At 42.1% G+C, this 123,320-nt stretch overlaps 1 protein-coding gene across 6 annotated transcripts; it reads left to right on the plus strand.

The window, feature by feature from the left end:
- The first annotated feature begins 29,054 nt into the window (after positions 1-29,054).
- On the plus strand, positions 29,055-112,021 carry ZC3H12C (zinc finger CCCH-type containing 12C). 6 transcript variants are annotated; one of them, XM_051849633.2, is made up of 6 exons: positions 29,055-29,393; positions 74,006-74,760; positions 95,332-95,471; positions 101,663-101,897; positions 104,916-105,022; positions 105,669-112,021. In XM_051849633.2, exons 2-6 carry the CDS (start codon positions 74,081-74,083, stop codon positions 107,063-107,065), a joined length of 2,559 nt encoding a protein of 852 aa, XP_051705593.1. In that variant the 5' UTR covers positions 29,055-29,393; positions 74,006-74,080; the 3' UTR covers positions 107,066-112,021. The 6 variants fall into 6 exon arrangements, with proteins under 6 accessions (XP_051705593.1, XP_051705567.2, XP_051705577.1 ...); XM_051849607.2 differs by lacking the exon at positions 29,055-29,393 and adding an exon at positions 33,713-34,112; XM_051849617.2 differs by lacking the exon at positions 29,055-29,393 and adding an exon at positions 34,119-34,359.
- Positions 112,022-123,320: the final 11,299 nt, after the last annotated feature.

The raw sequence follows: 123,320 nt of genomic DNA on the forward strand, positions 1-123,320 counted from the left end.
GCTTTCCCAGGCCATAACAGAGAGCTGGATTTGAAGTGGAGCAGCTGGGACCTGAAGCAGTGCCCATATGAGATGCTGGTATTGCAGACAGCAGCTTTACCTGCTGTGCCACATTGCCAGCCCCCTAATTATCTTTTGATTCAACTATTATAAAATACTTGAATACCCACCAATGTACAATGATTTCCTAGTTCTGATATTCCCCCTTTCTGGAATGTTCTTTCCTGCATTGTTAACCAATTGAATTTTAACTCAGTCTTCAAAATTAAATATAAGTATTTTCTTCTCCAGAAAACTTTCCTTGATTTCTCTGAGCAGAGCTTACTATTTCAGTGTTGGTGGTCCTGCAGTGCTTGTTACTAACTTTATTATATATCACTGTAACTGTTTGCTCTTAATATTATTCCTCCCACTAAACAAAAATCTCCTGAGGGAGAGGGCTATCTTTGTTAATCTCTGAATCCTTAGTTTCTCACATAGCATCTAACCCAGAATAATTGGGGTTTTTACATTTTTATTTATTTGAGAAACAGACAGATAAAAACAGACATATAGACAGATAGTGAGCTCCCATCCACTGGTTCTCTCCTATAATGTGTGCAATGTCTGGGACTGAGCCAGGCCAACACCAGGAACCAGGAATTCAATCCAGATCTCACACATTGAGTGCAGGAAACCAATTACTTGAGCCAGGGTAAATATTACCTCCCAGGGTCGGCCCTGATGGGAAGCTGGAGTCAGGAGCCAGAGTCAGGGATCACCTAGACTCTCCACTGTGAAACGCAGGTACCTCAACCAACTGGGCTAAAAGCCTGCTCCCATAACCCAGCATAATTATTGACTATAGGAACTAACACATGATTGAGTGTTAGAATGGATCCAAAAATACATTCCTGGGAGAATCTTAGCATTACCTTTAGATGTATATCTCTACCAGAGTTGAGTAATTTCACCGATTTCTTTAGGGTAAAAGATGAAAGGGAAGCATATATTCTTTAGTTGGGGACCAATTTTATGACAGAGGTCACCATTGTTTCTCTTGGACACAGGTGATTTTTTTAAAGAATTATTTATTCAAAAGGTGAGGTGACACAGAAATGGAGATATATGGAGAAAGAGAGAGAGAGGAGAGAGAAGGAAGAAAGAGGAGAGGAGAGAGAGAAAACCTTCCATCTACTGGTTCACTTCCCAAGTGGCTGTGACAGCCAGGGTTTGGCCAGGAATTCTCTTCAGATCTCCCACATGGGTGGCAGGGACCCAAGTAATTGGGCCACCATCCACTGCTGTCCTTGGTACATCAGTAGGAAGCTGGATCAGACACATAATAGACAGGACTCAAGGCAGCATTCTGACATGGGATACCAGTGTCTCAAGTGGCAACTTAAGCCACCGTGCAACAATGCCAACACCAATTTGGGTGATTTGTGCCATTCTCTAGGAATTCTGAAATAGAAAATGTTATGTTTAGTAAAAGAAGATAAAGAAAGAAACTCAGAGTTGGTGGTTGATGGTTTTTCCAGGTAAAAACTAGAAACATTTGCTTTGATTTTATTTTCAAATACATGAGCTACCAGGAAAGAAACCAACCAATAAATATTGCACAAATTGAGAGAGAAGAACACTTTGCATCTGGTGATATAAAGCTGTGTAAATGGTGTTACAAAGGAACATCATGCTGGCAGACAAGTATAAAACCATTCAGGAAGAGATGACAACACAGAACTGTCATTTTTTGTAGAGTTATACAAAGGTGTTCATAATGTTATTGCTCCCATTGTTTTCTATCTTAATGAATGAGAGAATAAGATTTTTTGCATGTAGCTTTGGAATATTAATAGAATCCTGAGACCTGTTTTACAACTTACTTAACTAATAGTTCCATTGAATTTTTAATTGTTTTTTTAATTCTGAAAAGTTGGAGAAGAATTTCCCTCTCCCACCATCCATGTCTCGTAGATACATTACTTAGAATTCTCTGGTCCATTTTCATGTCAAGGTAGACATGATCATCCAGGAGTTTACAGAAAGGTCTTCTGTATTAATAATAGGATGGCAGTCTGACCTCTATTGTTTTTATTTTCAAAGTGTGTGTTGATCTCAACCAGCCACAGAGACCACTGACAATATGAGGCCAGGGACAGAGAAGGAAGCCTCAGCAATACCTACCTCCTACCCAGCTCCTCTCCGAAGACTTGCTGAGGTGGTTTTATTTATAAATAATCTTTTATGACATGGCAGCCCTCTGTCCTTCTTGGTCCTGTGTTTCAGCCTTGGCCGAATCTTGTCAAATACCATTTTCAACAGAACCAACAAGATGTAGTCATAGGGAATTCGTTATTTGATTTCCTATCATTGAGATCATTAATGATTATCTTTATATTAAGTTCATGCGTAATGTATCTTTTTAAAAATAAGAAAGAACTAAGAAACTCTTGGCTACTTTAAGAGATGTTGTGTCCTTGCTCCTTTTCTAATAAGTGAGTCAAAATTACAGCCCAGGATGCTGCTTTGATACCAAAACAAGGTTCTTCCACTCTCTTGCAGTGGAAATTGACAAGAGGCCTGTGTGCAGGCCAGACAAGGTTTTCTGGTGGGGGGGGGGTGCATCTGAATACAAGGGAGACAGCATGGTGGGAAGAGGTTCTACCCACTGGATCAATGGGGGGAATTAGATGGTGGTTTTTATCAGGTGCAGAGGCACGGTGTTTCCCCTGGGCATGTGGCGCCTCAGTTTGCATCCAGTCCAGTGTTCTGCACAGGTGCTGCTGTTTATCCTGCACACAACATGCTCAAAATGGTAATGTTGCCACATGCTGGTCTCACTGAGCCACTCTGGGCTTGTGCATAGGCAGTAGATGTCTTTTGTGGTTGGAGTGTGGATGCTTTTTGCTCCAGGTTGTCTGAGTTCAAGATGGATATGAAGTCAGGTTGTGAGGGGCTTGATTTTGTGAGTTTTGCTTCTATCCTGTCTCATCTCTCCTGAGAGATTTAATCCTCCTTGTCTGTAAGGAGAGTGAGCTACAGGGCTTATCTACTGTAGCTGCTTCCTGCTGAGGAAGCTGAACCCTAAATCCTTGAGGCATAAAAATCTCTCACTGTTTTAATGACCATAAGGACCCAGTCCAACTAATGGGCAATGGGCTGAAAGCCATGAGCCAACACCAGCATGATGTAGAACTGCTAGATCCCAGAAGATGTAAACCAGAAGATTAAAAAGACAGGGGCTAAAAATTAGTAACAGCAGGAAAGCAACCAAGAACCCTATGAGGAATAGACACCAAGTAAAACTGGAGATGGCCTGTTACATAGTTTTCCCAATAGTGGAGGCCACATACTTTTCTTGTTCAAACTCATGAACCATCTAGCCTGTTTATAAATCTACTAAATATTCATTTATTTGATTTACTATAATCTCAAAGCTTTGGTTGAATTTTGAATGCTCACTTCTTGGTAAGTTAATATGCACTGAAGAGCCACCAACCATCAACCCAGTCCCAGCCAGAATTAGGCCAATGGCCCTCTTTGTCCTCCCACTTGAAAACTGGGGTGTTATAATAAGTAGCTTATGAAGCAAAATTCTCCAAGGCCCTGTCAAATGGATGGTACATTCGCCTCTGTATCAAGAATTGTTGGGGTCAGCACTGTGGTGCAGTGGGTTAAAGCCCCAGCCTGCGGCACTGGCATTCCATATTGGTGCCAGTTCAAGTCCAGGCTTCTTCACTTCCTATCCAGCTCCCTGGTAATGTGACTGGGAAAGCAGCAAAGGATGGCCCAAGTGCTTGGGCTCCTGCAGCTGCATGGGAGACCTGGAAGAAGCTCCTGGCTCCTGGCTTCAGATCAGCTCAGCTCCAGCCACTGTGGCCATTTGGGGAGTGAACCAGTGGATGGAAGACCTCTCTCTCTCTCTCTCTCACTCTGTTTCTACCTCTCTCTGTAACTCTTTAAAATAAGTAAAATAAAACTTAAAAAAAGAAGTGTTGAGGTAATGAATGACAAGTTACTAGAAGTGGGGAAGGAGATATGAGGATTGAGGCCTTTTGTAATGTGGGAGCTTGTTATGAGAAGACTCACAAACACTATTCCAGGTGGCAGACACACTTGTGTGGAAAGGGAAGAGTTTAGGGCCTGGTTCAGCTGAGTGTTTCAATCCCCTCATTTACCATCCTGGTGTAATTATGGTAGGCAGATAGCAGGCTTCCCCAGTAGTAGTCCCCATCTGTTAACTTCTTAACAGATGCAAGCCTGGGCATTCCAAAGAGTATATCCAGATACCCCTCCAGCTTGTTTATCCCAGACCACAGACTTTGCCCAGGGGCCTGAATTTAGATAACCACTTTGAGGGCATCACTGAGTTTGATTAGGATGATACTGGGTTTTAGTAAATCAGAAGGGTCATTTTGTTATTTTTATAGGCACCACTTGGGAAATAAGGGACCATAAGTGATGTGCAATTTAATTGCATTACTTCTTTGGGAGAGGCATGGTTGAGGCAAGGGGTACAGTCCATGCAAGAGAATGGAGCTTCAGTTGGGTCTATTTCAACCATGATGGAAGAGACAAAATTAAAAATGGCTGCAGCCTCACTCGATATTGTTAGATTTATGAGCCTGTTTGTTAGAAGACGATAATAAAGTGGCCATTCACGTCCCTGAGGGTGGGCGTGGTCTATAGAACAGCTAGGTTGTTTCCCTCAGCTATCAGGTGAGCAAAACTGAAGAAGGAGCCAGTTTCCCAGGGGGTGCTTGTTCAGAAAAAACTCAGAATAATGAGTATCAGGAAGGAAAATGAGGCCTGTGGCTATCTACACACTATTTATCAGTTCTTCCCTTTAAAAAAAATTATTTCTTTGAAAGGTAGAGTTACAGAGAGAGAGAGGGAAGGAGGGAGGCAGGGAGATCTTCCATCCACTGGTTCACTCCCCAAATGTCCACAATGGCAGGAGCTGGGCCAATCTGAAGCTAGGAGCCAGGAGGTTCTTCTGGGTCTCCCATGTGAGTGTAAGGGCCTGAACACCTGGGCCATCCTCTGCTGCCTTCCCAGGCACGTTACCAGGGAGTGGGATCAGAAGTGGAGCAGCCAGGACTCAAACCAGCTCCCATATGGGATGCTGGCACCACAGGTGGTGGCTTTACCCATTATGCCACAGCACTGGCCCTACCTGTTCTTTTTTTGAAGACATTCTCATGTCTTCCCTCTGTTCTCAGGAGCAGCCTGGCACTTTGAGAGGGTCACGTGAGATTTTAGAAGAAACCTGCTTTAGTCAGGATAGGCAGACCCAGCTGGGGACCCTTTCATGTCTAACTGCATTGAGGCTGGGCCAGATAGATCACTTGGAAGGATCCTTTTCATTTTTCTAATAGCTAATCTTTAGGAGACCTTTCTCTCCAAGTCTTAAGCAGAATCTGGTCCCCTGGGTGAACTAAGGTGTAAAAAGACATCTTCTCATCAGGTGCTGTCAACACTTGGTTTTCCTTATCCAAAATAGCAATCTTGACTTGTCCCAGGTTGATTATGTGGTGTAGGGTCTGGTTCAGTTCACCATCTGGGAGGAGGTTAGTGGTTAGGAAGGGTCTTCCATAGATCATTTCAAAGGGGCTAAGTTCTAATCTTTCTTTAGGGGTAGTATGGACTCTGAGGAGTGCCATGGACAGCATGGAGATCCATGGTTCCTGGGTTTCTCAGCATAGCTTAGCTCTGGTTTTCATAAGGGTGTGATTCATTTTTCAACCTTTCTGGAGATGTATAACCTGTGCTATTCCTAGAGAGACTGGGAGGGGCTGAGCATCACTGGATGCAAAGGAAGGTCTGTTATCAGTCTGGAGGAATTTGAGAAGTCCAACTCAAAGCATTATCTCCTTTCAGAAGAGTTCACAAACTTCTATTACCTTCTCAATGTGAGTTGGAGAGCCCTCCACCCATCTGGGATTGTATTGATTGATACCAGGTGATGCTTGAATCTGGATTCAAAAGACATCTGAGGAAAATCCACCTGCCAGTCTTCTGTGTATGTCCCTTTGTGTTGTATTGAATTTATCATTGATGGTAAGGTGGAGTGGTTGAGGGATTATTACAGGCACATCCTTCACAGGAGAGGATCACTTACCTATGGCCTTCTGATGTCTTTCTCTGTAAAGACCCTAGGGAGTAGTTTCCACACGGTATCTCTCCTATTGTGGGTGGCATCATGGAGGTATGTAATGAGCTTCCATTGGTCCACTCCTGCAATAAGAACTTCATCATTTTTTATGTATCTTCCTCCCCGTATCTCAAACTTGCAGCCTGCTCACATTGTTCCTGGGAACTCTGAGAATGACTGGGAAGCTTGGAAGCATCTATCGTTAGGACGCTCATTTTTTCAGGCTCTTGAGATTGGGCCGTCTGTTCAGGAATCTTCTCCTCCTTCTGTTCCCTCAGTTCACAAGTAGACCCTGTTTTGGAGGCCTTTACAGAAGGTGACGGCCAAGTGCCGAGGAACCTGAACAGTTCAGCTCTTTAAAAAAGAGGACTCTCCGCGAGGGAGATCCCGGTGGAAAGAACGGGTCATCAAAGAAGGAGGTACCTTTCTCTGAAGGGAGGAGAGAGCTTCCACTTTGACTACGACCTTGTCTAAATATGATCAGAGTCAGTGAACTCAAAAGGCTTCCATAGCCTTGGCAACTCATGACAAGAGCCTAGAGTGATTACTGATGCCATAAATAAGAGTGTCAATTGGTAAATCAACAGGAGTCACTGTGCACTTACTCCTCATGTAGGATCTCTGTCCTTAATGTGCTGTACATTGTGATTTAATGGTATAACGAGTACTCAAACAGTATTTTTCACTTTGTGTTTCTATGTAGGTGCAAACTGTTGAAATCTTTACTTAATGTATGCTACACTGATCTTCTGTATATAAAGAGAATTGAAAATGAATCTTGATGTGAATGGAAGGGGAGAGAGAGCGGGAAAGGGGAGGCTTGGGGGTGGGAGGGAAGTTATGGGGGGGAAGCCATTGTAATCCATAAGCTGTACTTTGGAAATTTATATTCATTAAATAAAAGTTTAAAAAAATGAAAAAAAAGAGGACTAGGTCTTGATGTTTTATGGGGGAATTTTTAGCTGTAAAAATTCCCCTTTCTTTGCACATAATGGCATGGGCATGCAGTACCAGAAACCTGGAACTGGGTAAATATTTTGCGTTCTATCTTCTCCCAGTTGTAAGGACTGAAGCAGAGCAATCAGTTCTACCTTTTGGACTGAAGTTTGGGATGGGAGTGCCCCTCCCTCTTCGGCATCAGTTAAACTCACCACAGCACAGCCTGCCTTCAAGATCCCTTCCTCTACAAAACTGCCACCATGCATCTACCGTTTGTCATCTGGGTTGTGCAAGGACTTGTCCCCAAGGTCAGGCCTGCTACAGTAGTTTTGTTCTACACTCTGAACACACTGATGTTGTAGCACCTCATTATCCATGGTCAAAAGACACTGGCTGTGTGAAGGGTCAAACCAACCTCTGAGGCAGGTGTATCTAACAGGAGAACTTGGTGTTTTGTTAGTTTCTTCCTGGCAGACATTGGTATCCTTTGACCTCTTTTTTTTTTTTTAAAAAAAAAAAAAGGATTTACTTATTTATTTGAAAGTCAGAGTAACACAGAGAGGAGATGCAGAGAGAGAGAGAGAGAGAGAGACAGGTCTTCCATCCGATGGTTCACTCCCCAATTGGCCGCAATGGCGAGAGCTACGCCGATCCGAAGCCAGGAGCCAGACGCTTCCTCCACATGGGTGCAGGGTCCCAAGGATTTGGGCCATCTTCCACTGCTTTCCCAGGCCACAGCAGAGAGCTGAATTGGAAGTGGAGCAGCCAGGTCTCAAACCTGCACCAATATGGAATGCCGGCACTTCAGGCTAGGGGGTTAACTCGCTGCACCACAGCGCAGGCCCCCCTTTGACCTCTTAATACTGTCTGCACTTAGTGAGGTTTTGTACCTCTGTGGGTTGTTCTAGCTTTATTTTAAAGACCACACTGATCAGCAAGACTATGACAGCTACTGCTGTTTTAGCAATTGGGCCATCTCAAAGCCATGGGACTCAATGGCATTGAAAAGTAGGCCACCTGTTCCAGATAATCCCTAGTCTTTTTGTCAGAACTCCTAAGACAGTTCTCAACCTCTCACAAAGTGAGTGGGAGTCCCAGAGCCAGGCTTGACCCAGCTGTTTTAGGGCCTCAAACTTCAGCTGGCATTCTGGGTTCCAGTATGGAAGTTCTTGCTCTTCTCCCTTTTGCTGCCTGATCTATAGATTTTGCCATCATTCAATAATTCAGGATCCAAATGTAACAGAAACCTACAATTCCCAGAAATCCCCAAATCTCTTCCCGGTTTAGTGGGAATGATAAAGAAGTAATTGCTTTTATTCTAGTCAACCACTAAGGCACAAAACTCTAGGGTCAAAATGAAGCCCAGGTATTGGACACTTTGTAAGGAAATCTGGGTTTTTGGGGGGAAGACTTTGTATCCTCATTCAGCTAAGAATTGTAAGGTTTCTCTAATATTGCAGTTGTAATCAAGAAGAGCTGGTGACACAAAAATCATTTACATATTAAAATAGGGTAAGGTACCATTTTGAAGTGAATTCTCTACACTCTTTTTTTTAAATAATGTTTATTTTTATTTACTTGAGTTACAGGGAGAGGAGAAGAGATGGAGAGAGAGAAAGAGAGAGAGAGATCTTCTAAATGGCTCCCCAAATGGCCACAACAGCCCAGGCTGGGCTAGGCCAAAGCCAGGAGCCAAGAGCTTCTTCCAGATCTCCCACGTGGGTACAGGAGCCCAAGCACTTGGGTCATCTGCTGCTGCTTTCTGCTCATTAGCAGAGAGCAGGATCAGAAGTGGAGTGGCTGGGTCTCAAATCGTCTCCCATATGGGATGCCAGCATCACAGTCAGAGGCTTCACCTGCTATACCACAATGCTGGCCACCTCTACACTCCCTTGCTAGCGCATTTCCAAATAGGTGAGAGCTATCTCTGAAACTGAGGGGGCACAGTCCAGGTGTATCGTGTGGCTTCCTGAGTATCTGGATTCCTCCACTCAAAGTCAGAAAAGGTATTGAGACTCTGAGTAATGGATGATACACAAAAAGATGTCCTTTAAGTCTAGGTCTTCTCAAGGATGTGACCTTTCTCACTCTCATTACAATAACAACCAGAAATACAACAACCTCCAGGTAAGTGAAAACATCAAACTTCATAAATTCATTCCTAAACTTTTCCAAGTCTTCAGAAAAGCAGCCAAATTTTTTTTAGTGCTAACTCAGTTTCTAAGAAGGAAAACATGTACTCTGGTAATTCCACCTTCCTCGTTTGATACTTCTCTTTTTTTTTTTTTTTTTTTTTTTTTTTTTATTTTTATTTTTTTTTTTTTTTTTTTTTTGACAGGCAGAGTGGACAGTGAGAGAGAGAGACAGAGAGAAAGGTCTTCCTTTGCCGTTGGTTCACCCTCCAATGGCCGCCGCGGTCGGCGCGCTGCGGCCGGCACACCGCGCTGATCCGATGGCAGGAGCCAGGAGCCAGGTGCTTTTCCTGGTCTCCCATGGGGTGCAGGGCCCAAGCACCTGGGCCATCCTCCACTGCACTCCCGGGCCACAGCAGAGGGCTGGCCTGGAAGAAGGGCAACCGGGACAGAATCCGGCGCCCCAACCGGGACTAGAACCCGGTGTGCCAGCGCCGCAAGGCGGAGGATTAGCCTAGTGAGCCGCGGCGCCGGCTTGTTTGATACTTCTCTTAAAGGAAAACATCCCAGGTGGAAGAGGATGTGGAAGAGAAAGACATAGCCAGGTTTATAACCCAAATGGAGGCCCCTTTGGGAAGGCACCAAAGGAGGGGTGATTGTTCCCTGATGGTGGTTAGGATAGGACAGGGATTTGGGGAGGTGGGTGTTGGGGATGCCAGAGTCAGCATGCTGGTTGTTGATGTGGATAAAGTAATGAGAAGCACGGGGATCAGGAGTGGAGGTCCTGAAGATGTGGTCAGAATCAGGGTGTGCATGCCGTGGTGGCTGAGGAACAGTAGCAGTGCAGACTTCACAGGATTCATGAGGCCTGGGATCCTGATAGAGCTTCATAAAACTCTGAGTGTAAGGGATCTCTCCCCATTTTCCTTCATGCTGACAAGATAAATACAGCTGGGGAATGGTGTTATAATCTAGTGACCCATTCGTGGCCATGTTTCCTGGTTCTCCAGGTTGTACTGAGGCCAAACCATGTTACAGTTCCTTTGTAAGCCGTCCAACTTCTTAAAGTGCAACCCAGGGGAAAGTGTCTGGAAATACGTGGGGTGCTTCCCTTCATGGGTCTTTCAGGAGAGTCTTTTAGATGCTAGTAAAGTCCAAGGAGCCAGATGTAATCCCCACCAGGAGGTGACCATACTTGAACACAAGCACATCCGGTTCTCACGTGCCTGCAGATCCAAGGAGTAGGGAGGAAAGATGTAGGCAAGAGCAGAGTGGAAAGGCAGAGGTGCTGGGTTTGTCCAGGGGATCAGGTGGAAAGACCTCAAAGACATCTCTGTGGATTTCGGCATCAGCTCCTCAGCGATCGGTGTGGGGTGATATCCCCCAGCCATTTGAATCTGCATGGGTTGGAGGCAAGCTCCACTCACCCCATCACTGGGGGAAGCCATGCACTGGTGGACAAGAGCAAAGCTATGTCCTGGAAGAAAGGTCATAGAGGTAGAAGATGAGAAGCGAGAGTTGTGTTTTATTTTAGAAAGAATTGAAACAAATCAAAAACTGCAGTTCCAGGAGTCAATCCTTTCAATCCATCGCTTGTCTATTAAGATGACTCAAACTAGTAAGTAGAGGTGGTAGAGAGGTGCAAACTGTCACCTGCTGAGCTGATTAGTCTCAGGAGCCCATAGCTGCAGCCCATCTGCATGGATGTGTTGTTAAGACTGCTCAAACCTAAAACCTGCAGTCCTAGAGCCCATTGTTTTAGTCCATCCTACATATACCTCTATTAACATGACTCAAACCAACAAACCAACACCAAAACCATGAGCCAAAGGAGTTCAAGACTAAAGGTATAGAGGCAAACAGCAGTCAAAGAGATAAGCACTGTCTAGGTGGGGTGAACAGGGATCCTGGATGGGCAGGGAGAACTCACCAGTTGCAATGACAGTGGGCAGCCTCTAGTCTGGCACAAGGGGAGTTCTGTCCAACAGTCCTGCTGATCCTTGTCTTCCCAGGAAAAATGACCCCTTTTGAAAGACCCATCTGGGTCACTAGCAATATAATAACAACTACAGATTTTTGACTCCCTTGCAATGGAAATTGACAAGAAGCCAGCATGCAACCCAGACAAGGTTTGGGGGCTTATGCTTGGGCAGAGGGAAGATGGCACAATAGGAAGAGGTTCCACCGACTGGCCCAATGAGGGGAACAGGACAGGGGCTTTTACTGGGTGGGAGGTGTGGTGGTGCCCCTTGGCACACGGCACTTCAGTATTCACTCAGTCGAGCATTCTGGCTCAATCCCCTCAGTACACACCACCATGATTTATACCTGGCCCAGGGCTCTGTACAGGTGCTGTTGTATCCCTTGCAATCAACACACTCAAAAATAGCAGTGTTGCTTTGCTCCAGGAAGTCATGCATCAGTTGCATTGGGTTATTCTGGGCATGCACATAGGCACAGGGAGGTTTTGTGTGGTTAAGGAGTGGAAACTCCTTGTTCTTGATTGGCTTAGAGCAGGCGATGGCTACATAGTCAGATCAGGAGACAGTACAGGTCAGGTAGGGAGGGGTAGTAGGATTTTGTAAATCTTACTTCTGTCCTATCTCAGCTCCAAGCCCTGGTTCACGGTAACAACTCTGTCTAACCATTGATAGGCAATACAGCTACTGCAGCCCCTCCTTTTGGTCTCTTGAGTTTATAAAACCCATCTTAATCATCCTGTCTTGCTTTTCCTCTTTTTCCTCTAGGCTTATGCCTTTTTGAATAGTAAATTCTTCATCTAACTCTTTTATTAATTAGTACAAGAATACGCAATGAGAGTTCATTGTGTGCCAAGCACTGGCCTGTGTACTAGAGATTGCAAATAAAAGAAACAAACATGGAATTTATAATATAAATGAGGAACCCACTCATACGAAACTATCTTCGGCTCTTATACAAATGCTTGCTTTTCCTCTCAGAAATTCCAGGCTCCTTGCAATGCTATGAACTCCCAATCATTAGCCTTATGGGTCAGAGGCCTCTGGAAACATCAGACACATGCCCATCACTAACCTGAACAGCAGGATCATGAAAGTCTCTCTAATCATTTGCAACCCCCAGCAAAGGGGTAGATTCTGCTAGAGTATGTTAGCTATTGAGAATGCTTTAATTCTCACAGTAATGATGCTTGTATACCTCTTCACCCCTCTGTCCCTCATACAATCCATGTGAAACAATACTAGTTCTATGATAACATGAGTCTTTAAATTCTCCACACCATTGAAAATGCTGTTTCCTCTTATTCTTCCTCTGCCAACCTATCCATCTTGACTGCACCCCATTTATCATTCAAGTCATTGCTTAAAGAACACTTCCTTCCTACTGGCATCCCTCCCCTCTCCTCTTATTTTCCTTCCTCAAAATAATCCTTTCTCTTCTGCCCTGTGGTAGTATAATGCCATGAATTCTAGGTTGATTTCTTTTTTAATCCTTATTTATTTATTTATTTGAAAGGCAGAGTGACAGAGAGAGAAATAGAGATCTTCTATCCATTGGTTCACTCCCCAAATGACTGCAACAGCCAGGGCTTAACCAGGCCATAGGTATGAGCCAAGGACTCCATCTAGGTCTCCCATACAGATGGCAGGAACCAAGCACTTGGGCCATCTTCTGCTGCTTTCTCAGGTGCATTAGCAGGGAGTTGGATCATAAGTGAAGCAGCCAGGACACTAACTGGCACCCATATGGGATACAGGTGTCATAGGCAACAACCTAAATCTCTAGAGCACAACACCAGCCTCTCTAGCTTGATTTCTATGTTCAAATTAATCTGAGTTCATCTCCTAGTGCTATCACTAAGTCACTATGAGACCTTGAACAATTTGTGTAGCCTTTATGCACTTTTTTCCTATTGTACAAAAAAGTAATAATAATAAGATCTGTCCCATAGAACTTTTACAATTGCATGATATAAAAAACATACAGTACTTAGAACAGGTTCTTTTGGGGGGAAAAAATTTACTTGGAAGCCAAAGTTACAGAGAGAGAGGAAGCAAGAGAGAAAAAGAGAGAAAGAAAGAGAAAGAGAAAGAGAAAGAGAAAGAGAAAGAGAAAGAGAAAGAGAAAGAGAAAGAGAAAGAGAAAGAGAAAGAGAAAGAGAAAGACATCTTCTTTTTACTCTCTAGATGGCTGCAACAGCCAGCACTGGGCCAGGCCAAAGCCAAGAATTTCATCCAGGTCTCCTACATGGGTATCAGAGGCCCAAGGACTTGGAGCATCATCACTGCTCTTACCAGGCCATAAGCAGAGGGCTGCATCAGAAGTGGAGAAGCTGGGGCATAAACTGGTGCTCACACGTGGTGCCAACATCACAGGCAGCAGCCTTACCCCCTACACCAAAACGCCAGCCCTAGAATAATTTCTGACACATAGTAAGCACTTCTACCATTAATCAGATAATGTTGTGTTGTAATTTTTCATTGAGGTTCACTTTACTTGCTAGACTGCTAGCTGCTTGAGGGTAACAACCATGTCTCGTTCATCACAGGGCCCAGTGTAAAGTGAATGCACAATAAATGGGCTTTAAACAAAACCTAATAATGGTACAAAATATGTATATCATAAGTAGTGGAATTCAGTGTGATCAAAGTGAAAGAATTTTCTATAATAACTCATGTGGACAACTGCACCAACTGCAATTAAAAGCATCCTCCTCTCCTCTCTTCTATGCTTCCTGTTCTTTATGTGAGTCATTCAGTAATTACCTAGCAAATGCCTACCATGTACCCAGCAATGTGCTAGGCCATGGAGACATGGCCCGGTGAGCCTGGGCAGACCACACCTCTAGACAAGAGGCAGACATGCAAACCACCATATGCAGCCAAGTTATGTGGGGTTCACAGTGAGATGATAGACCAAATGCCAACCAAGAACAGGAGATTGTGGAGACTAACTAGTTTTTTGGAGTCAGAAAAAGTCAAATCTGGCTGAAATTAAGAGAACAGGGTCTTTTAAAGGTAGATTCTGTATCTGCTAGGTTAATTGATCAATCGGCTGCCCAGAGGCACCCCTCTATTAATGATATACTCTTGAGGACTTTGAAGAGCACTTCCTTAGGGTCTTGGGCAACCCCAGCATACCTGTAGTATTGCTCCCTAAAATATATTCAGCCCTTACAAGTTGATATGATTTAATGTAAACGCATTGTAAAATCCATGGTATGCCTGGGGCCATGCTCATCAGAGCAGCCTGGGCCTCCCGCTTTATGCAACCACATGTCTGTTTTTGGAAGGATCCAATATTTTTCAGAACACCTGTTAAAATTCTGCATCTATAAATTACTTTTATTGCGATCTAAAAGCCTTAATTAAGTTAGAAGTAGCCTGTGCTTTATACACAAAACATTCTGAGATGATCCCTGAGATTTGTCATTAATAAAACATCAACTGGACATCTACTAAGGCACTGTGATTATTGTTGCCAGCCCAGGTGTAATCGTGTGACTTTTTAAATTATTTGTTTCTTCTCTGAGTGATCACAAGCTCCATTTTCCCACACCTGTGTATTTATTTACATAGTGAAATAATTTAGGGGATTGTGTAAATACACTAAAGAATGCAAAAGTCAATAGAATCTCATCAGAATTTTACGTGGCTTCTAGCCGTAGATTGAGTGATTCCATTCTGAAACTTCCAAGCAGTATAGCAGAAGTTTTTTGTCCTTTTTGTGTTTTAGTTTTTGGAATTGTTTTTGTCGGAGCCTCATCCTGGACAGTTCGCTTTCATTCATATGTATTACCTTCCATGAGCTACAGAGCTTTGTCTCTCCTTTCCCCAACAAAATGTAATTCTAGACATTGACACTGAGTTTGAGTTCATGGGTAAAACTGAAGAGCTTTGGGTGTTAGGCAGAACTGGATTGAGATTCTGAACCCACCACTAATGAGCTGTGTGACCTTGGGCAACTTATTTAGCCTCTCTGCCTAGTTTCCTCATCTGAATAGAGGTGTTATAAAGATTGCACGGAGCTGGCACTGTGGTGCGGTAGGTTAATCCTCCGCCTACAGTGCCGGCATCCCATACGGGTGCCGATTCTAGTCCCAGCTGCTGCACTTCCGATCCAGTTCTCTGCTGTGGCCTGGGAAAGCAATCGAACATGACCCACGTCCTTGGGCCCCTGCACCCATGTGGGAGACTGGAAAGAAGCTCCTGGCTCCTGGTTTTGGATCCATGCAGCTGTGGCCATTGCAGCCATCTGGGAAATGAACCAGCAGATGGAAGACCTTTCTCTCTGCCTCTCCCTCTCACTGTCTGTAACTCTACCTTTCAAATAAATAAGTAAAATCTTTAAAACAAAAAAAAGAGATTGTATGTCATAACATGTGCAGAAATCTTTGATAGTTGTTTTCTAATTTTTTCTTGATTAATGCGCAACAATTGTACATATTTGTGGTGCACAGTGTGATATTTCAGCACATGTACCCAGCATGTACAGTCAGCACTTCCTTCTCCTTAACTTTATTCTGTGTGTGTTAGCAGAGATTGGTGGGATAGGTTCTTGTCATCGCACAAGAAAGAATTCAGACGTGAGACAGAGAGCAATGGTAAGTAAGGTAGCAAGGTTTAATGGGATAGGGTATCCATCAGAACAGACGGGATGGAATTCGAAAGAAAGAGAGTACCCAGTCATTCAGACTGGCAAAGCAAGTTTACGTGGTTTAATGGAGAGAGACATCTGACAGGGCAGGCGGGCAGCTCAGGAGAGAGCTGAGGGCTGAGGGCTTTTAAGGGAAAGGGGTCCAGTTCTTCTTGCCATTTCTCCTTCCCTCTTCCTCTTCCTCCATGCCAAGGGGTTAGCTGAGTGTGAATTAGGTGAAATTCCCCCCAAGGGTTTGCTACTCAGTGCTATAGGACTGGGAAGCCCACCTGGTGCTGGGCAGAGGAGCCTCCCGCAGGGTGCCTGCCTTGGAGGAAGGCTGGGAAGCTCTTATTGCTCCACGTTGTCAGGCCAGGCAACCCACCTGGTGCTGAGGACAGCGGATTGTCCTGGGGAGCTTTCCTTGGGGGCAAGGCTGAGACCACCCGGAAAGTTTCTGGGGTCTGGGCAGGACCTTGTAGTATAAAATCCTGGGCTGTTCTCAAGGCGAGCTTCTGCACATGCTTTGTTTTCCTTAGGCCTCTCTCACACACACAGGCTGCTTTCTAACTTCCTACCTAGCATTTGGGCACTCCAAACCCCTTTCTTCTAGTTCTTCTTAAACTGTAAAATATTGTGAACTTAGTCACTTACACTAGAACATTTGCCTTAGATCTTAGCTGGGCTTTGGTACCCATTATCCAGCCTCTCTATCCCTCCCCCCCTTCAGCCTTCCCAGCCTCTAGTAATTACTATTCTATGTACTTGGTAACTGAGCATTGCTCTCAGTGCTTTAAATGTGTTAACCCATTTATCCCTCACAAGTTGTCCGTCCCATAGGAGACTTAGGGATAACCATGCCACTGTTTTTGGAGGGAGATCTAGGAGCCTACACTTCTCCTACATGATTTGTTCTGTGCCTCTTCATCTCAAAGAGCAAGACTGCTTTCTGAGCACGGGCCGCCTTGAGGTGTTACTCGTCCTAGGCATCCAGCCCACAAGCCTTTCTGAATGGGGCCTCCACCACGCTCTGTGGGCTGTTTCCAAGATAGGCAGCCCGAGCATGCTGCACTGGCTGCAGACAAGTCTGCACTTCAGTCCAGCAGAGCTGGCTTTGCTGACGCTAAGGACGTGGTGCACAGCACAGCGCTTTAGTTTCCAAATGAATGAAAATGACATTTTGAAAGCAAGGCTGGCTGCAGTCTAGCTGGAAAATAATAATGAGTCACAGGAAAGACAAAGACTGAGTAAGCACCAAGGAAAGGCCCCTCACTCATCCCTTCACTGACATTAACATGGTCTCACGATGGAGCGGCCAAAAACGGGTGGACAAAAAACTCCCAGGCTTTTGAGGATTCTCGAATTCCCATCTGGCTTAGAAATTTCCTGACTCCTAAATTACCTACACAAGGAGGTAGGGGAAAATGTACAGGGGCCGTAGACCTCAGAAATGTTTACATGGGACTCGTATCTGTGTTACAAATAGCATTACTAATCAATCATGAAATGAGTATTGGATCTTATAAGAGAACTTGTTAATGCAGTAGATATTGTACCACAGAAATATTTCATCAGTGACAAAAAAATTGAAGCTTCCTTGCTATGCGTGTATATTGTCACACGTACAAGCAGGTATCTTTTTTTTGAAATATTTTTTATTTTTCTTTCCATATTTATATAATATAAATTTACTATTTAAAAAGAACACACATATAAGGAATCTTCAAAATGTTCACAGAAAATGAGTATAATAAAAAAATTCATGGATTCAAAATTTTTGGCACTCAAGTGAACTTACTTTTTAATTCTGTTTTCCATGAACTTTTTGTTCTGTGAACTTTGTGAAATACTCTCAGACAATATTGGATGTATTCAGGGAAGTATGGCCATAGACTGAAATACTCTCCTAGATGCTCTCGAACTCCTAGCTTTCTCAAATATGCTGTACAAATATAATTCTTTTTTGTTTTTTTTATAGAAAGCTTTTACTTAATAAATATAAATTTCTTTAGTACAACTTTTGGATTATAGCTCCTCTTCCCCCTATACCTGCTCTCCCACCCCCAAACCATTCCACCTCCTACTCCCTCTCCCATCCCATTCTTCATTAAGATTCATTTTTAATTATCTTTATATACAGAAGATCAACTCTGTACTTAGTAAAGATTTCAACAGTTTATATCCACACAAACAAACAAAGTATAAAGTACTGTTTGAAGACTAGTTTTACTGTTAATTCTCATCATACAACACATTAAGGACAGAGGTCCTACATGGGGAGCAAGTGCGCAGTGACTCCTGCTGTTGATTTAACAATTGACACTTTTGTTTATGACATCAGTGATCATCCAAGGCTCTTGTCATGAGTGCATGCAGGTATCTTTTTAAAAAATCTAATAAAATAGTGTGCTACTCTTCTTTAATATATTAACATTAATATTATATAATAAACATTATAAAATAATTATTTCATAATGATTAATATTATTATATACATTTTAATGCTACCTAATCTTCACATATTTTTCTATTACCAGAAGGCAAAGTGACAGAGAGAGATGGAAAGAGAGAGAAATCTTCCATCTCCTGGTTCAAACCCCAAATTTCTACAATGACCAGGGCTGGGTCACATGGAAGCCAGGAGCCTGGAACTACATATGGGTCTCCCATGTGGGTAACAAGGGCCAAGCACTTGGGCCATCCTTTGCTGCTTTCCCAGGACATAAGCAGGGAGCTGAACTGGAAGCAGAATAGCTAGGACTTAAACCAGCACTCTCATATGAGAGGCAAGTGTCACAGGTGGCAGCTTAACTCGTTGTACCACAACGCCAGCCCTAATATTTCTATATATTAAGTGTGAAAGTATTTCATAATACATAATTTTTCTTCCAATCTATTCATTGTTTTCATAGTTGATTATTCAATACGTTAACAATTATACATGCTTGTGCAGTAAAAGCTTGATTTTTAATGCTAGTAAATGTTCAAAATTCTGAACTAAAAGTACTATTTACATTATATTCCTTGGGAAAAACAATGTTTAGGTAAAAGTGTCTGGTGAATTGATATTGTCATTACTTTCCTGGGAACTTCTCAGGAATTAGCAACAAGAATTGAGAGCTATTTTGCCAGTGCAAACCCCTAGAGGCAATACTAATACCTCAAGAAACTGGGTTCTGGCCACCCATTTGGAAGACCTGGGTTGATTTCCTGGCTCTCAGTTTCTACTCCAGCCCTGGCCATTGTGGGCATTTAGAGAATGAACCAAAGGGTAAGAGATTCTTCTCTCTCTCTCTCTCTCTCACTCTCTCTCTCTCTCTCCCCCCCCCCTCTCTATCCCTCTTTCCCTCTCTCCCCCTCTCAAATAAATAAACTTTGAAAAAAACTTTTTAATTGGGAGTTGAAAAGAAAATAGCTAGGATAATAGGAGTTGTGTGACAAAATAGCTAGTATTGACTATGTCGAGGGTATAATATCCAAGATCCATAAATATTTTAATGTTTTAGGCTTCCCATCACCTAAACCCCTTCGCTGTGCATAAGAAATCATGCATAGCAAATATAGTGGCCCACCTGCTACTGTAGAATCTAAAAGTACTAGGTGCTAGCTTGCCCAGCCTCCCTTGCAGCTAGGATCTGCCGCTTGACTGAGACTCCTCCAGTCGGACAGACTCACCTCAGATTTTGAATCAGGAGCTAATGACCAAAGGAGGAGGCACCTGCTAGAGTCCATTGTGGCAAAGACAGCAGCAGGGACAGAAGCTTTATTCCTTCTCTAGAGGCAGCAGGCGGCTCACTGCTTGTGGCCATCTCTAGTGCCAGCATCAGGCTTGCTGAGAGACAAGCTGTGGTCTCTGTGCTCATCAGAAGAGGCACTGATGGCTTCCTGGGACCCTTCTGCTGCATGGCGTCAGGAATGGTGCCTGGTTCCACAGCCTCCAAGCCTGGTTCTCCAGCACTTCCAGAAGGTACATCAGAGATCCAAGATTCTTTAGTAAACTCTGTTGTATGATATTGGAATCCTGACTATTCCAGTGTATTTGCTTCTTAAAACACTGGACATGTGATAGCTTGAGCAACAGTGCTGTGTCTTCCAGGTTAAGAGGGGACATAGACACTCAAGTGTTGCTATCAATTTGAGGCCTTCGCACTTGAATTTCTGAATGTACTTTCCAGGAATGTATTCACATGTCATGTGCGTGATTTAACTGTTTCCCTTCACTTGACCTAGAGTCCTACCCTCATATGAGAACAATTCACATTCAGAGAAGATCTGTAAATTCTTGTCAACATTCTTGTTACATTGGACTTTCCCTCATTTTACTCATTCCCTTTCTACTTTCTTTACCAGGCCTTCTATAAAGAGGAGCCTAACCATATATATTTTTACTTGAAATTGCTAAGAGTAGATTTTATTTGAAGATTTGTAGTTATTTATTTTGGAAGCCACAGTTACAAAGAGAGAGATCTTCCATCCACTGGTTTATTCCCCAGATGGCTTCAGTGGCCAGAGATGGGCCAGGCTGAAGCCAGGAGCCAGGAGCTTCATCCAGGTCTCCCACATGGGTGGCAGAGGCCCAAATACGTGGTCCATCTTCCTCTGCTTTCCTAGGAACATTAGTAGGGAGTTGTATCAGAAGTAGAGCAGCCAGGACTTAACCAGCACTCCTATAGGATGCCAGTATCTCAGGCAATGACTTTACTCACTGTGCAAAAACGTCAACTCCATGTTGACTGTTCTGACTGGAGTTGATCAGTTCTCATAATTGTGAAAATTGTGTCTGTATCCTTATTGCCAAGGAGTAGTGCTCCTTTAATCAGTATCTTAATAAAGGATTTCAGCAAGTAACTTAATAGTTCAATTAAAACTATCTCCCTCACTAAACTGGAAGGTTTAGGGTACCTGGGTGATCCAGGATACTCACAGTTTATTGTGTTTGCCAAAGCAAACCCCTGTGAAATTGTGAACATACACACTTAATAAAGGAGAAGCTAGGCATTAGATAAACTTGTTACATAGCTGGTTCCAAGTGGCACTGGGTTGCTGGTTGCTGGTTGCTTAAAATTAGGCAACTTTGTATTTTTCCTAATGTAACTGTGTCTCTCAACTGTTAAGGGTACTTTCCTAACCTGTCATATCCAGAGACCACAGCTACTTTTAAGGGCATCTGCTCCATCTTGAGCCTCTACTTATAGGCCGGCCCTGACCAACCACAGTGGTTTAGTCACACCCTCTTTGGCCTCTGCTGATTGAACAGAAGTGAGCAACTGATCCCGTAGGAAGCCAGGCCACAGCCTGGACAACAGCTGGTGAGATGGCCTGGCATGAAAGTTTTGACTCAACAGAGTCATCTCTGTCAACCACATTCTAGTTGAGTCTTGTTCCTTCTAACCAGGAGACTCCAGTTGACTCAGCCTTTCTGGAAACAGCAGTTGCATACACTATTCTGATTAATTGATTGAGTGGCATAGGTCTGTTCAGCTTCCTATTTCACCACTCTTATGTAAACATGTCCCAACAAAACAAGACAGCACGTGTTTACAAGCTCCTGGTCTTCCTAATTTCTGGTAACTACTTTTCCAGAATCATCCATTCCTTGGACTCCATAGTGCCGCACAACCTTAGCCCCCCCTCTACCTTTTGGTGTTACCTTCCCCTCCGTGCTGAGCAAGCAGCATTTTGAGTGCTTTACATAAATTACCCAACAACAACTCCTTAGGGTAAACATAATTAGTAGCCCATTTTATAGATGGGGAAAGCAAGGCACAGGGAAAGGGTGATGTTAGAGGAGAAGACGGTAGATCACAAATGTATTTTGAAAGCAGAACCAGTAAGGCCTCGCAGTTGGGTTGGATGTGAAAGTGAAGGAACAGAAGAATCACTGATGATGCTTCAACAAAAGGGTGAATTGTCCTTCCATTTATAGAGCCTATAGTCCTCTCTAATTAAATATTCCAGAAGCAACTCAGGAACAGCAAGTCTAAAACCGAATCTGTATCTTTCACTGTAAGTCCTGATTTTCCTTTTAATATTTTCTTTTGCATTTTTTAAAGATTTATTTACTCATTTGAAAGAGAGTTACAGAGAAGAGAGAGATCTTCCATCCACTGATTCACTCCCCCAGATGGCCACAACAACCTGGGTTTGGCCAAGCAAAAGCTGGGAGACAAGAGCTTCTTCTGAGTCTCCCAAGTTGGTTCAGGGGCCCAGAGACTTGGGCCATCTTCTGCTGCATTCTCAGGCACATTAACTGGAAGCTGGATTGGAAGTAGCTGGACACAAACCAACACCCACATGGGATGCTGGTGCTGCAGGTGATGGCTTAACCTACTGTACCACAGTGCCAACCCCAATATTTTCTTTCCCAAAGAATTATCACCATCACTGTTATTGAATGGCAAGAACTTACAGAAGGGCATGCAAATAGCAGAAGCAATTAAAATTAAAGATTCATCTAAGTATTCTAATAATTTTCTCCAATTTATTCATTTATATACTAGACTTTTAGCTGCCTCATTTAAAGATAAGCATCTCGGGGGGAAGAGTTGTGTTTGCAATGAGAGCTGACATTTATTGAGTGTTTTCCAAAGGTTAACGCTTGTGCTAAGCACTTCACTCGCATCACGCTATGTAATTCTCCCAACAGCCTTTTGAGGCATGGAGGTTAAGAGCACAGGTTCAAAGCCTGCCTCTGTTGTCTGATTTGGAGGAAGTTGCTCAACTTGGTTACCACATGGGAGTCTGTAAGCATAGAGGAGGGACATCTAACCCTAGTTGATAAGATCAAAGAAGGCCTGCTAGAATGGAATGAAGTACTGAGCTAAATCTTTGCTCACAAAGCTATTAGGGGGAAGGTGTTGCAAGCAGAGACAGCAGCTTATTTATTTGAAGGCCTAGAAGTGAACAAGAGTTGGGCATCTTTTCATAATTGCCAGTGCAGTTCACCAAGAGCAGGAAAGGTCATAGCTTAAATGCATACACGGGCCAAGCAGGTAAGCTAATTAAGTGAGGCTGGCCAGAGGTGAGACCATGGGGAGACACGAGGCCTGGGACAAACTGGAGAGCACATGATCCATTTAAAAAGACTGGGCATCAGGCATTTAGTCTAGTGATGAAGATACCTGCAGCCCAGACTGGAGAACCTGGGTTTGATGCCCAGTTCTGGTTCCTGACCCCATCTGCTTGTCAGTGAAGACGCTGGGAGTCAGGAGTCAGGAGTCAGGTTCAACCAAATGGATTTCTGCCACCCAAGTGGGAGGAGGGGGCCTGGATTGAGTTCCTAGCTCCCAGCATCTACCCTGGCTCACCCAGGCCGGTCAGATATTTGAAGAGTGAACCAGTGAATGAGAACACTCTGTTCTCTCTCTCTCTCTCTGTGTCCCTCTCAAATAAATAAATAAAAATTAAAATAAATAAAATAAAAACCAAGGTCAGGCCTCCTCTTAGGTCAAGTTCCTCCCCTTCTTCACCAAGCTCCAGTGTTCACAGCTCTTCATTCTCCACCTTGAATTTCCCAGACTACATTATCGGCAGCTCCTTTGCCTTCTTTTTGCTCTACCTGGAATGTGCTTTGTGTGGCTGGTGCCTGAATATCATCTCAGCTCAAATGGGATTTAAAAGACACCTTCTCTGATCACCACCCACAGGCCAGCCCAAACCTACCTGTATTCCACTCCGATCTCATTTTTTTTCACAGCACATTTGTTTATATGTATATTTCTTGTATTGGTTTAGTTGTATATTGGGATATATACTGGAAGCTAATGCCACAGGAAAGGATGAAAAAACCTGTGTGGAGCCCGAAGATAATGGGTCAGAGAGGAATTATTTTTAGGGATAAACAGAAGAAGAAAAACCCCCAAAGAAACCAATCATGAGAAGGAAGGGGGAAAGCAGGAAAGAAGAGGACTCGGAGAAGTCCAAGGAAAGCAGAGTCTGCAGTGTAAGCCAAGGCTTGATTAGGCTGCACGCTCTGCTGATTGCAATGGGCAGCAGACACCTGGAAAGCCACAGACTTCTCTCATTACCTTGTCTCATTGTTGTGCCCATTTGGGGACCTCTTTGAAGAAAATCTAACCTACAATCCCTCAGGTGTCTCATGACACAGCCCAGTGAGGATGGCATTGCTGTGTTCTCTTTACATTAAGTTTTCTCTATTTTCACCTTCAAGTCAGCATATTTCCATTCATATACTGCTACTCTACCTCTCCTCTAAAGTTATTTCTTATCAACAAGAGGGAATCTAATTCTTACATTCTGATTCTTATCCTCATCCCCAAACCTCAAAATCATGGTACTATCAGGAATCTATAACTTTCATCCCGTGTTAAGTAATGCTGAAGCCATAGCAGTCTCCTTCATATGGATATGAATCCAATGATAATAGTGCTATGAAAAATAGCAGCATTGATGGGTGGCTAGTGACTAGAAGGTATATAAAAGGAGGGTATGTGTGATATTCAAGCTAGAACCCTGGAGCATGGAAGCTACCTACTAATACAGACCCTGAGAGGCAGCAGGCGATGGCTCAAGCAGTTGGGTCCCTGCCACCCATGTGGGGGGTCCAGATAGAGTTCCTTAGCTTCCAGCTTCCAGGGTGTTGAGGGCATTTGGGGAGTGAACCAGTTGATTGAAGAGTTGGTCTCTCTCTTCTTCTCTTCCTGCCTTTCTCCTTCTCAAATAAATAAGCAAATAGAAATTTTAAAAAAATAGAGTGTTGAGGGATGGTTTCTTTCATAAGGTGGCATTTGAGCAGAAGTCTGAAGGGCACGAAGGGAAAGCCTTGTAGATATTTGGAAAAGGATGTTCCCTAGAGAGAGTCAGTAAGGGCAAGAAAGCCAATGTGGCCGGGGAAAAGGAGCAGAGGTGCCAGTGGTGGGAAAGAGAGGCACTGGCAGAATATGAAGGAAGCAGCCACTGCTTTCAGCGTGGGAATTCTCCAAGTCTGCCTAAGGAAATAATGATACATCTGCACAGTGCCTGGCACGTGGTAGGTGCTCAACCAACATGTGTGAAATGAATGAAGCTCCAAGGTTGACAGAAAACTGTGTTAAAAACTGATTCCTAGGAGCCGGCACTGTGGCAGAGTGGGTTAAAGCCCTGGCCTGCTGCACTGGGTGCCAGTTCAAGTCCCGGCTGCTCCACTTCCAATCCAGCTCTCTGCTATGGCCTGGGAAAGCAATAGAAGATGGCTCAAATCCTTGGACCCCTGTACCCTCATGGGAGACCCAAAGAATGTTCCTGGCCCCTGGCTTCGAATCGGCTCAGCACCAGTGGATGGAGCCATTTGGGGAGTGAACCAGTGGATGGAAGACCTCTCTCTCTCTCTCTCTCTCTCTGTCACCACCTCTCTCTGTAACTCTATCCTTCAAATAAATTAATTAAATCTTAAAAAAAAATAAAAGAAAGAAAGAAAATTGATTCTTAGTGGCTGGCGTTGTGGCAAAGCAAGTAAAGCCTCTGCCTGCAACGCCTGTATCCCATATTGGTGCTGTATCCTGGCTGTTCTACTTCTGTCCAGCTCTCTGCTATGGCCTGAGAAAAGCAGCAGAAGATGGCCTAAGTGTTTGGGCCCCTGCCACCCATGTGGGACACCTGGCAGGAGGCTCCTAGCTCTTGGCTTCAGACTGGCCCAGTTCTGGCTGTTGTGGCCCTCTGGGGAGTGAACCCGTGGATGAAAGATCGGTCTCTCCTTCTGTCTCTGTAACTCTGATTTTCAAATAAAAGAAATAAATCTTTTTTAAAAATGTCTTGGGAAATATCATTCCTGCTTTTGTACATAAGGACTTGACCACTAAGACAATATGAGCAATTATATAGACCCTATCCTACTAATACTCTAAAATGTTCCTTGCAAACAAATTTTAACAATGCAAACCACAGAAAGCAGTGATAATAGGTTTCATCAGGACAGTGTCTTCTTGTAAACAAGTTGTCCTTGCCAAAGCATACTGAACACGTAACTGCCTCTTGTAGTTATCTAAAATAAAACGACAAGTTCCTGAATTTCTTTCTTTCTTTCTTTCTTTTTCTTTTTTTTTTTTTTTTGGATAGGCAGAGTGGACAGTGAGAGAGAGAGTGAGAGAGAGACAGAGAGAAAGGTCTTCCATTGCCGTTGGTTCACCCTCCAATGGCCGCCAGCACACCGCGCTGATCCGAAGGCAGGAGCCAGGTGCTTCTTCTGGTCTCCCATGGGGTGCAGGGCCCAGGTACTTGGGCCATCCTCCACTGCACTCCCTGGCCACAGCAGAGAGCTGGCCTGGAAGGGGGGCAACCGGGACAGAATCCGGCGCCCCGACCAGGACAAGAACCTGGTGTGCCGGCGCCGCAAGGTGGAGGATTAGTCTATTGAGCCACAGTGCTGGCTAAGTTCCTGAATTTCTTTAGAGGGATCTCCATTAGAAAGTAAGGAATGACAAAGACAGATAATGTTCACTTTGAGAAATAGATGCTTCTGGGGCCCGGCATTATGGCACAGCAAGTTAAGACGCTGCCTGTGGTGCCGGCAACCCATATGGGTAACAGGTTTGAGTCCCAGATGCTCCACTTCCAATCCAGCTCCCTGCTAATGTGCCTGAGATAGCAGCAGAAGGTGGCCCATATGGGAGACATGGATGGAGTTCCAGGCTCCCGTCATTAGCCTGGCCTGGTTCTAGCCATTGCAGGCATTTTGAGGAGTGAATCAGCAGAAAGAAGATCTTTTTGTCTCTGTCTCTGTCTCTGTCTCTCTCTCTAGCTCTGACTTTCAAATAAATAAATAAATAAATCTTTAAAACAAAAAAGAAATAGATGCTTCGAGGAATGATCCAGAAGGTCTAATCCTTTCAATAAATCTCACATGCTCAATAACTAAAAGAAGTCATATTATGATTGGAAAGTGGAGAAACATTTCAAGTGATACTGATATTGTTTCAAAGAGGATGTCTTGATCAAAATGAAGGACCATGAGTTATAGGCATGGGTGAGTATCTCTACTGTATCCCCAAGTAGAGTTTGACTTAGAACTTGTACACTCTAGACTCTCCACAAAAATAGAAAGGGCAGAAGATAAATAGCTCACCTCTCCCAAATGACTGATCTGCGGTCTACTAAAAGTATTAAGGCCATCAGATGGCTCCAACCTATTTATCTCTTTAACCTCAATCATCTCCCACTGAGGCCTGTGGCATGTACTTCTGGGTCTCATGGAGATATGGTTAATATCTCCTGCTTGACGGGACTCCTCTTGACCCTAAGTCAAGGTGACTCGATCCAGCCCAACCACGTGAGTTTCTTGTGCCACAGTGACTTGGCAGCAAACTTGCTCTGCTGATGATCTTGTTCTTCCTGTAAACTTCAGCCCTCATTATGGAGTTCTCTCTTCTGTTTTATGTTTGGTCTCTTTGTATTTGTTTGGGGGGATTTTTAAATTTTTTTTATCACTGGCTTTTGTGTTTTCTTTTTTAAAAACTAAGTCCCTGCCTTCTGCTAGTCCTTGCCTATTTTTAATTCCCCAGCTCCTTTGAGATTTGAATTATAACTTGCCCAAATCCTAGTTCTCATGGCCATGTCTTTACTCCTTTTAACAGATTGGTGCCTGAATAAGAAGTCAGAAATTGAAGAGTCCTTGGGTACTCCTTTTACTGTGGCCTACATGAAGGCCTTGCACCTGCCAGGCACAAAAGAGCACAGAACACTGCAGGGAGCAAGACAGAGCCCCTGCCTTCATGGGAAAGCAGACAATCAAGCAAATATGCAAACATGATTCCAGGTGATGTATATTATGAAAATATGTACATGCTCCATGCATACGGACCTGCTATTATGTGCACTTCTTCCTATGTCTGCCAATGAGAACATTCCTGCATGTTCCCCTTGGATAAAACAGTTCCCATAAAGAATCTCGGTAGAATCTGAAGTTAGAGTTTGACAGTGTAAAAACAATGACTCATCTCATTAATACTGGCTGGAGATCTTTGAGCAATTTGGGATCTCCCCTTGCACATGATCACAGGAATCTTTTCTTGGTTGGGAAGCCCCGGACTCCACACGTGCAACTCACAGGACTTCCTTATTTTCATCTTCCTTGTGACTGGGGAGCTATTTGAAAAAAAAAAAAAAATAGCTGGTTATTTATAGAATCTAATGGAAAGGCGTGGGCAAAGCACAAGTCAGCAATATATGTAGCTTTTTAAAAAAAGTTTTTGAATAGTTAATTCAAGTGCCCAAATTAAAATTCAAAAGTTATGCAAAGGTGTAGAGTTGGAGGCAGATCTTTCTTCCACCTCTTTCTTTCCAATTATCCAGTTACCCTTCACAGAGATAATCAGTATGAACAGTTTCTTGTGTGTCAGCCAGAGATATTGTGTGGATATATAAGCAAACACAGAAATTTTCTTTGACACAAATGTTAGCATGCAGTATATAAGGTCTTCAAAAAAGTTTATAGAAAATGTCTATGAAATAACTATGCATAAATTTCAAAAATTTTATATCAAAATAAATATATTTTAATTCCATTTTCAATGAATTTTTTAAAATCCTCTCCTCCAGTGATCCTCACCCTTCTTTATCAGCAAACAACACATCCTAGAGTTTATTTCATACATATAAGACCATTCTACACCTGGGAATGGCATTCAATTGCATGGAGATGCTGCAGTTTATTTAAACTGCCCCCTATTAATGGACACTTAGGATGATGATGATTCTATATTTTTGCCTTTGCAAATGATGCTACAATTAATATTCCCGCAATACAAATTTTTAACAGAGATGTACTCTAACCTGAAAGCACTATAAATCCGTTCCTAATTATCTCAACTTTGTATTTGTATAATTCCTTCTAAAACAACAAAGTCTTGGAGAGATGAAGAGGCTGTTTTAGTGCACTTGAAATCCCACACTGAAACAAAAATCTTAAAACTTCTGGACCAGGTGAACTGCATTGGCATTGATACAGTCCTTTCAGAGATGACAGAGGTCACCTTACATACATTTTTTTCTATATTAAGTGTGCATTGTTTTCAAAATCCCTCCACTCGCATAACACGGTGAAAGTAGAACACCCGTACTGCGTGGTTCAGACAGAAAAGCTGGCACATGACTGTCTGACACTTGCAGGTTGCTACTCTTCTGGCTGTGTGGTAGCTTTTTCTGTTGGCCTCCCACAAGCACCGGGAGGAAAAGGAAGAGTCATACGTGTGGTCACCCTTCCGAAGAAAGAAGCCCTGAGATTGGTCAACAGCCTGTATCTCATGTTCCCTAGTTTCCTTTCCCTAAGAACTCAGTCTTAAAGAGCAACTCTGGCCAGTCATTGCAGCAAACGGGCTTGAATGTGTTTAGCCTTCTGTTTCTGCTTTACACAGATAGTGCTTAGTAAATGGCCCTGGAGGGTAATGATGTTTAATGAACCCGGACATTCCATGGTTTGTTACAGTTAACCAGAACTTTTCAAGAAGACATAGAAGAAGCCGTGGATAGTCACTGAGATATGTGTGTGTGAAGCTCTCCAATCAGAGGAAACCAAGTGCTGGCCCAGCAGCTGGAGATGAAGGTGCCCCGAGCAAACAGAGGACCTTACCTCAACTAACGTAAGTGTTCTGCCAGAAATGGAAGAGGAATGAGACATGAGAGTAGGAGAAATAACTGTTTTTCAACCCCAAGAGTAACCATTTTCCGTGAGAAATCCTAAGGACACCACTGTACTGAGCTAGAAGCCATTTGCCAGGGGTCTGTGCCAGTATGGAACCTGAGGCTGACATGTTGAAGCCCCTAGAAGTCTTAGACAAGGTGGCTGAGTGATTGAAAGTTCCACTCTAAGGCAGCCACAGTGGAGATGATGGGCATTGGAAACTACCTTTTATGGCCCAGATGTGACCTAAGTGTGTGGGAGTTTGCCTGGGAGTTAGAAGTTAGAAAGCAGAAGGCTTCCTTTGCAGCTGTTCTGCTCCCAGGGCTCCCAGGTGTCCTCTCCAACCCATTGCCTTTTTTTTTTTTTTTTTGACAGGCAGAGTGGACAGTGAGAGAGAGAGACAGAGAGAAAGGTCTTCCTTTGCCGTTGGTTCACCCTCCGATGGCCGCCGGGGCTGGCACGCTGCAGCCAGCGCACCGTGCTGATCCGATGGCAGGAGCCAGGTACTTATCCTGGTCTTCCACGGGGTGCAGAGCCCAAGGATTTGGGCCATCCTCCACTACACTCCCTGGCCACAGCAGAGAGCTGGCCTGGAAGAGGGGCAACCGGGACAGAATCCGGCGCCCCGACCGGGACTAGAACCTGGTGTGCCGGCGCCGCAAGGCGGAGGATTAGCCTAGTGAGCCGCGGCGCCGGCCTCAACCCATTGCTTTTAACTAGTGAGGTTGCCCCCAGGACTTAGCCTAAGACCGAGCTATGACCACTCAAGGTCTTTAATTACATGCAAGTCACAAGTCAAGGTCCAGACTCAGTTTTGTAACTAAAATGGAATTTAAGGTCATCCAGAAAAGCCAAGACACTATGGCAAAAAATGATCTAAATAAAAGATCTCTGTGAGTGAGATCCCAGTGGAAAGAACAGGCCATCAAAGAAGGAGGTACCTTTCTCTGAAGGGAGGAGAGAACTTTCACTTTGATTATGGCCTTGTCTAAATAAGGTCAGAGTTTGTGAACTCAAGAGGCTTCCATAGCCTTGGCATCTCATGACAAGAGCCTCGGGTGATTACTGACGTCAAAAATAAAGTGTCAGGGCCGGCGCCGCAGCTCACTAGGTTAATCCTCCGCCTTGCGGCGCCAGCACACCGGGTTCTAGTCCCTGTCGGGGCGCCAGATTCTGTCCTGGTTGCCCTTCTTCCAGGCCAGCTCTCTGCTGTGGCCCGGGAGTGCAGTGGAGGATGGCCCAAGTGCTTGGGCCCTGCACCCCATGGGAGACCAGGAGAAGCACCTGGCTCCTGCCATCGGATCAGCCCCATGCGCCGGCCGCGGCGGCCATTGGAGGGTAAACCAACGGCAAAAGGAAAAGGAAGACCTTTCTCTCTGTCTCTCTCTCACTGTCCACTCTGCCTGTCAAAAAATAATAATAATAATAATAAGAGTGTCAATTGTTAAATCAACAACAGGAGTCACTGGGCACTTGCTCCCCAAGTAGAACCTCTCTCCTTAATGTGTTGTACAATGAGAATTAACGGTAAAACTAGCCTCACACAGTACTTTATACTTTGTGTGTCTGTGTGGGTGCAAACTGTTGAAATCTTTACTTAGTATAGAGTTGATCTTCTGTATAAAAAGATAATTAAAAATGAATCTTAATGAAGAATGGGATGGGAGAGGGAGTAGGAGATGGGATGTTTTGCAGGTGGGAGGGTGGTTATGGGGGAAAGAACCACTATAATCCAAAAGTTCTACTAAAGAAATTTATATTTATTAAACAGAAGTTTTCTATAAAAAAGGTCATCCAGAATTGGTAACCCCCCAATTTGTGCCATATTTGCCTAGGCCTATTTTGAAGCTTTACTATCAGAAATTCACTATTTGATCCTCAGTTTCACCATTTGCAAAATAAAAAGGAGAGTCAAATTAAATTGCCTCTGGGTTTGTTTATATTGTCCCAACATTCCCTGAACCCATGAAAATTTCTTCCTATATTGTGGTCCAAATTTTCCTGGCACCTCGTGTTTGTTTATGCTGTCAGTTCCACAGAAAAAAAATCTTTATCTGCTAAACTTATCAAAATGCTATTCATCCATCACAATCTGGCTCAAATTCCCCCTTCTGGAAGTGCAGACTCATCTTCTATGTAAGTCTCCCAACCACTCCACCCTAAAGAGTTTCCTCTGTCTTCGGATACTTTATGACATTTATTAGCCATGGTATCTATCTGACATGTATATTTTGTCTTTTAACTTTTATGTTTTTACCTTCCCAACTTATTAGGAAGGCTACCAAAAGCAGTTACTGTATGATATTTATACAATGGGCACTGCCTACATTTTAGTCCTTGCACTCTTTGTTACTGCTGACTGTAATCTTGGTGTCAGTTTGCTCAACCGTTGAATGGAAATAGTGGTGGGTATTCCCTCATAGGAGTTTTGTGGGCATTATATAACACAGACAACCGGCTTGGAATAGTATCTGGAACCTGGCAAGTACTCATTAAATGTTAGCTATTGTAACAATTACTCATCTCTAGCAGAGTGCCCTGATCTTTAACAGTGCTTGATCAATATTGAACGGAATTCAGCTGAGTCAGTGTGAGAGGTAGACGGTGTGGGCAGTATGAGTTTATCGTGGACTAGGGAACTTCCTGGCATCACTAAAGTCATGCCACAGATGCTGTCATCTATTGTCCCCAGCCAGCCAGACTCAAAGTTGTTGCCACTAATCCTGTTCCAGAGACTTCTGAAGGTTTGGCCCAGTACACAGGAGCTGCTTGTTCAGAATATCCTTCTAGGTGGTACTAAAAACTGTGAGCCAGGGAAGCCAGCCTACATGTCTTCAAGTTTCTTTAAAAGGTCCCCAACTGGTCTAGTGAAGTAGAAAGCCGACTCAGGAAGCCTCTCTCTTTCCATATCACAGGCAGATTCAGGATCGTCCAGGATCCTGTGCTTAGCTGGGACCTCACCATCAATAGCTAAAGAGCTGCAGATGCTGGCCAAGAAGTGGGACATCCGTGCTACTCAGCTGAGCCACATAGGCAGATTTTTTTGGTAGAGAACCTTAAACTGGAAACTATGAACTTCAAGCCCCAATAAGCACCATGAATATCAATGCCACTAAGAAGTCCAAGCAAAATTCAGCAGATCTAGGCTTAAACCATACATGCCTATTGCAAACAATTGAGAGGCAAGAAATTATCTTATTAAAAGTGAAAAGTTTGATCACGGGCATGCACCTTGCTCCAGGGAAACAAATATGTGCTTTGTGTGTGACATATCTAGATCCTTCACAGTCAAGCTGTGCAGTTGCCAGCAATTTTTCTTTTTTAAGATTTATTTTATTTATTTGAAAGACGGAGTTACAGAGAGAGGTAGAGACAGAGAGAGAGAGGTCTTCCATCTGCTGGTTCACTCCCCAGATGGCCGTAATGACCAGAGCTGAGCCGACCCGAAGCCAGGAGCCAAGAGTTTCTTCTGGGTCTCCCACGTGGGTGCAAGGGCCCAAAGAGCTGGACCATTTTCTACTACTTTCCCAGGCCACAGCAGAGAGCTGAATTGGAAGAGGAACAGCTGGGACTAGAATCAGTGCCCATGGGATGCTGACGCTTCAGGCCAGGGCGTTAACCTGCTGCATCACAGTGCCGGCCTGTCAGCAAATTTTCTAACCTCAACTTGCTAAGGGAGAAAGCATTATAATACCCAGTCCACAAGGCTGTAGTGACAATTGAATGGGATAAACGTTTCAAACGTGCTACTTGGTCTGTGGCACATGGTAGAGGCACAATCCATCAGGTGTCTTTCCCTCTTCGCTGCAGAAGCAAATGCATCCGTCCAAGGCTAGGAGTGAGGACAGGAAGGTAAGATTATTTGAACGTTTCTGAAATGTTGACCTAGATTGTGCTGTACAATTCAGTGAAGCAGAAAGGCTCTCTGACCTCAGTGCTTTTCCAACTTGCAACTCAGGCGTCCACCTCAGCCCAGAGGGCTTGCTTCCTCCCCCACCTCTTTAGAGGGATCTGGATTTTTCCAGAGATTAGCGTGATTGCCATTTGCAACAGGACCAATTTGCTAGCCAAAAGAAGTCCTTTCCCTGGGTGAAATCTCAGCCCTTTGATTTATTTCAATACCCTTAACTGGTGTTGTTCATGCAGGGTGTGGTTCTCCCTCATTACGGAATATTGGATAATAAGAAAACAACTACGGGAAACATGCCCCGAGAAGAACCATCGATTTCCCTGACCGCCCTGGGCACGAGCCCTGTTTCTGCGAGGGGGAGAAGGGGTTGGCGAGGGGAGAGGCGCCCTGCGGGACAGGAATGGGGGAGCCGCGAGGGGAAGTCGGGACCCCTGGGTAGGGCCGGGAATGGGAATGGGCACGAGGGGAGGAGGCGCGGCAACCTCGGGCAGCCCCGGCGGCTGGGCTGGGTCGCGCCCGACAGGTTCCAGCAGCTCCCCTCACCCCTCTCCACGCCTCCCGGGTTTTCCCCTTGGCTCGGGGTTTCCTGTTTCAGTTCTCGGCGATCTCCAGCAGCAGGTGCTGGTTTGCCAACCTCTTCTCCAGAGGCGGCGAAGGAGGAGAAGGAAAGGAGAGAAGGGGAGGAGGAAGCGGCGCGGCGGCGGCGGCGGCGGCGGCGGCGGTTGCAGGCGGGCGGGCGAGGAGCGAGGCAGCGGGCGGCTGAGCCAGGTTCGCTCTCGCCCGCGGAGCAGCGGCGCGGGCGGCGGGCCGAGCCGAGGGCCCGGTCGCGCCGGAGCCGGGGCCGGCCGGCTGGCCGGGCTGGCGGGCAGCATGGGGGAGCCTCCCGCTTGCCCCGCGCCCTAGCGGCGGCCGCGGCGGCCCAGGGCTGAGGCGAGAGGCGGCCGCCTACCGGAGGGCCCCGGGGCTGCCCCGGCTTCCAGGGCATGCTGTGATGGCTGCTGAGAAGAGGCTGCAAGTAGGTTGAGCAACAGATCCGTGTGCGCGCGCGTTGGGGGGTGTGAGTTGTGCAAGCCCGGGGAGGAGGGCGCCGGGGCCGCGGCCCGCGGGGAAGGGCGGGCGCGGCTCGGCGCGGGGAGGGCCGAGGTGGCCGAGGTGGCCGCGGTCGCCGCGGGCCCCGGCGCCGGCTCGCCGCTTCCTCGCGGGGTTGGTCATGCCGCGTAGCGGCTCCAAGGTTTGTCCTCCGGAAGGGGGTAGGGGGGCGGTGAGCGCGGTCCCGAGGGAGCCGGGCGGAGGGAGGGCCGCGGAGCCGCGCCCGGGCGGAGGGGTCGGAGCCGGGGCTGGGGCCAGGGCCGGAGCGGCCGCGCAGGGTGCTCTCCAGGCCCGAGCGGGTCGGGGCTCCCGAAGGTGGGGTCACGGAGCTCCCTCCCCGCAGGTGGTGCGGAGCGGAAAGCCCAGCGCATCCTAGCGGCGGGCAGCGCCGTCCCCGCCGGGATTTCGGGCGAGGGGAGGCCGGTGTCCCCGGCTCCGCGGCCTAGGGCACCGTCCACTGGCACCCGCCGGGGGGCACGGCCGCCGACATGGAGGCGGGCTCGGGCGCCCCCGATGGAAACGGACCCGCAGCTCCGCTTCTGCGACTCTGGCCCTCGGCGCTGTCGTGGGGTCGGGGTGGCTGGATCGGACATCTCGGATCCCGCCCCGGCCGCTCGCTTTATTACCACCCCTCCATCCAAACCGCCGCCGCTCTCCTGGCCGGTCCTAACGATCCGCCCTCACCCCTTCCAGACCATTCCTTCCCACCCTCGCCCTGACCCCTCAGCCTCCGGCCCGGTCTCCCTTTTCTCCGAGCGCGGCCAGTTCCCCTTCTGAACTCCCTACAAAGAGGTATTCCACATATAACTTGGAGACATGAAATCTCACTTTTCTTCCTTAAGCTATTTTCTCTTTGACCCCCTTGAAGTCGTGGACCAGAGCGGTCCCTTCCAGCTGCTTGCTTATGCTAGCTGGGGTTCTTGACATTTGGGCATCCGCTGACAATGCCGGTTTGTGCTGGGAGTTTTGTGATAAAGAGGTGAAATCTAAGCCAGAATCAGGGAAAGTTTTCCTATTGGTTGCAAGCCTGTGTTGCAGTATCTCCAGGCCCACCAGGCTCTTAGTGATTCAGATGCTTCTTTTTTTTTTTTTTAAGCATCTTAGATACAGAGTTTCTTGGGCCTAAATACTGTGTTACTTAGAAATTTAGTTGTTAGATTGGTTCCTCATTTTCTAAAGTTGTGCCTCACATTTTTCTGGACTTTCCAAGAACCATAAGGTGTCACCAAGGCAGTATACGGACCCATATTAAATATTAAATATGATGTTCATGAGTTAGGGTATGACTGTCACTTATTTAATCACATATATCCCATTAATTTTAGTAGTAATTTCTTAATTGTACTGCTTGGCGTTTGAAAATATATATATATATATAATAGCTTCACCGAAGATTTACAAAAATATATTTAAAGATATTTATTTATTTGAAAGGCAGCATTACAGACAGAGAGAGAAAGAGAGAAAGAGAAAGAGATCTTCCATGCACTGGTTCAATCCTCAAATGGCTTCAACAACCAGGGCTGGGCCAAGGCAAAGCCAGGAGCCAGAGCTTCTTCCAGGTCTCCCACATTGGTGCAGGGACCAAGGACTTGAGCCATCCTCTGCTGCTTTCCTAGGCTCAGTAGCAGGGAGCTGGATCAGAAGTGGAGCAGCTGGGACTGGAGCCCATATGGGATGTATTTTACAAAATTAATCCTTGTGATAAGCTCAGGAAGATGCCTATTTCAGACTTGCTACAGTGTTCACCTGTTTTCTTCCTTTTTGGTGGCCTTATGTTAAGTTACCTAAGTCTTTCTATTTGAAGGTACCATAAAAATACCAGAATAGTCGACCAAATATCTATAATTAAAAATATTTGAGGATTTTTACCTAAAAAATGGGTTTTACTTTCAAAGTAAGTTACAGTTACATTTCTAGCATTTGGTCATAATAAAAATATTTAGCAAACATTATAATAAAATACAATGAACTTGTATATAAAACAACCACCAAAAAAGATTCAACATTTTTTTTAGCCTCTTTAATAGCCCAGTGCAACTATTTTAACATAGTGGGAAATATTGAAGGGTTGGAAACAGAAACTTGGAATGTTTTATGCCGATGGGAGTTTTTATTAGTCACTTCCTTTTACTAAATTTTTGTTTTAATTACCAGAGTAATAAAAATATCCTATTTTTATACTGCACGCTTCTCTGGGGCTGTGTTTTCGTGGGTTACATCTGCTAAATTGGACCCCAAGTAGTTAATAGAAATTACCTTTAAAATGTTTTTCTCATTCTACTTAATTCTAGGAAACCATAGTGTAAAGGGGTTGCTCTCATTTTATCCATTTTTAGTGTCTTTCATTGTTTTGTATATAAATTCATAAGAATTCTTTTATTCTAATTTGATAGCAGTTTTAAAGAAACAAAATATAAGTAGGGAATTTTTAAAAATCTTTCATGTTGGGATGTAGGATTGATTATTAACTAACCTGCAGTTATTGTTCATTTGAAACCTACATGTCTCTTCCTCCAGCAAATAATTATTGAGTAGCAATCTAGGTTCTTTGTAAGACCCTGACCTTGATGCTAAGTGGAGACTTATTTGCATGGACAAATAAGTCCAAAATTCAGACACTAGGGAAGGACTCAAGGTAGCATTCTGGGACAGGCATTTGGCTCAGCAATTAAGATCCATATCTGAATGCCTGATTTGAATTCCAGCTCCACTTTGGACCCAGCTTCCTGGAAATGCATTCTCTAGGAGGCAGCAGCAGATGGCTGAAGTCCTTAGGCCCCTGTCACCCATGTAAACGACCCAGATTGAGTTCCCAGCTCCTGGCTTTGGCGTGGCCCAGCCCCAGGCCAAATGCAGGCATTTGGGAAGTGATGGATGGAGGATATCTCTCCATCTGTCTTTCAAATAAAATGAAAATAAGTAAATTAAAAAAAAATTAAGGTAGGATGGGGGTAGGCAGAGTTGGGGGGCAGTCATTTCTAGGTGAGTAGTATGAGACAAGAAACCATGGCAAGAAAACAGGAATGAGTGGAATAGTATTTGGGTTATGTAATGGATGATGAGGGATTGTGGATGATTAAGGTAGCAAGTAAAGTTTTGGGATATAGTTTTTATTAGAAAGAGAAATATTAAATAAGATTGTAAGTGAATAATAAAAATCATGATTCCAAACTTTAAAATATTGAGATTCTGAGATTGAATCTCAAATTTTTTTATCAAATATTCTAAGAAAGCTGCTTGTGTTTCAACTGCTGATATGCCTCGGGGGCCTTCAACACTGGTCCCGCAATTGGTGATGGCAGAGGGAGAGTCCCAGCTTAGTTAGGATAAGTCTTTGTTAGATGCTAAGGTTTCTGTAATCTCATACATGTTAATAGATTCTTCTGTTATGTTCAGTTTAAATGATACAATAGAATCATTTTTTCTTAAGAGTTTATTTCTACAGAAGAAATTTCACTGTCCTGTGTACTTAGAAATCTACTGTCTATGAAACTTTGTATTCCACCTTCCCATTCCCATTCAACATGCACTAAGGATTTTCTTATGACATTAAAAATATTTCAAATACTTTTTCATGACAATGTTACTTAATAATTTCCTACATCATTTAGACTTGTTTTTTCTCAGTGTTTTAATGTCATAATGCATTCATTAAACATTCAGCAAAGAATTTTTCTCTGCATTTGTGTATTTAGGATGGATTCCTAGAAATAATGATCAGAGAGAAGCTTTAAAGTTTTTGATGGCTAAAAACTTTTTCAAAAAAGTTTTGATATGCACACCGTTAGCAAAGAGCATACTGATTTCATCCCATGTTTGATTCATTTTTAAAATCTTTGATAATTTGATGAGCTTTAATATCTAATTTTAATGTTGACTTTCATTTTATATTTTAAATTATGAAGTTGTGCAAGTTGATTAAGAAGTGAAACCTAGATAAAATTAAAGCCATCTGAAATCTCCTAACTTGCATATTAGATGATTGTTTATTGTTTCTTCATTTCTTCTGTTTTCTGTCTCTGCTCTTTATAAAATAGAGAAAAACTACCTAGTGCATACATTTGTCATAGGATTAACTGATAATACTGACTGCTGATCGTACCTCATGCTGTGCTTAGGTGTGTTTGTTTTATCTTGTTAGCAGTCTTCAGGCTCACTGAGGGCAAGGCCTGTGGTCCACATGGTTTTATCCTGATTCTTCTCCATGGTTTGGCACATGGTAGATATTTCATGAATACATTTTTAATATTACATGTCATGTAGTACTTAAATCTGCTAATGGTGGAAAAGAACAGAAGCAAGTAAAGGGGTCTGAGATGAGTCATAATTCTTGGGGTGGGCACTGTGGCACTAGTGGGCTGAGCCACAGCTTGATGCCCACATCCCATCATGGAGTGCCTGTCAGAGTCTTGGCTACTCCACTACTTGCTAATGCATTCTGGGAGGCAGCATATGATGGTTCAAGTGCTTAGGCCTCTGCCACCCATGTGGGAAAACCCAGATGGAGTTCCTGGCTTCAGTCAAGTCTATAATTTCACTTATTTTGGAAAGTAAAAGCTAACATACTGGACGTTATGTCAATGTCAGGCTTAAGGACTTTACATGTACTTTCTAATTTAGCTTGACAACAACTATATAAGGCTTTTATTATTGTTTTGCTTGACTGATGCTGGAGAGGTGAAGCTGGCCAAGGTTACTGAAATTTCCGATGTATTCTGAATAGCGGTACCTGTTAAGCTTGTTTGTTTTAGATTAGGAGTAGAATAGCAGAATCAATTTTTTATAAAGATTCTTTTTTTTTTTTTATTTAGAGGTACACAGTTCTTTATTTGAAAGACAGTTACAAAGAGAGGTAAAGAGAGAAAGTCTTCCATCCGTTGATTGACTCCCCAAATTGCCACAAAAATCAGCTGAGCTGATCCAAAGCCAGAAGCCAGGCACTTCTTCCGGGTCTCCCACATGGGTGCAGAGCCCCAAGGACTTGAGCCATCCTTCACTGCTTTTCCGGGCACATTAGCAGGGAGCTGGATCAGAAGTGGAGCAGAACCAGCACCCATATGGGTTGCCGGTGCTTCAAACCAGTGATTTAACCTGCTGTGCCACAGTGCCAGCCCCTATATTGATTCTTATCAATGATTTTAGTTCTCTGCTTGATGACATTGTTACCCCTTCACTCTAATTTGCTGAGGTACCTGCTGTAAGACTGGATTACAGCATGCTATCATGTTTAAAATAAAAGTTTTAGGTAGAAAAGAAACTCAGGTAGTCTGGGTCGAAGAACTAAAATGTGTACTGTCTGGAGAAGGAGGTAGAGTGTATGAGATCAGCTAGACCTGGGATTTGAACACTGGCTTTCCATTTTCTGGTTGTGACCCTCTCTCAGTTTCTCTTTGATTTCTAATCTGTCAGACACTATCTACTGATTCAAGATAACGAATGTAAAAGTGCTTGACACAAAGAAGGCATTCAAAATTGTGAAAGGATTTAGCCGTATCCATATTTATGTTTTGTTTTTCTGTTTATCCCCTGGGTCTCAGTTGTATTCTGATTAATTGGAATTCCTACATTTAAAATTTCTGTAAAATCATTTACTTTTATTGCTTCTAATACGTCAGTTTATATTTTAAGATTTTCAAAGGGCTTTCAAATCTTTATGTCTTTTAGGGTGAAGCTAAAATTAGCTTTTGTTCTTTGTTCTTAGTCATCTGTGCTCATTTCCTATTCAAAATTATGTGGGCTTACTTTTATCCCTATTCTGTGATTTAGTCTGTTTCAAATCTTGGCTTTTACTTTCCAATTTATTTTTATCATTTTGTACACTTGGGAACAGTGTCCCTGTGTAATTAAGCTATCTGCTCATTGTTGACTTAACACTTTTAAAAAATCTTTGTCATCATTTTCTCTGATGGCCCCATTGAATTGGTGATCTTATGTATTAGATATTACCTGGAATGCTTCTATAATTTTAAATGACTAGTACAGATCTAAAAGACTTAAAATGTGCAATAAATGATCTATTTAGGTAAAGTACATTTTATTTCTTTTCTTTTAAGATTTATTTTATTTATTTGAAAGTCAGAGTTAGAGAGAGGGAGAGACAATAGAGAGAGGTCTTCCATCCACTGGTTTATTCCCCAAATGGCCACAACAGCCAGCCCAGCCTGGACCAGGGTGAACCCAGGGTTCTCTCAACTGGGTGCAAGAGCCCAAGCGTTTGGGCCTTCCTCTGCTGCTTTTCCCATGCACATTATTGGGCAGCTGGATTGGAAGTGGAACAGCTAAGACATGAACTGGTGTCCATATGGGATGCCAGCATCAGAGGAGGTGGCTTAATCCAGTATGCCACAATGCTGGTCCCATTGTTTCTATTTACTAAGAAAAGTGATTTAAGTAAGATAAAAACCGTGGGTTAAACAATGTTAAAATAAAAGCAGTGCCATGCATTATAAAAATGGATTTCGATGGAGAAACTGCATTTTGCTTATTTTGAGTACTTCAATTTGATTTTTAAAATTAAATTTTGAGTTTAATATTTAAATATATTTTATCACATTTGTAAATATAGACAAGATGTAAAATGATTGTGAAAATCATCTATAATTCTTACCTACATATAATTTTCTTACCTTTGTTTTTATTTTTTAACCTTTTTATAATTTTAAAAAATTTATTTGAAAAACTGGAAAATAAACAAAGGGAGACCCACCTGCTGGTTCACTTCCTAAATGGCCACAGTGGCTGGAGTTGGGCCCATGGAAAGCCAGGAGCTCAATCCAGGTTGGCCATGTGGGTAGCAAGAACCCAATTATTTGAGCCTTCACTGCTGCCTCCTAGGGACTACTTGAGCAGAAAACTGGAATCGGGAGCCAGAGCCAGGAATCAAACCAAGCAGCTTAACTGCTAGGCTAAATGCTTTCCACTCTTTGCTTTTATTTTTAAGTCTTTTAATCCATATAACATATCCTTTTTAAAAAGTACAGGTTTGGGGCCGGCGCTGTGGCATAGCAGGTAAAGCCGCTGCCTGCAGTGCTGGCATCCCACGTGGGTGCCAGTTTGAGTCCATGAGTCCGGCTGCTTCACTTCTGATCCAGCTCTCTGCTGTGGCCTGGGACAGCAGATGGTCCAAGTCCTTGGACCCTTGCCCCAGCATGGGAGACCCATGGCTTCGGATCAGCGCAGCTCTGGCCCTTGCGGCCATTTGGGGAGTGAACCAGCGGATGGAAGACTGACTCTCTCTCTCTCTCTCTCTCTCTCTCCCCCCCCCCTTCCCTGCCTCTCCTCTCTCTATGTAACACTGACTTTCAAATAGATAAATCTTTAAAAAAAAGTACAGGTTACTCTAGAATTCACAGAAAAATGGAATTGAAAGTTTATTTTGTTGCAAAAATTTTTGAAACCTAGGCATAGTATTTTCATAATACAGATTTTCCATCAACTTTTTAAAAAGATCCCTCATGTGCTTGTGTAGTTTGTTTCTTTTTCCTTCTTTTCTGTTTTTTTTTTTTTATTTTTATTTTATCTTTTTGTTTCTTTTCACTGGATATCTTATGGTAGTTCTTCTCTGTCATTGAATATCCTTTTAGGAGATCATTTTTATTGGCTGAATGTCATTTAGTCTGTTCAAGTGCTATAATTTAATCCAGGTTATGTTGTTGGATATTTAGATTGTAACCAGCTTTTTCTTCTTTCTCATTGTAATAAGTCACAGTGAGATAAATGTGTAAATAGGTCAGTGTCCACATTGATATTTTTAACATATTCCAGATGTAATCATGCAAATTGTCCTCTAGAAATGTTGCACCAGAGTATAGACTTAGCAGCGGTGCATGAATGTCCGTCTCTCTGCACCTACCACTGTTTCCCCACGCTGCCTGTTTTTGTTAATTTGATAGACAAGAATAGTCATAATAGTGCTGAGAATCTGCTTTTGTAGAGTAATGAAGACTGAGTCTGAGTTCCTGTTGGCACACTAACTGGTTATGTATGTGATGTTACACAGATTTCTTAGTAATTTCCAGCTGTTTTTTGGTCTGTAAAATTACATGAAATAAGATATTTCACTGTAATATCATGACTGGAAATTAAGTGATAATGTGTGTGGCTGAACCTAAATCCTTGGGCCCTTTATTGGAGCACAATTTCCCTTGTTATATAAACACTGAGCATCCTTAATCCAAAATCCAAAAAACCCCCAAATCTGAAGCTTTTTGAAGTCAACAGGACACTGAAACTAGGAAATTCCACACCATGAAGTTTTGTTTGATGCACAAGAATCATTAAAAATATTGTATAAAAGTACCTGCAGACTATGCATATTAGGCATATATGAAATATACATTATTTTGTGTTTGAACTTGGGTCCTATCCTCAGGATATCCCATGATGTATGTGCAAATATGCTGAATAAAAAATTGGAAACACTTCTGGACTCAAACATTTTAGGTAAGGGTATCTCAGCCTGTACCAAATTTTATACCTCGTAGTAGCAGGTATAAAAGAAAGTTGTTCACTTTTATATACCATTTGAGTACCCACTGAACGGGTAGATAAATTTTAGGGCCTAGAGCCAACATGTTTTCAGTTGATTCTCTTGATTTTTGGGAAGTAATGCCCTAATAATATCTGTTTCCCCCCCAGTATTTCAATTGTATCTTTTTTTTCCCTTGTTGTATTACAGTGGCTAAAATCAAAGAACAGTATTGATTAATAGGCATATAGAACTTCTTTCTAATTTTACTGGGCTTTCATTTTGGTATTTTGCTTTTTAAAATTCTGGTGACTGTTTTTAAACACAGGTGTCCTGTGCTTATATATGCATGTTATGAAAATTGTTGTAAGAGTTAAATGTGAGAGACATAAAAATAGACTTGCATGTTAAAAGGGGAATCCCTGAAGTGATTACATCTCTAAATATCTTTTAAGAAACGTCTTCAATATATTTTCAGTGTTGAGACATAATCTCTTCCTTTTTCCTTGAACATGCAATCCATCAGGATAAATCCAGGAAAACTGAAATCTTACTGCTTTCAACCCACCTACTAGTTCTGTTCTTATCTCAGTATTATACATTTTGAGGCCTATTTTTTTATAGTTGTCCACTTGTTACATCATACCTTAAATATGAGTAATAGTAAAGGAAATTTGTGCTCCCCAGAACAAGCCCCTTCAAATGAAGTAGCAGGATTGATGTTCCTGTACCCTCCTCACCCAGCCCCTTAGGCATCTTTGCAAAGCACCATTTCCTGCCCGTCAAAAAGTCCCACATAATTTATAAACTCCAAAGAGAAGTGCCACTGAATTTCCAGAGGCAATGCATTGTGACGTCGTGATGTTATGATTAAATAATTTTTGCACTGAACTCACAGTTTACTGAGTTGAAAAGTGATTCGGTATAGCAGCATATATACTACATGAAAATATGGCAGTCACAAATCCAGAGAGTGCCTTTCTCCACTAAGGTTACTAACATTTTGCTTACTCTTGTCTTTTTTCTACACTGTTCCAAAAATGAATCCAGCCAACATTGTATTCTAAACTACCATCTGCATGCCGAGAACTATTGTATTTATGTCTGTAATCCTGAGTTTCATACACTACCGACTTGTAGACAGCTCCACTTAGAGAGCTATTGGTATCTGAAACTAAAATTACCTTCAAGTTTATTTCTTTCTCAAGTTGAATAAATGTTATCCCCTCACTTTCAGCTGCTCAAACGAAAACTGTAGACACTCTTGATATCTCAGGTCATTTTCCACACTCAAATCTGACACAACAGCATTTAGTACATGTAATAAGTTGAATTAACAAGGTTGTTCAATATTGGAAAATCTGTTGATATTGAATAAAACCTACCTGGTTATTTAATTATTATAATTTGAGTATGCTAAATAATTTTCTTATATTTTGGGCTTTTAAATCTAATTAAGATTTTTCTATACAACTTTTTTTTGTTGTTGGGTTTTGTTCGATAGTTACACTAGCCTCATAAACCAGCTGGAATGCCTTCCATCTTCTTGAGCACCCTAGAGTAATCTAAATAAAATGAGAGTTGCTGGAAGCTTTGAGGTTTTGCTAGAACACATCATAGAACCAATGGAATAGCATCCTTTATCTGGAATGGAATAAACTACATAAATCTTTTAATAAAGTTTTCACTTCTTCCGTGATTATTTGTACTTGCAGTCTCTTCATAAGTCTGTTTTGGTTATAGTTTCTTAATAGTTGGTACACAGATTTATGCAGAAATGTTACATTTAAAGAACTTTTTCCATTGCACTGAAAACTTGTAGTGGAATGTACTTGTAGAGCTCCCAGATCTCTTGGTCAGATTTTTCAGAAACCATTCATTCATTCATTCATCTGTCATTTAGAACCAGCTCTCCTTTTTATTAAGCAGTTTTACTTTTTATTTTTGCTTCCTAGTTTGTTTCTGCTTTTGATTTTATTCTTTTATCCACCTTTATTTTGGTTTATTTGCTCACTTTACTCTTTCCAGTGTAAATGGTTTATTCTTTTGTTTCTTGTTTTCTATTAAATGTATTTACAACATAAATTTTTCTTTGATTATCAGTTTGGCCACTTCCTATAGATTATCATTTTATTATCCATTTCTAAATACTCTTAAACTTCTTTTATTAAACTACAGAGTTATTTGGAAAGGAGTTTTAATTTATAGTTACTTTTTTTTAAGGTTTATGATTGTTTTTGGCTATCCAGCTGCTGCTAAGCTCTCATTTTTATGTATAATGGTCAGAATGTGTTTCTACTCTCAACATTTTCTTCAGTGCCTGGAAAAAGCTGGTCTAGTATAGATGTCTGCATCTCATCCTTAAAAGTCAAACAACCCAGAGTGAATAGTAATATTATGTGAGCAACTGAAGTAGTTTTTTGTTGTTGTTATTTAAATACCTGTATACCTTGGAGTTCAGGTATACACATAATCATCATTTAAGACCCATGAATAAGAGTAATAAATCTAATACTTTGGGTTATCAGGCATTGTGTCCCATTCATGTGAGGATAGGCTGTTGTAACTTTCACAATAAACTGACCTCCCAGCTTATTTTAAAAATATTTAAGTCCTTAAAAAGAATCTTCCTGCTGACAGATGTCCCCACCCCATGGCCCTCATTGTGCTCCCTTCTGTGGGTTTTCTAGACTTGCCTGGCGGTTGGGAGTTGTGGCCTCTCCGTGCTGCCCACTCTGCTCTTGTTTCCAGTTTAATAGTGTTTCAGGGAATATCTTCTGAGTGCTCCCACCCTAACTGTGAGATGGTAAAATTTCATAAATAGAAATGAATTTTAATGTCCTGGTTATGGTTGGGATTATCAACTGTTCAAATAGTAGTGGACTCAGAGAAGTCATTCCACATTTACAACCTTTCTTTTGAATAAGAACATGAGCAGAGCATAATAAGCAACTGAAGCCAAATCCTGATTCCACAAGATAGAAACACTTTTCTGTATTTAAAAAAAAAAAAAAATGCTTCAGAGTATGGGTAGTATGTATATCAAGTATGATTGTTTTGAATCAGGAATCAGCTTATAAGAAAAAAATGCACAGAGTGAATTTTGTGAGGTTGGTTGAGGCAGGGAGTTTTCCTGCAGGCCCGGATAGCTGGGGAGCCTGTACCTGGTTGGCAGCTGCAGCACAGCTTTGAGACCATTTCATGCTGGGATTGCACCTGAGTGAAGACCTGGCAGGTGCACAAAGTACTTTGGAACTCCGGAGTGGCAGCCAGCAGCCAGAATGCTAATTTGGCAGATGTGCTACTGGCTGCTGATTCTTGGGCCTGAGCAGTCCTCACAATTACAGGTAGATCATAAGTATTTATTTCCTACTTTGGTAACAAATGAGTCCTTAACTTTTATGTACATTTTAATAGATTGCATGTATATTTCAGGATATATACCTAATGTAAATGGGATAGTTCTACATGGATTTATATATGATCAAAATCCTGAAATAATTTTCATTTATAAACCTAGAGTGTATAGACTTCTCATGCTTCCCAATGTGTGATAGCCTCTTGCTCAACTTTTTGTGTTACCTCTTAAAAAAGAGAATCAGGGCCAGCGCCGCAGCTCGCTTGGCTAATCCTCCACCTGCGGCGCCAGTATCCCAGGTTCTAGTCCCAGTTGGGGTGCCGGATTCTGTCCCAGTTGCTCCTCTTCCAGTCCAGCTCTCTGCTGTGGCCTGGGAAGGCAGTGGAGGATGGCCCAAGTCCTTGGGCCCTGCACCCACATGGGAGACCAGGAGGAAGCACCTGGCTCCTGGCTTCGGATCGGTGCAGCACACTGGCCGTAGCAGCCATTTGGGGAGTGAACCAACAGAAGGAAGACCTTTCTCTCTCTCTCTCTCTCTCTCTCTCTCTCTCTGTATCTATCTAACTCTGCCTGTCAAAAAAAGAAAGAAAATTAAAGCTCCCAGGAGTATTAAAAAAAAAGAATCAGAATTAGAAGGTAAAATAAAATGCTCAGTTACTTATTGTGGAAATACTAGTTCTGAACACTGATTGATCAGTTAACTGCCAAATCTTTGCTTCCCCAGTAACTTTTTGTTTATCAAACCCAATAAATAGGTTGAAAGTTTCTTCCAAGAGGGAGAAATGGAGTAAGCTGATTCCATGCCCACTCGCATCCTTCTTTCCATGTGGGTGCATATGTGTACCTACACATAAACGCATTAGCACACAAGCACAGAGGAGGAAAGGTGTGGGATTAAGGAAGGAAAGCAGAGCCGGAAGTATACTAAGATTCTTATATTTAATAGCATTTCCTCAATTTTTTAGTTGGAGTAATCGTTTGGTTTATTAGGCTGTCCTTACAAAATCCATTGCACTTACCCCCTTCCTTAAGGGCCTCCCCACTTAGATATGAAAGTATCTTAATACCCTAACTGATTTTTCCTTGAGGATTTTGATTTTTGTGGGGAGAATATCAGAAGGAGCAATCAGGGTGGAATATTTAGGTTGCCAAGTGCATCTAGGTATCTGAAGTGCTGGAAAGAATGAAAGAAGGGTTGGTTAGAAAAGGAGGAAGAGCAGGGTTGGCATAGTGGTAGTGGTGTAGCAGATAAAGCTACCACCTGTGGCACCGGCATCCCATATGGGCTCCAGTTGGAGTCCCTGCTGCTCCCATTCCAACCCAGCTCCCTGAGAGGGCAGTGGAGGATGGCCCAAGTTGGTCTTCTTCCAGAGACCCGGAAGAAGCTGGTCCTGGCTTTGGACCAGCCCAGCTCTGGCTGTTGCAGCCATTTGGGGAGTGAACCAGCAGATGGAAGACCTCTCTCTCTCTCTCTGTCTCTCCCCGTCTCTCTGTGTAACTCTGCCTTTCAAATAAATAAATCTTTGAAAAGAAAAGGAGGAACAGCACAGGAAAAGCTGACGTGCTCCTGAGGAAGGCCCTTTCTCTTACCTTTCCCTATCACTCTGTCAGTCCTGGCCCACTGGGTCCTGTGGACGCAGGGAAGGACCGAGGAGTTGAGAGTGGTAGACTGGTTAGTTTTACAGAGAACTACAAGATAAAGTCAGACCAGAGGTTGTCTGATGGACACAAGAATGCTATTCTCTCCACTCACTGGTGTTTCTCCTTTTTGTCTCTAAGTTACTGTGCTTTCAGTTCATCTCATTCATTCATTGATGTGTACGCACATGTCTCTTTCGCATCTCCTGCTCTACTGAATCCATTCTTCTAAAGTTCTTATCCCACCAAAATGGGGAGGGGAGAGGCTTTTGAAACAATTCTGGTCCTACTTTACCACCTGCATAAATATCTTCTTGTATCTTATTTTTCTGCTGAACCTATGTATCATCTCTTCTCCAGCACACTTGTTTCCTAACCAGGAGCTTTTAACACATGTCCTGTGGCTTCCCAAAGGGTCAGTGAGTAGAATTTGATGACCCTGTGTTGATGGATGGGATGTTGCATGCTCTCTAATTGAAGTTTAGTGCTTCCTCTAGTTGTGAATGTCAGCACCAAACCCACTAATAGCAGTATTCACTCACAGAAATCACAATGTTTTCTATGTTACAGTTGAAGCAAATACCCTGACATATCATCTGTACTTGTAACTTCTTCAAAATCATGAGTGTTATTATTAGATCTGCTGCTACATCCTGTTATTTATTTCACTATATTGTAATTTAAAATATGTTGATGATTGTAATGTATGTTGGCCCCTTTTGTAATGCAATCGTGTCCTCTTTTGTCTTTAGTTTCTAATCTTGATTAGACCTGTTGGCTCTGTCTTGGAAAATGTCTCATGTTTCTTTCTTTTTTTCCTGCCTAACCTTAGATCCTGGTCACCTTCTGTTTAGATTATTATACCTTCCTGACTTACTGTCTTTTGTGTTTCTTACCTCCCAAAACAAATGCAGCTGGAGCTACCTCATATAATATAGTTAGGAACAAGTCATTCACATGCTCAAAAACCTTCAGTGATTCCTCATTACCTTTCCAAAATGTGAGTAGAAATCATTATTCCCGTTCTCCAGAACTTTCAGTTGTTTCCCATCACCAGAATTGAAACTTGTTAATATGGCATTCAAGACTTGCCATGACTAGCCACATCTTCACTTTCTAGCCTCTTCTTCTGGAATCTGACACTTGAAAAACTTCATGGAAAAATGAAACTTAGAGATAAGTTTACTTTCGTGTGTTTTTTTTAAATCCATGCATAGTTTTTTTCATAATACCCATTTTCCATGAACTCTTTGAAGAACGTTCTGTTTATGGATCAGTCACACAGTGCTGTGTGTTAGCGTCTCTCACATTTCTGTGCCTTTGATCCTGTTGTTTTTTTGGGCAGGGTCCTTTTATTTCACTGCCTTCCTTACTCTCCTCTTCCCGCTACCATACACAGGTACCCCATAGTGTGTATAAAAATATGCCATTGCTGTCTTTCCTTATTCACATATGCGTTGCCTCTTAGAACGTTCCCAAATCTTGGGCTTTGTTTTTGGATTCTGTAATGTGTCTTTGTTAATACCATTACCTTTGGCATGCCTTGTATTATACCGATGCGCATTTATTTCCCTGGTAAATTTTTTTTAAGATTTATTTATTTATCTGAAAGTCAAAGTTTATAGAGAGAGAGGAAGAGATGGAGAGAGAAATCTTCCATCTGCTGGTTCACTCCCCAAATGACTGCAATGACAAAGGCTGGGCCAAGGAGAAGCCAGAAGTCGGGAGCTTCTTCCAGGTCTCCCACATGGGTAGCAAGGGCCCAAACACTTGTGCCATCCTCTGCTGCTTTTCCTAAGCCATTAGCAGGGAGCTGGATCAGAAGTGGAGCACCCAGGACATGAACTGGCACCCGTATGGGATTCCAGCAAGTCACCAGCTGCGGCTTTACTCACTACACTATAACATGGGCTCCTCCTGCTTAATGTTACCCTCCTTAAGAGTAGCAGTAGTTGGGGCTGGTAGCATCCCAATATAGGCACCAGTTCATGTCCTAGCTGCTCCTCTTCAATCCAGTTCTCGCTTATGGCAGGGGTTTGGGCCCCTGCATGCACGTGAGAGACCTGGAAGAAGCTCCTGGCTTCAGATCAATCCAGCTCTGGCCATTGCAGACATTTGAGGAGTGAACCAGCAGATGGAAGACCTCTCTCTCTGTCTCTCTAATAATAAATAAATCTTAAAAAAAATTTTAAAAAAGAGAGTAGCAACCATGTTCATCCTTCTGACTTCTGTGTTATCCCTTTCTCATAGTCAGCGTTCAGATAAATGTTTCTTGAGTTAGGAAGTGAATTCATTGGATACTGAGTTATAATCATGGCTTATGCTGCTTTATTCCTGTCTCTTGTCAAAGTATTTCTTTAAAGCGGTATTATTTGTATAGAATTTTTTAAAAAAATTTGGTCACCAGCTAATATCTATAAAATTCCCTAAGAGCTAAGGTACTCTATATGTAAATCATGTTATTATCAATAAAATTAACTCCTTAGTCAGTTTAGCTTCTCAATGGTTAATAATCTATGAATCTTTTGAGAAAGCCAACTCAAAGTGTAGCAATTGATTACTTTAGAAAGTTCTGTGGTAAGCACTCTTCTATGAAAGGAGGTTAATGGGTATAGGAGTGCCTCAATGAAAATATAAAATAAGTCATAAAAATTGGGTTTTGTACTGCGGTTTCCCCTTATGTGTAAACCTTTTTAAAGATATATTTTAGCATTCACTTTGTGACAGGCACTGTTTTTTTTTTTTTTTTTAAGATTTATTTATTTGAAAGAGTTACACAGAAAGAGAAGAGGCAGAGAGAGAGAGAGAGAGAGAGAGAGGTCTTCCATCTGATGGTTCACTCCCCAATTGGCCACAATGGCCGGAGCTGTGCCGATTCGTAGCCAGGAGACTGTAGCTTCTTCTGGGTCTCCCCCGTAGGTGCAGGGGCCCAAGGACTTGGGCCATCTTCCACTGCTTTCCCAGGCCATAGCAGAGAGCTGGATCGGAAAAAGAGCTGCCGGGACTAGAACTGGCGCCCATATGGGATGCTGGTGCTTCAAGCCAGGGCGTTAACCCACTGTGCCACAGCGCCGGCCCCAACAGGCACTGTTTTAAGTTAATGTTATATTAACTCATTTAATCCTTATAAAACCCTACACTTTTGATGATGTTGTTATCACTTTTTGGGTAGCTGAGGAAACAGATACAGAGGCATGAAGGTACTTGATTAGTTTTGGGGGAGAGAGTACGGTATGGTATTGGTCCTTATGTCCATACATTATAAAATCACCCTTTTATTCATCCTCTTTTTCTTTGGATTCTATGCCAGAGGAAATTGTACCCTGGAATTTATAGTTAAGTGTCCAAAGACAAGTTTCAGAATTCTGGTAAGTCTGATCTCTATAGTTAATGGTGGCTCAATAGGACGAAGTGGTCCAGTCTAGTCTACCTCCCTTTTTCATTGGCCAGAGGTTTGGTAATGAGAAATAATTTGGAGAGAGCTAGGTATTTAAAAATGGGTGTACGTATGTGTGTGTGTCACGTATTTGAGACACAGAGAAAGAGCTCCCATCTACAGCTTAACTCCTCAAATGCCTGCAGTGGCTGGTACTGGACCAGGACAAGCTGAGAGCCGGAAACCTAATCCAGATCTCCTACATGGGTGGCAGGAACAGTTATTTGAACCATCACTACTGCCTCCCAGGGTCTGAATTATTAGGAAACTGGAGTCAAGAGCTAAAACCATGCATCAAACCCGTGCACTCCAATATGGAACATGGGCATCCCCACCATCCTCTTAACCACTAGGTTTAACACTGCTCTCCATATCGCTTTAAAAAAAAAAAAAAAAAAGATTTATTTACTTGAAAGAGTTACATAGAAAGAGGGAGAGAGAGAGACAGAGATCTCCACATGCATGCAGGGACCCACGCCTTTGGGCCATCCTCTCTGCTTTCCCAGGCACATTAGCAGGGGGCTGGATGGAAAGTGGAGCAGCCAGGACTAGAACTGGTGCCCATATAGGATGCCTGCATCACAGGTGGAAGCTTTACCTGCTATGTCACAGTGCCAGCCCCCCCATATCCCCCTTTTTTTTTTTTTTTTTTTTTTTTGACAGGCAGAGTGGACAGTGAGAGAGACAGAGAGAAAGGTCTTCCTTTTGCCGTTGGTTCACCCTCCAATGGCCTCTGTGGCCGGCGCATCATGCTGATCTGAAGCTAGGAGCCAGGTGCTTCTCCTGGTCTCCCATGAGGGTGCAGGGCCCAAGCACCTGGGCCATCCTCCACTGCACTCCCAGGCCACCGCAGAGAGCTGGACAGGAAGAACAGCAACCGGGACAGAATCCGGCGCCCAAACCGGAACTAGAACCCTGGGTGCAGGCGCCGTAGGTGGAGGATTAGCGTATTGAACCGCGGCGCCGGCCCCCATATCCCTTTAAGTCAACAAAATAATGATATCAAAATGTGGCAAAGCAAGTTAAGAAAATGCTTATTATTACAGATCCTAGGAATTTTATATTTATTAGCTTATTAAATTTCAGGAAAAAAAAGTCCCCCCCCCCCCACAGTTGAGAAAGCTGAAGCATGGGGAGGTTAATTTGCCCAAAGCTGTTTTACATATATATGGTATAAAAACACTAGAGTCGGCAGGCGCCACGGTTCAATAGGCTAATCCTCTGCCTACGGCACCTGCACCCAGGGTTCTAGTTCCGGTTTGGGCGCCGGATTCTGTCCCGGTTGCTGCTCTTCCTGTCCAGCTCTCTGCTGTGGCCCGGGAGTGCAGTGGAGGATGGCCCAAGTCCTTGGGCCCTGCACCCTCATGGGAGACCAGGAGAAGCACCTGGCTCCTGGCTTCGGATCAGCGCGATGCGTCGGCCGCAGCACGCTGGCCGCAGCGGCCATTGGGGGGTGAACCAACTGCAAAGGAAGACCTTTTTCTCTGTCTCTCTCTCTTACTGTCCACTCTGCCTGTAAAAAAAATAATAATAAATAAATTTTAAAAAACACTAGAGTCATTTCCATTTACATGAGGAACAATGTGCAATGATCATGTTCTTTGACATTACAATGCAAGTAGAAGCTTGGGGCAAGATTTAAAAAACTGGTAAAGAAGAGGCAATTTGATTTATTATATATACCTAGAAAACCCAAGAGCTCAGTGAAACACTGTGTAAAAGAAACATTGAGGAATCGGCCGCAGTGCTAGCATCCCATATGGATGCTGGTTCCTGCTCTACTTCTGATCTAGCTTCTTGTTAATGCACCTGGGAAAGAAGCAGATGGCCCAAGTGCCTGAGCCCCTGCACCCATGTGGGAGGCCCGGAAGAAACTCCTGGTTCCTGGCTTCAGCATGGCCCAGCTTGTTGTATTTGCACGTGGTGGGAGGGAAACAAGGGAGCTCATTGGATCCTCTTTTAAAAAGGTGCTAATCCCCTCTCAGTAGTGTCCTGTTAGTATTAGGCTTGGTGTCCGATATTGTGTGGACCCCCGCACTCTGACCAGTGCCTTCTTATCCCTCTTCTTTCACTGCATTCAGATGGCTGCACAAATAGCATCCTATAGCAGAAGCCTTCCCTGATCCCAGGTTCTTTAACCACTTTGCCATCACGGGACCTGTACTCTCTGTTCACGGTTTCTCCCCTGCCCCTTCACCATGCTACACTGTAAGCTGGAGCCAGAGAGGTCGTCCTTTGTTCTTGATGTAGTCTCAGAGGAGATTCCATTTGCTGAGGGAACCTGGTATTAAAAACTACAGTTAAGATCTGTAAGAGTTCTGAAGAGAGGGAGCATTGACGATTGCTTCGTATTGTAGCTGTGTTCTGTGAAGTTGCCGCGGTGAACTGGTGAGCACTGAACCATTTGCTCCTGTTCAACCTCTGCTGGGTTGTATGCCTTGGGCAACTCAAATTTTTACCACTTTCCTGTGTATATGTCACTGGAATGACCTCAAAAAGCCTTATGAGTATTAATTTGGGGGTTACACATAAATTTTAGCAAGTAAATAAGTTGATAAATATATAATGTAAATAATGAGGATCTACTGTACATCATTCTTTGAAGTTTTATTTGAAAGAGCTAGAGCTACAGAGAGAGAGAGAGAGAGGGAGGGAGGGAGGGAGGGAGGGAAAGAGGGAAAGAGAGAGAGAGAGAGATATCTTCAATCTGCTGGTTTGTTCCCCAAATGTCCACAACAGCCAGGACTGGCCAGGCCAAAATCAGGAGCCAGGAACCCCATCCAGGTCTCCCATGAGGGTGGCAAAAACTCAAGTTCTTGGGTCATCATCTGCTGCTTTCTCATCCAGGAAGCTGGATTAGAAGTGGAGGCTCACTCAATCCCATGCACTCCAATATGGAATACAGGGATCCCAAGCAGTAGCTTAAGTCACTGTGCCAACAACATCCATCCTATATCATTCTTTCAATAAATGTTTATTGAGTTTCTATTATGTGGCATCTTCCCAGAATTATGCACCATTTTAAGCATTTATCATGCCATAGCCATATGCCAAACCCTGTACAAAACTTTAATCATTCAAAGAAGGATTTTGTTGTTGAGGTTGTTCCAGCATTATTTTAGCATTCCAGGAATGGTATCATGGCAGAGTTAGAATTTTAGCTGAATCTTCAATAGTAATGGATTGGAGTTAATTAGAAGTTGTGGAAAAAAGTATTCCAGAAGAAACAAACTCTGCATGTTTACAAACTTGACTACACACCAGAATCACCTGAGAAGCTTTTTAAACACCTGTGGCCAGGCTTCCCAGACCAGTAAGAACAGATTCTGTAGGGGTGGCACCCTGACATCAGTGTATTTTTAAATCTCCCAGGATGACTCCAATGTGCAGCCTTAGCTGAGAGAATCACTGCTTTAAAAATGTGAATTTCACTCGAGTGTAAGTTATATTAGGAAGGTAAACAAAAGAGATTTTGGCCATAATTTGTTTAGCGTCCGTTGATCCAGCATCTGTTATGTTACAGATAATCTTGTAGGTAATGGAGATACCCCAGAAAACAAAACACAAGACGCCCTTCCCTGTTAGAGTTTGTAATCAGCTGGCATGAGCAGCTATTTAGGATGATTCCTGTTCCATATTTAACTGCTAACAGTATATGTGCATTTGTACTTAGAATTCTTACTATCTTAATTATTACATCACCTACTGATATGAACAGAACTCTATAATGAAAAATGTTATTGTAAACTTTTATGCCAGTTTCACTTAGTAATTCACTAAGTAATTTCTAACATGTCTATTTTTTTTCACTTCTCAGTGTTTTGCAGTTTCTTATATACCAGAGAATTTGTCTAAAATCAGTAGTATGCATTATTTAAAGGCAGTCGTATGAGGCTGTTAGCAGAACTATCACAAGCATTTAATTTCTCATCTTAATAAGAAGTGATATAAAAGCTCATATTTTCCACATTGATTTTTAAGAATTTATATTTTGATCCAACTTAGTTAATATTATACTTTTATTTGTCATAGTACATTTGTATTTCCTCTTCGATTATTCACTATCATGTCATGTCTTAATTTTTCCATCTGTTCCTTTATAGGGAACACATTTGATATACCGTTTATACTCTCTTCTATACCATTAGCAAGAACAAACCCAATGATCCCCCTTTTAACTCCAATACAATTGTTTTTTGCAGCTTGTCAGTTTCCTAATAATGCTTTGGATTAAGTGCTTTTAAATTAGCTTACTATGCAGAATTATTATTTTTAAAAAACATTAGAAAAATGAAAAAAATTTTATTTGAAAAAATTTTAACAGCCATATAAAAATTTATGTATTTATGGGGTACCATGTGATGTTATACATGTATACATTGTATAATGTCCAATCAGGGTAAATTATCTTTTTCCTCAAACATGTTTTCTAAGATTTATTTATTATTTGAAAGGTAAAGTTAGAGAGAGGCAGAGGCAGAGGGAGAGGTCTTCCATCTGCTGATTCACTCCCCAAATGGCCTCAATGGCTGGAGCTGGGCCAATCCAAAGCCAAGAGCCAGGAGTTTCTTCTGGGTCTCCCACGTGGGTGCAGGCCCCAAGGACTTTTATCATCTTCTGCTGCTTTCCCAGGCATCATTAGCAGGGAACTGGATCAGAAATAGAGCAACTGGCACTTGAACTTGTGACGGTATGGAATGTCAGCACTGCAGGGGGCGGCTTTACCCAATGTGACACAGCAACAGCCCCCTTTCCTCAAACATTTAACATTTGTTTATAGTAAAAACATCTAAAATTCTGTCTTCTAGATTTTTTTAGAGAGAGAGAAGTGTACATAGCATTAACATTATCTGTTCCTACTGTGCAATAAAACACCCGAACTTGTTACCCCATCTAGCTTTAACTTAGCACCTAGAAATCAACCTTTCCCCACTACTCTCTCCCTGTTTCCTTTCCCAGCCCACTGATAAAAGTAAACCATCATATTTTTTACTTCTACAACCTTCTTGTTTTTAGAATCCACATATGAGTGAGATCATGGGACCCTTGTCTTTCTGTGTTTGCTTGGCTTATTTCACTTAACATAATGACCTCTAGTTCCATCCATGTCATTGTGAATGATAAGATTTTATTAGTGATGGACACTTAGGTTTCCATTCTTGGCCATTGTGAACAGGGCTGCTGTGAACTTGAGAATGCAGGTTTCTCTTGAACAGAGGGCTTCTATTTCCCTTACATTTAAACCCAGGATTGGGATTGCTGAGGCATCTCCAGGCAGCACAGTGCCTGCATGTATTTACATTCCCACCAATGTGCAAGACTCCCTTTTCTCCAATCCTCGCCAGCACTTGCTATCTTTTCTCTTTTATTTAATTACCAATCTAATTGGAGCAATTTATTTATTTTCAATTTATTTTTAGTAATATAAGCACTTATCATGTAGTTCATAGACACAATTCCAAGAATGTAATGATACTTCCCTCCCTGAGTGGAGGGATTGAACACGTTCACAAGGACAAGTCGCACTCATAGTGCCATTTGGTATAAGCAGCCTAAAGATAATGATGTACAGAAATGAACCTGTACCAGGTAGAAACTGAGGACTGTTGTAGAAAGTGGCATCAGAAGAGAAGAAATGAATCCTAACCAACTTTTGATGCTGCCGCTGTAACTGTTATCACTACTATAAGCAGTAGTGTCATTTAAGTGCCATCTAATCATTTTTCTAATTCAAGTAATGTATATGTACTTTGTTTTATGTAAAATTGCATATTTTGGTTATCTTTTACTCACAATTTCTGTTATTTTTTAAATTATTTTTTGTTTATTTGAAAGGCAGAGATACAGGGAAAAAAAGAAGAGAAAGGTGGAAAGAGAGAGAGAGATAAAGAGAAAGAAACAGAGAGGTCTTCCATCAGCTGATTCACCCCCATAATGGCCACAACCACCATAGTTGGGCCATCTTCCGCTGCTTTCCCAGGCACATTAGCAGGAAGCTGGATCAGAAGTGGAGCAGCCAGGATGAAACAGGCACCCATATGGGATGCTGCCACCACAGATAGAAACTTAACTAACTTCTACACCACATCACTACCCCCTTTAGCTACCTTATATATGTTCTGTAAAATCATATATATCCTTTTTTCCTCTTGAGTTTTCTCTTTCTGCTCTTCCTTCTTTAGCTGTTCTGTTAGATTAGCATTTGTACACATGATGGAACACTGGCAGAAGGCCCTGACCCCTAGGGGCCAGGCCTTTAGATATTTTAGGAGGGCTCGGGTTGGGGTGTGGGTAGGGAGTAGCAAGCAGAGGGGAACCTAGAAGTGGTCTTTCAGGTGGCTGTGGGGGGTGGGGTATGAAGGCAATAGAGTGTGAGACCCAAATGAGATTCAAGGGCAAGGAATACATTATTTTTTTTTAATTTATTTTTTTAATTAATTTGTAGAGTTACAGACAGAGAGAGAGAAAGAGAGAGAGAAAAATATTCCCTCTGTTGGTTCACTCCCCAAATGGCCACCATGAATGCTGAGCCAATCCAAAGCCAGGAGCCAGGTGCTTCTTCCTGGTCTCCCATGTGGGTGCAGGGGCCCAAGCACTGCCTTCCCTGGCCACAGCAGAGAGCTGGACCGGAAGAGGAGCATCCAGGACTAGAACCCGGTGCCTATATGGGATGCCAGTGCTGCAGGAGGAGGATTAACCAAGTGAGCCACGATGCCGGTCCCAAGAATACATTCTAATGTTTATCTATCTTTTGGGCAATGAGCGAGAATGGCTGACTCAGTTTAGATAAGGAGATGGGGCACCATTTTCTCTCCGGCTACTTCCTGCTGAAATGGAGTTTAGACATGGAGCTAGGACTTGCAGGGGTCTGTACTCGAGATCTGATTGATTGAAGAAGACAAGCAGTCTTGTGTTGCTCCTGTAAGATGGCTTGAGATACAACAGTTATCATTCCAACAAGAACCTTTGGAATAAATTAATTATTTAAAAATCTTGTTCTTTGAGTATTTATAGGAGTCTTATAGAAGTTGAAGATGATCTTCTCACAAACTTAACTGCTTAATGAATTTAAAAAAAAAAAAAAACACTTAATGAGAAGCAAATCCCTGGAAAATATCTGAATGAAGTCTCAGATCGTGGTTTAATATTTCATCATATAAAATGAGTAAAGGGAAGAGAGTTTGGCATAGCCATCAAGATGCTTGAGTACCCTTTTGGTGTCTGGATTTGATTCCTGACTCCAGTTTCATACTAATGCAGACCCTGGGAGGCAGTGGTAGTGACTCAAGTAATCGGGTTGCTGCTAGCCACATGGAAGACTAGGATTGAGACTAGGTTCCTGGCTTCCTTCTGGGGGCTGGTGTAGGCATTTGAGAAATGAACCAGCAGATGGGATATCTGTCTCAAATACATAAGCAAATAATCAAAAATATAACATAAAATAATTAAAGGAGGATTCTATTATTTTTAGACCACTGGAAAGGAATGCTGTTTTTATGGATTTATTTTACATTGATCTCTGAATCCTGAACAGAATGAAGGTTTATTAATTCTTGATGATGTAATACTAAAGATTTTCATTGATCTTAAGAATTTTGACTTTGAGGAGCATTATCTTGCTTCTTTGTTACTGAATTTTTCCCCTTTTTAAACTTTATCTGCATGCAAGTGGCCTGATTAAAGTTACATTGTCTTTATTTCCTTTTTTTCTTAATAACGAAACTAATTTTTAGTTCTTTCTAGCAGAGCATGTTTATTGTTGAATATTGGTGGAATTGGAACAGGTTTTTTTTCCCGCCTTAGTTCTAGACAAGGAGCCTAAGAGATGGAAATCACAGTAGCAGCCCTTTTTATTGGTGGAGCCATTGGAGAACATGCCTTCATAGATGGCACAGAAGATGTAGTAACACTGAACTACAGAGTTAGAAAGATTTAACCATGCAGGTTCAGGCCAAGCTGGAGAGCAGAGTAACTGTGTGGTCCGTGCTTGTGGGCAGGTCCCAGAGAGAAATGCAGAGCCAAAGAGACTGGCTCTCTAGGACTTAAGTCCTCTTCCTAGACATTGGGCAGTGGTTTTGTTCATATGAATGCCTACACTCAGATTTGCAGGGGGCTTTCTTCTTAACCAGGTATGCATTTCACTCAGAGACCTTCTAGAGCCCAGCACACTGCTATATACCAGGCAGGTTGTACCCTGTCGGTTATGGAGAATAAATGGTTCTCTCAAAAAATACACAGTCTGGTCCATAAATAAGTGCTAAAGTGTGCAGTACAGTCACATTATAGAAACCAAAGGACCAGGAAATAAACAAAACTAGACTAATCCAAGAAAATGTAATGGAAAAAGAAGCCTGGAGTTGAGCTTGGGAGACACGTGTGATATGCGTGAGGCAGCACTGGACTTAAAGGAAATTTATTTCAGCACTTATAACTTCACTTTTTCTCTCCCTTCACCTGCGGGAAAGTGGGAAGTAAGATTACAGAGGTTAAGGAGATCCAGGTTGTAGACAACTTTGGGAAAAAAAGCAGAGGACCCTCCTGAGACCTGTGATTTGTAGCTCAGATTAATTTTTTTAAGATTTATTTATTTGTAGAGCAGAGTTAGAGAGAGAGTGTGTCTTCCAGGTCTCTCACGAGGGTGCAAGGCCCCAAGCACTTGGGCCATCTTCTATGGCTTTCCCAGGTGCATTATCAGGGAGCTGGATCACAAGTGGAGCAACCAGGACTTGAACCAATGTCCATTTGGGATGCCAGTGACTTCACCCATGTAGCTCAGATTTTTTTTTTAATATTTATTTATTTATTTGAAAGAGTTACACAGAGGAGAGAGAGAGAGAGAGAGGTCTTCCATCCGATGGTTCGCTCCCCAATTGGCCACAACAGCGGTAGCTGGGCTGATCCAAAAGCCAGGAGCTAGGAGCTTCTTCTGGGTCTCCCACATGAGTGCAGAGGCCCAAGGAGTTGGGCCGTCTTCTGCTGCTTTCCCAGTGTTAGTAAAATGGCTCAGTCTTATCTATGGTGCAATCTACACCTTGACACCATCCTAGGCCCTAGCCCTTGCCACCACTGCTGGAAGCCAGGTGGCCACATGGCCCAATCACCCGTGTCAGCTCCACCCCCATCCTAATGGGATTCACTGCTCCTACTTCCCTGCCTCCCCCTCCTTCCCACAAAGTTGTTTTTTTTGTTTTTTTTTTTGTTTGTTTGTTTGTTTTGTTTTTTTTTGACAGGCAGAGTGGACAGAGAGAGAGAGAGAGACAGAGAGAAAGATCTTCCTTTTGCCGTTGGTTCACCCTCTAATGGCTGCCGTGGCCGGCGGGCTGCGGCCGGCGCACCGCGCTGATCCGATGGCAGTAGCCAGGTTCTTATCCTGATCTCCCATGGGGTGCAGGGCCCAAGCACTTGGGCCATCCTCCACTGCACTCCCTGGCCACAGCAGAGAGCTGGCCTGGAAGAGGGGCAACCGGGACAGAATCCAGAGCCCCGACCGGGACTAGAACCTGGTGTGCCAGCGCCGCAAGGCGGAGGATCAGCCTAGTGAGCCATGGTGCTGGCCTCTGCAAAGTTTTAAGAACACCTGTTCCTGAACACATGGTTCTCTTTCTGTCTCCAGACCTCTCTCCCTCTTTCTGTCTCTTTCTCTCTCAATCTCTCTCTTTTTTTTCCATCTCTCTGTCTCTCTCTCTCTCTCTCTCAATCGCTCTCTTATGCTCTCCTTCTCCCTCTTTTCCTTTTTTGCCCCTTCCCTCCGGTCTGTTGGGTTTCCCCCAGTAAATCCTTTCCCTTACACCCAGGCCATAGCAGAGAGCTGGATCGGAAGTGGAACAGCCGGGGCTCCAACCAGCATCCATACAGGATGCCAGCACTGCAGGTGATGGCTTTACTCGCTATGCCACAGCGCCGGCCCCTACTTTTTTTTTTTTTTTTTTTTAGTATTAGAGTGATTTGATTAAAAATTACTCCTAAGGCAAGTTCTTAGGGAGGTAGTCAAGGAAAGAAATCAGTTGAGTGGGGCCAGCACTGTGGTGTAGCAGTGCTGCTGCCTGCAGTGCCAGCCTGCAGACCAGCCTCCCATATGGGTGCCTGCTCGAGACCCAGCTGCTCCACTTCTGATCCACTCTCTGCTATGGCTTGGGAAAGCAGTGGAAGATGGCCCAGGTGATTGGGACCCTGCACCTGCATGGGAGACCCAGAAGAAGCTCCTGGCTCCTGGCTTTGGATAGGCACAGCTCCAACTGTTGCAGCCATCTGGGGAGTGAACCAGCGGATGGAAGACCTCTCCTTCTCTCTCTGTGTAACTCTTTCAAATAAATAATAAATTTTTAAACAAAAAAAGAGATCAGTTGAGAAACAAAACTAATCTAGGAGATGTTCATTGCTATGACAATGAAAAACTTGAGAAGAAAAAATCAGGAATTGATCAACTGTATTTTAAGAATGTATTATATGGCCGGCGCCGCGGCTCAATAGGCTAATCCTCCACCTAGCGGCGCCGGCACACCAGGTTCTAGTCCCGGTCGGGGTGCCGGATTCTGTCCCGGTTGCCCCTCTTCCAGGCCAGCTCTCTGCTGTGGCCCGGGAACGCAGTGGAGGATGGCCCAAGTGCTTGGGCCCTGCACCCCATGGGAGACCAGGATAAGTACCTGGCTCCTGCCTTCGGATCAGCGCAGTGCGCCAGCCGTGGCGGCCATTGGAGGGTGAACCAACGGCAAAAGGAAGACCTTTCTCTCTGTCTCTCTCTCTCACTATCCACTCTGTCAAAAAAAAAATGTATTATATAAATTAAAAACTAGATGCCATAGTTGTGACATCATGGGTAAAACTACTGCCTATGATGCCAGCATCCCATATGGGTGCTAGTTCCTATCCTGACTGCTCCACTTCCCATCCAGCTCCCTGCTAATGGCCTAGGAAAAACAGCAGATGATGGCCCAAGTGTTTGGACCCTTGCCATCCACATGGGAGACCTGGATGAGGGTCCTGGCTCCTGACTTCAGCCTAGCCCAGTTCTGACCATTGAGGCTGTTGCAGGGGTGAACCAGCAGATGGAAGACCTCTCTCTCTCTCTCTCTCTCTCTCTCTGTCTCTCTTTGTAACTCCAACTTTCAAATAAATAAATAAATCTTTTAAAAAAAGAAAAAGAAATCAACAAAGTTGACTGAAATTTCAAGAATGCAGTGTTGTGACAATGAAGAGTTTCTTTAAGGGAAATTGGGAGTGAGATATGTTACTGTTCATAGATGTGAAAATGAAGCCAAGGAATCAGTGTGTACTCTAAAAGTGATAGTATATTTCATAGTTTCCTTTTGTTAAGTATGAAAAATTAATCAAAAACATGAGTTTCCATTTTTTAATATTCTCTTTATTTTGTTTTACCTTCAGAAATTTTTTTCTTTACCACTTTTAAAGTCATTTTGATGAATTTCACGGAGCCCATATAAACATCTCTGTAGTGTATAAAATGTCCTTTTTAGTGGATTTCTGATGTTTCTATCCACCAAGCTTTTTCTCCTCCCATGATTTTGTTGATACAGGTGCACCTCAGGAACTCCCACATCCATTTCCATATACGGTTCTGATCAAGCTGCCAATCAAGGCTCCACCTTCTCTTGGCCATGGTAATTGGGCAAAGTAGTGAAGTTATTATCTAAACTGTGCTGATGTGATTCCGTGTCTCAAGAATTAGCAGCTTGTGTGGCGACCGTAGAGTCAAAGAACAGATAGTGCTAAATCATCATACACGGAAATTCTAGAAGCTTTGCCACTGAAACCCTGGATTCTGTCCTGGACTCTAACCTTCCAAAGGCTCAAGTGTTGAGTTCTTGCTTTGATCCTATGACCTTTGCTGTGTGCTGCCAGTAAATGTCCCAAGCCCTTTAAATAAATTAAAAAAAAGTTTATCTTTCTAATAGATAAAGGGTTCAATTGATAAATCCAGTGTATCTTAGAGTTTTTCCTTTTCATCTTTTATTTACCTATTAGTAATTGCATGGTATTTTTTAGGAGCAAATATGACTTGTACTAAAATATAACTTCTGATACAATGTATTTCTTGGTGTAGATAGGAAAAGTAGTTTTCTTCATATTAAAACACAATTAGTTTATTTTAGGGCCACAGGGGTAGCTGCATCTTGGTGATAGTTTTAAGCGACTTCTCCTCGACCCAGCTCCACCACTGTGTTTAATATGAACTTGAGAAATGGGAGAGTGGCCGTGTCATTGGGGAAATGACAAATGTGTTTGGAGCGTTTCTCATTTGTACCCTCTGTTCTGTACCATTTTTATAGATGTTTGTTGCCTTATCGGTTAATAATGTATTTTTCTATGTAATGCCACACTATTCTCACATAATACGTTTCAGTTTAAGTTCATTTGATGTAAAATCATTTCTACTTGATCTGTCTGAAATATCTGATCCTAATTATAGTTGAGAATCTTCATACAGTTAATGTTAAATGTAAAGCTGCATTCCTCTAGCGTGTACTTTGGGGGGATTTGATTCAGGACAGGTTCCAAATACGGGCTGATGTGGGACTTTCCCAAACTGTCTCTTGCCTGAGATGGGGCTTGGGTTTTTTGGAAAAGGGGAATTAGAAGCATGTCTCACCTTTCCTACAGAACGTTCTGGAGTGGACATGTCAGAGATGATGTTACTGGCTGTTTGATCCAGCTGACCCTGTGACTTTTGTTTAACTAGAGCTGTCCAGACCTGCAGCCGTTTGTCTTTAAGTCATAGAGGTTATGTTCTTAGCGTTGTTTTGTACCTTGAAGTTAGTGCTTTTCAAAGAACACTAAGAGCAGTTTTATAAATGAAAGATCTCATGCTCATCTGACTTTCTAAATATAGTAACTTTAGATACTGGAGTTTGTGTTTGATTGATTTTGATTGATTTTTGCTGTATTCTTTTACATTGTAAATTTTTTTGGATCACTTTTATAAAGATTCATTCAAAATTATTGTTTTACTGGCAGAGTAACAGGGTAGGCAAGAGTAAGAGACAGAAAAAAAGGGAGAGATAAATATCTTCCATCTGCTGGTTCATTCCCCAATGGCCACAATGGCCCGGGCTGGGCCAGGCCAAAGCCAGTAGCCTAGAATTCCATTTGGGCCTCTCACATGAATGGCAGGGGCCCAAGCCCTTGGGCCATTCTCTGATGCTTTCTCAAGTACATTAGCAGGGAGCTAGATCGGAAGTGAAGCTGCCAAGACTTGAACCCTGACAGTCCTATATGGGATGCTGGTGCTATAAGCGGTAGCTTAACCTGCTGCAGCATAATGCCGGCCCTGGCTCATTTTTTTTAAGATCTCAAAAATAATAGCAATTTTTTGGATAAATTTTAACCTTTCAACCTTTTTCAGGTAATTGAGAAAATTTGATATAATAATCTTACTTCCATAGTGTTATTGTTAGGATCAAAATGGATTATATTAACTCAAAGAGGAACAAGTCTGTTTGAAGAGAGAAGCACCAGGAAGTGGGCTTGGATCACCATGGGCAAAAGAAATTGATTCCAGACTCCAGCACCAAAGCCCAGTGTTTGACATTCAGGCCTCAAAAAGGGAGGCCCTCATAAATGCTGGAAGTTTCAAAAGTTAGACTCACCCTTGATGTTGACAGATTCTAGTGTCTTCCTAACCTGTCATAAGTGTGCACTGTGCTCCTTCATTTATTGCAGTGACCCAAACAGAGCCCAGCACAGCTGTTTGTATTTGGTCTCCAGTGCAAGTGGACCAGGGCCATGTGACTGGGAAAGCTAGACTGAGGCTGTCTTTTTACCTACAGATGTTTTAATGTGCTTAACATTATCCAATACTAGCAACCAACATAGTCTAAATACCACAGCAGGATCTGATTAGCTTTTTCAGATCACTGCCTTTATTTGCTGTTTGCAAAAAAGCTTAATCCAGTGCTATAGATCAGGCTTCCCGCTGAGCTCTTGGGTAGTTTTCTCTCATTCTTTGTGCTCACTGTGGCCGAGTGAGAAGATGCCTCCTCCTCCTGAATTAAAACTGTAAAGTAGTAACTGTAGTAGCAGGGGATAAAGAGAAGGAAAAAAGCCCACGGAAAAAGAGAATATTGTCTATTCACACGAAGTAGTTTCCTTTCTATAAACAAATGAATTCATAAATACTGACCTCACTCTCTCTTCTAGTCAGTGCATAGCTGTTAAGTTTCATTCGGTTTTAGTGGTACCTACTTTGTGTGGAAGTCTGTTGTTTTTTTTTTCCATTTTTATTTTGTTTAACCAAACTCAATTTTACCAGAATTACAGAGCACTGGCCAAAGCAGTGATCTTATTTCTTCCAACTACCACCATCACCTCCCCCCAGCACACACACCCCTAACTTCATTTCTGGAACGTTCCAACACTTACGCAGACATGAAATTTGAATTCTGTGTAACCCACATTGTAAATTCTCAACAAACTGTAATGCTAGAGATGCTTTCTCTTGATCTTTATTGGGCTTATGAAATTAGATCATGAATTTAATTATTCCAGTAACATTACAATAACCCTAGCAGAAAAAGAATAGTTCTAACTTGACATATAGAAGCCAGTAAGTATATTTAGTTCAAAAACATTTTCACAGATTTTTTAAATTTGCCAACATTTTTTGGAATGGCACACTTCAGACAAATGGGTGATCTGCAATATATGGCACATTTTAGTTTTCTTTCTGGAAACAGTAGTTTTTGGGTTTTTAGCAGGCTAAGGAGTAATTTTGGTAAGATAGAAAAAATTTTACCATATGGAATAGATCTTATTTTGTTAATAGAAAAGATCTCATTTGCATTAGAGTGAATACAATAAGGTTATAGGATCAGAAGTCCCAATCAGTGTTGTTGGTTTTTTTTTAAGTATTCACAAATTATCCTAATTTTGAGTAGCTTCTGTATTTGTGGAAAAGAAAGATTAATTTAGATTACTTGCAGTACTTTAACCAAGTGTTATATCTTTAGAGTTCATGATCATTTAATGGAAAAATCTAGACTCTGCATCCATCAGTTTGTATTGGTAAATTATGTGTTTAGATCAGCTCTTGGCCTTCACTCTTCTAATTTGTACTGGAATGAAGAGGGTGTGTATGTGTGCTGTGTGTGTGTGTGCTGTGTGTGTGTGTGTTCTACATCACATTAGGCAAGTAGAACAGCTGTACTTTTCCTTTCTCTTGAGTAGGGGACTATCTTCACAGCACCTTATGGTATTTACATTTTCACTGAATTTTTTACATAATCAGAGGCCACTCAAGGTACAACATATGGAGCCCTCAAAAACAAGTAGTCAGTATTATTAATACTGTAATCTGAAACACTGAAATAGACCAGGGATAACAAACTTCCTCACTGAGGGGACTTGTTGAATACTTTATACTCTTCAAAAATGTCATAATATTTAAAATGTTCACTTCATCCTGAACCAAAAATTTTAGTATTAAGTCTTACAAATTCTATTAAGCACAAACTTTAGAAAGTATAGTGTGTTGTATATTAAAGCATGATAAAAGATTTTGCTTCTATTTAATTATATATTTAACTAGCAACCATAATAAAAGAATTTCACACTGCTATTTTACATACGTAAGATAGGTTCTGTGATTTTAGGTTGTACTGAAATAATTTTGTCTAAATGTACAGTTTATGATTTATGTAGCACAGAGTTGGAATGAATTTTATTCTGTTTTGAATTGAAATACTTATTTTTAACCCCCAAAACACTGGAGTATGTTTCATGTAGAACAGTTATAGGGTTAATAACTATAATGAGTAATACAACTTGTTTCTGTGATGTAGTTGTGTTGGAAAGTTTCAAATTCTCAATTTATAAATTTGTCATTTTTAATTTTACAAAAATATTCATGTAATGAATGATATAATCTGAAAAAGTATTTCTAGATCTCTACAGATTATAAACTGTAACTGAATTTCAGTTACATGGTAGGTGAAAAATTTAACCAGTGTTTGTTTAATCTACTTTCAGTGAACTTTTAAAAGATAAATTCTCTTTGTAAGCTCTGTAAATCTTTCTACTTTACATCTATTTCTATTTTCATCACCTCTCTTTAGTTTTACTTTTTTCTAACACATAAACATACTTTAAAATACAAATTTATCCATATTTTCAGGGAAATAGTTTTCTAAAGCCTCCTATCTCATTTTACCAGTAACTCGCTTATTAAAGAAAAGGGATTGCTGCAGTAGTTTGTTGCTGCTTTGACACACCTCATTTTCTTTATTTCTCAAATAAAAATGAAAAGCTAATAGACTGGCGTATGGCCTCAACTTTTTGGAAACTTGCAACTTTTACTACTTTAAAATATAATTGCTTCCTTTGTCTCATGCATTAAAAACAAGGAGGAAAAGCTGAAGTCTGCCCAAGCCAGGTGTTTCTTCTTGGCAGCCTGCTCCCTAATGACTCTGCGCTCATAGAGCAGCTGCCTACCAGTCAGCTTTGTATGGCCTATTGTTGTTGCACACCCCTCGTTAATGCACATGCTGCCCAGGCAGACCCGAGCATGACATCAACTTGCTTATCTTAGAAACCTCCGAACCTGGCGCAGGGTGCTGAGGTTGTCTTGCATCTGCCTGGCCCACTAATTGTGAGCTTTCTGGCCTATGATTGGCTGTTATTCCACTCGGTAATAGGTTAAGCAAAGACATTGCCATTCCATCTGTTCAACCATTCATTGTTCTTCTTGCCTGCCTGGAAGTCTGCAGCTGAAATTGTGTTAAGGAGTTACTGCTGAGGCTGCTACAGCAACCAATGTCTTTGTATTTTCCTGCTAACGTGAGTATTTGTGCTACTTAATGCCTTGAAAGTTCAACTTTACTAAATATTTAGAGTATTAATGTAAACTCTTTAAAAGATAGCACCTCATGAAAGCCTACAAATTATTACATAGTATCAACATTCAGAAAATTCAGTTCCTTCTGTAATACATGTCTGTGAAGCAAATGTTTACGTTTTAATATTCTAGAGTTTTTAAATAATTACTAATAGCTCCATGAATATTTCTAAGACATTAGGCATGAAATATAATTAATCATTTGGAGCAAATGCTGTGTTTTTTTTTTTTGATAAATAGTGGATTTAGGTTTTATCTTCTCAGATTCTTTGGTTTCTTGAGATGTCACTGTCATGCCTTAGTGTTATAAAATGATAGTAATATTTGATGGATTTTCTATTGTCTTGAAAGTCTACCTTGGGGAGATGGATTGACATAGGTAAATGTTTCAGATAGCTTATTTTAAATATGATGAGTAAGCATTCAGTTGCCTTGTCAGCAATTTCAGCATTCATCTACACTTTCTAATTTCTCTTCTCTCACCCTTTTCCCTTTGTGCTAGTTTCAGATATTAGACTGAAGCTACCATTCCAAGAACTATTGCTTTCAAGAGTTCTGTAATGGGGAAGCCAGGAGGAGACAAAGACTTTGATCTCGCAGTTGGGAAGGAAAGGAAGAGCAGAAAGGGTTAAAAAGAGGTTTCCATTTCTCCCACATGCTCTATTGTGTGAGCATATGCATTCGTCTATTGAAAGTTTTCAGAAGATGGGCAGGCCACCAGTTGCTGGTCTCCTGCAGTTCCAGTAGACATCTGTTGCCCCAGAGCTTTAACCAATCTGTTCAAAGGGACATCCTGCCTTTGTTAGTTGCGGGATGCGGACAACAGCACTCACTCAAATACAATGGTAATTAAACACACAGCGACTACAGCAGTAGGTATTTATTACATATTCATTATTTCATTTCCATTGTTCTCATAGTATTACCATTTGGATAACAACCAGAACCCTCTTTCATGGCATTGTAACTTTACATTACAAACAAATAAATTGGTATACCATGTTTATGGTCTAATATTCCTGATTAATCTGAGGCTGTTTTAAATATAAAAAAGAAATTGTTTTGGCTTGATGTGAGATGAAGGAGTATCCAAGTTATCTAATGAAAACTTTCAGAAAAGTCTCTTCACTAAGTGAAAGAATTTCTGAGAATGTGATATGTTTCTAGTAAACAGTCGTTATATCATAAACTTGCACCCAGCTAATATAAAGTGTCTTTATAGAAACTTAAATAATGAGACTTCATCTAGAAGATTAACATGACAATGTAGTTGTTTTCCAACAGATAGTATTATTTAATTTTTATCTTGCCTTTAGAGAGAAAAACAGAGTTTCCAATGAAGTATCTGAGGGACATCTACAGACTTACTAACTGTGGAAATCTGTTTTTAGATCATCATATTTTTGCCTACCATTGTTTGTGTTCATTAATAGAGTAAGTGAAGGGTAATTATAATGTATCTCCAACATAAAATTTAAAACATAAGCCATATTTCTTGAAAGTTTATTGTAACTATAAAAAATATAAAGTTTATAAAACTGTAACTATAAAACTATAAACTTCATAAAGTATAAACTAATCTTTGTGTATAGAACCATGCTGCTGCTTCTTGAGAAATATTACTCTGATTAGCTAATATTTAGTTGGTTAAACATAAGATGATTTATATGTTTGCGTTTCAGTGAAGGTAAAACTTAAGTCTGATACTTGTTTAGAAATAAGGAGAAAGGAAGTTTCTGCCTTACATGTACTGATACGTGTTGTGATATTGTGTTCTTTTTATCTTACACTGAGCAGAAATAAATCTTATATGCCATTCTTTGTTCTAAAGTTTCTTACAGTGACTCCTTATAAGATTTTTACATTCCATTACATGAACAAATATTCCATGAGGCTTTGAAAATAATACTTTAGTATTTAATTTTTGTTGAATGATTTCAGAATATTGCCAATTTCTGGGTGGCTTTTAAATGCCCTATTAAATCTTAGGAGCCTTTTGCTGATTACACATGATTACATAGAATCAAATCTTTACAGTATATGGATTAGTACAAATCAGGTCATTTTAGATTTCTGTTATATGTTAGTCCTAGAAATTGAACTCATTCATCATTGTTTGTATTATTTCATATTTAGTCTCTTACTCTATAGAAACTAAAAATCATTTTACTGCTTAGTTAGGCCTTGATGACATAGGATCACTTTCTCTGAACTAACCAATGAAATCCACAGGATGAAGAGAGGCCTGTCATTGTGAGAAAATGTCTAACCAGAATATTTTGAAACAAAAATTATGTTGTCTAACAAAGTGTTAATTTTAAAAATTAGTTCAAGTGTACATTTTCCTAAGCATTAAAAATGAATATAATTATTGCAAACTTTTTACCTGAGTGTTATATACAAATTACATTGAGTTATCACAAGTTAAAGGTATGTGACAATCATTAAATACATTGATACACAAATGAGTTTCATTTGGTTCAATATTATAAAGTAACAAGCAATTGATAAACCCATTTTTCTGCCTTTTTAGTATTGTCATATAATAAACTATATATTATAGATTTAGGTAGTACCTTTGACACTTTATATAAAAACTTTAAATTGAAGACAATGTAGAAAGTTTAAATACTTTTTTTCCAGAGTGGTTAAGTTTCACTTTAAAAACTTCTTGGTATCTGGTTTTTGTTTCTTGGAAAAAGTGGAAATGTTAAAAGTAATTTCACCTAGCCTTTAAACAAAAAATTTCATTTTAATGTCCCCTGTTGGCTGTCTTTTTAATAAGGTGTGCATCTCATCTGATATAGTCCAGAACCAAAAAAAAAGAAAAGAAAGAAAGCTCTTCCACTCAATATTAAAATAATATTTCCTAGCCCAATGCAGGGATTTGGTCAGCAAGTCATTATCTTGAAGAATTATCTCACAACAGCACTTATGCAAAACCCAAACTTTTCAGGGGAGATCAGAAACGTCCCCCATTAAATGCACTTCCTGCAGTCAGAGCAGATTGTGGGGTTTACAGAACAATGATGTCGGAGCTTCCAGATTGGTTTGGCAGCTGCATTGTTCTCAGAGGGTAAACCAGACGCACTTAAGTCCCAGTCTCTTTTATAGGCTTTTGTTCATACCAAATTATTCTTTCACTGTGTTAGCATTCATGATGGCATGTTAAAGGAGTGCAGCTTAGCAACCAGCTTCTGGTTGCCAGGCAGCCCAGCCTCCAATAGATTTGCCTTGTTTAAGATACTTTTGGTGGGAGCTCTAGGAAGGCCATCATGTGGATTTTTCTTTAAACTGTATCCCTTTATTAGAATGCTATTGTGATTTGTTACTTGTGTTATGGCGTTAGTATATTACAGTAGTTAATAAATCATAGAGTGTAAAGGTTTGCTTTTAAAATCCCTTGTTCTAAATAATTGGGCCCATGCCTATCTATATTAATAGGAAAAATGAAATAGCTACATTTTCGTAAAAAAGCAAATGTATATAGAGCTTTTTAAAGGGATATTTCCTTTTGTCAGTTGAGCAATCAGGAGCTGGGAGAGTCTGATGTTTCCTTAAAACTAATGAATGCTGTAGTATGGAGCAACGTTATTAAAAGTTAACTATCTTCTCAGGGAATAAACCATGAAGAAACCCCTGTGGAAGTGCACAGGAGTTCTACATGGAAGGAATTTTAAGTATATTGATGTCAAGCTGAAGAGCACATGTTATCTTCTCTTTATTATCATAGCTAACATAGTTAATAAAAGTTATTGCATTAATGTAGAAATACTTTAAAGAGGTTACCAGGTATATTTTCAAACTTGAGTCTTCTCAGAAAATCACTGAGCATTTCCTTTTAACATTTTTATAATAACTCTTTTATATTGTGTGATGTTGAAGAGCTTCGGAATAAAATGTTTTCCTAGTTTCTTTTTTAGGTGATTTAAGTAGGTGTTTTATGACAGTCTCATTCAGCTACCACTGGTTTGTTAATGTTATACATGAGTTGAATATTGCAATTTCCTTAATAGATAAACCACTGATGTGGACATAGTCCTTACAATGAAGCACAAAAGAAAGTAACTTTCTTTTTATTTTTCTAACCCATTTCTAGTAGAGAAATAACTATCATTTTCAATAAACTTTAAGAAAAAATAGTAAAATGGCAATTGCAATTTAAATCATAAAAATATTTCTGCATGAAAAAAATAGGACAAAAGTTGTTTTTTTAACCAAATGCAGATTAATGGTTAATTAATCTAGTGGGGTACTGAAGTGTTTTCTGCCATAAAATTCAAGAAACTGAGATAACATTATTTAATATATTTAATTGTTTGCTGTTAATGTTATTTGACATATTGAATTGCTTTCCTTTCTATAAATGAACATAGATTAAAAGAACTTTTATTTTTCCTGGAATGAAAGAAACCTCAGTGTCCCTGCCACTTACTAAGGGTAGCATAATACTAAAAAGTACAGTCTGTTACTATGTTCAGTGTTCACAAAATCATGATTATTAGGACAAAGCTGTGTTCATCTCTAAATGAAATAGAATTCACTTTGTTGCCCATTTTAGAATATGTGCTCTTTCATGTCAGTGTTAGTCGTTTGGGGAACTCCTTTAGACAGTTGTTAAACGTCATTCACGTTAATGTAGTTTTTCAAGTATGATAAGCTAATGTTTTCCTTTGTTTCTACATGGGTTTCTCTTTAGAGTATCTACAGAATATTATGAATTCTGTTAGGGAAAATGTACATGACCTGTCATGACATGACTGAAACATATGTTTTGACTATATTGCATGTGTCACTTTACAAACCTAAGCCTTTCTAGAAGTGGAAAAATCTCTTTGCTCAAACTTGAGAAGCAGTGTGATATAGTGAGAAAAAACATGAATTTGAGAGTCAGACAAAACCTATAAAATTAAAAAAGTTCCACTGCTTTTTCACTTTATTACCTTGGAGGAATTACGGCCTTTCTAAATTCATAAAGTCTTCATTTGAAAAATAGGGCATGCTACTATCTTGGCAAAAATGTTATGAGTGTCTTGACTGTTGAGGAACAGTTTTTTTTTAATATACTATTTGTTGAACTCTTAGTATAAAGTTAATCATTTGTATATAAAGTTAATTGAAAATAGATCTTAGTAAAAAATAAGAATGGGAATATGAGAGGGAAAAGGAAGATGGGTGGGAGTGTAGGTGGGAGGGCTGATACAGTGGGAAGAATCACTATGTTCCTAAAGTTTGTACTTATGAAATGCATGAAGTTTGTATTCCTTAAATGAAAGGTTTCTGGGGGAAAGAAAATAAAAATGTTATGACCTTTGGGGGTTGATGCTGTGGCGTAGAAGGTTGAGCCTCGGCTTGCAGTGCCAGCATCCAATAAAGCGCCAGTTCAAATCCCATCTGCTCCACTTATGATCCTGATCCCCGCTAATGTGCCTGGGAAAGCAGCAGAAGGCCAAAGTGCTTGGGCCCCTGCACCCACGTGGGAGACCAGGAAGAAGCTCTTGGCTTCTGTCTTCAGCCTGGCACAGCCCTGGCTGTTGAGGCCATTTGAGGAGTGAACCAACAGATGGAAGACCTTTCTTTCTCTCTCCCCCGTCCTTCTTCTCCCTCCCTCTCTCCTCTCTCCTTTTTCTCTCCCCTCTCTGTGTTTCTCTGCACTTCAAATAAATAAATCTTTTTTTTAAAAAAAGTGTTATGAGGTATGAAAATACGTAGATACAATACAAAGTGGGCATTCAGTGGTCTGGCAATTCTTTTTTGTTTTCTTTATTGAAATAGAGATACAACAGTAAGGATGTAATTCTAAATACTTTACATTTTTCTTTAGGAGTACGGGGTGCTTTGCATTCAGGAATACAGAAAACACAGCAAAGTGGAGTCAAGTACACCACGGAACAGCTTCATGGGCTTGAAGGATCACCTGGGGAATGACCTTGGCCACCTTTATGTGGAGAGCACAGACCCACAGTTAAGTGCAGTTGTGCCCTGGCCAATGCTAGAAAAACCAGCAATGGATACAGTTAGTGCCGAGAAGGAGGAAAAAGAGGTGTCTGAGGAGAATGTGAGCTCTGGTGACTCCGAGGAAAGCACAAATTCTGATCATGAGTCGGAACAATTGGGAAGCATTTCAGTAGAGCCATGCTTATTAACCAAGACTCACCGACAACTGTGTAGGTCTCCCTGTTTAGAGCCTCACATACTCAAACACAATGAAATTTTGCAAGAGTTTAAACCTGAAGAGTCCCAGACTACATCCAAGGAAGTGAAGAAACCCCCCGATGTGGTTCGAGAATACCAAACAAAGCTGGAGTTTGCACTTAAGTTAGGTTATTCTGAAGAACAGGTTCAGCTTGTGCTAAACAAACTTGGTACCGATGCTTTAATCAATGACATTTTGGGAGAACTGGTCAAGCTTGGAAATAAAAGCGAGACAGATCAAACAGTTAGCACAGTTACCAGTACAACGAGAGAAACAACTTCCCTGGAGTCTCAGAGGCCTGAATCTCCGGTGCAAGAGGTGGTAGCAGATGATGGGGAAAATCTGAGACCAATCGTTATTGACGGCAGCAACGTGGCAATGAGGTACGTGAAGAAAACCCTTAGAGTGATAACTAAACAGTCTCTCCGAGTTGTTTCTGAGTTATTTCTCCCAGTCATTGCAGTCAACATTCTGTGTCCTAACATGAGCTTTAGAAAACATCAGTTTTATGTCCCTTCTTCCAGCGCGCTCAGCCAGCCTCATGTTATTTGCCCCTAACAGACCCCTTTCTCACTTATATCTCTTTTGTCCTTCCTCCAGCCCAGTTACTAACGTAAACTTCAGTGTATGTTCTTGCTGTAGTGTTAATCACTAGTTTTAAATGGAAAACCTGGGTATGATGACATTCATCAGTTTTGGAATCTAGTCAAATAACATCAAGTTAACTAACCATAGTGGGGAAAACGTCCTAATTCTTTCAGAAAATAAACTATTTTATTGAATTGGGAGCAAATCAGAGGTGTAGTTTGAAGTTTTTTGTTCCATTGGAGAAATACAAAAAGAATTATTTAGGAACATGCTGGTGGGGGAAGGGTTACAAAAACAAAACTTCTAATGAAATTTTGGGATACATTTGATGGTTCAGAATGTTAAGTGCATGTAAATTCAATCAGTATGTAATTAACAATATTCAGAGTACTATGGAGGACAAAAGGATATATAAAAGCATTTGTTCTGGAGAGCTTGCAGTTTGGTGTATTGTTTCTCAAAACATGGTCTGAGGATACCTAATGCAGAATCACCCTTGTTCAAAATGCAGATTTTTGAGATAAGCATTTGGTTCAGTGGTTAAAGTGCTGCCTGTGATGCCCATACCTCATAGCAGAGTACCAGGGTTCAGATCCCGGCTCCACTTCCAATTCCAGCTTCTTGCTAATATGTATCTTGAAAGCCCTGACCACAGTTAAGTGTAGCTGTGCCTGGGCCGGTGCCAGAAGACCCAGCAGTAGATAGAGTTAATGTCTGGAAGCAAGGAGAAGAGATGTCTGAGGAGGAAGGCTCAAGGACAGGAGACACCTCAGTTGATTCCCACCTCCTGACTCCAGCCCTGACCCAGCCAGAGGTGATGTGGGCATTTGGGAAGGAAACAGTAGTAGCTGGGCTCGCTCACTCACACACACACTCTTTTTTGCCCTCTCGCTCCTCAAGTAGTTTAAAAAAAAAAATGCAGATATAGCAGTGCTATTCAGTGGAGACATGTGAGTACTTCAAAAATTTCATGGAAAATGGAAATAAGACATGAGCTTATTTTGGTGCCAAAAAATTCTTAACTATGCAGTTTTTTTCACACTATACATTTTTCATGAACTTTCCTTTTTTTTTTTTTTAAGATGTTTTTTATTGGCCGTTGCTGCGGCTTACTAGGCTAGTCCTCCGCCTGCGGCGCCGGCACCCCAGGTTCCAGTCCCAGTTGGGGCACCGGATTCTGTCCCAGTTGCTCCTCTTCCAGTCCAGCTCTCTGCTGTGGCCAGGGAGTGCAGTGGAGAATGGCCCAAGTGCTTGGACCCTGTACCCGCATGGGAAACCAGGAGGAAGCACCTGGCTCCTGGCTTTGGATCGGCGCAGTGCGCTGGCCGCAACACGCTGGCCATAGCAGCCACTTGGGGGGGTGAACCAACGGAAAAAGGAAGACCTTTCTCTTTCTCTCTCTCTCTCTCTCTCTCTCACTAACTCTGCCTGTCAAAAAAGAAAAAAAAAAAAAAGATGTTTTTTATTTACTTGAAAGGCAAGAGATAGGAGAGAAAAATATCTTCCATATGCTAGTTCACTTCACAAACGGCTGCAAGGCTGGAGCTGGGCCAGGCCAAAGCCAGAAGCCAGGAGCTTCCTCCAGGTCTCCCAGGTGGGTTCAGGGACCCAGGCACTTGGGCCATCTTCCACTGCTTTCCCAGGTGCATTAGCAGGGAGCTGGATCAGAAGTGGAGCATCTGGGACTCAAACCGGCACCCATATGGGATGCTGGCACTGCAAGCATAGGCCTAACAACCTACTATGCCATAGCGCCAGCCCCTTTGTGAATTTTATGCAAACCCTTTATTAAAGGGTAGGAAACATCCAGCCCACAGGCTCCATAAAGTGCACAAAATCATTTGGTCTAACCCCCCAACTGTAGGAAGGGTTTCACATTAAATAAATCTATAGCGGGTTAATTTTTAAGTTGATAATTTTGTATGGCCTGCAAATGATATTTTAAATATCAAAAGAGCCCTTTGCAGAAAAAAGGTTCCCTACCCCTGCTTTGTGTGTATGGATTTCAAGATTTTTCACACCAAAATAAATTTTTATCTTTTTTAATGTGTTTTTATTTTTTTCAAATTAATTGAGTCCATAAGAGAGATAGAGGGAGCTCCCATCCTCTGGTTCACTCCCCAAATGCTTGCAATGGTCCTGGGCAAGAGGAACTCAATCCAGGATTCCCACATGGGTAGCAGTAACCCGCTTACTAGAGCCAGCACCAATGCCTCCCAGAATCTGTATTAGCAGGAAGCTGGGTTCAGGCACCAGAGGGAATATCAGACGCAGGTACTCTCATGTGGGACATAGGCATTTTAACCAGCATCTTAGCTGCTAGGTCAGATGTCCATCCCTAAACTCATCTTTTAATTCCATATCCCACAAATTGAAGTACCCTTGTACAATGCAAACCACTGTTATATTCCATATATATATGAGCTCACCAGTGGGACATATATTCCAACATGTAATCAATAAAAAAGTTATTAATGGGATAATTCGAATTATTCTTTTGGTAATAAGTCTTTGGAATCTGGTGTGAATCTTATGCTTACAGCACATCTCACCTTGGAATAACCATATTTTGAGTGCTCCATAGCCATATGTGACTGTTGTTGCCTGTAATGGACAAGGTAGTTGTAGAGCTCATGCAGACCTACCAAATCAAGTTCAAGATGCAGCCCAGGCATTCTTTTGTTTTTTAAAAAATACTTCTAATAGTGGTATGTGCAGAGACTTGAGGACTACTGTCTCCTGTAGGTGAGAGCAAGTTCTTCCACATGAAGTGTGAGGAGGACCAGCTTGTGTTCCTGCAGAAAACTTTTTCAAATGGAGGCAGAACTACCTAAGTTTCAATTATAAGTAAATGAAACTTACAGGATCTGAGTATTTGATCTTTCCCAAATGTGGCACAGACTCTTTTTTCTTGCAGTAATTCAGAACTACAGAATGATTACCTTCATAATAATATGTAAGGCCAGAAGCCACAAAATTGCCAAAGGACAGAGAGGTGAGGAAAGGTTATAGATCCTTGATGAACACCTGCAACCATGGCTCTGTGCCAGAATTACCATAGGAGTTCTTCAATAAATATATACACACATATATTCCAGCTTTCTGCTCCTGGACTAAGTGGGGACATGGAAAAGTCCAAATAACTGTATTATTTAAAAACTACCACAGTAATGTCTAATGTATAGCCAGTGTTGAGAATCCAAATGATCCCTATGGGTCAGGAGTTAGAAGAAAGTGATGACCCTTGGGAAGGGTAGCACAGCAAGCACTAGTGTTAGGAAAAAGCACAGTGCTAGAGAAACCAAGGGACATATGAATGTCATCCAGGTGAAAGAGGAAGGTTTTAAGGTGAGATATCCTGTAGGTTGTACCAAAAAAAAAAATCAGAAGACATGACAGCCAGGAAGTTATTGTCTTCAAGAATGCCATATGGTCTTAAAGATAGAAGCCCGTTGGCAGGAAGTAAAGAAATGAAGGAATAGATCTGGACTGTTATTCGAGGAAGTTGACAGAGGAAGGAGAGGACATGAGGAAAGAGAGTTGGGAAATGATTTTTGTTTTGTTTTGTTTTGTTTTAAAGGATAAAACTATATAAGCTGAGGGGAGGGGAGAAGGCAGCTAGCTGCACAGGGCAGTAAGAGAGCAGTACTGTGGGAGGACTTTCATTTTTGAAACAGAATTATCCAATAGGAGACAAGAAAGGTGCAAGCACACATTTGGCACTGGAAGAAAATGCATGGGCAGAAACAGATCTTTTAGAAGAAAAAACAGCTTGAGACTTAAAACTTGGAGCCTATAGAGATGAATTTTTAAGCTGAATATCATTTAGATAAGTGATGTCAAAGTAGGTCAGCCTCATACTAACTCATATGGCTGAAGCCTAGTTCCTAGTGGAAATATTTGGATAACTGAGAATTTACATAAATCTCTGAACTTCACTCATCTGACATGGAAAGGAGTTATCCAGAGGAAAACTGTAACAAAAATAGAGGGCATCGTTAAAGCATCAAACAACCCATTCTTATAATTATGAAAACAAACTTCTTATAAACAAATCCCATGTGATGCTGGCACCATCCTGTTTCCCTTGCTATAAAGAGGGGACGTGCAGATTGGTTTCTTCTCTCCATCACATATTTTAATCTGACACTTAAACTGTTGGGCTTCAGGCATTTCAGGAGAGAACAAGTTGACAGGAATTTTTATTATAGCAACATTATACTGTCAGTCAAAATAAAATGTTGTACCACGTCCATAATTTTTTGAAAGTGCCAGAGCTCATGAAAATTTATAGTGAACTTTTCCATTCTGCCATTTATAAGGCTGTCTAAAGTAGCAAAGTCACTTAAAAATGCATATCTACTTCAGCTCCAAAAATCTTAAGATCAAAAATACAGAAGAAATTCACTCATTCCATGTTGCAGAAGTGTCATCTCTTTTTACTTTTCAAGTTAACTTTCTGCTTATGATAAAAGAGGCAAATCTATTATATATAATAAATCATACATATAATAGACTATATATAAGAAGTGTGAGAATGGTTAAGAATGAAGTACTGTTGTATTTCCTTTCTTATCTCCCAGACAGAGCTATTCTGAATTTATATTTTACTTTCATTTAAATATTAACAGTAGAACTGATAAAAATGAGTCCTTTAAATGTAAACTTAAGAAGCAGGAAAGCAACAGCATTTTTGTTAAAATCACTAAGCAGACTTTTTAGAAAGGATATTTCATTCTCTGTGTACTACCTTTGTGATTCTGAGCAATGTGTCTAAACTCTCCAGCCTCTGTTTTCAAAATTGTAGAAGTGGAAATTCTTTTTTTTTTTTTTTGGGGGGGGGGGGGGACAGGTAGTTAGACAGTGAGAGAGAGAAAGATCTTCCTTCCATTGGTTCACCCCCCCAAATGGCCACTATGGCTGGTGTCCGGCACCACAGGCGGAAGATTAGGCTAGTGAGCTGTGGCGCCGGCCGGAAATTCTTAATTTGCAGGCTTCCTGTTAGGATTAATGCCAAGCGTTTAGTGTATTGTAGGCATTCAGTACATTATAGTTATTACATTAAGGAGCCAGTGTCTTCAAGAGCTAACTCATCTCAATCCAGAATACAGGAAAAAAATACAACGAAAACTTAGTTATCAATTTTTTTTTCAGTGTTTAAACTTAATTATATCAATTCTTTTATTCAATATTTAACACACCTAGCAGTTTAACAGTCTATTGTGTTCTTATGACCGATGGGTTAATTTTAATTTCTACTTCAAGTTTATAGCACTAGTGTTTGCAGTGATAATTTCTAGCATGTCACAAAAGACACAGGCTCTTCAAGCTGGGCAGAATCCAAAATTGCCCCAGAATATATAGCACAAGCTCCTTGTCGCCTTGAGGGAAAGCATACTTTTTCTTTTAGCTTATAAATGTCCTTTGAAAAATGTGTCACCATGATAAAAGCTCTGAGTAAGTTTGTTGAATGAGCAGTTCACCAAAAATTCACAAAAACATACCTGGAACTTAATCTAGCATTCTTTATGACAGCTTATTTCACTGCTGATTATAGGATCAACAAGGATATCAGTGTGTAAAAATGAAAAAGAGAGGAAAATATGTTTAGAGAAAACCCTAAACTTGCATATAAGATTTTAGAATGCTTAGTTTCTGATTTATGAGGCAGAATAGAATTTATGTTTGGTGGAGTTAGACAAAGAATTCCTGACAGAAGAGTGAAACTAATTTTAATTCCAAAAGAAAAAAAACAAAAAACAAAAAAACCTCAGTATTTCAGCACATTGATCAATCAGCAATAGGTCTCACTTCCTTAATAGGGAAGATATTTAATAATGTAGGTATGCCATGAAATTTGTACTCCAGATATAGACATGGAAACAAAGCAGGATTAATATTGTTATATTGCTGAAATGAAATTCCTGTGAGACTGATTTCTCTTTCCTCTCATTAGCTTCACAATTCTTCAAAATCTGTGATTGTATTAAACTTGGGTGAGCTCACCAGTGAGACATAGAACTAGTGTCTATCCATGGATATCCATTAGAATGGATTCCTGCATTTCCTCTAATGAACCCCTTGCTTTTACTGTCCCTGTGGCTTGAGGTTCATGTGACTTGTCATGTCATTAAGCACAATCTGTGAACCATCGGGGTGAGAGTATAAGTTGATGTCAGAGCAATTTGATCCTTAAAAGTGTTTGATTTCTTCATTATGTTTCCATGACTTGACTTCACTAAAATTAACTAAATTTCTGCATTCTACTTCACCTTCTCCCAAAATTTATATAAAGTAAGAGTGGGGAATAAGAAGCAAAAGCAAACCAGGTGCCCCTCACTACCTCCACACCATGCTGTAGCACAGGTTCTCCTGTTTAGTGTTGGAATACAACCAGACACCCAGGTCTCTTTGATATGAACAAATTACTGAAATGTTTCCCCCATCTGTCCTTGAAGGTCTTCAATCTTTGCCAGTTTCTGGGATTAAAGTAAATGCCCTGACTGGTGAGTTGGCGTTATTGGAGTATTCTGTGCAGAGTATTAGGATCAATGTGTTTGTTTACTAAAAATGTCTGGTGAACCTGGCTTATAGGATCCATGCTTGTGTTACCTCTCTATTAAACATTAGAAGAATTTAACTGAGGGGCAAATGGCACAGTAAAATTTTCCTTTAGAAAGATCATTCCTCTATAGGAGAATTTATAGAGAATTGGGGCCAGCATTATGGCTTAGCAGGTATACCCACTGCCTGCAACTCCAGCATGCCACATGGGCACCAGTTCATGTCCTGGCTGCTCCACTTCCAATCCAGCCCCCTGCTAATGACCTGAGAAAAGCAGCTGAAGATGGCCCAAGTGCTTAGGGCCCCTGCCACCCAGTGAGAGGACCTGGATGAAGCTCTGGGCATTGCAGTCATCTGAGAGTGAACCAGTGATGGAAGATCTCTCTCTCTCTCTCTCCCCCTCTCTCCCTCTCCTTCTCCCTCTCCTTCTCCCTCTCCTTCTCCCTCTCCTTCTCCCTCTCCTTCTCCCTCTCCCCCTCTCTCCCTCTCCCCCTCTCTCCCTCTCCCCCTCTCTCCCTCTCCCCCTCTCCCCCTCTCTCCCTCTCTCCTTCTTCCTCTCTCCCTCTCCTTCTTCCTCTCCCCCTCTCCCCCTCTCCCCCTCTCCCCCTCTCCTTCTCCCTCTCTCCCTCTCTTCCTCTCTCCCTCTACCTCTCTTTCTGAACATCTGACTTTCAAATAAATAAATCTTTAAAAAAAATAGAGAATGGATTTAAGATTGAAGACAAGAAAATCTACTTAAATTTGAAAATATATACAAGTGTCACTTGTGGACCACTCTGGAAAAAGATGCACTAAGTATAACATTGCTTCTGTATACCAGTCAAATGGCACAGAACAGAGAAATAAACCAACTGTTTGCTTGACAGTGTATACCCTGCCCCCGAAAAACCACTCAAGTTGGAAGGCAGCTGGTGTTAACAAATCTGAATGTCAAACAGAATGTAGGAAACCAGTCTAGGTGAATCATTGAAATAATTTTCTTAAACTTTAAACAGAAACCAGATATATATTTTTAACCTCAGAATATGAACAAAGAAAATGCCTAATTTTTGATGACTTTCCAATGTATCAAGAATGGTGAGCCAAGCCCATCTATAAACACTTCGATCTGTACAATGAAGTAAGTTTCTGATTAATGTTGAAAGACGATGATACCTAGGTGGCTCTGTTGCACAATAGATAGCTCATTGGACTTCTACAAAACTCCAGCGCCTTTCATGTATTGAATCTGCTATGTGAAGTTACAGGAACTTGAGACGTCTTCCATATAAATTAGAAAATGGAAGGCCATCTTGCCTCAACTCTGCAGTTTGCCTTTCGTTGTTTGGTCAGTTTGCAGTCCTTGTTGCCTGATTGTCATGTAAGTACGGCACTGACATCCTGGACATCTAGTACAGATGTTTGATTTAGACTGCAGGAGAGACTAAAAATTGTCAGTTTATTCAGATTTGTTGTTGTCTCTCTCAATAAAATTATATCAAAGTTTGTGCAGTAAATCAGCATGTTCCAATATGGTAACCACATGGCATCATGTGGTTACTGAATTCATGAAATATACGTAGTCCAAAGAGATATGCCTTAAATCTAAAATACATACCAGATTTCAAAGATGTGGTTGAAAAATATGTTAACTATTTCAATGTCTGTTATTCCATGTTAAAGTAATTTCTTATATATAGAATTAAATGAAAGACTAAAATTAATTTCAACTGTTTTTACTTATTCTAATGTGCTACAGTCGATAATTTAAAATTACATATGACGTTCACATCATATTCCTATTGTACAACCTTTTATGAAATGTTTACTAGAAGCAACAGTTCAAGACAGCTTAATTTCCCTCTGAGTGTTATAGGTGTTACAAGTTAGTTTTCAATGCAAATCCTTAGAGACTAGGAAAAGAATCATGAGCAGGTGTTTGGCCTAGAGGTGGTAAGATGCCTGCATCTCATTTCAGAATGCCTGGGTTCAGTACCCTGCTCTGTGTTTGATTCCAGCTTCCTGCTGAGGCCTTGGGAAGCAGTGGTGATTGCTCTCAAGTGATTGGGTCCATGTCACCCACGTGGAGAAATGGATTGAGTTCTTAGCTCTAGGCTTCTGCACCAGCCAGGGACTATTGCATGAGTTTGGATGTAATCCAACAGATAGGAGCTCTCTGTCTACCACATTAGCTAGTTAATAATTAACTTGAAAAAAAAAATCAGTGGCTCGGAACTAATTTTTATTTAATTCTATCAATCTGGGATCTGACACAAAAATATTATTTATGTCCCATTTCATCTCTCTATAGCTCTAAGTACATAATTCTGGTTGTCATCAATGCTATGTATTTAATTCTTAAATTACTTATTTGTTTATTTGAGAGACAGAGGGCAATCTATTACTGGATCACTCCTCAAACATCCACAATGACTGTGACTGAGCCAGATCAAAACTAGGAGCTATAAATTTTTCCTCTTATCTCAAATGTACTTATTGAAGCTTTACCTAGAAAACAGCAGCCTTAGTTATCCTGTTGCATGTAAATAAAGTTAACCACATACCTTCACCTAATATGTTAAGAAATGGAGGGGCAGGCATCATGATACAGCAGGTTAAGCCATTGCTGGGGATGCCCACATTCCCATATCAGAGTGCCGAGGATCCAATCCTCCCTCTGCTTCAGTCTGGCTTCCAGCTGATGTGCCTGGGAAGGCATCAGATGATGGCCCAAGTACTTGGATTCCTGCTACCCATGATGTGGGAGACCTGGATGGAGTTCCTGGTTCCTGGCTTCAGCCTGCCCCAGCCCCAGCTGTTGCAGGCATTTGGGGAGTGAACCGTGGTTGGAAGATCAATCTCTCTTTCTGTCTGTCTCTCCCTTTCTGTCTTTCACTTTAACTTTCAAGTAAATAAATAAATAAAACTTAAAAATGAAGAAATGGATTAGAGGCCATGTTCTCTACTATTGTTAATAAGACCTTTATATATATATATATATATATATATATATGTATGTATGTAACAGATGTTTCTTCATCATCTTCAGACTGCTGGTCTACCCAGATCTAGACTAGCTAATGTGCTTCCTCTAATTTTCACTCAAATTATATACCTTATAAGGTAAAGGAAATCTTCATCCTTTCCATTTTCCTTATGTCTTTGCAGTTCTCAAAGTTACTGCTCTTGACTGGAATGCTATTGTGTTCTTGGCCAGCTGGAAGATAACAATGATTTCATATTAGACTTCTTTTTAGCCTAATTCGGTGATTTTTGAGACTTTTAATTTTCATGAAAGCAGTGAAGTCCTGCAGATCCTACATGGAAGCCCAGTATTTTCAACAGCACAGCAGAGTTCTGTTTGAATTGGATGTATATGTGTGACTGTGTTTTCTACTGGAAACTCCATTCCCTAAACATCAGAAGGGCCTCTGTGCTTTGCCATGGAATTTTTGTTTGGAAAATTACTTAATAAGCATTGATTTAAATGATCTATAACAAGGAGCAGGGATTTAGTTTTTTGGCAGTATGTTTACTGTCTAATATCTTGACAATTAGGTTTAGCTTCAAACTTATTTGGTATATTGGAAAAGATGAGAATGCCAAAAGAATAGTGGCTTTTAAGACCATGCATTAATTAATTAATTAAATAAAAGTTGTGAACCTTCAATACAAAAACAATTTCAGATGCCCGTGAGTCAGTGACATGGAATTATTTGTAGGTTCTCAACTATAATATGAGATTTAGCTGGAGTACAATGATAGAAAGTACATCGTTCTTTTATTTCCATATATGTGATCGCAAACTATACTTCTCCCTACTAAAGGGACATAGGATATATGTGATGATTTCTTTTTGACAATCATAAATTATTGAAAAATGCATTCATGAAGAAGTTCTTAATGCCACTTTTATAAAAGAGTTCTTTAAAATGAAAGTTATTTTCATATGTTCAACATGGTTATATATAATCAGGCCTTGAGGAAAACAATAAAATCAGTTCACCAAATATTTGACAAGCACCTTGGCTTCATATTAATAATTTAGTATTCAGAAAATATATTAATATTAGTTACTCTGTGATTTACATCCCGATGTACTGAATTTCTCTAATTAAGCTGACTGTATCTAAACTTGAAAGATTTTGGTACTGAAGATTAAAATGCAGTTTTATAGTTTGAAAAAGATACTTTTTACCATTATATTTTCATTCCAGGCACTTCACTGACACTAGGCTAACTTGTGTCCTTACCATGAAAGTGGCCTATTATTATGACCTATAAAAGTCATAGAAGTTTTATGATCATACTTTAATCTTCTAGTTTTTGCTACTAAGTAAAGATTTATTTTATTGATTTTGTTTTCATTCCAAAACAAGTGGTTTTTTTTTTTTTTCCATTTTTGAAACATTAGGACTAAAGGGACGTGAGAAAGTAAAGGAACTACTATTTGTTGGAGGCTTTTGTGTTATGAGACATTCTGCTAGTTTTTGGGTTTTTGTGTGTGTTAGCCCATTCAGTTCTCACTCAGTTGGGTGGGGTTATCACCATTCTATTTATGAGAAATTGAAGTTTAGAATGAGAGCATGCCCAGGGTCACACAGAGAAGTGGTAAAGAAAGGACTTAAACTCCTGTCTAAGTATAAGGACGGTGTTATTGTCACTATATTGGCCTACTCCTGGAAAGAACCCTCTGGTTGAAATGCCAAAATGTAACATTCTTAGGTATAGCTTTTATAATTAGATTTTAGATATTATAAAACTATAATACTTATTAATTTTAGAAACTAAAGACAATAAAAATCACCTGTAATTTCCAAGGTTCTTTGCAAGCATTTTATCTAAATTGTAACTTGAAAGCCGATGAACTCACAAGTTAATTGGCAAGAGACTGCTTCGTTCCTTTTTTCTTCAGTGCTGTAAAAGTATTAAAAAGAGGCAGTCTCCTTTAATAAATGCCTTCATTCCCCTTTTGGGTTTCTCATGCTTGTTAGTTATTCTTCATATCTACGATTATTCTTCATATCTACCACTGAAAGATAACAGTTAACAGTCCTAAATTAGCCCTTCCTGTCCGGTGGTTAGCCTGTGGATGGACTAATTGATAGAGACAGAACTAACTGAAGAAAATGTAGTAAGTGAAATCTTGCTTCCCAGATGCGGCAGATGGAGTAGATGGCCCAGGGTTCCCCTTTCTAGGTCACAGAGTGAGAAATATTGCATTAAAATTGGTGAATGCCTGAATTTTTCTCTGCATTTCAAGATATACCTTTATATTCTAGTAACCATCATAGGCATCTGGTTTTATGGCATTAATAAGCAAATAAATATGCCTTATTTCTTCAGTGGCAGTTACATATGATGATATAGAGAATCTTAAGTATATTATTTTCATTTTTTATAGAATCACCCTTCTATTGAGAAGAGAAAAATAAAATTTATGTGCTTTTAAGATAAATTACAATAGTAAATATGAAGAGATAAAAGATAAACCTATTAGATCTGTGAGAAAAGTTTACAGCATAGTGAAAAGTTATGCTAATTAAAGTGTCTTGAAGAATATATTCATTTGTCAAAATAATTTGTGGTCATGTTAGTTCCCATACGTTTCCACTTTTCTGGATCATAGGGAGTTGTGTATGTCTGCAACTGTGAGAAAGCATTCCTGGACAGAAGGAATGGAGTGCTACTTAACCCGGTCCAAATGTTAATAGTGGTTTTCACAGCTTGAGCTGAAAGTTAATTTCATCTGATAGCATGGCATGATTTCTGCAATGAAAGATAGGCATTTGTTGAGAAAGTTGTGATAACTATAAATAAATCAACAGTTCATTCTAGTTTCCATTGATATAATGTTTTGGATACAAGTGTTGTTAGAAATTCTTATTCTTCAAAACTTTGCCCTTAACACAAAAGATCCCCAACACACACACTCAATGTCAGTAAAAATGAGCACATCCTCGCCAGTCAGGGCATCTTATCTCCCAAAGGTTCCTTTTTTTTTTTTTTTTTTTAAGACGTATTTTATTTATTTGAAAGACAAAGTTACAGAAAACGAGAGAGGTCTTACATCCACTGGTAGACTCCCCAAAATGACTACCATGGCCAGAGCTGAGCTGATCCAAAGCCAGGAGCCTCTTCCGGGTCTCCCACATGGGTGCAGGAGCCCAAGCACGTGGGCCATCTTCCACTGCTTTCCCAGGCCACAGCAGAGAAGTTGGATCGGAAGTGAAGCAGCTGGATCTTGAACCGGTGCCCATATGGGATGCAGGCGCCGCAGGCGGGGGCTTTAACCCACTGAGCCACAGCGCCGGCCCCCCAAAGGTTTCAAAACTACTCTGTGAAGAGTACAAAATATGGTAGTCCTTAGTTTATTCAGCAGGTCCCTGCTTAACAGTGTAGCAGTGTTAAAGAGACAAGAAGTGTGTTCCTATAACAGTGGATTTGCTCAGAAATCTTGGAGGAGAAAGAACAGTTAGAAGACTGTCCAGAGAAACCCACAACTTGTTTTTTCTGGGTCAGAGTAAAACAAGAAAGGTCATTAGAAACTACAAATTGTATGACTCCAGTATTCACAAGGAAAGACAGGAAAAGAGTAAGTCCAGAAAGATAAAGGCAGGAAAAGCAAGCAAGCATGAGATTCTCCCAGTCCCTGCTCGGAGCTGTCTCCATTCTGTCAGTTTTGCTCATGGTTTGCATGATTCGCCTGCTATTTCCTGCCTTGTTTCCTTAGGGCAAGAGCCTCCTGGAGGAGGTGGTAAAGCTTCCTGATTGGCTTGCGGCCCTTGTGTCTTCCTCACACTCTTCCAGCATTCCTTCCCCGGGATCCTGCCTCCATACACAGTGCCCTATTGACTTGGCTTCCCTTATTTGCTCCTGGCCTCAGGAAGGAGCAATCCCAACTGGATAGGAACACTGCAGTCTGGTTCCTTTTCGTCTCCTTTATCTATCTACATCTTCTCGCAAAGTTGGGTTGCTGTTGCCGCTGTGTGAGGAATTTGCCCTTACCGTGCAAGTACCTTGTCTCTTATTTATGCTTGAATCCCCGGTAGTAGACTGCACAGAAGTGAGGGTCTACCTCCGTCCTCGCTGACTTAGAAAATGCCTGCTGAAAGCGCAGTGCAGCTTCTCCCCGTCAGCTCCTGCAGGAAGTGTCCCAGACTGCCACGCGCAGTTTGTCATGTGTCCCTGTTGTGTCTGTTTCATTAGTCAAGCAAAGTCAGCCGGAGGCCACACTCGCCCCTCTGCGCAGCAGCAGAGGTGCATCCTCGTGCACAGGGCTGTCAGCAAAAACACACGCTGCATAGCACCTCGGCAGGTTTTTGCAGATCTTCCCAGAGCTCCGAAAAACAACTCTTTTTTTTTTTTTTTAAGAGATTTATTTATTTATTTGAAAGGCAGAGTTACATAGAGATGGAAGAAACAGAGAGAGAGAGATTCTTCCATCCACTGGTTTACTCCCCATGTGGCTGCAACTGCCAGGGCTGGGCCAGGCCAAAGCCTGGAGCCAGGAGCTTCATCTGGGTCTCCTACGTGAGTGCAGAGGGCCCAAGCACTCGGGCCATCTTTGCTGCTTTCCCAGGTGCATCAAACGGTGCCCATATGGGATGCCAGCACTGCAGACAGTGGCTTAACCCACTGCACCACGCGTCAGCCTCAAAAAACAACTCTTAAGATAGGTAACATCAGCTGTGAAAAGGGACAGAAGCACTCTTACCCCATGTGACCTACCTGGTAGTCCTGGATCTCTCATAAAACATGTTTGAATCACAGGAGCTCCAAGAGGGTAAGGCCAATTTTTTTAGACATTGAGTTGAAAAATAAGTTGGTTTGTATGGCACAGTAGTTTTGGTCTCATTTTGCTGTTTGGTGTCCTGACTCCTTTGGTTTTGTTTCTCCTTTGGCGCGGGTTCCCAGGGCAATCACTAGCCACCCTGACCCCTTAAGTCTAAGATAGCTTCTTGTTCAAATTCTCACACTCCTCATTCCTTCCTGTTCGTCATTTCTGCTTCCATAAGTGTGTTTTGCTTGTCCAGTTTAAACGAGTGTTAGAGAAGGAATCTCTATTAGAATATTCTAAGAAAGATGACAATTCGTCCAGTTCCGAGTGAAAGTGGTTCCCAGATCCTGAAGGTGTCAGGTACATCCAGGCAGGCAGAAGGTCATTGCCCCACTCTCTAGCCCCAGGTTGAAACAAAAGCAGTGAGCAGGAGTACAAATAGCAAAAAGGAGAACAGCAGAAAAGGCCCAGGAACTGACCAGGTCATTCTTTTATTTCCTGTGATCCAGAAACATCAACAATTTTTTTACTTTGAGTAGGATTTTTCTAAACATCTTTGTAAAATACATCAGTTTGTCTACTTCAAATGAGCCTTCCTCTGGCCATTGCAAAGCAGGATTTTTCTAAGTCTACCTATTCCAAATGTGACTGAGTAAAATAAGCCTTTTTATCTGTAATAAAGAGATCTACTGGCAACATCGTGGGCTTCTATTTTTCTGTTACTACAGCCAGCGGTGAATCAGATGGAATCTTCACTCTCATATTACCAATTTTGCTAAAAATTTGAGTACCTCAAAATTTACCTCAAAAACAGTTTCCCCGGGGGCTGGCACCATGGCTCACTTGGTTAATGCGGTGCCGGCATCCCATATGGGCACCTGGTTCTAGTCCCGGTTGCTCCTCTTCCAGTCCAGCTCTCTGCTGTGGCCCGGGAAGGCAGTGGAGGCTGACCGAAGTGTTTGGGCTCTGCACCTACATGGGAGACCAGGAAGAAGCACCTGGCTCCTGGCTTTGGATTGGCACAGCGCCGGCTGTAGCGGCCATTTGGGGAGTGAACCAACAGAGGGAAGACCTTTCTTTCTGTCTCTCTCTCTCTCTCACTGTCTAACTCTGCCTGTCAAATAAAAAAAAAAAAAAAAAAAAAAAAAACTTTCCCCAAGAACCCGATCCCCCTGTGCCCATGTAGCCATGGCGGAGACTTCTTAGTAAATTCAGGACCTCTCACTCCGTCAAAGGTGATCAAAAATCCAACGAAGTTAGCCAGTAGAAGACTTTCTTGAGGCATACCAGCCTCCTATGGCCAGGTTGTCAGAATAAAAGAGAAATTGAGAATCAAAGAAACATGCTAATTCATAAATATAGAATTCGCTAATTGTATTATTGAGCCAAAGAATTCTGAAGCATGTACAAAGCAAATAAGTGGCTCCAGGAGTATGGAGATTTTCTTGTCTATTTATTTGGAATTAAAGTTAAGATTGTTTTTTTAGTAGATAGTCAACAGATAGTTTTTGTCAGTAGCTGCATAGCACATACTTTGATGTCCAATCTTTTCCTAGGTTACACTGATTTTATGATTCATCAGTAACTCCTGAAGTCAGTCACCCTTTATAATGTTTCTAGGATGTATGATTGGTCACATCCTTGAGTCTCCCAATATCCCTTCTGGTCTTAAATCCCATCTACAGTTTAGAACTACCTGTGGTTTTCTGCTCAGACTTAGATGTCACTAGGGATGAATCTGGATCTTGGTGACTGACAGGGACTCTGAAGACATGAGCAGTACATCTATCTGAAGGATTTCCTGGTTAGTATTTTTTTGGCCTGATCAGCTTTCCACCATGCGCATCTCCACTTGGCTGCCTCTCCCTCCCCTTATAAAAGATAAGGACATTATCCTGCCCACTGTGAGGCCTAAGTCTGGGGAGAGGATAAAAGTCGATTGCTAATTGAATTAAATTTAATTTCAAATTACTGTTGGATTTTACTATACCTGGGTATAGAATTCCAGTGTTTTAGAGAAAGCACGCCTTCAACTTCATAAAGTATTGCCAAATAGCTTTCCCAAATAGTTATACCAATTTACACTCCCACCTGTAGTGTATGAGTTCCTACTCTCACACATTCTTGGCAACATCTGGTGTTTGCAGACTTTATTTTTACCAATCTGATGGGTGTGAAGTAGTGTCTCATTTTGGCTTTAATTTGCATTTCTCTGCTAGGGAGTGTCTTTTCATATATTTATTGGTCATTTGGGTTCCTTCTGTGAATTGACTGTTCAGATCTTTTGCCTAAAAAAATTGGTTACCTGTTTTTCTGGGTAAAATCTTTTGATGTTCTTGTGTGTTGCAAATATCTTCTCCCGGTCTGTGATTTTTTTTTTTTTTATTATGGAGTCTTTTGTGTTCCATCGTGTCTACCTTTTCCTTGATAGCATGTGATTGTGTGGTTTTTCTTAACAAATATTGTGGGGCTGGTGTTGTGGCATCACAGGTAAAGCCATACAGATGCCAGTTTGTGTCTTGACTGCTCCACTTCTGACCCAGCTCTTTGCTAATAGCCGGGGAAAATCAGTGGAAGATGGCCCAAGTGTTTGGACCATTGCCACCCATACCGGAGACCTGGAGGAGGCTCCTGGCTTTGACCCAGTCCAATGCTGGCTATTGAGGCCATCTGAGAGGTGAACCAGCAGATGGAAAATATTTCTGTCTCTCCATCTCTCTCTCTGTAACTCTGACTTTCAAGTAAATGAATAAATCTTTAAAATAAAAAGAAAAGAAATGTTGCCCTAACTTGATATGAATGTCTCCTATAATTTCTCCAGAAGTTTTACAGAGTTCTAGCTCATATTTAAATCTTTGTCTACAATTTATTCTTTGTGTATTGTATGAAAGAAAATTGCAGCTTTATTTTTGTCACGTATGGAACCAGTTGCCTTCATTTGTTGCATAGCCCATCTCTGTCTCATGCACTGTAACATCATCTTATTCCTGACCTTTTGTTTTTCCATGTCAACTTTAGGGTCAGTTTCTCAGGTTCTGTGAAAAGCCTTGTGGGGAATCTGATTGGACTTGCAGTGGCCTGTAGAGACTGATTGGAAGACAGTTGCTGTCTTTGTAAATTGAGCACCAGCATCCATGAAAACAGCATACTGTTCCTTTCATTTTACTCTTCTCTTGGCCTTCACTATAGGTTTTCTGCTTCAAGTTCTTATCATTTTTTTCAGTTTTTTTTTTTAGTTACTACTACAAACTGAATCATTTTTAAATTAAAATTTTTAGTTGGTTTTGATGGTGTTGCAACCCCTTATGAACTTTATATCTGCAATATGATACACTGTGATCAAAGAATATTGTATGTATGATATCAGTTCCTGGTATTTATTGAAATATGGCCTATTGCCTACTATAAAGCCAATTTTATAAAACTTGAATTTGTTCTTAGAAAGATTTTCTCAGGGCCAATGTTGTGGTATAGCGGGTAAAGCTGCCACCTGCGACGCCAACATCCCATATGTGCACAGGTTTATGTCCCAGCTGCTCCACTCAATCCAGCTCCCGGCTAATGGCCTGGGAAAAGCAGTGGAAAATGACCCAAGTATTTGGCCCCTGTCACCCACATGGGAGACCTGGAGGAGATTCATGGCTTCAGCCTGACCCAGCCCCCAAGCCTTGAAGCCATCTGGGAAGTGGACCAGAAGATGAAAGATCTCTCTCTATCTCTGTTTGTAACTCTGACTTTCAAAATCAATAAATAAATCTTAAAAAAAAAAAAAGAAAGAAATGCTTTCTCTTTTGTAACATTCTCCAGAATTTGTGTGTCACTTAGATTGTTAGGATTATCTGTAGCCTTATTAAAGAGTTTCTATTTCATCTGTCAGCTGATAGGATATTTGTTCATTTCTTCTAGTGATCCTGTGACCTTTTACCTTGCTGTATGTCATGAAGATAAAGTTCAGAATTACTGTAGCTTCTTGTGGATTGTCCTTTTTACTATTATGTAGTAACTTTTATTACTAATTAAGTATTAGCAGTATTAAAGTATATATTTTTTCCTGGTATTGATAGAGTGGTGCCAGTTTTCTTTGATTTTTTTATATGCCCAGCAGCGCAGTTAGGACGTGTTCAGCTGCAAATAGCAGGTGGCTTGACTACAGTTGCTTAAATAAATGGGAGGTAATTTTCCATCTAAAACAAGATTGGCAGTGGATGTGTTCCATCTGCTCGGGAGCCAGGCCCTGCGTGCTCCTGTTGACACTGGGTGTGCCGCCTTCCATCCTCCTGCCTGCCTTCTCCCTCCGAGGCGCAGTGCTGGGGAGGAGAGGACCAGAGAACAGCCTTTATTATGGGAATTGCCTGAGACAACATCCTGGATCCCCATGTCTGCAGTCTGTAGAATCTCTGTCCTATGATTGCAAATGGTCTGTGTTTACACACATTTTATGAAGGTCCTTTAATTAGCGGATGGGTTTTTCAGTTTCTAGAGCGAGTGAAACATCACAACCGCCCTTACCAGGACTAATGCAGGTCCACATTTAGAGCAGAGGCAATTAAATGCCTGTCTGGAAACCAAGTATCTTGAGTTTACTAGCAAAGTAAAAGTTGATAAATTTCAAAGCTTTAATACAGCATGAAAACATAGTAAGATTTTAGTAATTGAGTATTTGTGTTTAGGAGTACTTGGTACAAAAGTATGTTTTCTCGAGAGATAGCATCTTTTTCTCCAGTTTTTTGGACGACTGATTAGATCTTAGTATTTTCCGTGAAGTCTGCCATCACTGCCATCACCTTGGGCTCGGGTGTTGGCTTGGCTATCATGTATCCCATCCCACATAGAAAACGTGACCTCAGACTCTGCCTTCCCGGTCCCGTTCTCTGAAACAGCAGTGCATCTGGCTTCACCTCTGACCTTTCCCTGGACTGTGGAGACAGACCTAGGAGACCTTTTCCCTTACCCTAACCCTGTGTACAGTGCAGCCTTCCACATCTGTAAAGCGAATGGATCTGTTTATTCTTCACTAAAAATGCTTTAGTCCTGTGTTAGACCAACCTAGAGCTTCCCGGGGCCCCTAGAATATACCTAATGTTTGATTTATGCCAAAAGTGAACAAAGTATTTCCCTACATTCTGTCATTCAGCCCTGGAAGTAAAAATATCTGAAAGAAATGGAGCCTTTAGAGCTCTGACATTAAAAAAAGGTAACTAATTACTTTTAAAGTAGGAAACTTTTTCCTTAAAAAGACTGAAGGGAGTGTTGTTTTTAAATTGTTAGGTTAAAGTGTACACAGGGAGCCTGATGCTAGATAAATACTGCACGACTACACTCTTAGTTGAGCATGTTTTTTGAGACCCTGAGACTGCTAATCCAGTCTTGAATGCCCTTTTGTCATCATTAATCCTTGTCCAACAGGATCTTATTTGAACAGAAACTAGGTGTCTTTTCATAGTAGGATAGGGAAAGTGTTTCTTGTATGAGATTAAGCCTTGTGGACATGCTTTCCCTTTCAGGGAGTGTGTGGTATTTTGTTTTACATTGATCACCCAATAAACTTTGCGTATTACTGAGTCATTGAATGAAATGTACCCCCAAGGCCTCTTGAGACAGCAGACTTTTTAGAAACTTGCAAGTATTCCATTCCACTGCTTTTATAGGTAGTTTTCTGTGTGACTTCTTTACATTTGACTAAAATTCTCCTTTCTGAGGTTGAAGCACTTCCCTTTTCCCCTATCCTAGCCAAAAAGCTCTTGTATCTTTCTGACTAATTAACCTTACGGCTTTACATTTGAAAACTCACTTTTCACTGTTTTCTATGCAATCATCATGCCAATTGTCTTATTTTTTTCTCACAGATCTCAATTTTAACTAACTTACTGTTCCTGATTTTACTTACTTACTAATTTTAAACAGCTCCTCTGAACTGTGACTGTGCGTTAAATTTGAAATCTTATTACTGTTGTAATTTTATGATCATTACTGTTTATAAACTTTAAATTAGATTGAATTTAGATTTTGTTGTGTTGTTAAGTGTTCTAAAACAATCTTTCAGCCACGGAAACAAAGAAGTATTTTCCTGTCGAGGAATCAAATTGGCAGTGGATTGGTTTTTGGAAAGAGGCCACAAAGATGTGACGGTTTTTGTCCCTGCTTGGAGAAAAGAGCAGTCCCGACCTGACGCTCTCATTACAGGTAAGCTCATTACAGGTAGCTGTTGATCGTGGCTTCTGTGTTCTACTTGTGCAGGTATTGGTATTGTGAGATAGCTTGTTCCTGATTTACTCAACCCGTGTGACTCTCACGTTCTCTTGGTTGGGACATTAAAATTGTTTTCAAATTTGAAAACAATTGCTTGTGTGAACTAAACGCTAATCCTTGCTAGATGTCACTGTGTTGCTCTTGTTATCAGTTATGTGGAAATCTTGACTTCAAACTCTGTAAAGTTGTGACCCAGACAGCCAGCCAGCAGCTAGGGGACCGGGATTCAAGTTCCAGCTCTACCACTCACCAGACACTGAACCTGCCTGGACCTCAGTTGTCTAATATGCTACAGAAAATTAGCATGAAGTAAACTCAGAAAGCAAAATCTGTAAGTATGTAAATGACGTGAAAGCTGAGCGTGAAAGGAACGTGAGATCAAGAGGAGAGGAGTGGCAGCGCACAGTGCTCGGTGTGGCTGAGACTGGTTTAGATCTCATCATGGGAATTTTAATGTTGACTTCTAAGACCTCTCTGTGAATAAAAGCAAGTAGAAGGAAAACTTTCAATATTGTTTCACATACAAATACGTGTAAAACAAAATATTTTAGGAACATTGAGGATTATAATGGATAATGGTTGGGGTTTTTTTAATAAATGTGTGGGGTTTTTTTAAGATTTACTTATTTTATTTGAAAGGAGACTTACAGAGAGGCAGAGGCAGAGAGAAAGAGAAGGAGGGAGAGAGAGAGGAGTCTTCTCTCCATTGGTTCACTCCCCAGATGGCTGCAGTGGTTTCAGATTCTGAGGTTTCAGTTACCCAAAGTCAACCACAATCTGCAAATGTTAACATTTGTCTTGGTTCTTTCAAGATAGATGCCGTGTTCATATAATTCTTATTATTGTATTTTGTTAAAATTGTTCTATTGTTGTTAATCTCACTGTACCTAATAGATAACTTTATTGTAGGTTATTTACATATGGGGAAAGACATAATAACGTTTATAAGGTTCGGTACTATCCATGATCTCAGGCATGCACCAGGGGTCTCGGAATGTGTCATCTATGGGTGAGGGGATACTCCTGTGCTACAGTATGTATGGTGGCGGAGCAGAAAATACTGTTTGTACCACTGCTGTGCATTTACACTGGCCTAAGAAAGGCTAGTTTGTTGAGTATGAACTTGCAAAACAGGAGGGTCCATGTTGCAGTTTCCCCAGTCACAAAGTGTACCAGACTATAAACACTTATGCAGTTGTGAACATCTTCCCTGTATTTAATTTTTTTTTAATTCAAAGCTCCATCATTTTACCTCTGAGGGTCTTGGATTTTCCAGCAGTAAATCAAGAATATTATAACAGCATAAATACCTGTACCACATAAATTCCTTGAAGTAATAGAGGAGGTTCCCAGATGAGCATGCACATGGTCAATATTGCTGTGCCTAATATACGTTGTAAAAGAAAAGGACTTTTTACCAGTTATCTATAACTTGGGCAAGAACATGTTTACTTCATTTTTTACTTCCTGATAAAATTAGAGATTTGCCAATGGGGATATTTGGACCCAAAGAAGTTAAGCAACTTCTCCATGTCACATAGATAACGCTGAAAGCTGAATACCTGTTCAGTTTCCAAGCCTCACTCCTCTCACAATTGTCTCCTTCCTAGAGGCGGAAGTTTGAGATGCCTAGGCTATAAAGAGAAGGAGGAGTGGAGAGGACATGCAAGATCTTTTTTAATCTCTAAATTGGAGTTGAGCAAGTTGGCTAAAGAACTGAATAAATGATCATAATTGCAATATTGCTATAGGGATGCTAGTATAGTAATAAAAACGTGGCATGTCAAGAGGAAAATAGATTTTTAGATTTTTAGATCTCAAATTGTTAGTCTTAAGAGGCTTTATAATTGTTTCTTTGACAGAACAAACCTGTAATGGCTTTGGAATTGGTAACCCTTTCGCTTTGCATGGCTTACATTGGTTATCTCCATGAAACACAAGAGAACGAAGACAATCGCTATGAAGCTGTTGATAGTGAAGGACATTCTCACAGTTCTATGAGGAGGAAAACATCTACATGGGATTAATAGTGCTGCTCACCACAGACAGAGAGTCACTAAGAACTCTAAAATCTTCCATTTAAAGACCTTAGAGTACACAGGGTCATGATTCTTTTTCTAGAATAAGCTAATGAGGAGAGAAGCTAGCAGTTACAACGAGACCACTGTAATAAATTTTGTCCTTCCAAGCTGCCACTGTTACTCATTCTTTTTCCACAGAAGGAACATCTCAGTATTTTTTCTTTTATTAAATCTTCCTGTAAAAGTGTCATGAGAATGCAAGTAATTTTTGTTCATTATTATGTTATATATAATAAAAGTACCCAATGCTGTTTAAAAAAATAAAATAAAAAATAAAAGTACCAGCCTGCTAGGTGTCTGGAGCATGCCACTCTGCAGGTTGCTTTGCAAAATGACAGAACTCCCCAAGGCGTCTGTGTTTCTCCCCTGGGGAGTAATCTTGACTAAAGCCCTCAACCAGATAATACCTGATAAACTGAATAGTCTTTCACTGCGTCAAAGAAGAAACCTGGTTAAAAAAAAATAGATGTCAACATTGTCAGAATCATAGATTCAGTCTAGCGCTTTTGCCAATCTTCCATTCATTTAACAAATATCTCATAAGCACTAGCTGTGTATCAGGCACAGTGCCCGGAAGGAGAGATTTAGTGAACTCACTAACTGTGCTGAACCCATACTTGTTTAAGTTAGGACACTATTAGGATCAGTCCAACCTTATTAAGTGTTAAAGAAATGCAAATTAAGCAAATGATTCCCAGGAGGCTGCCACACAGCTTCCTCCCCTATTTTTCCAGTGAGGCGCACCCTCACAGATGGCAGAGTACCTTGAGTTACCTGTGAGCCTGTTGCAGGATGTCAGCTGAGGACTTCCAAGTATCCGGGTGTGTGTTTGTTTTTTGTTTGTTTGTTTTGGACAGGCAGAGTTAGAGAGACAGAGTGAAAGGTCTTCCTTCCGTTGATTCACCCCCCAAAATGGCGCTACGGCCGACACGCTGCTCCAATATGAAGCCAGGAGCCAGGAGCTTCCTCCTGGTTCCCATGCGGCTGCAGGGCCCAAGTACTTGGGCCATCCTCCACTGCACTCCCTGGCCACAGCAGAGAGCTGGCCTGGAAGAGGGGCAACCGGGACAGAATCCGGCGCCCCAACCAGGACTAGAACCCAGGGTGCTGGCGCCGCAGGCGGAGGATTAGCCTAGTGAGCCACGGCGCCAGCCAGTATCCGTCTTTTAGTAGGTCATTTATTCATTCATTCCACAGACACTGAGCAACTACTTGCATGCGCCTCATGGGCTGGCTGGGTGGTACTGATGGGAACCTTCCAAATGTTTATCAGGGAAACACACACAGTAATTGTAATGTGACAATGTCTGTGAGTGAAATGGGACTTGGATTTTGTATTGGTTTTCTATGAATTTTTTTTTTAAATCAGTTACATGCACCTGTTAACATTAAGTTGAAGAGCGCATGTTTAAGGAGAGCCTGCCAGCAAGCATACTGCTGGGGGCCCTAAGTGTGTTAACTCACCGTCTCCTCATAGCCTGTCAGATGCATTTGTTGTGACTGTCTGACATGCAAAGTGGCAGCACCTGAGATTTCTCTGTGATTTTTTTTCTGGTTTTAATGCCCACATTTATGTCTATTGCCCTGCCACTTTTCTAAACCAAGGTTCTGGTCTCAATGAACTTACTTGTCAGGAACACCATTAAATCCACCTGCCAGTATTAGAGCAGACCCATGTCACTCTTCGATTCCCTCTTCCAAGTACCCTGCTTGTACTTCTGCCAGGGCAGTTGCAACCCTTGCTTACCTAGTTCACCTGGGTGTCCATCGTGGCGAGACTGAGACCTCTCTGAGGACAGACCATTCTTAATCTCCATGGCTAGTGACACCTAGCACAGCACGTACCACAGAGTAGGCACATAGTAATTGTCTGTTGAAGAGATGGGTTTTTTAAGATTGATTTATTTATTATTTGAAAGGCAGAGTTACAGAGAGACAGAGAGGTCTTCCATCTTCTGGTTCACTCCTTAAATGGCCACAGCCACCCAAGCTGGGCCAATCTGAAGCCAGGAGCCAGGAGCTTCCTCCAGGTCTCCCACTTGGATGCAGGGACCCAAGGAGTTGGGCCATCTTCTGCTGCTTTCCCACGCACAGAGCAGGGAGCTCAATCAGATGTGGAGCAGCCAGGACTGGAACCAGCGCCCATATGGAATGCAGGCAAAACAGACAGCAATCTAACCTACTGTGCCACAGCACCAGCCCCAAGATGGACTCAAAAAAAAAAAAAAAAAACACATTTTATTTACTTATTCGAGAGACAGAAAAGGAGCTCCCTGCCTTAGTATACTCTCCCAAATGCCCACAGCAGCCAGGGTGCCAAAGTAGGAGCCAGGAACTCCATCCAGGTCTCCCATATGCGTTCTGGAGCCTAACCTCCTGAGCCATCATTTGCTGCCTCCCAGGGTCTGTATTAGCAGGAGACTGGAATCAGGAGCTAGTTAGGTACCCTGATATGGGATGAGGCATCCTAACTGGTAACTCAACTGCTAGGCCAAACACCTGCCCCAGAGATGCATTTTTTTTTTAAATAAATTGGAGCTGGTATTTGTCACCATGTCTCATAGCAAAGAAAACAAAACATTTAATAGCCATGTCCATAACAACACTTCTGGCCTCACTGCTCCATTCTCTCTTAACTTTCTGTGTTTTAAAAATTTTCCCCAGGGCCAGTGTTGTGGCATAGTAAGTAAAGGCACTGCCTGGGACGCTGGCATATGGGTGTCAGTTCAACTCCTGGCTGCTCCACTTCCTATCCAGCTCCCTGATAATGGCCTGGGGAAGGTAGCCACAGATGGCCCAAGTGCTTGGGTTCCCGCCACTCACATGGGAGACCTGCATGAAGCTTGTGGCTCCTGGTTTCAGCCTGGCTCAGCCCTGGCCGTTGTTGCTACTCGGGGAGTGATCCAGGGAATAGAAGATAGATCTCTCTCGATCTCTCAATCTCTCAATCTCTCTCTCTCTCTCTCTCTCTCTCTCTTTATTTCTGTCACTCTCTGTACATAACTCTTTCAAACAAATAAATAAGTCTTAAAAAAAAAGATTCTTCCCTTTGCTACCTCAATTAGTTCTACTATTTCCTTTCAAACTCTCCTACCATCACATCCATTATTTTTAAAAAAGAAATCACAAAGTATAGAAACAGGGAGCAGGCATTTAGCCTAGTAGTTAAGATGCCCACACCTCACATTAGAGTTCCTGGGTTCTAAACCCAGTTCTCATTTCTGATTCCAATTTCCCAGTAACGCAGAACCTGGGAGGCAGCAGGTGATGACTATGGACGACCTGGATTGAGCTCCAGATTCCTAGCTTCAGCCCCACCCAAACTTGGCCATTGTGGGCATTTGAGATGTGAACCAACAGATGGGGAGCACTCGCTCGCTCTCCCTCTCTCTCATTTTCTCTTAGGTTTTGTGAGACTCGATCAATCGATCGATCAATCGATAGATAGATAGATAGATATGTGTGTATGTGTATATATATTACATATAATATATATGTATGTGTGAAATCACCCTCTCCTTCGTCCTCCCTCCCTCTCCCACACTCTGTCTCTCCCCCTCTCCATCCTCCTCTCTTTCTTTCCTGCCTCCTTCTCTTTCTCTCTCCTTCTCTGGCTTTCAAAAAAATAATAAAACAATTTTAAATACACAAACTTTGAAGGAAGAAAACCTGTTGTTCATATCTACACATATACAACTACATAGTTAGAATGGCCTTGCAGAAGAGCTGGGTAAGATGCTGTAACACACTGGTAGTGCTGGTGGCTTCAGCTCTTCAGCAAAAGCTTAATGCAATGTAATCAGAATTTGCTTAATCATATTTAAGTTTTATGCCTTTTTAAACTCTTTTAACATCCTTATTATTGAAATTCTTGAAGAAAGAATGGAGTTGCAAATGATGTTATATCTTCAAACTGTAAATCATAATCCCTAATTAAATGATTATAAGCACTCCAGTAAATAAAAAGGCTCACATTGAATGAACATTACCGTACATGTTATGTTTTTGTTTGTTCCTAAACTTTGATTCTTATTACTCTTGCAGATCAGGAAATTTTACGTAAGTTAGAGAAGGAGAAAATCCTGGTGTTCACACCGTCGCGGCGAGTCCAGGGAAGGCGCGTGGTGTGCTATGATGACAGGTTCATCGTGAAGCTGGCTTTTGAGTCAGATGGTATCATTGTGTCCAATGATAACTACAGGGATCTGGCTAACGAAAAACCAGAATGGAAGAAGTTCATCGACGAGCGGTTATTAATGTATTCCTTTGTCAATGACAAGTAAGTAAAACCTTTTACCAACCAGTGATGCTGCTTCCCTTCCAGCACAGACCCTGGCAGCTGCTGTAGAATCCTCTTTTTGCCACTGACCCAATCCTAAGTCAGGTTTGTGCCAACAACTGATTTCAATATGAATCCTCAATGGAAGTCACAAACTGTAGAACTGTGCCACAGGAGGCCCTGTGAGAGTGCCGGTCCCTGCCCTTGCCATAAGTCACTAACAGAGCACAGAAGGCACAGGTTTTGTGAGACTCCGTCTAGGCACCTGGAATGGCTGACACCCCCAAAAAAACTGCCTTTCAAAATCAATTTAGACCATTTAGCCTACTAAAAATGTGATCTTTTAAAGTTGTTTTTACCAATTTTAAACTCTAGTCACAAATGAACAAATGATGTGAACAAGTATATCTCATGAGAAGTAAATACATTAATATAGATCTCAATAAAAAATAAGAGTGGGAATAAGAGAGGGAGAAAGCAGAGGGGTTGGGAGCATGGGTGGGAGGGTGGGCATGGTGGGAAGAATCACCATGTTCCTAAAGTTGTAATTATGAAGTGTATGCAGTTTCTACCTGTAAAGCTATATAGTTCCGTATACATTCCTATGGATTTACTTCTAAGAGTACAGTTTAAAAATTTTTCATAAGCCCCCAAATCCTCTTAAGCTGGGTGGTAAAAATACGGTCTTAAGTGTTAAAGTGATGATATGGATAGGATTAAGGGTTTGGTAATAATAATAGATAGACTCAAAAAGGAGTGAATGCTCCAACATGGGAAGTGGTCCACACAGCAGACTCATAGAGTGACCATCACTTTAAATAGCACTCTGACCTCAGTATCAGCCCTTAAGGCATTCTATTCTGACTGAAAAACCCATGAGAGCATTTCAGGCATGGAAAGCCAAGACACTGTGACAAAAAAATGTCCTAGATGAAATACATTTATAAATATGCAGAAAAAATCACTTGTGGCCAATCAAAAATGCAAACTAAATCTAAAAACATTATATTTTTCTCATACACATAATTCACAAAAATTTGTGTGTGTGCCTTATGCTGTTAAAGATGCATGTAAATTGATGTAACAGTTTAGCGCACATTAGCACAGGCTTCTAAAATATGTGTACCCTGTCATCCAAATCATCTCAACTCTTAGAATCTAAAATGAATAAAAAAAGACCAGATATGTTCATTCCTGTATTGCTTGTGATTTCAAGGATTCACAGGTAACCAAATGTATAGCAGAGAAATCTCCTCCTGGAATATTACTCAGTGGTTCAGAATTTTTATTAGGAAGGCTATTAAGAAAAATGGAAAAATATTTTTATGTAAAAAGGCAAAGCATAAAACATTTGTTTAATTAAACTAAGTAAAATGTTGTAATAATATGGAAAATGACATAAATCCAACCCAGATATGAAAAATGACTGTTAAAACTGTGGAGTGACCTTGTCTTCTTTTTTACTTTTAATGTTGCTGCATTGCTTATAAAACTTTATTTGCTAAGTGTTATTAAACCATGTTGACACACCCCTAAGAGTTCACTCATTACATACATTTTTCACATTTTGCAGGTAAATATTGGGCTCATTTCAAGTTTGAACAGTGACATGTGGAGTAGTAGGAGTCTTTGATCTCAGCTTCCTGTCTTTATACATTCCATGAATTCTTCTTTCCTCCATTCACTGTGCAATCATTCCAAAATAATAAGTTCACTTCTCTAAGATGTTTCCTTCAGCTGAGAAGCACATCAGCATAATTGGGAAGAAAATAAGACTTTGGAGTCACTTATAATAGACTCTTGACTGTACCATGTGATGTTAAATAACAATTAATTCATCTAAACCTGAGTTGGAAGAGAGTACTACTCTGTAAAATGGAGCCACTCCGTGGCATTATTGTCCGGGTGACGTGAAATAGTGTCTGTAAAGTAGCTGACAAATAATTAGTGCTCAGTCAGTCTCCCTCCTCCCGCTGCATTCTGCCACGCGCCCTCCTCCTCTGTAGCCACATCATTGCCCTCTTGTTCCATCTCACTTCATAAGATTAATGTTCATAAAGCTCTTTTTTAATATTTATTTACTTTAGAGGTAGAGTTACAGCAGACAGACAGGCAGAGACAGAGAGAGAGGTCTTCCATCCGCTGGTTCATTCCCCAAATGGCTGCAACGGCCAGAGCTTTGCTGAACCAAAGCCAGGAGCCAGGAGATTCTTCCAGGTCTCCCATGCAGGTGCAGGGGCCCAAGGATTTGGGCCATCTTCTGCTGCTTTCCCAGGCCATAACAGAGAGCTGGATCAGAAGAGGAGCAGCCGGGACTCTAACCAGCACCCACATGGGATGTGGGCGCTGCAGGTGGTGGCTTAGCCCACTATGCCACAGTGATAGCCCCATAAAGGTTTTTTAAAGATCTTATTTTTTATTTGTTTGAGAGATAGAGTTAGAGAGAGGAAGAGACAGAGAAAGGTCTTCCATCCATTGGTTCACTCCCCAGATGGCCACAATGGCCAGAGTTGAGCCTATCTGAAGCCAGGAGCCAGTAGCTTCTTCTGGATATCCCATATGGATGCAGGGGTCCAAGCACTTGCACCATTGTCTACTGCTTTCCCAGGCCATATCAGTGTGCTGGATCAGAAGAGGAGCAGCCGGGCACTAACAGGCTCCCATATGGGATGGCAGTGCTGCGGGTGGGCTCAGCCTAGTATACCACAGCACCAGCCCCTCATAAAGCTCTCTTAAAATGTCAGTATATTGTTTTCTAAAATCCTTTACAAAATCCCAAGGCTGAGGGAAAGAATTAATTACAACATGCTAGACACAAAACATATTTGAATTTAAAACAAATACAAGTTAAGCTTGAAACATTTTAATTTTGTTTTCGTCAAGAAAAGAGAACTTCATGTACTGATTTCCTTATTCCGTAAATGTTGACTCAAAACACTTGGATTAAAATTTCAAGTAAAGAAATCTTTGTCCTCTATCTTTAAAATTAAAGACCATTTTTTATTATCTCCATGACAGGTTCATGCCCCCGGATGACCCTCTTGGCAGACATGGCCCAAGTCTGGATAATTTCTTGAGGAAGAAACCTATTGTTCCTGAACACAAAAAGCAGCCCTGTCCATATGGTACCTTTATTTATGAATATTTAATATATACCTTTAGAAAACAATACCTTGTTAAAGATTTATTTGTAAGAATAAATATTTGAAATTTTAGATGACATAGTGTATGGTTCTTTCTACTGTAACCATATTTAAGAAAATGTCTTAGCCAAGAAAAAAGAATGATTTCTAACTATTTGGGTTCTATATAAGCACATTTCCCGGAATTAAAACACAGTTCAGAAAAGCTCAGTTAACCCTATACAAAGTTAGTTTTCAGGAGCATAGGTGATGGCAGTTCTTGCATCAGGATACAGTCAGGTGGTCATGGTGTTATTCCACCACAGCAGTACGTGCTGCCTTGTGAAACTCAATTTCCTACTCAATTTGCCACTGGGAGAGAAGAGCCAGGTGTGAGCTGAGGAAGTGGGGTATTAGCCCAAAACTCTGGAAGTCATTATTTATGTTCAGCAAACTTTTGTAGCGCTTTTGATAGTAAGGAAGTAAGAAGACTACAACATGACGTTTCTCAAGAATTTGGAACCGAGAAATGCTTAGCATCTCTCCCCTACCTGACTTCACCCCTTTTCAAGTTAAGGTAGCAGGGCCACCCTGACTTTTCAGGATCTGCCTGGATGTTCCTTTGCCTAATCACTTTTACTCTTCATAGGAAAGAAGTGCACCTACGGACACAAGTGCAAATACTATCATCCCGAAAGGGGCAGTCAGCCTCAGCGGTCAGTGGCTGATGAACTTCGTGCCATGTCTAGAAATACAGTGGCCAAAGCTGCCAATGAAGGAGGACTGGTGAAAAGCAACAGTGTTCCTTGTAGCACCAAGGCTGATAGCACTTCTGACGTCAAACGAGGTGCTCCAAAGAGGCAATCAGATCCAAGCATCAGGACTCAAGTCTACCAAGACCTAGAAGAAAAGCTTCCCACCAAAAACAAACTGGAAACCAGGTCTGTTCCTTCTTTAGTTAGTATTCCGGCTACTTCTTCTGCAAAACCCCAAAGCACTACATCTTTAAGCAATGGCCTTCCATCTGGGGTTCATTTCCCAGCTCAGGATCAAAGACCACAGGGACAATATCCTCCAATGATGATGGCAACCAAAAACCATGGAACGCCAATGCCTTATGAACAGTACCCAAAATGTGACTCCCCAGTTGACGTCGGATATTATTCCATGTTGAATGCATATTCAAACCTGAGTATCTCAGGCCCACGAAGTCCTGAGAGGCGGTTCTCGTTAGACACAGATTACAGAATCAGCTCTGTCGCCTCTGACTGCAGTAGTGAAGGCAGCATGAGCTGTGGGAGCAGCGACTCCTACGTGGGGTACAACGACCGGTCCTATGTCAGTTCTCCCGACCCGCAGCTGGAAGAGAATCTGAAGTGTCAACACATGCACCCTCACAGCCGCCTTAATTCCCAACCCTTCCTGCAGAATTTCCACGACCCCTTAACCAGAGTGCAAAGTTACAGTCATGAAGAACCAAAGTTCCATCACAAGCCTCCTCTCCCTCACTTGGCTGTGCACCTGCAGCACCCGGCCGTGGGTGCCCGGTCCAGCTGTCCTGGTGATTACCCCTCTCCCCCAAGCTCAGCACACTCTAAGGCACCGCACCTAGGGAGGTCCTTAGTGGCCACGAGAATAGACAGCATTTCGGATTCTCGACTGTATGACAGCTCTCCTTCCAGACAAAGGAAGCCTTATTCCCGGCAGGAAGGACTGGGCAGCTGGGACAGGCCAAGTTACGGGATGGATACGTATGGGTACCGGCAGACTTACTCCTTGCCCGACAACTCCACACAGCCATGCTATGAGCAGTTCACTTTCCAGAGCCTACCTGAACAGCAAGAGCCGACCTGGCGAATCCCGTACTGTGGAATGCCACAAGATCCTCCAAGGTATCAAGACAGCCGAGAAAAGATCTACATCAACCTGTGCAACATCTTCCCACCTGACCTTGTGAGAATCGTCATGAAAAGGAACCCTCACATGACAGATCCCCAGCAGCTCGCCGCGGCCATTCTAGTGGAGAAATCCCAACTGGGTTATTGAAAGCTGATGCATCTTTGTGGTGTTTAGTAGTTTTTTGTTCAGCTCAAATGCTGAAGGAGGTTTGCTACAATAGCACATGTGATCTCCTTCCCAGTGAGGAGGTCATGTAGTATCCATTTATGTGAAATACTGTATCATGGAATCTGTATGTATAGCCCCACTCGGTGGAAGTATCCCGGGATTGCTTTACATTCAAACTTTTTTTAACATTTCCTTTTTAAAGCTATATCCTTGGCTGGAAGTTTTTCCAGTTTGATTTAATAGATGTATCCGTGATCTTTGATATTAATCTTTGGTGCATCAGGGGTTTATATGCAGCACTTTTTATCCTTGTTTCATGTTTTATTAACTGGGTGTTTGTCTATCAATTGCAAGCAATTACAATACCTTCAGAATGTGGAACATTTAATTAGACCTAGCAAACTGTTTTTTCAAGCCAAGCTTAATTAGAATCTTTTACAGCTTTTTAAGTTATTTTTATTTGGGGAACGTGGGCTTCTTTGTGCTATAATCATAATTTATAGAAACAAAGATATACTACAGCACTGACTTTATATTTTAAACAAAGTGTAAGTTACCAATTTGTTGAAATGGGTAACAATATATATATATACATATATATATATGAATGATTTGATTTTCAGTATGGCACTTTTTTTTGTTTGGATTGTTTTCTGTTAAGAAATTAGTTAATTTAATATGGTCAGTTTAAAAGAAAGCAGATGCAATCAATGGAAAAAAATTGTTTCCATTTTTTTTTTTTTTTACAAAGAAGGCAAAAGCCGTAACTGTTACAGGTTAGAGCTTTGTAATCCAGCTCTAATGTGCTTCTAGACAATAGAAATGGAGTTGAATTTCTAGATTTCCATTAGCCTGCATTTTTAATATGTATGTCTTTTTGTTTTGGGGGCACAATAATACTGGATAAAATAACCCTTTTACAGTACTGGCTTGTTTTTAATGAATCTATTCTCAATGCAACTTTTATATTTAGTATGCTCTTTAACTTTCTTGCTATTTATGAAGGCTGGCCTGAGTGGATTCATGTGTTGACGATATGCAACACTTATTGATAACTGCACTATAGAAACGGTAATGGAGGAATTGTAAATGGTAACTTAAATTTTTTGTAAGATATTGTATATTTTCCATTTTCCTGAAGGTAGTTGGTTTTTTTTTTGGGGGGGGGTTGGGGTTGGGGGGGGCCTGTTATATTATTAAGGCCAGATTCTTGCCACAAATAGTGTAGTTTTAGATACAGACTAAAGTCTGTTCTAGTATTAGTAAGGGATATTTCTGGTTTCAAAGTCATGGGTTTTGCTAGCAACGAATTCATTTCTGCAGTTTAGAAGACAGGCTTTGGGATCCGTGGCAGACAGTTGTGTGATTGACGGAGCTTGCTTGTTGCCTGCAGATTTTGCATTTTACGATGTGTAACAGACACATTCAGATCCGTTTCCACAGTCTGCCTGGATGCCCTGGTCATTGTAATTATTCTACACGGTTGAAGGAAAGCCCTGAAAAACCAGAAAGTACCTTTTACTGTTGATACAAATTGTATCTTTTTAACTATACGAACTATTTTGATTTGTAGATCTAGTTAAAACACAAATGTGTAACTATGATTAGACTTTTGGGCAACATTTTATCCCTTATTTAAATACAAATTTTTAAAGTAAAATTGAGGTTTAGAATAGGGTAGAAAATAAAAGTAACAATTTAGGTACATAAAAGTGTCTGTCTTAGTTTTATATAATATATTAAAACATATTAAATAAATTTATTGGCATTTTTCTTTCTCCTAAAACTTACTTAGTGTGAACTTAAAATAAAGGTAAAATGCTGCCTGAAAATAATGTCCGAGCACCTTTGCCTAGGATAACATTTTCACTACTTGTGTGACACTGTGTGTCGCATGAAGTAGGATTTGGGTATACAGTAAATGCTTCTAAAAGGCATTGTGCATATTGACATATCCAATAATCTGAACCGTGTTCAGCAAACTTAATTCAGGAAAGTGGTGTTCTACACAATTCTTGCTGTTGTGTTTGAAGTGAGTGTGGCACTCATCTGTTCCCTGAAATCAGACAAGTGATGCCACCCAAACCATGCTGAGTGGTGTCTGTCTGAGAACGACCCCACTCACTTGGGAAATCGCTCCACTTGAGTTTCTTGGTCACTATCTATCGAAAATGTTTCAAAGTAGAGGCTAAACGAGTGCCAAAGTCGGGTTACAAATATGTAGTATCTTTTATTTTCGCCATGGTCCTTTTATTTTTTATATGCAATCATTTTTTGATTGTACATATAGGTTTGGCCTCATTTTTTTTCAATATTTCAATTATTTGAAGATTCTACCAAACCTTACTAAATTTTTTTAAATGACATCTTAGATGAAATGTATGTGGCACTTTTAATTTGACCTTGTAATATTTTTAGGGGACTGTCATTATTTTTCTGGAAAAATAACATCCCGTGCTGCCACATGAACTAGGTGACTAGCTCTCACCCAACCCACTCTGAATGTCAGTGTCATTCATTGTGGGTTCATAAGTAGCAGTTTTCTTGTGGTCAGGGGATAATTTGTCCTGCTTTTTTGTTTGTTTGAGCACATTTGGCAGAATTAGGTACAGCAAATTCTTTTTTTATCAAAGCAGTAAATAAAAGGAGCCCATCATTAGATTAAATCCATAGCTGATCACAGACCTTCATTTTAACCAAAACTTTCTCCCTAATCCCTATATATCAGACCTGCTAAAAACCAATAAATTAAAAAGCAGAGAGAGGTATGTTGATAAGTAGTGAACTCACCAGAAGTGATCAACTGGTGAAAGAAAAATGACTCAATCTGGAATATTCTGGCCCCTGAACGATTGACAGGTGACTGTAGTTTCCACCATAATTAGCAGTCTCTGTGTGTCTTAGTCCAGAGGGAATAGTACCCAGTGGCCAAATACTGGCCTTTAGTGTTTGCTCCTGTCTTGCATGTGTTACAGACGTTTTCCGTGTCATTTGTATGATCCCTGTATCCTGATAGTCTGTCATTAACAAAACATTGAAAGACAGCACACCAGTATAAAATATTTGATACTGGTGGAAACTTGAATTTTGTGTTTTCACGAAAATTCATGTATGAGAATGTATAGTAGAACTAAAGAGAGTGTTTTATAAATATGTATACATACTTGTTATGAAGCATTAAAACTGGGGAGAGGTGAGTGCCATCGGTGGCTGCCTTTTCCCTGGATGAACTGTGTTTCTTTCAGTCGTGTTAACCAAGTCTGGGGTCTGTGTGACCAGTGAGAAGATTCAGAACCACTTAAATGGAAAGCAGCTCTTCACTGGTTTTATTCCTGGTATTTTTTAAAAATTATTTTGGTAATTTTAATAGAACGTGTAATTTTAAAATACACAAAAAAAACCTTAGAGTTGTATTGATTATATAAATAATTATTTAACTTGCCTTTTAAGGATGTATCTATATGTATATAGACAGTAATATATTTATAAAACAAATATGCTTTATGTGATAGCCCTTAGTTTGTGCTGTATGGGAGGATGGCTGTGTGTGTGTGTGTGTGTGTGTTTTGAAAACTCTCAAGCTGTTTTCCCTCTGATTTAATGTCATTTACTCTAAAGTAAATGCACTTGGTTTCTGTTACTTTTTTGCTGTCCAACTTATTCAGTATAAAATAAGTGGTACATTTTTCTGGCCATTCTGTTGGCATATGGCTCATCCACTTTATTATCATCTAACTCCTGGAGAACTCCTGACTGACTGCAACTCAAACACATTATGGCTAGAGATAAGCTTATGTTCTAAATGTTCCAGGCTAAAGAAGAAAACACACCTGTGATATTAAGCTTACAAGGTGTATTCCAACAAAGTATATTAAAAGCTGATCACACAGGTGCATTAGAAGAAGAGAGCAGAGGGTCAAAAATACTAAAGAAAATTGAATTGTTTGACATTGGTCAAGGAAGCCCTTAGGGCAAGTGTTGACAAACTTTTTCTGTAAAGTATCAGACAGTAAATTATTTAGGCTTTGAGAATCATCTCTAAACACTGCTCGCCTCTGCCTCTCCAGAATAAAAGCAGCCAGAGACAGTATGTAAATGAATGCATATGGCTGTGTTCCAGTAAAACTTTATTTACAGAAACAGGCAGAATCTGGCCTGTGAGCCTTCGTTTGTTGATCCCTGCCCTGAGGGACAGCATTAAGGAGTCAGCCCTTAAGGATGTGCTTTTGAGAAGAAATAATTTTATTGCAATTGATGGTCACCAAAATTCTCGTTGGCACTGATGTCCTTTCTAAGAGGGCAGTAGTCATTTCTCTTTTTACGCTGGTCATACCTTTTATTTATTCGGTATTTCTTGCATCTAAAGTATTCTGTAAAAAGATGTTTTACTAAATATTGAAATTTTTCCAGGAACTTTGAATTAATATTGAAAAGGAGAACCCTCTACCTGCCTTTTATTTCTCAGTGGCCTCATGGACCAAAAACCCTGTTGTATTTTGAAAATTAGCCGCGAATGTTCTAAAGACTGTCTTTACCAGTTACATTTTTCTGTTTGTTTTTGGCTTCTAATAAATGACAACTCTGTCCTTCTTTAAAAATGGTTTTAAAGAAGATAATTATCTTGTAATTTCACCTACTCAAGCTGTATTCTGTACAATTAAAGATTGTCAGTAGCATAATTGTAGCTGTAATGTCAGTATATCTGTTACATTGTGACTCTTCCTATGAAACAAAGTGCATCTCTCAAAATGTTTAGATTTTTAAGAGACCTTAGGCTTGTCAGTGGTGAATGATATTCCTACTATGATCATGTGTAATCTGGAATTCACTGGAAGTACACACTGTTGAGCATGTTCACCCATAATACTTTCTGTATGGTGTTTCGTCAATACCATATTCCTGAGAACATTAAATAGTGATGAACATTACCATCCATTTAAGTAGTCATGCTTTTTTTGAAAATTGGAATTTTGCTCTGGCTTTTTCTGGTTTATTATTTGAAATGGTTACATAATTTTTTTCTGTTTTCTTCTTGCTCCTGTGATAAGAACACTGTCACGTATTAGAAGGGGCTTTCTCCCTCAGATCCTTAGTTTTTCGTTCTTAAAAACAATTGAGGTTTTGACACTTGGCAGTGGAAAATGTCTGTGCATGTTTTAATTTTGTAAAATGTATAAGATTGCATTTCTTAAGCCATGTACAAAATAGGCCAATTTTCTGTCCAAGTATTACAGATGAATAACAAAATGTTGTCCAGGAAGGCCTTGCCACCTTTCTTCTTAAAGCAGTTTAAGTCTCAAAAGAGAAACACATTGGAGAGCAATGGTTTATATGAAGGAGGTTTCAGGTGTTTTGAAATCGTACACTCACAAGCATGCAAATTTCTGCAGAGACATAGCAGATTACTTATTTTAGGTTTTCCTTTTAGGTTTTTTCTCATAGACCCTAGTTGTATGCTGATAGTAGAATTTTCAATTTGATCCTGCAAACTTTTCATATAGGAAAAGTGAGGCAAAGAAGGTGTTGAGAGCAACCCTCTGATAAACTGACGTGATTCTAGTTATCCTGTATCTGTACTGTGTGTTTTTGAAATGAAATTTTTACAATTCCAAAAGCAGTGTTTTAGTCCTACTGGAAATCCATATTAGAGCAGCTATGTGATTGTTTCACTGAAGCGAAAAAAATTTAAAAATTCGTGTTTCCTGTGGTGGTTTGTTTTTGTTCCATGGAGTAAGCGAGCCCCTGGCAGCACAGATGCTAAATAAGTGAGCGCACTGGGCTTTAGCCCTGCAGCTGCCTGTGTTCAGTGTTAATGGCATCATCGGCGTGCTATGGTGTAAGCACGGGTGCAGGATCAGTGTGTTAGAAGCATAATTAATTCCTGTGCAAATGGAAAGTTACGTGTCCTAGACAACTAGGGATGAGCTGCGGTGAGTGTTTTCTCACCTGTCTCTAAGGTGATTGTTTCTGGTGATTTAGAAGTGCCTCCAGGTCTCTGGCTGAGCGTGCTGGTTAAAATGGGTCACTTATCCCAGGATGGCCCCGTAGTTTCTCGGATCGCCAAGGCCGGCCGGTGACGGACGACGACCGCAGAGGTCCTCTTGGTGTGGTACTGTGTGCCGGGCTGGGGCTGTGCTCTCACTGAGCTCCGAGCTGTGTGAAGCCACCTGAGTGGCTCTGGGAGCAGACAGGGAGCAGCAAGCGGGGTCTCCCGTCAAGGGCTTCCTTGGACGTGGCTATCTGGAGGCCGAAGCACTTCGATGGCTGTGGGGAGATGGTCTGCTTCTGAGCAAGGCCTCCACAGATTGGGAGAGACTGCGGGGGACGGGTACTCCGGGATTGTGTTTGCGTCCCAGCCCCACTCACGCTGTGTGTGGTGGGGAGAGACAAGGGGGTCTCACACAGCATGTAGCATGTGGACAAACCATCTTTCAACATCTTTCAGATTCGGTTGTAAAATATCATGAATGCCTAACTCACAGGCTTATTACCTTTTTTTTTTTTTTAAAGATTTGTTTTCTTTTATTTGAAAGACAGATAGAGGTAGAGACAGAGAGGTCTTCCATCCGCTGGTTCACTCCCCAGATGGCCGCAACGGCCAGAGCTGTGGCGATCCGAAGCCAGAAGCCAGGAGCTTCTTCCTGGTCTTCCATGCGGGTACAGGGGCCCAAGGACTTGGGCCATCTTCTGCTATCCCAGGCCTTAGCAGAGAGCTGGATCGGAAGAGGAGCAGCCAGGACTAGAACCGGTGCCCATATGGGATGCCAGCACTTCAAACCAGGGCATTAACCCGCTGTGCCACAGTGCTGGCCCCAGGCTTATTACCTTCAAGTGTGACAAAACTTCAACATGTCAGGGAGAAAAGGAATGAAAAGATAAATTGGGATGGGCTCAGCTTTTCTTAATACATGAGCCCAGCTTTCTCAGGAACTTTTATTAAAAAAGATTTGTGGGGCCGGCACTGTGGCATGGTAGGCTAAGTATCCACCTGTGTTGCCAGCATCCCATATGGCTGCTCCTCTTTCAAATCTGGCTCTCTGTTCATGGCCTAGGAAAGCAGTAGATGGTCCAAGTGCTTGGGCCCCTGCATTCACATGGGAGACCCCAAAGAAGCTCCTGGCTTCAGATGGGCCCAGCTCTGGCCACTGCTGCCATTTGGGGAGTGAACCAGTGGATGGAAGACCTTTCTCTCTGTCTCCCTCTGTAACTGTACCTCTCAAATACAAATAAAATCTTTAAAAAAAAAAAAAAAGAGTTGTTTAATTATGTATGTACTTAGAAGTTTGAGATACAGAGAGCTTCTATCCACAGGTTCCCTCCCCAAACATCCGCAACAGCTGGGGCTGGGTCAGACCAAGTTAGGAGCCAGGAACTCTATGCCAGTCTCCCACATGCAAGGCAAGGACCCGAGTAGGTGGGCCATCTTCCACTGCCTTCTGAGGCACTTTAGCTGGATTGGAAATGGTGGACATGAACCAGGCATTCAGAGAAGGGATGCAGGTGTCCCAAACAGGCAGTTAACCTGCACCACAACACCTGCCCATCAGTTACTTTAAAGATCCCTTGTACAGGGCAGTGATGGCGGTGGGCATAAGAACAAGGCTGCATTTACCCCACTGCTTGTAAAGTAAAAGAGGAATCTTCATTTTATTCCTTATATTTTAGAAAATGCCTTCCTGACTCAGGACTTTTAATAATTTTCTATCAATGAGAGTACTCCATTTCAGATTTGGTGGCAGTTCCAAAACATTCTAGTGATCTTCCTGATTTAACACAGTGGGTTCTATGTCAGGCTATAAGAAAATGGTATTTCATACAGCGTGTTTTCCCCCCTTTGTTTTTCAGACATTTGCTTTTCTTGTGTTTCCTAAACTGCTTCAGGTTTGCTTTTTTGCCCACTTAATTATCTTAAGCTGTTTGGGGTCCTAGAGATGTAGACAGTGTATTCTGGCTCAGTGGGCAGATTCAGTTATTGATTGACAGAGAACTCAGCCTGTCCAAGGTAAGCATGAGGTTGGGAGAGGCTCCAAAGGTACTTTCCCTGGCTGTAACTGTTTCTTCCCCACCTGGTACTATTGTCTAAAGAGAAAGGGTTAATACACATTGATGAATTAAGTCACATTTGGAAGGGAGAGAGCTGTAAAAAGTGACTGATTGTCATGGTGAATTTATCATTGTTATTTGAATTTCGGTGAATTTATCATTGTTATTTGAATTTCATTCAAAACAAAACAGTTGGGCCTCTCCCCAGTTTAGTGTAAGTACTTAACATTTGTACTGTAGCCTCCTGAGCTGCTGTCAAGTCTATGGTGTTCATATGGTGATGTTAAGATTTCCTTTTTTAATTAGTTTTGAAAGGCAGAGATTTCCTACCTGCTGGTTCACTCCCCAAATGCCCATAACAGCTAGGGCTGCACTAGGCAGCAGCCAGAAGCCAGGAACTCAATCCTGGTTTCCCATGTAGGTGGCAGAGACCCAAGTACTTGAGCCATCACCCGCTGCTTCCCAGGGTGTGCATTAGCAGGGAGGCTGGAGGTGGAAGCAGAGCCGAGGCTCGAACCCAGGTGCAGCAGTGTGGGAAGTGGTGTCCTAACCATCTCTGCCAAAGCCACACCCACCCCAAACCTTTCAGGGCAGCTGTTTTTTATTTATTTATTTATTTAGACAGGCAGAGTGGACAGTGAGAGAGAGAGACAGAGAGAAAGGTCTTCCTTTGCCGTTGGTTCACCCTCCAATGGCCGCCGCAGGCGGCGCATTGCGCTGATCTGAAGGCAGGAGCCAGGTGCTTCTCCTGGTCTCCCATGGGGTGCAGGGCCCAAGCACTTGGGCCATCCTCCACTGCCTTCCCGGGCCACAGCAGAGAGCTGGCCTGGAAGAGGGGCAACCGGGACAGAATCCGGCGCCCCAACCGGGACTAGAACCCTGGGTGCTGGCACCACAGGTGGAGGATTAGCCTAGTGAGCCGCGGCGCCGGCCTCAGGGCAGCTTCTTAAAGCCATGTTCCTCCTGAGGTATAGTCAGCACCCTAAGAATTAAGAGGGCGAATCCCCAACGCTGTTCTCCCCACACACACCCTTGACTCATCCTTGATGTGGCAGCTGGGGAGTCCTTAGAGACAGCAAGGAGGGCCCTGCTCCCTTAATGCCGTCAGACAAACAGAACCTTAGTGTGCGTTCCAGAAGTAGAAGAGGGCATGGTCATTTTCAGGTATTCTCATCAGAGCCTTCCATGTCTGTGCAGGTAAGCTGCCTCTGATCCGGTATGTTCCATGCTGAGGGCTACTTTCAGGATCTCAGATGTGACATTCTGCCCCTCAGACAGTTCCGCAGTCCATCTCCTTGTTGCTGCCATCAGCAGGCTCCTCCTGGCTTGAGAGATTTTCTAAATCTCATCAAAGGAAAACAAATGCACTAACAAGTAACAATTACAGGAAAGAATGTGAACATTCCAGAATCTCAGTCCAGCAGCTCCTGGAGTACATGACTGACTCCCTTTGAAGTCCACATTCACTCCTGAAGCTAACCCCCAGCAAACCTGTCTGCACCTTTTCCCTCCACCCACAGACTGCTGACCTACGTGAAAGGGCAGATCAGTCCCTTTCTGTAAGAACCTGCAGGGACCTGCGCTGGGGCGTAGCAGGTTAAGCTGCCGCCTGCAATGCCAGCATCATATACAGGCTCTACTTCTTACCCAGCTCCTTGCTAATGCACCTGGAAAAGCAGAGGAAGATGGCCCAAGTGCTTGGGCCCCTGCACCCACCTGGGAGACCCAGAAGAAGCTCCTGGCTTCAGATGGGCCCAGCTCTGGTCATTGCTGCCATTTGGGGAGTGAACTAGCAGATGGAAGTCTGTCTGTCTGTCTGTCTGTCTCTCTCACCCTCACTCCTCCCTCCCTCTCTCCCTCTCCCCCTCTCTCATTCTCTCTCTCTCTCTCTCTCTCTCTTTCTCTCTCTCTCTTTCTGCCATTCAAATAAAAATAAATCTTTAAAAAATCCTGCAGAGCCAACCAGGACAGTTGGTGCCAAGGTTGCTCGCCGTCTCTAGTGGACGGCGCTCACTTCCGGGGAAATGTCAGGTGGCACTGGATTCCTCCTAGCTTGTAGGAGAGACCCAGCTGGCAGAGAGAGCACTCAAGTTTGAGGCTCTAATACTGTATTTTTACATAAAACCATGGAACAGGTATTGCCCCTACTTAAAATGTTTATTTTATTTACCGTCCCTCAAAAAAAGTGAGAACGGTAAGGCTCAAAAAGGGCAAAGCATTGACTCAAAGGCAGCCGGTGAGTGCAGTCCAACATTCTCTTCCCCCACTTCACTGTGTGCTGGGAAAGGCCTCCGATCAGCCTTGGTATGACTGATTCTAACAACAGTCTGAGGAATGAAAGCCAGTTATACTGACCTGTTACACTGTTCTTGAGCCTGCTGTGCCTTCCCTTGAAAGCGGGGGAACACAGGAAAGGAGGAACTGGAGCTCTGGTTTCTCTGCTGCTGTCTGTCCACGCACCTCCAGCCCTCTGCATTCCCGTGAAGAGTCAGGACAAAGATGCCCCTGGTGTTGCAGGAAAGACTTACCCAGAGACCCAGCTGCCCTGAGCCTTGTGGTGGTGGCCGGCTGACCCGGGGCCACTGCCTGCAGTGACGGTGACTGGTGAGCTGGTTGCAGGAAAGGAGTCATCTGAGAGGCTGGCTGCCGTCTCCACTCCTGAGGATTCTGTGTGCTCCTAGAACTCCTTGGATCTCGAGCATTTCCACACATGCACAGAGCCCCCCTGGGTTCTGCTCCGGGACTCCTGACAACGCCCAGTGCCAGCTCAACAGCTTTTAGGTTGAAGCTGCTGCCTTTTGCATTCCCCCATGCCTACTACTGGCACACACGCAGCGTGAGATTAGAAATAGGAAAAGTTTAATCAGGTGGCCAAGCAGACTCCCTCCCCAGTTCCCCAGGATAACTCAGTGAGGGACAGAATACTGATAGAAGACAACATCCAAGGCCTAAATGCACTTCCCACCCTGGTCCAGAGGCCAGCGCTGTAACCCTCAGCCCCAGCCCCCCAGGACACCCGGGCTTTCTCACATGTCAGCCTTCCAAGCTCTTCTCTCCCCACTTCAAGGATGTAATTATCATTCATTTGAATAATTGCATCAAATATACACGTGCAAAGATGAGGGGAGATGGCAAATACAATTTGGTAGCTGCATGAAAAGCTATTCAGTGAACTCTATGAGATCTGTGAGTTTGCTACAGATGTTACCAAATGAACAAGAGGAAGACAAAATGCCCAGAGCCCTGGTGAATGGGATGCCCATGGAAACACTGACAATGACACGGGAGGAGATGAGTCCCAGGCACCTGCTAGGAAGAGCTGACTCCGTTGCCTCTGTTCCTGATGGCAGGAGGCAGGCCCTGGGCCCCCAGGTGGTGAGGGAGTACAGCACGGAGGGCTGGGCGAGTTATAAAGCCCAGAGCCTCTGCCCAGGCTGAGGCCCTCTCAGCTCCTGCCTTCTGCATCCCACCATCGCCTCCTAACTCAGTCATCGGGAAAAGTGAGCAGTCTCAACTCTTACTTCCTCACTGGCCCCAACTAGAGGTTGCAGGGGGACACTGAAGACAGACAGAAAAGAGGGTTTGGAAGCGTCTCCACCATCTAAGAACTTCATATACAGACTGCAGGCAACTTCTTTTGGGAAAAGGAGAGGTAATGGGGTACAGAGGACAGAGACAAAGACAGAAACAGAGTTCCTCCGTCTGCTGCTTCACTCCTCAAATGCCCACAGTAGCCAGGGCTGAGACAGATTGAAGTCAGGAACTCAATCCAGGTCTTCCATGTAGGTGACAGGGATCCAGGCACTTGAACTGTTACCTGCTGCCTCCCAGAGTGCACATTAGCTTCCCACAGAGTGGAGCCAAGACTAGATGCCAGCATTCTGGTATGGTATGCTGGCATCCCAAGCAGCAGCCTACCACCGCTGGCACCCAACCCCGCCCCAGGTCCTTAACCTTGAAGCCCAACTGCTTCCTCTGTTGCAGAGGGAATCTTTTTACCCACCTCACAGAGTTGTCAATGCAATTAAATAATATACCTGGGTAGAATGTCCAGCACCAGAGCCTAGGACACCTGAGAGTACTTCAGAAAAATTTGTGCAAGATACAATTTGAAGATAAGCCTTTTTGACACCAAATATATATATATATATATATATATATATCGTGCATGAAAAGAATCTTCAAAAAATTCATGGAAATGTGTATTATGAAAAAAAAAAGCTATGGCTTTCAAAATCTTTTGCACCAAAATAAAAGTACCTTTTAATTTTCCATGAACATTTTGAAGTGCCCTTGTAATTGATGCCAAAAGACAGAAATTCCCTTCCCAGCCAGCGACCTGCACCTTGCCCTAGTTCTAACGTCTCCCTGCTGTGTCACTGCGCAGGTTCAGCCATGGGGGGGCTTCCTCCCTCATCATCTCCGCAGGGCTACAGATTTCATTCTCTAAGACACATGAGCCCAATGCGCGGAGGCCCCTTGTCCTCCCGTTCTCATCACGCCATGTCCCAGGCAGACTGGACCCTGTCCTGTTCCGCGCCATGGCCCAGTTTCCTTCCCAGCTCCAGCGCTGAGAGCAGTGCGGCAGGCCGGGACGTCCGGGGGCGGGGCCTCTATTGGGGGGTTTGTGCCGATTCCAGCAGCGTGCTCCGTGTGGGACAATCCATCACACCCCTCCCTAATCTGCGGCGGTTGGGTTGTCATATTTCAGTGAAAAGGTTTTAAAACCTCGTGATTAGAAAGGCCTGGGGAAATGCTTGCGCACAGTGTTCACAAGGTTGGAGCAGAGTACCACAGCATCTCCCTCTCGGAGTCTGTTTTCAAATCGCCCCGGCAGGACTGATGGAGAGCTGGCGTTGATTCATGTTGTGTTCTACTTGGAAGCGTTTGTTTCTCCCCAAGGCCGTGGGCTGGAAGACACTATTGATTTCTCGGAGTTACTCATACTGACTCAGATGTTTGCGGGCCCCAGGTGAGAGAGGACGCCCCGCTGGGTCAGACAGCCTGGAGAACATTGGGTCCTTCTAGATTCTGCAGGGAGCAATAAATAGACCGCCTTCCGCCAGCCACTTGGTCTTAAGTGCAGTCCCTGATCCCGCAGCCTTGGTCTCACCTGGGAACCTGTTAGGAAGGTCAGTTCCTGGGCCCCACCTGTGAGTTGCTGAATCCGAAACTCTGGGAGTGGAACCCAGCGCCTGCGTTTTGACAAATGCCACAGAGCCGCTGTGCTCAGTCAATGGAGGGGGACGGCAGGAGAAGAAGCAGGCGGAGGCTGGCCTTTCTCCTTGCTAAAGCAGCAAGAGCTGGAGACTGCCCGCTGGGCCTGGGGCAGCGGGCTTGCTTCTTAGTAGGGAGCATCAGATGTGAGACCCACCGACGCACCCCGCCCAGGTGAGCGCCTGGGGATGCCTCTGTAAAGCAAGGGGTAGGGAAGCCCTGTGCTTCCTGCAGGCCGCCGAACCGGCAGGGAAGTCCAGGCACAGCCCTGGGCTACACGGGTGCCTTGCCACACTCGCAGCCAAGTGGCTCTTCCACCCTCGCGGGAGAGGAGTGAGTAGCAAGCCCCATGGTGTGTGTGGTGCAGGGAGACCTCCCCACCAAGGTGTTCCTGCAGGGTCGGTGTGGGTTATTAGTCGTTAGAACCGACTTGCCTTCCTCCCCACCAATGTTGCTCTCTGAGTTGGACATAGGAGGTGACCTGGACTGGATTCTCACAGTTCCAAGGGCCATCGGATGCTCTTCCTGCCCCTGCTGGGTTTGGTGGCTGTGGGCAGTTCATGGGGGTGCTGTCCATGCAGCACGCCCACCACTGGCATTGCACTGGTGGAAGAAAGCACAGAGGGTGGGGGGGGGGGGGGGGGGCAGACAGCACAGCTCTGGCTCATTCCCCAGACTCTGCAAGGGCAGGAGTGAGTCTTCGAAAACAGTGCGTGACTAGCTCTGGTGTGTGCACCTCTGGTTGGTCCGTGATAGGAGGCTGGCGTGTTCCTCGGAGGTGCTGTGATGGAAAGGGAATTCCTTCTGTCTGGGGTCTCTGGGTAGCTGGTTATTACTGTGATGAAGGCCTGGTGCTCCTGTGAAGCATCGCAAAGTGGGGTCTGACATTAGGATGTTAACTACACCGGTGATAATTGAACTCCAAGTCTTGTAATCTAGATTCTTGTGGGCCAGCCTGACCCATGCGCCACTTCCTTAATGAGCTCATTTTTAGTAAGGAGCTAACTTGAGGTCATTAAAGTGGAAACAGAGCAACTGCGAGTTAAGGGGAGAAACTAAGGCCTGACAGTGGGTCCATCAGAGCCATGAGGGACAGGGCCTTGGTTTCAGGCAACTGCTTGTCCTAGCTGTGGGAAGCCACGGAGCTGGAAAAGGCACCTGCACTGGGCCAAGCAGATCAAGCCAATGAAGAATTCATCCCAATGACTAGGCTCTGGTTGGCTTCAGGGGGCCTGTAGCAGATCCAATAAGCTGCATGTAACTCGTTAAGCTGTGACCCATTAACCCGTTGAGCAGGCTGTAACCCAGTTAGTCGTTTTCCACACCTCACTTCTGTTTTCCTGTAAATGCTGACTGATCACATTGTTCTCGGAACCTGCCCCGGTTCTGGGAGCCACTCAACTCACAAGTCATCTTCCTTGGCTCAAATAAACGCTGCTGGATTGAAGTGTTCTGAGGAATGTTCCTTTCAGTATCATCCTGAGTTTCTGCTTCCTACCTGTCTGTCGCTGTGACAACAGAAGACTGCATTCAGTCTTTCTGCCCGGGACAAGGGAGAGCCAAGAAGACATGGGCAGGACGTGAAAAGTGAGCACTGACGCCGTTTCCTAGAAGGGCTTTGACTAGTGCTGCTGTGAGCTATTAGCTTGATGCTTTTCTTTTCTTTTTTTTTTTTTTTAAGATTTTATTAAGTTAAAAGTTACAAAGAGGGCCGGCGCCGCGGCTCACTAGGCTAATCCTCCACCTTGCGGCGCCGGCACACCGGGTTCTAGTCCTGTCGGGGCACCAGATTCTTTCCCGGTTGCCCCTCTTCCAGGCCAGCTCTCTACTGTGGCCCGGGAAGGCAGTGGAGGATGGCCCAAGTGCTTGGGCCCTGCACCCGCATGGGAGACCAGGAGAAGCACCTGGCTCTGCCATTGGATCAGCGCGGTGTGCCGGCTGCAGCGGCCATTGGAGGGTGAACCAACGGCAAAGGAAGACCTTTCTCTCTGTCTCTCTCTCTCACTATCCACTCTGCCTGTCAATAAAAATAAAAATAAATTTTTTTTAAAGTTATAAAGAGAGAGGGAGAGAGAGAAAGAGAGGTAATCCATCTGCTGGTTCACTCCCCAATTGGCCACAACAGCCGGAGCTGTGCCAATCCAAAGCCAAGAGCCAGAAGTTTCTTCCAGGTCTCCTGCATGGGTGCAGGGGCCTAAGGACTTGAGCCATCTTCCACTGCTTTCCCTGGCCAAAGCAGAGAGCTGGATGGGAAGTGGAGCAGCCGGGACTTGAACCGGCACCCATGTGGGATGTAGGTGCTGCAGGCTGGGGCTTTAACCTGCTGTGCCACAGTGCCAGCCCCTTGATGCATGTCTTAGCGCTTGAGTAGAAGCAATCTGCCTAGCTCTGTTGAGTCTGTCAAGTGCCTGTTTTGCCATCTCCTGTCCTTTGTCTTTAGTGTTCAGAATGTGCTCCTCTCTTCCCTTTCCTGAAACAAGAGAAGCTCGAAGCACAGACAAGGTCTTCAAATCACTGGGTCCAAACACCTCATTTTATAGTGGAGGCATCAAAGTCCTGAAGCATTGGAGTTTCCTGTCCAAGGCCTCACCACTAATAAGTGGCAGAGCCAAGACCCGTGCCCCGGTTTGAACCCCCTAGCCTGAAAAGCTTCAATGCTCCACAACTCCCTAGAGTAAAAATGTACAAACCTTGGATTTCTGCAGCATTATCTGTCTTTGGGGTCATCTCTTACTGTATTATAATCAGAAGTCACTGATAGCTTATTCCCTATCTCCTCAAGTAATTGTATCCTGTATCGCTATCCAGAAACAAGGTGTAGAGAAAGTTAAAAGAAGAGTGGGAGCCCATGAGATCTGCTATGGAGGGCAGCACCCCACGGGCTGCCTCCTGTGTCTTTGGCCTGGACCTCAGATTCTCACGGATCCATTAAGAAGTTAGAGGAAGAACAGAAGTGATACAACCCTTCAGACGG

This window comes from Oryctolagus cuniculus, chromosome 1 (genome assembly GCF_964237555.1).
Source record: "Oryctolagus cuniculus chromosome 1, mOryCun1.1, whole genome shotgun sequence".
Lineage (NCBI taxonomy): Eukaryota > Metazoa > Chordata > Mammalia > Lagomorpha > Leporidae > Oryctolagus > Oryctolagus cuniculus.

Coding starts and splice junctions, on each gene's coding strand:
- ZC3H12C (XM_051849607.2), top strand. CDS start 33,792: ATGGGAATGGGCACGAGGGGAGGAGGCGCGGCAACCTCGGGCAGCCCC. Junction 34,113..74,005: donor GCAGCGGGCGGCTGAGCCAG/GTTCGCTCTCGC, acceptor ATTTTTCTTTAG/GAGTACGGGGTGCTTTGCAT. Junction 95,472..101,662: donor ACCTGACGCTCTCATTACAG/GTAAGCTCATTA, acceptor TTACTCTTGCAG/ATCAGGAAATTTTACGTAAG.